The sequence below is a fragment of the Polyodon spathula genome, chromosome 13 (genome assembly GCF_017654505.1).
Source record: "Polyodon spathula isolate WHYD16114869_AA chromosome 13, ASM1765450v1, whole genome shotgun sequence".
Lineage (NCBI taxonomy): Eukaryota > Metazoa > Chordata > Actinopteri > Acipenseriformes > Polyodontidae > Polyodon > Polyodon spathula.
In genome coordinates this window covers 14,925,401-15,057,687 of record NC_054546.1, presented here as the reverse complement: position 1 = coordinate 15,057,687, position 132,287 = coordinate 14,925,401, and the positions used below count along the sequence as shown (strand labels likewise).

The following is a 132,287-nucleotide window of genomic DNA, read 5'->3' as shown; positions in this document are numbered from 1 at the left end:
GATTGGTAAGCATTGTAAAGAATAGCAGTGTTGAGTAAGGCATATTAAAAAAAAACATGGTAAACTAGGGTAAACTAAGGTAAATGCATAGTATAACCATGACAAAAGCATTGAAAGACTGCCAAAATACCAGGGTAAACTTGTATAAAGGTCCCCAGTCAGGTTTGGTAACTCCATCAACGAGATTCATCACATGGCTCACTCACCCTGCATGCTGTTAAGGGTTAGGTTTAAATTTATAGTATAATCCTGTCTGATTATAATTTTTACAGTCACAAGCTTAAATAAAGGACATACGTAAAGCCATACAAAACTTGTTTTAATTTCAACCCTTCTATTAGTTTTGAAACCTTTGTACTGTGTATTAGTGAGAATATATATTACCTATTTCCATGTCGCCCAAACATTTCTAATCTACAGGAATAGGTTTTTATAGAGTATAAATGCTGGGATAAAAATAGCTCTTTTGTGCATTGACTGCGCAAGGAAGTCCATTAATGATAATTGACTCCCAAGCCTTTTTTTCTATTTGTGAAGGGTGCTATTGTGATTTTAGTTCACTTTGTGCACTTCAATTATATATTCTGACTCAACACAATAGGTCTAACGGCTTGGTGTCTGCTTTCAATTTTGTTTTTAGTGCATGCTGGCTTCCCATGTGCTCTATCATAAGTCAATTAGTGACATTCAAAACTAAGTTTTTTAATCAGATACTTTTCTTTTATTAGACTGACATTTTCTTCACCCCTTCAGTGCTTTCTTTCCTGTTATTAACCAACCAGCATGCTTTGCAGCCACTGACAGGATTGTACCCCAGAGCCACTGCTGTAATGAAGCGAGAGTACATGAACTACCTGTAAGGCATGCACACTGATAACTGTATTTAACGTCTTTTACAAGACAGATAATATTTATATAGTTATTTCATCATTGGATATAATATTGAATTGGAGTAATATTCTGTCCCAAACATTGAGTAAAAATAACATTCAACCTGATGTCACTTGCAAAATGTTAGCGAGAATAAGAGATGGCTGACATGTTTGATTCTGTCAAGTGGATCTGTTTTTTTTAATGAATCTCCATCAGATTCCACAGATGAAATTAGAATGTTAAACACTGCTATGATTATTAATAGGTCCCTGAAAAATTACTATTGCGATACAAAAACCGTTATAATGTGATGCACTGAAGTGATCACAGCAACATGAGACAACGAATTTGTAAGAAATATTACACAGTGGTCCTGATACTGTGAGACATTAAATCAGTCCTATTGCAAGTGACTCTACATATAATGCACCGTTCACAGCATACTTCTATAAAGCACTTTGTGATGGTGGTCCACTAAGAAAGGTGCTATATAAAGATTTTATTATTATACCAAGGGACACTGGCAGTGATATGGTTCTGCAATGGTCAAGTACCTTAGTCACTTAACAGAATGCTCTTCAAAACACAAAAATGGCAACACTATTTGTTATGATTATAAACACTTGTAGTTTGATTTTGAAATAGCATCTTATTAGGGTTTATTAAACCAATGTTTATCCTATTGGAATGGTGGAGGCAACTTCTAGTATTGTGTTCACTTGCCCAGTTTATAGTTCAGTTTACTGTTTATACTGTTAAATAGTGGTACTGTACACATTTTGATTCCCAACTGTGCTGTTATGTGATCTGAGCAGTTTATAGGATGTGTCAACACATCAATACTCCAGAGCAGTACTTCTGGGCAAGAGCAGAAACAATGGCAAATTCGCTATTACAAAAAAGTAAAAACTCTGAGAAAAATAAAACGTTGGCCATCTACAGCCAGAAAACGTGTAACCTGTGCTTTTAAATGAGATCCTCCCAGATGGGGAAAATGGTATGCTAACAAGGGATGTGCCTTGATAGGCCAAATGGCCTTTTCTCATTCCCAAACATTTCTTATGTTCAGTGTCACGTATTATATATACAGCCAATTCCAATATGAATCTAAATCCAATCTGAAGTCAAATTATGTATGTGTGTAACATGATTTATAAACTAATGTAGATACATGGGAAATTATAGCAGTTTACTGTCAAGTCTGTAGTAAAGCAATGATGCTCAACACCCCCTGCCTTTCAGTCCTGACCCTAAACTTGTGTGCTGTCTTTGTCCAGTGGAAGTAAACGGCCACTGGAGGATAGATTGAGGCCATCAGTGTCAACAAGGACAAGGGTTCATGTGATGGGAATTTTGCCTATAAGTGACAAAAAAAGAAATATTTACTATGGTGCAGAAATTAACTATTGCCACATGTAGTAGGTCCACTTGTGCAATTTTGCCAGGCCATTTTTAAGCAGTCTTGCAGATTTCAATTTGATCAGATATCCCTAATGTTGAGGACTGAAGATGTTTAAATATGGCACTCACATTAAAAAAACAAAAAGAAAAAAAAAAATGCAAAGTAGGGAAAATGGCCTAACAAGGTACTGTAGGTGTACAGTATATAGGATTTGATACATATGGAAAAAAAGGTGAAAATAGACAAGTTAATTTCTGCAAATTTATGGTAGTTAAAGGTGGATACCGTTTCATAGCAAACATTACATTTCCTGTCATCACAAATTCCTATCTCTGGGACTACAGCATTTGTTGGTTTAAAAACAATTCTGTTGGACAGGAAGTCTTTTGATGACAAAAACCAACAAGTATAGGAAAACGACTACTCTATAAGGAAATACAGATTTAATTGATCTCCAGTCTTTGTTAATGTATTGATGCTTGTCACTGTGTTAAGCTAATTGAATCTGACCTGACTCAGTAGGATATTGAATCCTTACTTTGTGTATTCCTTCATTAACATCTGCATGTTGCCAAGAAATCTTGTTTATTTCTAAATCTTCCCCCATATTTTGGACATCCAAAAATAGAATTGTAGATGTTGATGTGAACAATGCATTAAAAATAAGTCTTTTATACTGCAAGGTTATATCATGTATTTTTGCACCCATTAAAATAATGACCCCTCTTTTATTACCGCGGTTGGATGTAATTGAGATTAGCTGAACTCTTTTTAAAAGCGGTGTGCTGATTTAATTAAATCCTTCGGGTTGATGTCCTAGATTTTTTTTCTTCAACATTTAGCACATAAGTGCCATCTGCATTCGATTCAAAACAGAGTGTGTGTGAAAATTTGGAAATAACAGAGGAAAAAAAATAATGTTTTATTTACACTACAAAATTAGGTCATAATGGGCAAACGTTACATCAAAATGTTACATTTTGTAACTTAAAAAATAAGGTACACCTACAATATGTATTGTATCACATTAATGTCTGTCAATTTAAATGCCAGATAAACAGATACGTAATTAATATAGGCTGCATCTTCCATTGGTTTTAAAAATGAATCTTGTACCACTCTTGGAAGTCACCATTGCAGAAAAATATTTTGTGGGTAATATGAAGAATAAATGTCCAACCCAATTGTTCTTCTTTTGTGGTACATGGATGCTTTTTGGGGTACCACTGCACGTGAGAGAAGGTTTTCTTCGAAAAAAGGTTTAGCATTTTTCAAGGAGCAGACAAATATCTATCCGGGGTAACACATATATTTGGCAAGAGAGGGGTCTGACAGGGGTAAAACTGTCTAAAAAAGACTTTGATTTTTATAACCTGTCCCAATAATTGCTGCAGGTTACTGTACATGTTTATTCTGCCCACACATACTATTATGCGAGATAGTTTTGTTACAAAAACGGCATTGACTCTAATAACCACATGTTAGCTGAAACAGCATATTGTATTATAAAAAAATGTATTCCATGGTACTTTATTGAATCAGCTACTTTATCTGATCAAAATTAAACATACAAATGTGATAACATTCATATATTTTCAATGTAACAAAATCCTAAGTGTCGTTTCAAAATAAACCCTGAAGAATATAAAGCAGTGCTATGAACCCACCCACTGCACTCCAGTAAGTAGCCAGTGGATAAAAGGCCAGTCAGCCACATAAGAGCAGGACTAGGAAGCCAGCAGCAATCTATACAGGGAGGCTTTGAGAAGAGTCATGTTTCAGAGGAGCAGTTAAAGGAGTAATGCATCTAATCAATGCTTGATGCCACGGTTGTCGCTGGATCTGTGGGACTATTTGTGGTTGAAGTGAAAAAAGCTTAATAGCATCACTGGTTAATTGAATCAACCACATATGGTAATACAAAAACAATCATTAAAGTTAGCATATTTTTAGCTTTGAACTTTTTCTGACTCTGGAACATTTGGCTTGTTTCATGTTTAATCCCCCTACTGATGACTTTGTTAGCACTGAAAACAATTGTAAGCCAAATTATATATTAATTTCTGGCAACCTTAACAAAACAGATGAGTAAGATATTTGAAGAGCAAGCCTTTTTTTAAAAAAAAACAAAAAAACAGCTGTTTAATAAAGTATTCATGTAAATTCCTCAATGTCACAAAAGGCTTTTAATTATGTGAACTAGATGTTTCATTCAGCAAGGCTAATACTGATATCAAAACCTCCTGCATGTACATGAAGCACAAAAATAGTCCCCTCCAAGCACTTCAGACAGGATGTACGGGAATAATCAACAAAGACTGACGCAGAAGCAAGCGACAACAGCCATTTGGTGACGCAAAATCGGCGGGCAGAATGGCAGGATTTATCTCAAGTAGGTTGAAGAAGTTGGAAGCCATTGTATTAGATTATTAAGAACAAAACCGTAAAAAGGAAGTACCATCATGTACTTAAAAAATGGTAGCTCTTTTTTGGCATTGGAATACAACTAATGAAAAGACTGCTATAAAAGGTAAGATTTGCTTTGGAAATACACAGTGATTACTAAAAGACATTCAGATGGTTTCCCTAAAAATGTGTTAGTCATGTTAAAAAGTTTATGCAAAATGTTAAGTGCCTTGAAGCTGTAGTCTTCCTTAATATGGGCAACCTTTCTGATAACAAAACGTGCCCTTTTCTGTACACATGGCCCCAAGCTTTCAAATACAACCAACATTTCTAAGATGGAAGGTTGCTTCTTGCTTGTGAATTCTAGCAGTCTCATCCTTACAAGTGTCAATAACATAATTGGGACATCATTACAGAATTGTTACTGAAAATAAGGCAGCTATCTTAACTATTGTATTCTTCTAGTTTAGAATCACTTTGTACATCTGTTTCTGTTATCATAGCCTGGATACTTTCTGTTTATTTAAGCACCCTTCACAGCTCAGGCCTAATGGACGGGCTCCACGGCACCAGAAATAATTGGTATTCTGTTCATTTTTAACAGGTACATAAATATAGTACACTCTACTTAAATTCTGGCAAATATGAGTAGTCCTTAAAAATTCTAGTTTTTTTCAGTGTTTTTACCTACATATTTTTTGTGTTTCTAAATTATTTTGCTACAATATTTTGCTACAATACTTCTTAAATTTTCCTAGTATTAGAATTACATATGCAAGGGAAATTCTAGGCTCCTTTTATTTAGTTCCAGATTCCAAAAAAAAAAAAAAAAAATGACATGATGCGATGACTTTTCAATTCTGTCAATGTGATTTCCTTTGAATCAGGAACTACCTAAATGTCCTGGCATTCAGCCAGCACACAGAATGCCAGGTGGCTTGTGATACAGAGACAAATTATTAGGGACAAGTTATTAAAGCCAATTGAAAGGTTCCAGGGCTAGAAACATGTGAAAGGGAATAAAGGAAAACGGCGCTATAAATGTTACAAAGCTACTAACTAGCAGCACAAAGGATTCCCAAAGTTGTATTTGTAACATTACAATTTCCTTTCTCAAAAATTGTTGGCAGAAAAACTTCTGAATAATATATATAAATAAAAACATCACTTTTGTGATTCACATTCCATATTTATTTTTTATACAAAATATCACACCATAGCACTATATTATCTTTTGGAAGTGACTGCCATTGAGAAATGGACACAAGCAGGACAAACAACTGGTCGAGCAATGCTTGAAAGGCAAAGCTACAGAAGAACTAAGCAGAAGCCAAGCATTTAGACTGATAGATTGAACATGACTGTGCAGCAAGTTCTGCAGTAGAGGGGACCATGGTTGGTTAGGGTCCCTAAATCATTCAGGCTTGGCCTCTGTGTGTGTTTTAATACAGACTTTGATTATTCTGATTGTCTGAACAAGATTCTGAGAAGTGCTGTAGTTAACACAACACTGCACCAGTTGGATCTCCTTGGCCTCATCAGAACAAACTTGAGTTACATTTAAATTTTAAACAGCAACAAGACTTTACTCAAGGTCTGATGAGTCATTTTTGGGGTTAAATGCTTGAAAAAATAGTTGAATATTTAAGTTGAACCCTGTTTCAAAATTCTCCAGTTCTGTTTTTCATGAATTATAAATACATTCAATTTGTCACTTTTTTTGGCATTCGCAGAGCTGCGATATATTCTGATAAATAACACAGACATACAATACCTCGACATCCCGACTGGGTTGAGCTTTACAAACCATTACATTTGCCAATTAAAACTATGCAGTGAACCCAAATGATATGACATGGAATCTCACTTTCATGGGACTCCAAATCATATGCAATAACAACAGCTGTGTGGAACCTGCACATTACTGATGGTTAGAATTACATTTCAATTAAACATTAAGGGGGATAACATCAACACAACTACAGCAATCTGTGTTTAAATGCCACAATCCTTGATACTTGATACCACAATCCTATCTACTTTTATGCTCATATGCTCTCTAAAGCTTATAAAAGATGTATCTACTGTACAGCGTGATCTGCTGTAAGGGAAGTTTGCTTAAAGACTGTCAGTAATAAAAGGTATGGGGAACAATAAAGAAGTGGTGTGCTTATATTATTAATACTTCAATATGGGTATTTTTATTTTTATATTAACCACTGAAAAGGAAAAGGAATATTGCAAAGAGCAGGTAGCTGAAGTCCCCCGAGTGGCTCACCTGGTAAAGAACCGACTGAGAGGCTTGCAGTTAGGAGGGGCGCATCTTGACTCTGGAGTCACACACAAGAGACAAAAGAAACTTAGGAATCTTTATGTGATCCAAGTGGCAGGAGAGAGATGTTGCAGCAGAGACATACCAAGGTGCCAGAAGCTTTTCCAAGCTTTTTGCAAGTTGGAAATACCGAACCTTGTCTACAGGTCAAAACCCTTGGAAAGGTGCACCCAACCAAAATGGAGTTCAGTAGCGTCAGTCATATTAGTGCTATCTTGTCTCTTTCAAAACAACTACTGCAGTGACAGCAGCTTCCAAGGAAAATCACGATCAATGGTCAATTTGAAGCGCTGGAAAGGTTAACAGAGGGATAAGACGTTAGAGCATTTCTTCCTATAGGTGCTCTGCAGCTGCCAGTTACTGTAGATATTTCAATACATGGCTACAAAGATTCAGATATATGCAACATGAATTGTGTTAGCTGGGATTAAATGCAGATGCATTGTACATTTGTAGTTTAGTTGTGTTTCATTCGACTAGGATTCGCAAGTTCATATGCTTCATATTCCGCTATTCTTTTCTGCTGATACCACACTTCGCTTCTGTAGTCGTTAGATTTATAGACCCCTGAATAGTTGTTGAATTGTCTGGAAAGTCTGTCCTTCGAGGATTTCAGGAAAACCCTTCCCTTCTGAACAGAATGTATTTTTGCCTCAGGAATGGTGGTTAATGCTGGCTGACTCCCTGGTGACCTGCAATTACAAAGCCAGTTTCAGTGTGTTCCTAGTGGTTTAGTGAAAAGGCAAAACTTTTGGGCAATTAGGAAACAAAGCTGTCTGTGTTAAAGCCAGGAACTGATTCTGCATCAGTTACCAAACAAATGATAAAAAAAAAGTAACATTTAATTAAAATGTTAGTAACATACATCCAACACCACACCTGTAAATACAATATTAACGGCTCTTAGTGTCATGAAAACAAAGAAAATGTCAACATACGGAACATGCAGTAGTTCAATTGTATTCTACATGTTCAAACGGTCAGAAATTCTAACTTTTTTATTCTGGACCCTGTTACACTTCTGACCACAAAAAAGTTAAATGCGTGTTCACAAGAATGTATGAACCACTGACTTGTTTAGGAACACATTCATATGCACATTCACGCTAGTTTCATTTATTTTTGTTAGACAGCAAATTGAAGCTTCAGCCACTCACCTGGCTTTGGCACTTTGGTGTTCCCAGTTTTCAACAGTCTGGTTAACCTAGGAAACAACAGAAGAGTGACAATTATTAATTACTAGAAAACAATTCAGTACCATCAGCTCAACTGGAGCTCAGACAGCATCATTCAACAATAAAATGAGACATGGATAGTTTAGTAATATTGATCCATTCAGATATCAAGCAATGTCCAGATGAACTATAAGATACTCTAACAAGTAAATAATTTTTTGTTTAATAAAGTTATTTCATTACTGTATATATGTGATTCCCAAATCTTTTCCCAATGGAAGGGTACATGGTAAGTCATTACAAGTTCAAAGAAAAGTGTTGTTTTAAGAAAATAACACTTTGGCTTGGGACACAGAATTCCTGCTGGTGTCAACTACCAAGATTAATTATTTTTGTCCTTTAAAACTTACAGCAACTTTTTCTGGGTCTGAAATATCACAGTTGTGTTTTGTTTTCAATTCAGTCATCACATCCTGGTGACACAGCAATTTAATGCCTCTCAGACATGTCTTCTCTCCAAGGTCAGCTGGCACACCAGATTATAAACAATAACCTGTAGCACTGACAGTGCTCAAATTGTTTTTTTTTGTTTTGTTTTTTTTAATTATCATTATACTAATGTTGACCTGGTATAGTTCCTTGTCTATTGCAGTTTATTATTTTTAAGTAGATTTAAAATTGATCATAAAAGGATGGTCGGGTACAACAGCACCTTGTTTGTCTTGCATCAGCCGCTTCTGTCTCTTCATGTGTGTCTCTGAAAATGGTGTAATAGGAACAATTCCTGGACCTCGTGTCAATGACATGCATCAATTAATTATTTTTTTTGTTGGAAAGCCCTTGAAACAAGCTTTAAAATCATGCCAGGTTTGAAAAGAGTCCTGTTGTTAAAAGGCATTCAAAAACAGATAGCATCATAAGATCATTAGTATGAAATATGAATCAAATGAAGCTTTCCTTGTGAATAACAAACAGAGTTTATCTGCAGTGACCGCGCCTTGAACTGATAGCACAGGGTACAGTAATAATGAAGCGAGGAGGCTTCTGTTGTCTTGCACGGTGGTTTGGAGAAAAAGACCTGCTGTTTAAGAAGCAAAACTAATTGAGGAAAAAACAGTTCAAACACTGAATTACTTTAACTGAAACACTGTACTGTAGTACTGTAATGAAGACCTTTTATTTATGGCTCCATTAGTTAGTTATGTAAAGCAGCAACATAATCATTGAAACAGGGAAGACAGAAAAGCTTATTTTAAGTGCGATACCCTAATGTGTACGTAACAACTAGACCATGTCCTTTGAGAAAGAAAGAAAGAAAGAAAGAAGTATGTTACCTAGTTGTATGGCATTTTGATGGAAATCTCAGCATGCACATACACTTGGCATCTGGTACAAATACTCACAGTGTGTTTTTTGCAGTCACGGTGTCTGGAAGCACTTTGATAGTATTCCAGATGCCTCTCAGCCAGGGCTATCCTCTGTAAAAGGTTCTCTATAAAGTGCTGAAGCCGGGCTTTCCCACAGACTTCATGCTGAACCATGGCCTCCAGAAAGTGATGAATACTGATTACTTCCCTAGAAACAATTAACAATATGAAAATGTGGAAAATAACAGAAGAATAATGGGAAATGTACTACTTTTTCATTGACATTTAGTAAAGGGCAACCAAAGTTAACAACTCAGGCTCTAGCATAGAATGACTGCAGTTAATTTAGCATGTTTTAGAAATGCTGGGGCAATGAATGCAGAAATTACCTTTCATTGGTACATTTGTGTCACACTGGTTACAACAGAGACACTTTTCTTTTTGCTTGAAGTCCCCCCCCCACATGATGTAAGGGAGTTGTGGAAGTGCACAACATTGTCCCTGGCTTTCACCCAGTTTCCAATTCACTCTTAATATGCAAGTGACCTTTCATAAAAGACAGCACTGTGGGTCATTCTAGGAAATATCAACACATAATACAGCAAGTATCTTCCCACACCATGGCCTGAAGGGGATTTACAGGACTTGCATGAAGTCACTTGGCTTGGAGTAAATCCATACCTGTTGTTTCATGAAGAACCCAAGTGCTCTAAAACCAAATAGCTCATATATAAAGTGTATTTTATGGTATTTTTGGCACTGGTAAAAGCATTCACGAGTACGAGTAGCATTCAAAATTTTCAACTTTCCACAATCCATCGCATGGGCAATGCATTACTTGTGTTTGTGTGCAGAGGCAATGGAGAAGCTAGAAAACCAGGTTGGTGTAATGTTAAGCTGACACAGTTAAGAGTCGGTTTGCAGAAAGTGGTTACTGTTAGGCAGTTTCCAGACCTCTTCTCACAAACCATAAACAACTCTACTTACTGTGAAGTCCTACACTCAAGTGCCCTACGTGGCAGTGATTGTTGCAGGTTGAGGCAACATTTCATTTGTTTGGCAGATGGTGATGAAGCAACATTGCAAAAGCAAGATAGGAAATAGGAAAATATCTCAACAGCTTCACATCCAAAGATGAGCATAATCTTTAACCTGGCACAGCTATGTCGTGGTTTGCAAGACATGGTCCAGAAACTGCAGTCTGTTCAATTGATCTAGACCGTAGAAATATTGTCACTGTTTAAATACAAAAATAAATTGACTTACTTTTGAAGAAGAAAATACACTGATGAGACACACAGAGTTAGAGAGGATTTAAAAGAGGGAGGTAGTTCGACCCCACTGCCTATTAAAATGGATACTTACCGTTCCTTCCTCTCCAGCTCTCGTTCAGACTTGGAAAGCTGCTGCCGTAGAGCTGCGATGACCTCGACAGCCGTGTCCACCTGTCTGCTCAGGGCCCTCTCTCGTGCCAGGACCTGCCTCTTCTCCTGAGACAGGTACACAAACTCAGCCCGGGTATTCAACAGCTCCGTGTTCTTCTGCACCAACTCGCTGGTCACCTTCTCCAGCCTCTTCTCTATCATGCACTCCGCAGCCTTCATCATCTCGTCAAGCCTTTCCCGCACATGGCTCTCGATTTGGATCGTCAAAGCCGACTGGCTGCCTGCAGGCACCAAACTGCATGATCCAGTTTTGAGGCGCTCCGGCGGTCTCTTGTACGCGAGGGTCTGTGGTCTGTCCCTTTCTGTATCCTTGAATTTTTTGTCCACTACGTCTTGAAGCTGGAGTGGAGAGCGTTTTTTGCAGTTTTCAGTGCTGCTGGTGTTTATGGTTTTCTCCAGCAGATAGTCGAGTGGTTTACATGCAGAGGCTAGACTGCACTTAGTGATGTTGTGCATGGTTTCATAGGTATGGTTATACTCCAAGTCTGCCCTCAAAGATGACATGCTTCTGAACCGCTTGCGCTCCTCACATCACAGGCAGCGGAATGGCAACCGCTCGCAGGCACCGCTCTTTTCTGGTGACTCGTTGCAAAGTGTCTCCTTCCTTTCATGTAACCTCTGTTGCATTTCATTAAAAGCCTGAAATATGAGTTGCACAGAGTAACTTGAGAACATTAAGCATGGTCTGTTTTCAGAATGTAGACTAAGTCTGTTCTCCAAAGCGCAACTAAAGAATATATTTAAAAATGTACCTTAAAAGAGCAGCTGGGTATGGGTTATAGGGTTAGAGATATCTTAGTATCATTTTCTGTTTATGTTTTTTTGGTATTCACATCCTGAACACTTTAAAAAAATGTATATAAAAACCAGTTTGTCTAAGAATATTATGTTGAACATTGTACATAAGAGAACAGATCAAGTAATAACTACAAAAAAAAAAAAAAAAAGCTAGATATTTAGTTGCAGAAGGCCCAATAAAATTATACTTTCAGGAAGTGAAGTAGTAAAAGTTTCTGTATTACTATAACAACTCAGACAATCTCTGCTGGCTGGCTGCACTCAGAGCTGGAAGTTAAAGGGATTTATTTATATCAGTTACATGTTCCAAATATTTCATTTCTTACCCATTTAATATCATAAAAACTGTATTTTCTTCTTATATCATTTTATGCCATGCTTACTATCTATTCCAGCAAACGTTGCTTCTGAGAAGACATTCTGGGGAAGTGTGGCAGGGAAACATATCAGTTTTGCACAGGCTTCAGAGTACAATTTGTCATATATGGGCTACAGTGCACGGCGCAACACTAATATGCTTCCCCAACTCACTTCAGCTTTAAAAATAAATTAGTATGCCTTGTAGTATGTCTTTTTTTAATCACAATAACAGTGGGAACAGTGATAATGTCAGTTAAAAATATTAATATTATACTAAATACAAACTTAGATTGGTATAAAATATCATTCACAGAAGCCGTGCAGAACTAAAGGGGAAAGGCATCACAGAAATTAAAATGCATTCAACACTAAAAAAATAAATACAAGATTTTAAATCTGCCTCTTCTGTAAGTGCAATGGATTTAAGACCGTTGGACACCAATTATTGCATCGATTTACTTATTCAAAATACACCTTCAGATTTCAACGAATGCATTACAAAAAATGAAATATCCCTAATAACAATGGTGAAAAAGCAGGACTACAAAATGAACGATACTACCCCAATCACAATTTCTACTGTAACGTTGTTTTTGTTCTGTATGAACCTGCAACTACGGCCAGAGTACCGTCCTACTGTGCTAGCTTAGGATATAGCACTTCATCTGCAGTCTAATAAATCAGCACGTCTATAATTCCCTGAAAAAAAAAAATATGCAAAACCATGGAAATGGCACAACCCACATTAAATCAAATGGAGACTCTTCATATCAGTAGCTTACACATTTATATGCATGTTTTATGAAAGGTTTTTCGTTTGGTGCGACTGTTTACAGACCTGGCTATACCTACAATCTAGCAGATATTAAAACAAGTTAAATGTTCATACAATTAAGGAATGGTTTACTGTTTGCAGACAACAAAGCACGGATCGCCGGTTGGTAAAATTTTACGCAAACAAACAAGCCGTTATAAATTCGAGTTGCTTGATGAAAATCAAACCATTGCTCTCCGTACGACTGCTCATTCTAACCTACACATTATTTTCAAACGAATGCAATAACCAAAGCAACATGCAAGTTGGTTCAACTACTGTATTTTACAAACAATTTTACCTGTATAATTGACGTGTCATTGGACAAAACGTGAAATCTGTCTGCCAGGTATACTGCAATACTCCCCTCCTTTCTTGTCTGACAATCCAGTAAGCCAATCAATCTTCTCCCAGACCTAGGTTGAGGAACCCCATTGGACACGCCTTTTAAAGAAGCAAGCAAAGACGGGTTAATTTTGCTCTTTACGTTAAACGACAATTGGATATTACAGCCTATGCAACATACAAACAACACAACGTTACATTTTAAATTACAAAAAAAAAACAACACAAAAAACCCCAAAAAGAAACAAATATTCCTTAGCGGTGTGTGAACAGGTAGTTAAAAATATACTGAATTCAACTGATTCCTGTGTTAAAGGTTAAGAACATTTTTGATGTATTTAAAACAAACAAACAAACCTACAGATTCATGTTATTATTGCCTGCCTCTGGACCAGCTTTCTGCCACAGCATTCCCTGTAAACATGGCAAAATTGCACGTGATTTTGCAGTTTTACTATGCTTTCCTCATTAATTCTGAATAGTTTACAGGGATTAATTTTCCTTTTTTTTCAAACTGTACTTTTCTCATGTTTTATTACAATTCGGCATGATACACATGTCTATAAGGGTAATTAAGCTTTGTCTTTGGTTTGAAGACACCTGTATGCCACTAAGGCAATCTTCCAGCAGGAGGGGATTAGAAATAACATCTCTAACCTGTTAGTTATAGTCTAACTGGAGATTTTGCAAGACAGACTATTGTGGTACTGTACTGACAGTTGTATGGAATAGCCTAGATTAGAAGATAGGAGCAGGGTTTCCCAATCCTGGTCCTGGGGACCCACTGTGCCTGCTGGTTTTCACTTCACCTGAGCTCTGAATTACTTAACTAGACCCTTTATTGAACTGATCATTTGCTTAATTTTACCTTTTTAATTGCTCTCAGCTCTCAAAGAGTTGCAGAGTGCAAGTTACTTATCAAATGTTATGGTGAACTTGAAATCTGCAAGTGTTCAAGCTGAAAACAAGTAAACATATCTAATTAAGCAAATTCAATTCAATTAAGGGTTTAATTAAGTAACTGAGAACTCAGATGGAATGAAAACCAACAGACACAGTGGGTCCCCAGGACCGGGGTTGGGAAACCCAGCCTTAGAGGACAATCCTATATAACACGAGTACTCAACCTTGGTCCTGAAGGGCCTCTGTCCCTCCTGGTTTTGTAACCTGAATTACTTAATTGGACCAATCAAGTGCTTATTATATGCTTAACTGGTCCAATTAATCAATTTAGTGTAGTTAGAACAAAAACCAGGAGGGACAGCCGCCCTCCAGGACCAGGGGTGAGTAGCCCTGCTATAGAGTATCCCATAGGACATTCTAAAGGGCAGTGATATTGGCTGTCCTATAGGACCTCAAAAAGGGCAGCTGGAGTATTCTATAGTATATCTTAACAGTGAATCCTATAGGACACATTCAAAGGACAGTGCTATAGGACATCATAGAGCAGGGGTGTCAAACTCCAGTCCTCGAGGGCCGCAGGGTCTTCTGGTAATTAACATAATTGATCTAACTATTAGTTCAATTGGACATATTTCATGTTGATGATTTAAAAAATGCACTTGATTCAAGGTACATGACCTATGAAACATATTTCAAAGTTATTGACTTAAAAAATGCACTTGATTCAAGGTACACGACCTATCAAACATTTTGAGACCTGGAGAGAAGTGTTACATTTTTCCAATTAATCAAATCATTAGACCAATTAAGTAATTGAGAGCTCGGCTGGAACGAAAACCAGAAGACACTGCGGCCCTCCAGGAACTGAATTTGACATCCCTGTCATAGAGGGAACCCCTATAGGATTTTTTAGAGGACAGTGCTATTTTTTTAATAATACTCCTATAGGACATTTTTATAAGGGAAGAAATAATGTTCCACTTATACCGCAACCGGCCTGCCCCCACAATACGAAGCCTTGGTGTAGACAGCAACCTCTCCTTTGATGCCCACGTCTCCTCCGTGGTCAAATCTTCCTTCTACCATCTTTGAAACATCTCAAAAGGCCGTCCTCTACCTTTTCCTGCCGGATGCAGAGATCATGCATTTGACTCCTCTCAACTAGACTACTGCATCTCTCTACATGGTGGTCTCCTGGCACGCACCATAAACCAATTGCAGCTAGTTCAGAATGCCGCTACAAGGATCACATCACCCCCCGTCTTGCCCAGCTGCACTGGCTACCTGTAAAGTTCAGGATTATTTTCAAACCTCTCCTGCTCATCTACAATGCCCTTCATCACACAGGTCCTGAGTACCTCCGTAACATACTGCCCACAAGCTGAGCATTGGTGACTCCACACAGAAGAAATACTTATTTATATTCTACTTTTTAAAACTTCAAGATTAATTACTTTCTGAAGAGAGTGACTTTTTTTTTTAGTACGTTACAGCAACTGTAGATGATGGTAACGCTTGTGATATTTATCTATCTGAAATGTATCTTGATTTTCAAAAAGCCTCTGCCAAAGTCCCATATGAAGGACTTATAAGTAAAACCAGCACTTTTTTTACAGTTGTAAATGCATGGAATAGTCTACCAGGTGAAGTATCAGGATCTAAAAACACTTGTGTGCTAACTTGTGTGAAAATTGTGTGCTACAAGCTTTGAGTCTCGATGGGGCAAATTGCCTTTTCTCGTTCTCAAGCTTTTCTGATGTTGTTACACAGCTATAAGGGTTAGCAAAATGGCATGTAACAAATTTATCCAAAACAATATCTGATTTTACTAACATTTATATTATACTCTTCAATCCATCTTTGCACTCTCCACTCAAAAAGCGCCCTATCGTCACATATAGTGTAACTACCTGGTTAATATATAATAATATTATATATATAATATATATATATATATATATATATATATATATATATATATATATATATATATATTTTTAATTCTTCCAGATACTCTTATGTGGAGTATCACACATTTATCATTCTTAACTTTCCATTTTCAGCTAGTTCATTACCAATCATTTTTAACTTGTTCACCTGACTTGCAGAATACAAACAGATCCCATCGTTGCATCTTTTTACCACTTTCAATACAACCAAGACAATAGCTTTCACTATTCCTACATTATTCCAGCAAAATGTGGACGAAACCATTAAGCACACGCGGGAGGGGATGGGACAACCGTTTAAAAAGTCTGTCGAGAGAAGTAAAACGCATTTTCGGAAATAATAAACATATAGTCTGATATACAATAATGGTACTAACGTATTCGTATTAAAATATGTGTGCCTTTCTGAAAACCTGGTTTAGTTTTAGGTCGCCAAGTTTAAATTTTAAAAGTGGTGGCTGCCTATTGTTGTTTACTCGCCGGCGAACTTTGACCCTAGAACGGAGTCAGGTTGATAAGGATAGTGACGCCCTTCGCTGCGATTGTCTAGAGGAGATTTATCATTGGGTGTAATGGCGAAGAAGCAGCATCAGCGGGACTTTCAAAATTTCAAGAGAAATGAAAGGAACAGGGCTACGGTTTCGGGTTGCTCTTCGCTCGGCATGGAGATTAAGAGAAAGAAAATCAGGGAAAGCACCTACTTCCTAGAACAAGAGGTAAAATTACGTGAAAGTAGCAGAGACTTGTAAAATCAATGGGTGATTTGTCGTAGTCGCCGATAAAACCATTCATGCTAAATCGGGCAGATCAGCTGGAAAAAACTTACTAAAGACGTATAGTAAACCTGTTTAGTTTCCTCTTGTATTAGTATTCTATTAGTATCATATGTAATTTTGTTTCAGACATTCTCAATAGACTGTGGTATAGATGTAAAGTTACAACCAGACGGCTATTGTGTCATCCAATCATTTGCAAACAACTGACGTGATGTCTAGATGAAATCAACAAAAGAGAGCGTTGACGTCACATAATCATTCCGTGCTGTATTCAACTTCCAATTGGAAGTAATTTAAAAATACTTTGTTTTGAATTGGAACCCATTTGTCAGAGTAATTCTGAAAATTATCAGAAAGGTAAAAGTGAGATTACATCACAAACACACGTTGAATAAAATTGATTAATTTAAACGGGATTAGTTAAATACAAAAAATATACCATAATGCTGTCAAGTAGATGAAAACACACTATCGTGTCAAACGAGCCATGTTTTGAACTGCTCAATAAACCAAATTAACGCAAGAGCCATCTCTTGAATAGCTCTGCTCAAGCTCAAAGAACACTAAAGTTCTTGCCCATTCTTTAAAGGGAGGGTTTTTATGATAACCTTGATTATCACATTTTGATAGACTTGGTCACATTATTTTAACATGCCCGTTTCTGCGCAAATGTTTTTGTATGGTGTTCAGTAAGTAATTTGTATTTTCTCCCCCACTAACATTTAATCCGTGAGAACTAAAATCTAAAACATTAATTTTGTTTGAACTCACTGTGTCGCTGTTCACTAGAAGTTTCTGGTATTGAAAGAATCACATTTAATAGAAAATGAACACTTAGGCTAGGTTTGAGCTCATTGTGTTGTTAATTGTACATTTAAAATGTACAGTTTGAGACAAGGGTCCAATAATTTTTTATTAAAAACATGGAATTCAATACAACAACATTTCAATGTAAAATCTATTGTAAAAAGGGGGTCAGATCTTAAGCTCATACCTTTAAAAGTCAAACAGGTATTTCCGTTAGGTTTTTTCATAACCAAAACTTTGAACCAGCATACAAAATAACAGTTACTGCAAGTATGAGAAACAATGTACTAGGTTTAATTTATTAGACTGGAGAGTTCCACCTGTTACTGTGTATTTTCCATAGGTTTTTATAAACAACTGTAACAGGCTTTACCGGTATGGACAATAATATTTAATCTCAGGTATCATCTGCATCAATTAAAACGAAGCCTGTTAGTAATGCTGACGTTAGGATTGTATTGCAGCAGCATCAGTGCCTCCTTTACACAGTGTGGTTCTATCTATAGAGAGTTGCGTCAAACGTTCCTAGGTGATGTTGATGTAGTTAGTTTTTGTAACCTCATACCATACATGGAGATTTGAAGGCAATTGTGTACATTTTGTCTCTTAGTATTGCAAATTAAATTGTTTAGTTAAAATATGCCCGTATCCCTTTGCTGTTAATAAAAACAGCAGCACTAAAATAACAGCTGTGCAGCAAATCGTGATGCCAGATTTCATGACTGAAAACTGAAAAATAATTATAGACAGGGCTGTTTTCATTTTTAATTCAACAGAACCAGATTCATGGTCATTATTATTATAATATCAATATAATAATAATAATAATAATAATAATAATAAAATCTGTGTTGAGGGGAGAACAAAGGGGTTTAAGGATTTCTGTATATTTTCTTGTATCGTTTGTTCAGTTTTCATTTTTTAACTGAAGTCCATTTTAGGACCAGAACATTAGCCATAATGATGTTGTTGAATTCTTCCAGTTCTTTGCCTAACAACATCTTAAGAAGACAAGACTGCATTCATTTGAGCACCATCATAATTTTTTACAACTCTATTTCTGTATGCTAGTGATATTCTCTTGACTGCAAGTCACATTTTAACTGCACCCACTGTGTTTCCACTATCACTATATCAGTTACAGTGTCTTGGACAAGAGGGCCTCTCTAGGTGTTGATGACGAGGCATCTTGTCTTACATATGTTGTTAAACTTAAAGGTTGTAACAGACGCTTTGGTCTCTTTGATAAATTTACTGACTGAGTGGCCACATGGGGTACTGTTTTGATCTTGTTGAAATCTTGTGAGTTGCTGGAGCCAACCAGGTTCATTGGAGGTTAGTTTTGAGCCTCTGAGGATTATTTTAAAATTTTAGAAAATATCTAAATTTTAAAATCTTTTTATAGATTTTGTTATCTATATAGAATATATATATATATCTATATATATATATATATATATATATATATATATATATATATATATATATCATATTATTTATGTTTTTTTCTCTTATTGTTGCTGTCAGGTATTCTAGTTTAGGATAAACAAAACTGCCAGGACACACCCATTTATTGAACTGCTGCACATTTTGAATTGATGCATTGAGCTTTTGCCTTGAAGTTGTAATAAAATGATTCCTCATATATTCTAAATAGGACTGCGGTATCCAGGAGAAAATCGACTTTGAGATCCGAATGCGGGATGGAGCCTACAAGCTCCTTGCAGCCAGCACCCAGAGAGATCAGGTTTTAAACGCTTCTAAAAACCTGATGACCTGTAACATGCGCATTATGGCCTATATGACGGAGCTGCAGAAAAAGAAGGAGGAACAGATCATGAACAGAATGGCAAGAAGGTGAGACTGCTTTGCAGGATGTGGTTATACTGTATTCAAATGTGGGTGCATGGTCAGTCTGAGCAGCACGTCTTCAACCTTCCTTTGGGAGAATGTATATGAAACTAAATTATGGAAGGCTATGGGAAATAACGATTCAGTTATTTGTGTCATGTTGAACATGACTGCAGTTTAAAGATGTCTTTAGAAAAACAAAAAAAAACAAAACAATAACTTTATTTGCTCCTTTCTGCAGGTCTTCTGATGTAGGGGCGAAGGAACGCACAGCATGCAAGGGGAAAGTTGCATTGTCAGGTAATACCACAGAATACACGCCACAGCTGATGAAGTGTTTTCTAGGTGACTGAGTGGAAATGTATTCTCTTTGTCAAAACTGAGAAAGATTTCAACTGATCTGATCAAAGTGTGCCATTGTTTAAATACATATAATAAGTCTCCCTGCTGACTTGCATATTTTTTAAGACAGAAATGTATTGTTAAAGTAGATGTTTGATTCTGAGGACCTTAGTACTCAAAGAGCCCATTCTGTTGATCTAAACAGCAGCGGTATTATGATCAGCCGCAGTTAAGATCAATAGCCCCCTGAAAAGTCGATTTTTCCTAAACTGTTTAATGTCCTATTGAAGAAACTATAATTTGAAATTGTTGACTTTTTAAAAAAATTGTATTTGCTTAATTTTTATTTTTGAAACAGACAGGCTTACTTATGAAAACAAGGTATAAATTATTTGACAGGTAAGGTAAGGGCTGTAAACCGCCACAGCCCCCGTTAAACCCACCTTCCAGTAGAGGAATACCTGCTGCTATCAACAAATGTTTATAGCTCAGATTCCTGTACCTGCATTTGGCTAAATACGCACATGTTGGCAAGACTATTGTTATAAGCGAACTGTCAGTTTTTCAAAGTGTTGTAATCTTTTAAAATTTATTTTCTTAGGCCTTCGGATACCATTAATGTGGAAGGATTCTGACCACTTCAACAACAAAGGAAGTAGGTATTCAAAAGCCATTTTGCTCATCCCTATATCACTATGATTACAGCTGAAGGACATCTTCACTGAGCTACCAAAGCTAACACCAAATGAGATATTGATCCATAACTATACAACACAATAGTAGTGAAGTGAGAAATACTAAAAGAAACGACAAAAATTTTGTGATAAGTGGTTTGACTAGAAGTCTTTTTCAGACAGTCGAAACGACTGCCATTGAGTTTTAGTTCCTTAAAAATTTCCAATCATATAGTAGACACAACCTTGTGGTTATTTGGTGCACAGGCTGCAAAAGTTGAAATAAATATACAAAGCAATCCATATAGTGTACCAAAACAAAATCTCTTTGAATATCAATGGAGAACAAAAACTGATAGCTGTCACCTGTTATCCTAATCAACCCGTTTTGCATTCAAACACCACCTTATTTGTAAAGTTGACGTCCATTAACAAAATCTTTGGAAACTGAAACTCTTCCATTTCTATGATAAAACTGATGAAAAGCACATCTTTGTCAGTAAACAAAATATTGTAGTGATTCATTGGTTATAATTTCTTTTCCAGGGTCCCGACGCGTGGCTGTATTTTGCCTGATGAAACTTGGGTCTGAGGTTTTTGACACAGAAATGGTGGTTGTGGATAAAGCTGTCACAGACATATGTTTTGGGAATTTAACCATGTTGTAAGTATCTTAACCAGAAAAAAATGATGATCAAGGTGTTAGTTTGAACTGTAGTGTGAACAAAATGCAGTTTTATTTATTTAAAAAAGATTGTTAAGGTTGTACTAAGAGGATAAACTTGATTCAGTTACATGTTTAACTTTATTAATGTCATGATTAAGTGATTGAAGTAATGCTAGATAAGATTATAAGAACCAAGAGTATTGTAGACCTTTGGATCCAGCTACAGGGAGTTTTTGGTTTTGATGTTTGTTCTTCCCATATTGTAAATGCATGTCTTACTCATTCTTATATTTGATTTTTGCAGCAGTGAGGCAGGACCAGGTTTTGAGTTACAACTTCAGGTCTACAGCTGCTGCTTGGAGGAGGATCCATCCATAGGCAGCACTCCTAAGAAGCTGGCAAAAAAACTGGGTACTTCATTCGGCAAGTCCACAGGAAAGAGAGTGTGTCAGCTGCTGGATGGAAATGACCCGGAGTCCTTCCTCCAGTCCAATCCATTAGCGGTGTAAGTTACTGTATTCTAATGTCATGCTTTTCCTCATTTACTATCCCAGGAGTGCGTGGTGATAATTGACCTGTTCACACCTACACAGGCTTATGTTTGCTACATGTAAGATGTTTTGTAACCCTCATTTCACTGTATTTTGTTCCATGTAGTAGTGTGAATAAGTGGGTCCCCACTAGGAGTGAAGCACCGGCCAGATTAATACAGAGTTACTGTCCACTGGTTTTTTGATCAAAATAGACCTTTGTGTGGGTTTTTTTTCTGTGTTCTTTAAAAATAAAATAACTATATATATATATATATATATATATATATATATATATATATATATAACATTACAAGTATGTGATGTAAGATGGGAGAAAACTCGATTCTACCCTCTTTCGTGGTGATATATTTATTATATATAAATTATAAATAAATAATAAAAAGTTACCGACACCATGTAATTTTCAAAAAATTTTTTGTGATAAAAAGTAGTAACGCACAAGATTACAGCACACGGACATCGTTGATGTTGAGAAGGAGATTCAGAAACGAATATGTCGGTGATTACAACTTACTTGCCTATACAACACTAACTCTTCCTCTTGCTGACGGCAGCTTCCAGTCACAGACCTTGACTGTTACAGAGAATGGTAAGAATAGGAGTACAGATTTTAAGTCACTGGTTGTGGGTGGGTGGGGGGGTCGGTAACCTGGCAGATTTTAAAACATTTTGCCAAGTTATTGACCTTGAAATGCTTCTGGAATGTTAAAAAAATAGTTTTTGACACTTTGTTTCAGATTTATCAAGGTGGGTACTAGGTTCCTAACATGAGCAGCGGTACAAAAATGGTGCAAAGACCTTAGCCTTTTGTCCTCTGTTTAATTTAAATGTGATTTTTATTGATTTATTATTTTATCCCACAGAGGACTCTTCCTTCTGGCTACCTCTGTATGGAAACATATGCTGTCGTTTGGTGGCTCAGCCAGTGTGCATGACCCAAGATATGATGAGTGGCTTCTTGAATCAGCAGGTAATCAATATATAGCGCCTAGATTTCAGGTTCTGTTTTGATATGGTGCTTGGTCATTCACCACTGTCTTTGTGATGTGATACTGATGTGTTTACTGTTTTTTTTTTTATGGTTTTCTCTGTTGTTGGGTCTGCCCTGTATCACAGCAAGCTGTTGGAGGTGTTCTCAGCTGCAGCAGGCTGTACTGTGTTCTGAGAGGAGGCAACATGTTTTGCTATTACACTCCAGAGGAAATTGAGGCTAAAGTAGAACCTGCCATTGTCATTCCTGTTAACAAGGTATATTTTATTTTAAAAAAATAGGATGTTAATACTGGGAACAGTTCAGGGGCATAGTTGTTTAATTATGTATTGACAGATATACCACGAAAGTGTAACTTTGGCATGAAAGTATTTACATTTTAAATCATTGTATTCGCCACCAGGTTAAGTTAAACCTTTCCCTATTAACTGACATGCTTTCAGCCAGTGTCATATGGAAGGCCATCTGGGTCAAAAACGCATTGTGTTGTACACGTTTCAAATATTCACTACACATACTCATTTGGACCAATCGGAGCACAAAAATGACTACGTGTACCAATTTTAATTGGTACGTGTTCTAAAAAAAATGACACAAGCTACATGTTTCCTACGTTGGCGGATAGTATTTCATATGCAATCAAAGAGAAGCCACTAACATACAACCTTATAGCATTGACTAAACTGCAGCATCAGCAACATCATTAAAAGGTTGTGTCAGTAGATATTAAGTAACAGTGGATATTAAGTAGCCTCTGTATTGTCCACCCCCAAAGTATAAAGCAAAAGTAAACAAGGATATTCAAACCGTTAAAAAATGAACAGGCAAAAGAACGAATGTGCATTGAAAAACTGAATTGCATCTACTACTGTTAATAATAACAAAAACAATAAAATCCACTTAAAAGACCACATCCAGTGTAACGTGCATTGTATTATTATTCATTGTTGTTTACAAAAGATTCAGCGATTTATTAGAAGTTTTACAGTGACAGAAATAAAAAAAAAAACATACAATATGAAAAGTAAAGGCATATAAAAAACACTGTACAAACAGAAGTTAAACAATTGAAAAGGCTTGTTTTCAGATGGTTTTTAAAAATATTCAAAGGCTCAGATTCCCTGATCACTTTTGGAAGAGCATGGAAAATGTGAGGTGACTTTTCATTGGATAATTTGGTACACATACTATGTTCTTTAAATTCATTGGCTCTTATTTCACTTCTAAACAACTGATTGGCCCAAATTTGTACGTGTAGTTAACAAAATAGAACGTGCAGTGTATCGCAGTATTGCATGTAGAAATTTATTTGAAGAGTGTACTAACAGCACAGTGTTTCTGACCCAGATGGCCTTCCATAGTAGCATGCATTGACCCAAAAGACACTGCTCAGGTGAAATGACCTAGCAAGTGTAACAGAAAGCAAGACAGACAGACTTTCTGTTACACCTGTACCTCCTAGGTTATTTAAGCTACTGTGGTACAAAAATACTGTGCATGGTTGAAATATCATTGTTTCTTTTGAACTTCACATTTATATCTACATTATCCTGAACAGATCAGTAAGCCTTATCCTAAACTTAATCTTCTGTGCATCCCGATTGTTTTCAGTTTTGGGGCATTTACCAAACTCAAGTACTAGATGTGACACAATGTGACTCTGTTCGTGTTCTCATCACATTGATTTCTGTTGAGCAGGAAACAAGGATCCGAGCTGTGGATAAGAACCCAGAGAAAAGGATCAGCAGTTTCACTCTCATTAATCGCATAGATGGGGAGGCAGTGACCAATGTGTTCACTGCAGACTGCAGAGAGGAGCTTCAGAAATGGATGGAGGCATTTTGGCAGCATTTTTATGATCTGAGTAAATGAAATCATTTAGTTATATCATTGGGTATAATTAGGATGTCTGACACTGTAGTGTCTCTAAAGTAATGGTTATATTAATTCCTGCTAACACACCTTCTGAACATGCAGAGCAAATAATTTTTCAATGTTTTATGAATTGATTTTGTGTTTTTGTTTTGTTTTTTTCATTGGTGTTTTATCAGTTACACACCATCAGTGATCCCTAGTAATATTATCTATAAGGTACTTTTTTGATTAGGTCCACCCAATGTATTCCAGTCCTTTAGCGCTAATCTCCCTGTATGCTTATAGTATTTCTTTTCCTTCTCTCAGGCCAATGGAAGCACTGCTGCAAAGAGCTAATGAAGATTGAGATAATGTCCCCAAAGAGGCCTTCTTTGTTCCTTACAAAGCAAGCCACCTCAGTCTACCATGATATAAGTAAGTTTAATTAGAGTAATGTAGCCCAAGAGTAGTATATACATAATGTAAAAATCAGGCTTTGTGAAAAACATCAGTTATTTCCATAATTGGATGGGCTGTAAAAGCTACTGTAATAGATGGTTAGTTGCTTAGAATTGTTGTGAAAAAAGTGTCTTTTGTTTTCCTGAATGAGCCCCACAGGAGTGCATTCCAAAAAAAACTCGCTAGTAAACTCACTGTTGGCTCTGGATATTGCTCATCTTTTTCATAAATTCATGTGTGAAAAAAAATCTTGTACTTGGTTAGCTACTTAGCTTCTCTGATTGTTTCTTGTAAATTTTCCTAAAAAACAAGAACGGCTTCTATAGCAATGCTTTGGGCAATGGATAGTATTCACATATCTATAACATTATCGTTACTGTTGTTATTTCACCCATACTAAATGGACACTAAAGTTGTACTGTTACATCCAAAAGTTGTTGCTGCTGCTGTCTACTACAATATTAATCCAAAGTACAGTGAATATTTTAGCAATGGTAACTTTGTTTAGCAGATTTTATACACGAAAAATATAAGTGTAATACAGGGAGCACAGGCTATTATCGTACAATCTTGAAACTACAAAGAGACGCAATTTTTGATGATACATTTATTCTTTTTTTCACAGAATGCCAAAGTAGGGTGCATTAGCTTACCTGAGTAGTCAAAATAAAACCGTTGCTTGACACTTTGATGAATATTTATTATTTACTCAGCGTAGCCCTAATACATCAATTGATTAAATTAATCTTTAATAGCAGCAATTTATTTAATTAATTTGTAAAGCAACTGGTAGCATAATAACAAAAGGAAAATGTGATTGCTTATGGTTTTTTTTGTTTGTTTAAATTCTCCTTTACTTTGCAGGCATTGATTCTCCAATAAAGCCTGAAGGCCTAATGGATATCATTCATAATAAAATAGAGGAGACAGGTGGGAGGTTTGTCGTCGGGCAAGAGGACACTCCTTTAGGTCCTCATTGGGGTGCCCTATTTGAAGGCACCCATAATATGGTTGTTGAGAAAAACGTGGTGACTCCTAGTCGAAGTTGTGAAAACACCTGTCCTAACTACGCAATCAAGAAAAGAAGAGCTCCACCACCTCCCCCTGACAGGCTGCCTTACAAACAAGGAGGAAGTGTCAACAATCAGTCAGAGAAAGAAAATTCCAGGAAAAACCCAATGGCTCCAGTGAGGGCATCTTCCCTCGAAAGCAAGTTCTCTTCGATAATACAGCAGCTGCAGAGGCCCACGGTCCCTCCCCGCAAGAACCTGATGCATAACAAAGCCAGTTCGAATGAAGACCAGATGCCAGAGCCCTTACACAGACCTGTACCTGCACCGCGACAGAGACTCAAATCCTTCAAGGACAAATTGAATCCCAAAAGCTGGAGACAGCTTCAAGATTAACACTGCTTTGAAACATACATGTAGCATGACCTGAAGACAGGGCTATACCATCTCTGTCAAAGTCTTATTTTATTTTCAGATCTTGAAGCTTTTGATTTACTGCCATTTTTTATACTTTTTAAACATTTCAGTGGCTTTTAAAAAGAAAAGAAAACGTATACTCTCGTTAATTCAGACCCCTGTCGTCCAAACTGATCTATAATCCAAACCTGTGATAGTGAAATGCAGAGTGATGTACAACTGATGGTCAAATCTGGTCCCAACTGGTCTGGATTAGCAAGAGTCTCCTGTACATATATTTTTTAATTCTTTCTTGCTTTTTAATAACGGAATAACATGAAACTCTATGAAACTTTTAGGTTTTAAACATTCTATAAAATGTCTTTTAATAAGGCATGGTTTATAGTTTTTGAATAGGGCCTGTTCTTTAGTTTTCGTTCCTAGATGGTACGGATGTGTACTGTGAAACATTCCATTTCCAAATATGTTTGTACATATTTAAAAATCTAATGTTAGATGGGTCTCTCAATTTAAAACCTTATCCTGTAGTCTCTAACTGGTAGCATGGGTGTCATTACGTAGCATTGAGATCGCTTAATATTGTTAACATACCTACTATGATTTTGGTACTGTAGTACTCTTTTTGTGAATTTTGTTTAAAAGAGCGAAAAAAGTTTTAATACTGTGATTTTATATTTTTTGTAAAAGACATGGACGTTTATTTTATTGAGCTAAACAGTAGTGGATCAAAATACAGCTTGCCTTTAACGCAACATTTTGATTTAGTTTTTTAGGTACCTTAAAAATACAGTAAAATGAGGTTGCAGACATTTTTCGGACGGCGATATTAAGATCCACATGGTTTTGATCATTAAAATAAACCGCATTGTGGCTTAAATGTTTCCTAACTAACTAATCTGCTTAATTTAAACAGACTTTTTTGGGACAAAAATACATCTGGTACTTGCCATGGAATTGTTTTTACTGGCCTTGCACTTCTGTGGTCATCCTAGAATAAATACTTTAAGTATGCCTTCGTAACAAATGAGTCTGTCAATTTCAAATTACTACCTGCTTTCAAGAGCTGCTAAATATAATTTACTCTTCCCGATTCTACATAGGTTAAAATCAAAATGTCATTAAAGCAAAAATAATACAAAATAACAAACAAAAATAATACAACTTATGTATCAATACTGTCGTTTTTGCTTCGAGGATATGTTGATGAAATGTTCATTGAATTCTGTGTGCAGCTTCAGAAGTAGGCCACTAAACTTCTATTTAGAGTATTTGTTTCTGAAGTGTTGTTCTTGGTTGCTATCTCATACATTATATACTGTTGGGTACCAATATCTGAATTTTAGGTCTTTGGTTAATGTGGACTTTTAAAAATTGAGGTTCAACCTGATTTTCTGTCCTTCACTGTAAGATCCCTTTTTTTTTTTTTTTTTTTTTTTGAGTCAGATTCACAAAGCTTTGTTTGTGCTCTTGGGGTATGTTTAGTTAAATTGTTAGGGCAACAAACAAATCATTTGCATAATACATGTATTATTTAGACTTGCTGGGCAGAGCTAACGTTTGTGTTCTCTAGAAAATAAATAGACATCTGTTGAAGTAAAGCCGTCCTGTAAATGTTACTGGGCAAGCCTTTAATGTAGGGCTAACAAATGCATACACTGCCATCTAATGGCAATATGTTAAATTACCTGGGGGGGGGGGGGGGGGGGGGGGGGGGGGGGGGGGGGGGGTTGGGGGGGGGGTATTTTGACTTAAACAACTGTTTGGGTAACATTTAAGAATGTATTTTTAACTGGAAGTTGCACATCCATCTAAAAGGAGTTTGGATTACAGTTGATTAAATAGTATTGCTGCTTTAGAGCAGGCACGTCATCATTTAGAGTACATGGAATGAATGATTCTATCTCTAAACCATAATTGTTAAAACAGGAACTGCAGAGCATTTAAGAATGAGCCATTCTCACATACATTTTTATAAATGCTTAAGTTAAGATCCATTTTGTCATTTGTGTGTGGAATGTAAGCACTAACCAATTATATGTCCACACCCAGACGGGCACAGGCAGAATCTATTTCAAGAGCAAATAGTTTCAAATGACACTTAGACCTTGTGCTGTTTGCAGTCATTCTTGGTGTGTGTTATGCTGCTCTGATGTTTAATCATTTTCCTTTAACCCTATATTGGCAAATGTATCTTGTTTTAGGCAATTAACTATTTTGTGTTTTATTTATGTTTTATTTTAGTTGGTTTCGGATGCTTCTAGTAAGGTATAGCGTCCAAAAACTATTTCTATTAGAACTATCTGTGAACTTCTAGGTGACTGCCCTCATTCCCTTATGTGATGCTTTGACCTTTCTCTTCTGTGGGCTCTATCTGCTCTGTGCTGTGCTATGGTTGGTTCTTAATATGGGCACCCTGTTCTACTGTAGCCTACCAGAAGTGCATCAACATAAAACTGTGTGAGGTATACTTGTTATTAATTTGAGTCAACAGTAATATTTATTTAAGTGGGTTAGGGTGGGCTACAAAAGGACTACTAAGAAAACCGAAAGCAAACATTCTACTTGCTTAGCTAGTCAGCTGGTTTCACTGCCTATAGCCTGTGTTCAGAATGTCACAAGCCCAATCTTTAACGCACCCCCCGCTTTGTTAGGGTTAGGGTTCAGAGTTTAAAGGTCAAGCCCTTTATTAGATAGACTGTCAAGACAAGAGTAGACTGAGATTCTAGGGTCATAACTCCCACTGGCACGGTTTCTGATTATATTCCTGATACATCACTGCCCCAGGGAAACAATATTAATACATTTGTCTCTGCTCACTTTCTGAATTAAAAAAAGACAAATTTTGTGTAGAAATGGCGCCCAAAAGCCTCAGACTACAATCTAATATACTAGACAAGTGCCTGGTTGATAATAGCTTAAATCATGTTTTTGTAACGCTTGAGAGGTCAGCATTCTAGTGAAATTGATCGTGTACTGCGAAACATTAATGCCTCAGCAACTCTGCAGAGACTAATAGTTCTGAAAATCGCCAGCGAGGGATATTAAGCGAGGGATGCTTCTTTTGTTCGGTGTGTGAGAGCTATTGGTTGGTTAAAACTGAAAGTAGAGTCAAGATGTTTGATTCTGTGCATCATTGTCATTTATTATTGTTTGAAGTGGTGCACAGTACGCACATGCACACACACACAAAATAGTTAAGGGCCACTGCACTCGCCTTTTTATAGATCTAGGGTGCAGTAACGGTCACTGACTGACAGGCTATTAGACATGATTAATTTTCGTTTTCGGGTGCAATACCATGTGTGCCAGGCAATGTGATTCAATATACTGTCTGGTTTTAAAGCCATTTGGTCACTTTGTCCAGCTGTTGTAGAAAAATGTGTCAAGGCATCATGGATGTTGCACTAAAAAAAAAACAAATGGGTTCTGTTGTTCCAATACTGAGTTTTAGTATTTTTCTGTTTATAGAATCTAGAGAGACGGACAGCCGTCCTCTTTCCTTTAAAATACTGTGACAATGTGCAGTGACCTTTTTCTAAAATATGATGATTGCACATTATGTAGGTAGTGGGAACAGGATATAAATCTATAGTGTTGAAAACAAATGCATATCCCTATAAATTAAAGACATAACCAGAACAAGTAAAGAACAAAATGATAACCCAATAGTGAGTCACTATTGAAAGGGCACGTGGTAATGTTTCTGATGCATTTTAAAGCCTTGGTTTTAGCTCCCTTAACTACAATAAAGATGTGCTAGGCAAGAATTAAAATGGTCTGAAATATATGTAATGATGTACGATGTTGGACAAACTGCATATTCTGAAATAAGGTATAAAAAACAAATGAGAAATCAGAAGATATTCAACACAAGAAAAATATGATCTTTGGCTGTTGATATTTTTTGTTTTCCTGACTTTATTTTCATTTTGACTACACCATAAGTTAATTTCCTGTATTATCTTAGACTTGCTTTACATCTGTGCTTTATTGACCGCATGGTGAGGGCTCATGACCTGTAAACCAGGAAGTGGTAATAATTGTGTAGTGGGAGGGGGAAAAAGTAAGCAGCAAAGCAATAAGGGACTGAATGTGTTACGCTAATGAAGGAAGATCATGTTTTTAAAGACCTGCCTATTACCCCATCTGTTTTTTAAATACTGGCGCAAATTGTCTCCCAAGCTGTGTTAACATTAAACACAGCAAAATAAAACGTGGTGGTGTATCAGTTTGTTTGGGCAATTAAAAATGGTTAAACCTCAAGGAGCCACCAGCATTCCTCACAAAATATACTTTAAAAAAGTGTTTTTCCTTAATAAGGGCATTTAGTGTTTAATATCTGATCCCAAGAGGGCTTATTATTATTATTATTATTATTATTATTATTATTATTATTAAGAAGAAGAAGCAATCTTAATATAAGCTTGTTGACAAGGTACTTGTCAGAACTGATAACTTTTCAGTACACATTCTACTTCCTTTTTACTGGTACTTCTGAAAGTTCTTTGTTGAATACACTTGATACTGTTATTCAGAAACCACTAGATCACACATTTAACCACAGGCAAAGGGATTTTTCTACTTATGACTGGTATCATTTGCTACAATGTACTTTCCATTTCTCTTAAATATCAGATGACAGGCTTGTACTAGCTATTAGAAAACTGAATTAAAAAAAAAAAAATCAGTAGTTTTTTTTTTTTATAGTTACAGTTTATTCATATTAATTGAGGAAAACTGATATAATATCAATTAAATAATAAATATTACATACAGTAAAAAAAATCACTTTCATTAAACACCTTACAGAATATCATTTTTAAAGGTATGAATGCCTTTAACGAAACAGCTATTTTGAGATTCATTTTAAGTTGTTTTTCTGAAAGTGTTGCATTATTTAAAATGAATATTAAGATAAACATAATTGCGTTCATATTCATACATATATGAATACAAAATGTTTCTTTATATCTCTGGTTTACCTGCTTTAAAGGATTTCTGGGGAAAATAAATGTAATGATATTTGATAACATTTATAGCCATCTTCACAGACTCCAATTAGCACCCAAAGCAAAGTTACACTGCAGAGTCTGTGAAAGCAGCTGTTCGTGACAGGTGTATGGTTTTAAATATAGTTTTTACATATTGAAAAAGGTGGTTACCTTATAAACCCATGTTGACTGTAACAACTCTTGCAGCTGTTTCCTGTACAATGCAGTACATGTATCTTGTAAAACGAGAATATTGTACCTTTACCAATTTCAAAGTGGAGTTAGCTTGTGTCTCTTTAGCGGAAACTGCCTCTAGTTTGTAAACTGGTCTGTCAACACTGCTTTTCTCATAAAGTAGTAAACAGACACTAAAAAATGATATTTTGTAGTAAAATGACACACGACTGTCGGACACTGCACCTCGCTCAGCCCAAGCAGTGTTGTGAAAAGTTAACTAGTTTCAGTGTCTTTTATGGAAATAACCCATACTAACATATACTGTAGGTGCATACCCACAAGTCCTTGTGCCTGCACTAGCATTCAGTCCTTTTCTGAGTGCATTTGGTTTCTTGTGACTCGTTCCATGTTTAAAGTGAAGAGTTATGAAATATCTTCTCCCACATAACATGATTTTAACTTTGTGTATGAAGCAGCAACAGGTTTCCTCATTTCAGATTACATTAAATAAGTTTTTTTTTTTTAAACAGCAGTCTTTCTTGGGCTGAGACAAAAGCTAGAAAACAAACTAAGCATATCCTTTGCATTTACAATTTTTTTTAAAAATTTTTATAATCCTCTCCTAAAACCCCCACCCTTTTTATTATTATGAAAACATTTGGCAGAACTGAGAGAGGCTCTGGGCCCAGTGGCAGGTGGTGTTCTTTAAATTAAAAAACATACAAAAATATTAACAAAATGTGCCCTAATACTGAAGCGACATGGAATTTCTGGTAACAAATCGATACCATTAAAGTCTGAGTAATTTTAAAAGTTAAGCCAATTTATTTACCTGGACAACACTTTGTTGAAGACCGTTATTAACACTGTAGATGTTATTTATTTTAATTTTCTTCCATGTAGACTGTTCTATTTTACCGGTTTATTTTCTAGTAGTTGAATCCAAGTTTTCAGTGTTTTTCTTCCAGTGGTGGCAGTTTCTGCATGGTGGTCTTGTAAGAGAGGTAATTTAAAAGAGATTTGTTTGCAGACTGAAGGATTTACATTACATGTAGAAGATATCATCAGTTATTTTGTACATCCACATATTATACACATGCTTTTTAATGTTTTTAAAATGCTCAATAAAAAGTAAATATAGACATTTTGATCATATTTGAGAGGTGAAACACAAACATATTAAATTACTAGAAAATATAAGTTGATGCAATATTCGTGGCCACAAAATGTAATCATATCATGATGCTTAAGTTTTCATTCCTTTAAAAAAAAAAGAACTAGCAGGTTTGTGTCAATCCAACATCCAAACATGGAAAGACTTTCTTTTTTTGCACACAAATACAATACATACTTACATTTTTATAGGGCACATAATGTATGCATCACATAGCTAGTGATGCATACATGACATGAATTTAGTTGTGGTGTTTTTAATAAGATTCAATAATACCATCTGCGTCACGATATAGGCTCAATATGATGTATAAGGCCTGTAGGACAGCGAAAGAAAGGTCATTCATGGATGCTTGCTGTTCTATAACTATTATATACTGATTTATTGTTAATATACAAGTTAAAAAGATGTATTTATTCACTATTCATGACTACATTTTATTTAGTCCTAGAAGGAAAAGGTTTTTAAAGCAGTGTTCTACCATGCTTTTGTTAGCTGTCACAATACACAGGCTCTGTTTTACGATACTTACGAAACATATTTATTTTATACTATAGAACCACTTTCATAGCATTAACATGACTTTCTTTTAAATGGGGTAAAAAACAAAAGACTTTTGTTTTAATGGGGTAATGTTTTCTGTTAGTGTAGAAAAGGTACAGTGAAGGCGCAAGATTAGGTTTGAACACTAGGGGGCATGATTAACTAAGGTTGCAAGCTCCAGTCAAAATGATAGTTGTGATTTAGATGAGCAATGTGTTTCTCATAGGTAGCCAGCCTATAAAAAGCCTATCATTTATTACTCAGAAATGGTAGCGTGGTTACAGTCATACACATGGAGGACAAACACTCATTGCTGTGCTATGAGCATGAAATCAAACGTGGTTCTACTTAAGAATGGCTTTTCTGTTTTAGAAAAAAAAAAAGATCTAATAAACAGTAATTAAGCTCAAATCCAATGCGGCAGAGTACCACTGCTGATTGAAAACACATTGAAGTAGGTAGTAAAATATTTTTAATTAAATATACAGTGGATCATAGAAGTACAAAATATCTGTTGCCTGTTATGTGATTGGAAAACTAATGGCACATAGTATCAAAAGCATTTCAAGAAGTACAATTCGAGAAAAAAAAAAAAAACATAAAAAAGAACTGAGTGTTTATAGTTGGCTCAGTGTTCTTAACTGTAGTGTTGAATCTAATATGAAGGTTACTCAATAACCTTAAAAAACAGGAAATAACTATATAGTGTTACCAGCTATACTTTACTATATACACATAATCACCTTACAGATCATAACAAAGGCTAAAAGATGTCTCACAACAGTATACATTATTTACAGCAAAGACAGCAACGATACACAGTATTTATAAACAGCGTTTTTTTTTTTTTTTTTTTTTTTTTTTTTTTTTTTTTTTAAATAGCCTACCAAACGTGGCTTTTATAATTTAAACCAGCACGTTTCATGCAATACATTTACATTGAATGAGACTTTTTAAGTGCGCATGACAAACATTCTAATCACGGGGCCTCACTAAATTCCCAATGCTCATTACAATCATAACGATCATTGTAAAACTAGACCAGATGTGACCTGGACTAGCCTTTTTTTGAATGTGTGGTCTAGGACAATGCTGGAGCTGAAATGAATTGTTCTGTATGGAAAGCATACAGTCTTGCTCCAACACTCTTATTCTTTATTTTATTAATCTCTCATCAAGACTCTCAAAGTGACTTATTTTGTAAATAATTCATTATTATAAACCTGATAAAATATGTAGTAATACTACAAGAAACTCTTCTGTCAAATAAGTCTCTTTTAGTATTACGTTTTCTTTTTAAGATTTAGTGCTTGACCCATATTGGTTTTATTTATTTCACTATTATTAATTTTTAATTACTTAAAAAAAAAAAAAAAAAAAAGAAAGTCTCAGACTCATTATGTAAATGCACGTGTTCTTACTTAGCAAAAATATAAAGGCACAAATAATTACACAGCAGAAATGTACCGCACACAGTTCTGATATTTATCTTTCATTATTAAATACAATTAGAATGACCTCTAGGTTACAACATCCTGTTAAAAGTCATGGGCACCCACAGCTAAAGCAGTGCAAAGTAGACAAGTCACAGCCTCATAATTCCGATTTCTGTATTTAAAAAACATTTTTCAAAATCATTATACGGCTGACAACATAAGACTTCCTCTTATGTTGATTTTTTTTGTTTTGCTTTTGTAAAACACCTGTGCAGATTTGAATTATTTACTTACATCCATTTTCCAAATGACTTCACGCGTCATTAATTCTTTTCATTGATTGCTGTCATCAAGTCACTTTTTTCCCCATATGAAACAACTTTAGATTCTCTATACAATCCTAAATGACTTATGCCTTTGATATGTGTGATTCTTCTCAGCACACTTTTCCATTTGAATTCATTACTAAGTGATGTTTGCTGCCATATAAAACTTTGAAAGCACACTAAGAGGAGGGTGGAAAAATTGCACAGCTAGTAAAGATTCACCTTAAATAACAGTCTCATTATTATGCTGCTTTAATCATGGGAACCACACATGACTAATACCAACTTGTACCTTCAAGCAGTCAAGAATTACAGTAGCCAGTGAATAGAAGATACAATGATTTGAATAATTCCATTAAAATACAAAGGTATAACTTATGATATTTGCATTTATTAAAAGTAATAGAAATGTAACTTGCAGGTAAGATTGTATATCCTGAAATGTGCATGTGATCTTCACAATATTTTACACTGATGCAGTCTAGAAATGCAAAACATATGCAAGCAAACAGCTTTGCTTGTGTGTACATTAACTTATATTAAATATATTGTTCATTGTGATTAACAGTATTTATTCATTTACAAGGGTGATTGTATAATGGGGATCCCATTGTTTATAAATGTGTATGTAATTGTCACAAAATACAGTGCTACAATTACAATTACCCCCCCCCCCCCCCCCCCCCAAAAAAAAAAGAAAGAAATGCACAATACAGAATAATATTAAATAATATCGAGAAACTGTTCTAACAGTAAACCTTGATTCAAATATGTATGGCCACATTAACAGTGTTAACTTCTGTAATTTTTCATAGTGTTGTAAGATAAAGTAAATCCAGAAACTATTGAAATTGCACTGTACGTTGCATTGATTTGTCATACAACTTGTCTTAAAATTGTCCTTTAGATACCCAGCAATAATTGTCTTCGTTATTGCCTGCCATCCTGACTGAAAACTTGACTATTATTGCTCATTTCACTTTTTTTTAAACATCTAAAACCTAGACAGCAAATGCAAAGTGGCAGGAATGAACATGAATGAATCCACCAATTGTCCCATACTCAAAGTAATGTGCAAATGATCATTTTTGTATAGTGGCAAAATCTGGAGAAAAAACAGATGTCATCCCAGATTCAAGAGCATCGTATTCTGCTATCCATAAATATGATAACATAAACATGCACAATACAAAAATTACTGTTTGTTCAGGTGGAATTGTTTTTTAATTACTTTGTCATATGGAACATCAGGCCATACGCTAAAGTCTTACATGGTCGTGAATTTCAGATTAAAGCTTCGTACTGGGATGTACAGAAGACATCTGCGAGGGACTGAAAGCGGACTGCGGGTTTAACGTGGTTAAAGGGTACATGTGGTTCAAGAAGTCCCTGTAAGAGGCTCCGACGGGGTGCCTGTAGATCTGCGGTGGGTGAGCGGAAGAGGCAAGCAGTTGTCTTTGCATCATGATGGAATGGATGGCCAGTGGCGGCATCAGTGGCGAGATCACAGCCTGGTTTTTCAAGTACTGCAGAGGATGAGCGTAACCCGCTGGGATATGGGAGCCCAGGCTGTCGCACATGTCCTGAACCTGAGATACAAAGGCTCCAGGGTACAATCCTGGAAAGATAGGGGTAGGCAGGGAGTACTTATGGTTATCGTAAAGGTGGCTAGCATGCACAGCATGCAGAGACTCCAATCCTTTGCTTCTTTCAGCGTCAGCAAGGTCAGGCGTTTTTGCTTTCCCCGCGGTCTCTTTAACCAAATGCATTGGAGTTACAGCCTTGATCTTTTTCTCGGGAGGACTGCTCCCCTGGTCCTCCAGGTTTCTTTTCAGAGGTCGGGCAGCTCCAATGTTCTGCGGGCTGCTTTTGGTGCTCAAAATTGGCCGGACTATTTCTTCCATCTTCCGAGATGGGATGTCATCTGTCTGTGCGTTGTGGGGTTTCCCTGGTGCTCTGTGAAGCGGTTCGGTGGGTTTCTTGGGAGTCAACATAGTCATTGGAGGAACCCGGCATGCCTTGGGGTTGCAGTTGAGGCTGGAGGCCTGGCTGCAGTTGATTTGAAAAAGTGGAGTGGTTTTACCTTCCTGGTGCATGTGAGAGATTCTGGATGCCAAGGGCTTGGATGAAGGCAGTTTGTGAGCAGAGGGCTTGGGTAGACTTAAGTCTGTGGGTTGGTCATCTAATGACATTTTCTCTGGAGATATCCTTTCTTTTTGATTTGTAGGGGAAGAATAGCTTAAACCATTCTTATCTGGGTGTTTGTTTAGAGCAAAAGCCGAAGCCTTTTCGTAATCTCTGTTGAACTGCACTTCTCTCCCCAGGTATTTGGACAACTGTTCCCTGTTAAGGTGCTCTGTTTGCCTGTAAAGGTTGTGCAGGTGGTGTGAGGAATAGAACTCTGCCAGGAAGCTGGGTACCTGGGAAGGGTGTACTGCCCTTTTCACTGTGGTTTTTTCCTTGCTGTCGTGGATGTCGGGTCTCAAACTGTAGGTCTCTCCAGGAGAACTAAATTGGTGGTTTGTGATGGGAACAGACGAATCTGGCTTACCAGACAAGTCGTGCTTGAAGACTTCCCTTGAGGGCTTCCTTTCATCTGCAGTTTGTATTTTAAAGCTCTGCGCATGTTGAATTACGGATGGCCTATTGATCATGACACTCTCCGAGTTGGAAACCTGTGAACTTTGCGATCCAGCTGACTCATCAACATTGTGGGCTTTCTTATTTACCAAAGGTGGAGGAGGACCAAATGAATAATTGTTCGGCAAGTTGGCACTGCTGACCTGAGACAGCATCTTCTTCTTGGCCAATGGAGACATGATGCCAGGGTTGCCCCTGGGGTACAAGACTGGTGAGTAGCTTAAACAAGCCTCATCCTTACTGGCCACCACTTCTCTCTCATTCAAGGTCTGTGAGGTTGTGTGGACTCTGATAGGCTGTTTCAAAGCATGCATGCTCTTGTCCTGGTGGTTTGGGGTTTCTGAAAGGTCCACATTCACGGGTATACTCCGCCTTTGCTCCTGCAGGTTGCTGTGATTTAACAGCTGTGGAGAAGTCAAAGGCAGTGCATTGGCAGCTTTTTCCTGCAGTTCGTTGCTTAATGTGCCCAAGAGGCAGTGCACCTGTTGCTCTGGGTTAGTGTTTGTGAGGGTGTCAGTTTCTGTCTGGAGTGGTGTGCTGCAGGTGGTTCTCTCTGAGGGGCCGTTCTCAGCTGATGCCAACGATGGACTGGAAAGTTTAACAAGGGGTTGGACCTCTTCCTTGATTGCATTCTTACTGGTGTAATTGTCCAAGATCTCGTTTTTTACAGTAAACTGTGTTTCCTCTTCCTCTTCCCCCTCCTCCTCCTCCTCCTCCTCCTCCTCCTCCTCTTCCTCCTTCTCCTCCTCTTCCTTCACCCCCTCCTCCTGTACCTTGTTGTTCTGTTGCTGCTGGACTGCTGGTTTCTGTTCTGCCACTCCCAGGCACTCCGCTGTAACGTCAGCCCCCTGCAAAAAGTAATTACTATTGTTAATTACTGAGTATAGCCTTGTTTAACAGAGTACTTTTCATATGAATGCAAACAGTTGATCTGGTTGTTTAAAGTAAATTCCCTATCAATACTAATTGCTTAGGATGGATGTGTTTAACTAAAACGGAACACAGAAGAGTGTTTTCAGTTAATAAGAAACAAACTGGGAAAATTACTTGAAAATAGCAAACATCAAAGTAATCACTGGCATAAATCTAGCTATAATATAATAAAACAATGCTTGACTGGTGACTATTTGGTGTACAATGAAAGTTCAATTAAAAAAAACAATATATGTTTTGTGCATTTAAATTCGATTCAACAACCTGGTTGTGTAAGTTCTTGCCAAACTGGTTTCTTGTGTTGAAACACACAAATTTCTTCAACAGACCAGGCTTTAAGTCCCTTTATCTTTTTTTTTTTTTTTTTTTTTTAAATGATGGCAAGCATGCGAAGCCCTTGAAATGCATTTAATGTGACAGACATCTGTTTGTTCTCTGAAATATCCTTTGAATAAAATTAAAGCCATATTGTAGATATCTTAAATGGGAACACTGAGCTAATTCATGTGTTAAAAAAACAAAAACAGTAACATTTTATTTTATCTTATTAGTATTTTTTAACAATAAGCGTATCGACAAGTGAGGCTGGGTATCAGTTTTTAATTTGTTCATCTTTTTATTTTATTTTATCCATACTTCGATAACACTCCGATTTTCAGCCACACTAAAACAGTTGTGCCTTATGTTTAAGTGTAAAGTGTAAAGTCAAGGGTATTAAATACATTTAACTGTATAAAAAGTTAATTTGGTTCAAAATATGGCCTAGTGTCTTTCTAAAGCCTTGAGTGTTATTTGTTAAATCTGTCCTCTTTTATATTATTATTATTATTTATTTTTTTTAGAAAAAGAGCAATAAAAACAAATCTTAAGTGTTTACTGTAGGAGGAAGAATTACAAAAATCTCTATCTTTATTTTTCATGTGTAAGTGTGATAATCAAAGCATACAGTTTTTGTTTGCAGTTCTATAGTAATAAGGCTTGCATTCACAATTCATGCTATCCATGTCATTATGTCGACAATGAACTCTGAACTCAGAGGTCACAGCGGAATTTCACCCATGGCAGTGCTGACTGACAGTCCTTTTCAAGTCTGTTGTCATTCTAATGCAACATACTGAGGTACAACACTGTCTCAAAGACGACATCATTGTCTGGCCTCTTTTAGTGACTGACTTGTCAAGAGTATCAGCCCTTCAAGAGAGTCTGCTGGTCCTTCAAATGGCAGGGCAAAGACATCCAGCCTCAAAAACAGGTTAAAATGACCTCAAAAGTATTACTTCTCTGTATAAAAGTCACCATGTGAGTCAGGGGCTCCAGTTTCTCAGAAAGACAAAAGCATTCATGAGCTATGGTAACACTTGTGTGGGTTTTTTAAATTACAGAAACATACCAGAGAGATGAACAGGAAAACTATTTAGTAGGTCATCTATGTTTCAATACCACAAACTTTCTACCATTATCTACACTAGGGGTTTCCAAACTGGGGGACTATTGGGGAACCACAGCACATACAGAAATAGTTTCTCCCAAACTGTCCTGATACTTGACAAGGCCTGGGTGTTAATTAGTTGACATGACTATTATAAAACCTTACCATCTATGGTACATTTATAATGTCGCTAACAGTATGTGGTATTTTACATTAAGAGGAGGCTATTGTATGGAACACAATGTCCCCTTTCCATCGATGGGGGTCCTCAGTTTAAGCCTGTAAAGTCTGAGAACCCCACATCAAAGGGGAACGTTCTTTCACTTCCCATTCTCCTCCTTTTTTGGTAACTCATGAACGAATTGATGAAACGTAATGTTGTCGTGTTTTGTGGTCAAATGACTTGGGGCTCCAGACACCTGCTGGTTTGTGGGGTGATAGCCTCAAGAGAAAAGTTAGGATTTAGAGCTACTTCATTCTTCTCATTCATTTTACAGATACAGTGATACACGCTTTGATACTGCATTAGGAGGTTACCAGGGCATCAGTGGTTATAGAAAACAGGCCACTCAAAGAAGTGTCCCAAGTTAAAATACAATTATTTATTTCACCCAACTGTTAATATACTTTCATTTTTCTCAATGTTTTATTTCTTTGTGTTTTATATAATCTTTGTGCAATGAAAGTAATTCTGTTGCGGTGTACGGCATGTGTTCTTTTCTTTTTTTTTTCTCTATTTGTACTTGACTCAAAATGGAAAGACATTTGCAAATTACCATGGATTTTGTGGATAAAAATAGCACATGCGATTTATGTAAGACCAACATATGGCATCACTTCGCTTTCCACATAAAAGTTGATCAGATTTGATATAAAGCACTTCCACAGAGACCACAAGCTTCTCCTGCTCACACAAGAATAAATATTGTTGATAATAATAAATCTGGCATCATATTTTCTCAAGCTTTAAGGAAACTTAATGGCATCACCCATAATTCAACCAAAGCAACAAAACATGTTTTTCTTTAGCTTTCAAAGTGCTAATGTTTGGAATAGCTGCAACAGTCATTAAACATTATGCTTTGTTTAACCTACTGCACTATATATTTTATATATTTCCATCAGGATAAAATAAATAATTTAAAAAACAGTTGTTCCTGCCAGCACTGTTTCCAAAGGATGAAGCCCATAAGAAACACCTAAGATATGTATCATATTCTATTCTGTGAATGAGTGGTCCCTCACTGACTGACTGATCTGTTAAACAAACAGTATCCCTGACATGTATCCTGTAATGCAGCTATTCAAATCCCCTCCAGAACTCAAGGGAAGATAGTGGGCGCTCAGTTGGTAGGTGTTTGTATTTCTTCTTGTCTATAGGCCATTCTGGAGAACAGATACTGTTGCACTTTTCCACCTCCAACTCTCCTGAAGGAATCAGAGGTAGTAATCATTGAGGAGCTTTCACATATTCCAATTTAAACCCCTTACAGTTTCAGCAATTCAGTCCTGGCTGTTCTTTGGGGCCCTACACCCTATTCACAGCATTTTAGCAAATCCCTTACACCAGTTGACCACAGTCATTCTGCATCTAGTTTTGCAGTACACCTTACTTTTATTATGCATGTACTGTGGCTTCAAGTGTGCTGAACCAGATGTATCTGACATTTGCCATGCTTGCCTGCTTTTTCCAATCCTTTAACTTATTTCTGGTTCAACCCCCTGAAAGCATCAGTATCTTACCACAGAGGTTTCCATGGCTTTTGGCGAAATGTCTTTTTCCTTCTTTGGTTTTTGGCTTTGTTCAGATTTCATGCGCTTTGGCGCGACCAATTTTGCTTTGCTCCCCCCCTCCTGAGGCGCACTCTCCGGTTTTCGAGGTTTCACAGGAGGCAGGGGCTTATCCTCCTCCCCACTGACATATCTTTCATAAGGCAGGATGAGTCTGGAAGGAGACAGAAAGCAGCAGGTGAAACAACTGGACACACTGAAAGACAGAGGTGGGTTAATACGAGACTGAGCCATCTTCGATTGTTCTACTTTATCAGAAAGCAGACCTTGTTGGCAGTTCAGTTTGATTATCTCTTCACCATAGGTAGTAGTTGATTCATTGCCATATACTTGTTCTTCAGCTACTATTGTACTGCCAGCAAAAACGTAAATGATACCTTTCAACTGTTACGTACTAGAAAATAAACAGAAATAATAAAAACTACCCTTTTAATTCCTTCACAAACAGTGATAACATTTTACAAGAAACACCTGAGAACTTGTTTAAAATGATTTGTAAAACAGGACACTGCACCTTTAAGCTAGACCTTAACATTTCCACAGACTAATAGATAATTGTCCTAATTTTATTTTCCAGACAAGACATCATAGCCCACTAATTGTCTAGACTAGAAACTAAAAGCACCTTTTCCCATCCCCCTAATTCTACACATAATTTGAGGCTACTAAATCATATCTGGTTTACTTCAATGGCTCCCCTTCCCTGAACCAAAGCTCAATACCAATCTGATGAATTCATGTAGCACATATTAGCCTATTCCTTAAATTAATCACAATACACTGCAACCAAACATGAACAATGCATTCTCTAGTGAAAGGAGATCACAGTAAAATGTTTGTTATAATGCCATCAAGGGCATAGGTTTTCAACGGCATACACAAAAACTCTTCACATCACCAAACAATGAACAGATGGGGGGTATCTAAAAAGCCCATGGTCCTAATTAGAAGTCTTTTCTGCCGCAGCACTGTCAATGATATAAACCCTCTGTTCTATTGAAGCCTGTACAGACTGCATCTTATTCACCTCTGTGTACACCCTTGATAAGTGCAAGTCCATGACTCCCAAGCACAACAGGAAATGAAGAGCACATTTTGAATGATGTAATATGTGTGTGTGTGTGTGTGTGTGTGTGTGTGTGTGTGTGTGTGTGTGTGTGTGTGTGTGTGTGTGTATATATATATATATATATATATATATATATATATATATATATATATATATATATATATATAGGAAAACCTGCTACCCCTTTTGTAAGTGAAATGGATATATTGCACTGTAATCACAGTTTCTACTCCAGTAGCTTTAAGTTTTTAGAATGTGCTTTTGTGTGATTAATGAGTCACTGTGGGAATAACGCTAAGCATGGAGAATTATAAATATTAACTCTGCTACAGGAGGCACAGTCGAGACACATTTCCCAAAATTGAGTCAGGACATAAAGAAATGCGGCTAGAATATAAATAATTGTCAAATATGCATGACAAACTGAACCTTATTAAAAATGCAAATGAAGTAGTCTACATGCAGAATATCTTATTTGATTTAAAACTGTAATGTACCACAATCAGGTTTAACATTATGCCTGTTTGTTTGCTATCCATCTGTGCTCTTCTTCCTCAGAAACCAGACTTTGTTGGCTCTCCAGTTTGTTTCCTCTCCTTGAATATAAAGCTTCTTTCTACCTTGAGGCCTAAACAAACAGATAGTATCCCTGCTATTATCTGCGGGGGTCGTGATGACATCACCAAGCCCTTTTGTAGCTCAGTTAGTGATCTCATGAAAAAAGGGGATTTTTTTTTGTAGTAATAATAACATTTTACAAGAAATGACTGCAAGTCATGCACATACATAAATAAATAAATCATTCTAAATGATTTATTAACCCTTAAATGTGTCACAGAATATTTAAATAGTACTACAGAATTTCCCCCAGAGTTTATTTGTAGCATCACTGAAGGACACATTTTATTTACATTGTTTTACCTTGCACCTTTGAAGTCATAATTATGTTGTGACAGTCTCTGCCAAGACTTGAGAAATAAAGTCTGTTTATTTATTTATTTAATGGGTAATAAATATGGCCTTGTCAGTTGGCTCAGGTCTTACAGGCAGAGATAGTAAAAGAGATAAATAAACCAAGATGTGAACAGCTGGGAGAAACCCCCATACCACCAAACTAGTGAACATGAGAATAATATTCAAAATAAAAGAAATAACGAGAGTAAATAAAATAAATGCGCTAGAAAAATGACTTTCAGTACAGTTAGATAAGATGGGTGCTGTACTGTAGCTAAAAACATTCTATCCTGGGTTTGTGCCTTATAAAACATATTACCAAGTCATAATAATGTTTATTTGATGTAACAGTGTAAGAATATTAGTGTAACTGTGAACTGCAATACTTTTTACAATCTGGTGCCAGAAATAAGTCCACTCCACTGCATTTCTTTGTTGTTCTTAATTCTGTGATCACAAAGTCGTCCCTGGTCCCCAGGTATTAATCTCAGACTCCCTTAAATGAGCCTGCTCCAGCATGGCTTTGTGCAAAGAGGCATGAATTAAAACTATGCTGGCTACAATTTGGCAGCGAGCCAGTAATGAAGCTAAGCAAGAGCCCACAGGGAACATTCATCTTCAGATCCCATTACCAAAAAAGAGTTTAAACATGTTACAGCTGCTAAAACTGGAAAACTCTCCCCTCTTTCTCTCTATGCAGACAAATCAAAATAGCACGCAGCTGCCAAATACCTGATTCCCACTGTAATGTTTCAGTTAATGTTGATATAATGAAAGCATAATAATGCACACAAAGACTTACCCTGTTAACAACTAATCCGGTTAAATCTGAAAACCAAAATGCAGCAGTGGTTTTTAGCAAACCTGTGAGGGTTAGCAGCCTCTTGGTGGTGCTGTCTTAGCACTTAATGACCGCCTCATTTGGAACAATTTAATAGCCGGTTTTACCTTTTGACCCCTCTTGAATTAGTTTGGAAGTTTAATACAGTAGTTGCCGAGTATGTCAAAATTCCTGCTCTGCTCTTTTCTTTTTTTCTTTATTCAGTAGTAGAACTAATATTCAAAGCCAATTCCTTGTGTGGGAATTTCATTTGTTTTTTTTGTTTTTTTTTTACATTAGACTAAATTCATTTGTGGGCAAATTATGTATTGTGGTTGGATTCCTTTCTGAAAAGGCTTTTAAGAGTTGGGTCTGCAAGATTTTTATTTTTGTTATTTTTTTCACTGAGCGCAGCAGCTGGCAGAAAGACAGCAGTAAAACTACATTTCATACAGCTGGTGAAAGGCATGGTTCCAGAATCAGGAAATCTGGATTTAAATGTTACTTATATGAGTGTGGGGGAGAGGATAGGGGAAATGGGAGGAGGCTGAGGCATGACTAAGGTAAACTAGAACACAGAATACAAATCACAAGGCTAAGTGCACGTAACTGAGATCCATTTACTGATAGATACACATGATGTCATCTTTTTAATAAGACAACCCTGGTTACATCTCTACAAACAAGTTTAAACTAAATATAGATCAAATATTTAACAGCCAGAGAAACTACTGTTAATATTATTGTTTATATATATATGGATGCTGACCCTCCAAAAACTTTACATCTCATATATATATATATATATATATATATATATATATATATATATATATATATATATATATATATATATATATATATATGTGTGTTCTTTTATACAGCTCTTAGTTGCTCGCTTCTACAATGGTTTGCATGTTGTAAGAAGAGGTGTAAAGTTTTTGGAGGGTCAGCAATTGCCCAAGTGGAAGGCAAAATCCTTACATCACATTAGAATGTTTGCATCCCGCTTAGCATCCAGATCCCCAATTCTATGTTCTTTTCTTCATTTGAATGCATTTCAATATCATTTTAATGTGTTAATGATGGCAAAGTAAAAAGCCAGGTGAACACCATTCTTTACATATGCCGGTAAAATCATGTTAAACATGACTTCAGGCAGCATTATGGGGCTTTTGCACCCACATATCGTTACATCACCCCCAAAATACAATATTAACATAGTGATGCCAGGGTGTCAAATTCTGACATTTAAAGGGCTCATTTATTTATTTGCATTAACCTTGTACTACCTAATATTGTCTTAGGTAAGGTAGTCCAGGATTAGTGCTTACCAGGGTCTGTGAAACAAGTCGTACCCAATCTACATGTTCACCTATCAATCTCTGCTGTTGGACTATCATCAAGCAATGGCTCTGCTTCTGGAGTAAATGTCGTCCTTGTGTTAACTCAGAGAGGGCTGGAATTACAGTGACTCACCTCTAGTAACCTCATTTGCTTTGGACATTAAGCCTGGTAAATAATGATCAAACAGAAACAATTATACAGACTCGTACAGAACACACATAATAAGATATTAATGATAGATATGAACAGATATGAAACACATTCCGAATTATTTTAATAGTTTAAGAACAAATATATTTCATTAGCCAGTTATATTACATTAAAGTAAAGGGTATTTTCATATACAGTCTGAATGTCAGTTGAAACGGACAAAGTAATCAGCCTTGTTATAACACATAAGGCCTAATGTAGGGCTTTTCCATCTATACCTTGTATAATTACTCAGATGTGTAAAGTTGATAAATTAAGGTCCCTGCAGTCTGAGTCTCGCTTGTACAGTTTTTCCATCACAGGATGTGTGTATTTGTTTGCCACTACTATGACCTACATTTCTTCCTCAAACAGTTAACAGTGTTGACCTTAATATTTTAAAGTCAAACTATGGACAGTAAAAAATATGTAAAATCAAGTACCTTGATTTTTATCTCTGCAACTAGTGCTTAAATTGTAATTATGGTCCTCCTGTCATTATACGGGCAATGTAGATACTGTCTACAAATGCTTTAGTGTAAGAAACATACATACTTAATAGCTGCAATAAGTATGCTCTGAAGTTTGTTCTCTGACAATAAATACTTTAGGTTGTGAAACCGATATCTGCAGATATAATTCAGAACAACGGAAAGTCAAATGTCAGCAACCAAATTCTTGTAAGAGCTGGTCTTGTACCAGTCATTACAAACGTAAAGCTTTCCCTTTATGATGGTAAATGTTAACCGTTAGCACATGAATGGTTGTTTTTTTTTCCTCTTAGAGATTAGTCTATAACTAGTTATGGGGGGTTTTGTGAACAAAAAATAAAGCATCCCTGAGGGCATAATGTCAGGGGTATTGCATCCCTGGTCATATGGGTTCTAAACATGATGTAAAAAAGAATATATGAAAGATGTTAAAACAATTTGGCAGTGAAACGGTTATTTATTACTGGGCAGTACCTGTAATGGAACGTTATTGAGGGAATTAGAGAATACAGCTGTATACCAGCCGGTAGGACACTATCTCAAAGCACATTGTCTGCATCATTGATATGGCCAGAGGTTAAAACAATGTGGAAGTGAAAAGGTTAATTTTCTACTGAAAAACACAGGTAATGGGACTAAGAATATCAAATAATTGAGCTGTATTTAGCATGCAGCATTTACATGACCCTGCAATTATGAAGTCCCTATCTAAAAAGGCTTTGAAATGATTTGTTTTTTTTGTACGATACCCACATCTAAATCATTTTATGAAGCCCATATCTCTGAGCGTTAAGTCCTAATCAACCGGTAACTTACAGAGATACTTAAATAGTAACACAAAAAAGGTGACAAGGTACTGTATTGACACCAATCAGACAGAAACAAATCTCATTGCAACTTCGACATTGAATATTCCTAAGCGCTAGACTCGTATATCAAAGTGGAACATGCTGAATGTATTATTCAATTGTTTTAAGTGGTAAGGGAGTTACTGCAGTGCTGCAGTATGGTTAAAAAAGGAACATGTATTGAAATTCTTCTGTGCACATCCTATCTATGCAGACCAGTCCGCTGGGACTGCATAATAACATTCATGCAATGTGTTCTTCCTTCAGAGCTGCTAAGACTAACCTTATACAACATCCATTTCCATAATAAGTATTCTGAACACAGCTCTTTATATAATTGTACTAAACAAAACAGAATTATAAAAATGCTGCTTTACTGATGCTGCATATAACCTGAGCCCAGACAGATATGCATTGCTGTAACCCAGAAATAAAAAACTAGAACAGAAATAACAGTGCCACTACAAAAATTGATTTGTCCATATATATATATATATATATTATATATTATATATATATTATATATATATATATATAAATTTGGGTAGAGAACTCTTTGAGCTTATAATATATTATATATGATAATTGTTCACACAAAAACACTTTCAACCCTTGTGAACTAGACCTTTCTGCCACACGGTTTTAAATGTAATGTACAAACTGACATCTGATAACAAATAAATACATAACATGTTTTCCTGTACAGAATAATGTTTCTCTCCTACTTTTTGTGAAGTACAGGGCTTGAAAAATATGGTCAAAGGTAACCAAAATGGGCATTTTCTTGCCAGCTTCAGGCAGTTCTTACCACGTGGGGCCCAAGTTTTTTTTTTTTTTTTTTTTTTTGCACACGACACCTACACTGGAACCATACTCTTTACCACATGTGGTGTACGCATCACAAACCGCAAATAGAGGAAATTCCTCTCCAGCAATGGAACTACTGTAATACAAACATCAACAACACTATATATAAAGTTTATTTATACAAGCACTCCTTTTCCACGAGGATAGTTAACATACAAAGTCACAAGCATGGAAACAGTTTGATTTGATAAAGCAGTTTTGCAAATGTAACATTTTGCAGTATCTGAGATAGCTGTCATTAACGATCTAGGCAGCCAGGTCTTGTTTAGGTAGATTAAACTTTCTGTTTACTGGGCCTCACAATAAAAACACAACCTGTTCATGAGCCTGTAATTGTTTATTAACAACAGTACTAACCACAACTGCACCACTGAGGAAGTGGCAAGAAAAACAGGCTCTATAAATACATTTGGTTATTTGTGTAAATACAATCTCTACATAGCTATACACCGGTATATAGGACCCAACGTGTTTTTTTTTAACCTTGTACGGTGAAGCTCTGCTCTTCAACAGGAAACACTTTTTTTTTTTTTTTTGAGATTACTCACATGCAAAGCACACACATTCTCAACATTATTGAATACATTTTTTTTTTTTTTTTGATTTAGCATTCAGTTTCCTGAATTCTTTATTTACTGTGTGGTTAATGTATGTGGTTTACAACACATCCTTCCTGATCACAAATTTTGGGCTTAGGTGCCAATTCAGAGGAAGGCCAACTTGTATTGCTGTCGACACCTTATAATTATTGAAACGCTTGTTTGTCTGCCACAGCCTTTATTTTTTATTTTTTGTTTATATATCACCTGTACAATTGTGTACAAAAATAAATAAATCACTCACTCATCACAATTTAAAATAAGTGATTCACTAGATACATATTTGTGATTTACAGTTTTCTGAAAAAACAAGTAGCCACTCAGGCCACTTGTACACTAAATATTTTGGTATCCTAGAAGAGAAAACTATCCGCTGAACTTCTCTCTTGGTATCTTGATATCCCCAGTTGTCTTTTAAAAATGTGAGCAAGACTGGTAAGGTTTATGAAATGCTTTGTTAGCAACAACCACTTTAGGCAGGCAATGAAATGTCAATTTTATATCCAACTGAAAGAGGAAGTTAATTTAGCCATAATCTTTCAAAAGATCTTCCCTTTTGTAGATCAGTTACAGCTGCCTTGTTCCTACACCTCAGCTGGGTTTTCATTTAGTGAACAGGTAATGACTGGTTTCTAAAATGTCCGTTTCTGTTTAAATTACTGCTAAGCAGCAGTAAAGAGGGGAGACAATGGGGCTACAATAGTGAATCACTCTGAGACTGCTGTTCAGCAGGTTTTTTTATTTTTTTTAAAATTCAAAATGAATGTTAAAACACACAATGTGATGCCTGTTACTGAACTGAGGCTGCTGCAGAACTAGTACCTGGGGCGACCTGTGCAGCTCGAGAGAGAAAACCAAAACAAGATTTTATGATTCCTTTTGAAAAGTCATCCTTTAACTAGCTTAGTTCTAATTAATAATTACACAGGGCCTGCAAAGATGAACTCTCTTTTTAATAACACAAACTGTTGAAATATATATATATATATATATATATATATATATATATATATATATATATATATATATATATATATATATATAAAGTGATAAGTTCACTACTTTGTCATGAGGCTGCATTAGCACTCTCAATGGCTTTGTCAAGAAGTTGACCTTTGAACTAATCCCAATTCGCACAGTTAACAGGGCTATAAAGGAATGCCAAGCTACAGCTTTTGTCATGTCTGGCTTTTAGACCTAAAATTACCTTATCGATCACCAAAAGGCTAAAACCCATCTGAACAACAAACTTAAATAATTAAAGGTGTTGAAAAATATGCTGCAAGTGCAGTGTTCTTGTGTATAATAATGTTCTGTATAATGCACTTTTCACACTTTTGTAGACACCTTTTTACAGTTTGATTTAGTTGCTGTTGGTGCCAAACTTAATAAGCAGTTTGAACAATGCTTGTAAAGTAAAACCCTTCTACCCTCCCCGCCAAGATCCCATTTATGCCATGCAAACACAAGGCCTGAAAGATACCTGTACACCATACCACTATAAATTAGCCTTCTGTGAATATACAACGGCATCAACGAAATAATGTTATCAGCAAAAAATCTAGGAATTAATTAGGAAAGAATAGAAACAGGATACAATTGAAAGGCGTACCACTGGTTTAGAAACTAGAACGATATAGTATAGGGCACTTAATTTCCGTTTTTAAAACACACCTAATTTAGACTGACACAACTGCTGTGGTTCAAAATGAGGAGGGGTTGTTACCGTACGAAACTGTTTTTAGAAAAGTAGGTCTTCATCCATTCAAAACAGGGACCCTTCAGGGACCCCAGGACAGGTGACAACATTTCCTACCATAGCACCTCTCTCTGTGTAAAAGCTGCACACTCCTAACATATTGGGTATGTAAGTGAAAAAACAGAGGCCCAGATTTATAAAAGCATTGTGCATGTTTTACGACCATAAGACGGGCGTTGAGGGTTCTGAATTCTTGGATGGGATTTATAAAAAACACAGGCAATGACTTAAACACGCAATTAATACGTGATTTATGAGGGCAAAGTCTCTGTGCGCTTTAACTCTTGGTGCATATGTAATTCTATATATCCTATATGTAATTCTGGGGCGTTTCTGAACAAAACCGCTAAAATTGGGAGGGGATTTTGCAAATGAGGTCTATTAAATATTCTGTCTAATTTATTAAAGCTGCCGGTAATTGTGGGCCTCGTATTTGCGTGATTATTTTAAGAGCTCTGAAAAGCAGACGTTAGTTTGTGGCAGTCAGCCATTTGTCAACAAGTCAGTTTGTAAATTGCGATACCATATGTAAATTGCGATACCATATTATATACCATATTGTTTTGCAAACTCCAATTTTCAATACATGTTTCACAGCTTATATGACGAAAAAGAAAGTCTGCAAATAGAGAATATAGAATCCATGAAAAAAAGGTTCTTAGATGCACCTAAAAAGGTCTCTCCACAGTGGCAAAGCAAGGATCTAACAACAGCCTTTACTTCTAGAGTGTAGGCATTATTATAAGAACGATGGAGGGGACTAAGAAAAGATGGAACGATGTTCTGAGCAGCACTCAAGAAAAAGTCTCATATACATGTAATACAATGAGGGCTCATCCTCCACTGTTATTTTAGTAATGCCTACAGGATTTATGTTTTGTAATGTGGCATTCTGGTATTTAACAATACAGGTTCAGGCAGTATTGTTAAATTTGAGTTTGAAAGAAAATGGTTAAAAAAAAAAAAAAGGACAGAGGGACAGATGATGTAGTTTGTAGCTAGAGCAAGTACAGTATAGCTGGTTGTAGGCATATTTGCATGATGTAGCTATATTAATATACAGCATACAGATATGGTTTAAAATCATATATGGAGTTAGAAATACAGACATACATAAAAAATAGGACAGTAATTGCATAAGAATTTAAGAAGCTACAAATCATAGTTAAACTGAAGACTGTTCGTATGAAGCTGTATGGAGTTATTGTTGTTGAACAAATTGCTGTATAATGGAAGGATTTTTCACCTGTTTGACTGTAATGGAAGTAAGTAAATAAAACTTATTGTTTCTGAAGTTTGAAAAGTCTATACGTGTTTTTCGCTTCCCAGCATCCTTATCACCATGGCTAGTACCAGGCTGAGGTCTTTGTGTGCCATTCATTTTCTTTTGGATTGTGTAGACTACACTCGCAGGGTTGACCCAAACATGCTATTTATTATTGAGAGGTGTGCAATTCTCCACCGACATCTAGCTATTTAAATATCAAACAACAAGACAATTTATTTAAACCAGCACTACAGTAGATTATGCAGACTGATTTGCATGACACACTTACTAGGCACCACTAAAAACTGCCTAGTAACAGTCTCCTGATGGGAAAAATGTTGAGTTTTTGTATTGCTAATCATCTGCAAATCAAGCTATTAAAACCGTGCATGTGACATTTGGCCAAAGGCACCGTGTGGATGTCAAACACTGACAGCGCAGGCAGCTTTACAAGCTAAATTAGGCTTGAATTTGATGAAGATTTAAGTCTGTTTAAATTAAAGCAAATCAGACAAGTTCAGACCAGTTAAGACAGCAGGAACATACATGAATTTTCATTAGTTTGAAAACAAAATGCCAAATAAAAGATTGAATAATAATTTTAAAAACATGGTAATAAGCACACCACAATTAAATCAGTTCTTGGAAATGTAACCCTGTTTCATATGTACAAACTTACAACAAAAAGACATGTGTTTAATCAAATTGGCATATTCACAAGCAGAAACATGAAACATGAATAACAGCTTGTTTCAGATTTAGGCCATCTGTTTTACTAGAAAACAAACAAAAAAAAAACATATTGATATTAGGAATTGATGTGCCTGATCCTTCTAGGCAGTTTCTACCTGTTCTATTTATGGGCCCTCACTGGAAGCTAGTGCAGGAAGGAGACGGTAAATGAAGCAGTTGTTCTTAGAAGCGTCTTGTTAGTGGTACATCATATTTTTGTTTGTTTTGTCTTTGCACAAAATAGGACCCCTATGAGTCCAAGCTGTGACACTTGAAATGTTCAGATGAAAAAAATGTAGCTAAACATTTGAATATTCATTTAAAATAATAATTACAATGCAAGTGGGAGATAAATTAAACTCTGTACCCATTAAACTACCTCCAAAACAAAGCTAAAACTGAATTGAATTACTGATAATATTTTTTTTATTTTTTTTTTATAGCTGCATAGGTTTTATCAGTTGTTGTGACAAATTAAACCGCGCAGCTATGGGAAAAATGCTCCCCACACAAATTCAAGATTGTTAGGTAAGCCATGTGACTACATGAAACAAAAACAATATATAAATAACAGATACTGGTACATTTTTATTGAGGTCTTTATCAGTGCACAGATATTTTAAATAGTACATTTCTAGGACAATGTGCTTACAAAGCAAATTAAAAGATTACAGTATATAAATAACAATGATTCTTACTATAATTATCAACAGGACTGACCTCTTTCAAAGTCACAGTGTGAAACGAGAGAGGAGAAAATGTGGCAGTCAGTTTAAATGTTAACTCAGCCTTATTACTGTGCAGGTCTATGACCTCTTTTTTGATGCACAAGTTAAAGTAAAGATGATCTAACCATAATACCAAGTTAAAGAGCAAATAAAGAGTAAATATTGTACATAATGGATGCTTACAGTAGACTATAATAAGTAAAACCCATATAAAGCATTATACTTCTTCCTAAAGTTTATGGTTGAAACATTAGTAACAATACTAGCCTCTAGTGGGTTTTGTGAAAAACATCCCCACTACTGTGTCATAATGCATTGCACTGCTGGTTACCACTCACATGTCATGGAAACACTTAAAAAAAAAAAAAAAAAAATCATGCCTCAATTATAATTGTAAAAATATCCTGCGAACAAATACCAGGTGGTACCCTTTTCTTTAGAACTAAATACAATATTCTGGGTAGACACCAGATGGTGTAGTTTCAAATAATTTGGCACTAGAACCGTCGCGGGATTAATGAAATTTGAAATGTAAACGAAACTGCCTACTGTCAATGCAAACGCAGATTCGTTTTACATTTTAAATCCAAACCCATCAAAATGACTACCGTGACGGTTCTAGTGTTAAACAGCAACTGAAGCTATCTATTCGATCTGAAAAAATATAAATTGATGGGAGAAAGAAATGGTGACAACTACATAAACCTAAATGTAACATAAAATCAACATTTTAGTCTTGGTCTAGAAAACAGAATTGATACTACCAAGATTTAGACCCTTATCTTCCCTGTCGGGTCATAACAACAGTGGTTTACAGAAGTATTCACCCCTCTACAAAGTTTGCACATTTTGTTGGTACCTGAGCGTACTCCACAACACTTTCAAATTAGACTTTACATGTAGAATCTACACAAACTACTCCACATTGATAAAGTTAAAAAATGCATATAGAATATAAGTAAGATTTACAGAGAAAAACAGATTAATCTCAGTTGGATAAGTATTCAACCCCATTGTTACTGCAGCCCTAAATCACCTCAGGTGCAAATGAATGGTCACAAACTTAGTGAAATGGTTTCAGCCTGTGTGTACTCAAAGTGGTTTAACTTGTAGATAATTTCCCTCAGGTATATAAAGACTTTCCAGCTACACCTCACATAGTGATCTAACAAAGCAACCATGAAGGCCAAGGAGCTTTCAAAACAAGTCAGGTAAAGTGGTAGAAAGGCACAGAGCAGGAGAAGGGTATAAGAAATTTTCAAAGGTGCTGATTATCCCTCTCTGCACAGTGAAGTCCATCATTAAGAAGTGGAAGATGCATCATACCACCCAGACACTACCCAGATCAAATTGCCCTCCCAAACTGAGCAGCCGGGCAACCAGGAAACCGGTTCAGGATGTCACTCTGAAGACAACAATGACCTTAGAGATCTGAAAAGTTCTGTGTCTGAGATGGGAGTCAGTATTCACACATCACCAAACAGTGTTGTAATTAACAGCCTGTAGGTAAAGTGTATCTGCAAGGACAGCTTTCAGAACAAATGCAATGTGTAACACATACTGATCTTGGGCATCAGTCGACTCACCAGTGACCACTGACAAGAAACCAGACTGTTTTACCAATTCCATAATCTCCTGCTTGTGATACTCGGCAACTTTAAGTATTCATGCCTCAGCTGGCCTGATGAAGGAATCACTGAGCCATTTGTTACACTCTGAAGAATTTACTTTTGGTTGTCCATTTTTCAAGAAGGATATTTGTGCAAACAAACGCCTCTGTCAGGTCAACATTTAAATGAGGTTTGTGCTTCACGGTTTTCAGTGGACCTTTGGAAGTCACCGTTTTTTGTTTCTTTGCAAGCGAAGCAGTCGCAGTACTCTGGATTTCTGCCTTTCTCTTTGGTGAATACTTGAATCTAAATGCCTGTCAACAGCCGATTCTCTGTAGTTATCTACAGTAATGTTGCATGATGTACAGATGTTTACAGTATGTAGTATTTAAATTTCCTGCCTAGATTGCATATAGTCACATGACATAATGACTGTACAGCACTGTGTGCATGGTGAATAGCACACACACTGTAGTTTCATTAATGAGATTTGTTTTGCACAAAATACAAATAATAATTATGAAAATGTATTTTTATTTCTGAAGAATATTGTAAAAATCACAGTACTGGGGTCATTTCATGATTTCCACGCAGCCCGTGAAATGAAATGAAATTTGCACAGGGCCTTAGTTATAACGTATTGTGAAGCCAGTGTTTACCCTGTATTAGAACTATTTTAGCATTATAAATCTGAAACGACTCAAAACAACCATCTTCTCCTAGATGTTTCATTGTTAATTCCTTTCAGTATTGCAGTGATTAACACAAGAGTCATCTCCACAATTTATTTGTATTTTATTAGAGAATAATAAATATGCCATTTAAAGTATTATTAATAATTGTATAACATTTCTACTTTCAATGACACTTTAAACTAGTAGTACTGTACTAAAACATCTATATGTAACTACATTACGCTATTTTGGCTGAATTATCAAGAAAAAAAAGCTACATTTAAAAGCTACTTGCATGCATAAAACCAAACTGAGTGCTTAAAGAGCTGAAAACTCTAATACAGAACAATCGCTCATCTTACAATGGGCAAACTAAGATCTGACTGGGGACTGCAAGAGAATAATAACTCATCTCAGGCAACCTCATCTTTCATCGACGACTTGCAAAGAACAGCTTAATTTACCAAGCAAATTCATATCATTAATTATATTTACAGCTGTAGTAGAACTAGGAACATCAGCAAACCATACGCTTGGACCCTTTCACAAGTCATTATTTCATGCATCAGAAGCTAATAGGTTTTTAATAAATAAGCATAAGGAATAAATTTGACGGCGTATGAAATCCAGACAAGATAGGGGGTTATTGTAGTAACCTGAGCTAAGTTTAAAGTGCCAAGCAATTCAAACTTAGCTCAGAGTGTAAGACCAGAGGGCCCAAATGAAAAAAAATCATTACCCCCATGACGCCACCCCACAATAAACAAAATGGTGGACAATAATAAGAGTTTCATGAAAAAGAGTTTAATAAAACACATATTAACTGCTGTTTTCTTTTCAATTTATAATTGCTGAAACTGCAGCAGTTTTCCCATATAAGCCTCAACTTTGAATGCAACAGTTGACCAGGTATAGTTAAACAGCTGAAAAAATTGTCTATAACAAAGAGTTATTGTCATGAGATTAATGGTGTGCAAGAACGGCTTCAGTCTTCAGGGGTCAAACTGTCCCTTTGTTCTCATTCCCAACTTTTCTTATGCACTGAATCACACCTTTTTGGCAGGCATTCCACAAAACAGAGCATAAGATATGGAATTAACATTTACATTCTTGAACAGGGCTATATAACACAATTTTGGTGTCAAAGCAGAACTAAATCCATGCCATGCAGAATCCACAGCTCAGTTGCCAGGTTTGCGAAAAAAGAAGGTTGCTGTGGCCTAAATTTAATCACAGCATGTGGAATAACTTATGAATAAAAGAGATGCAGTACCACTATGATAAGTATTGCTCTGAAACCCAATGCAATTGCTTGATAAACAATTCAAAGATATTTTCAGGTGAATCACCTCCTCAGGCCTTTATGAACGTTTACTGTGGTCTATCATAGTAACATGATGAAGCAGACAATATAAAAGTATGATTTTAAAAAAAAATTGTAAAGAAAACACAGTTAACCATGGTGAATATACAGGCAAAATCTAAATTATTGTGCACATTTACGATGGGAAACTTTCATCTGAATTGCTGTTTGAGAATTAGCCAGTTATCATCGCGTGTCTTACCGCTCGTAATGTCGTCTTGTGCAAGTCGCAGCGCTTGTGCTTCCAGGGTTCCCGCCCAGTTCATCGTAAACACTTTTCCATTGTCGGCGGGCTGTTATCTGCAACAGAAATCAAGTGATTAGCTATTACAGAGATCCAAATACAGGAAGCATCCGTATGATTTTATACAGAAACGTTTATTTAATTTAATATATTGGCAGTCCTAACTGGGAAACCAGCTCTCGTTCAGGTAAGAAAAACCCAAAGAAGATATAAGTTAAAAAGTATCAAGAACAAAGCTCTTTTTTTTTTACTTTAATTGGTTTTAAAACAGCCAGATTAAACCTCGACAGGGTTAATGGCCTCTTCAACTGCTTAGAGGACTTATGAAGATCCGTCATTGCGGAATATACCATTTATTAATTAGGGGTTTGCATTACCTGTGACGTATCTCAAGCAATACCACCTAATATCCTATTTAATGTTCACAGAGCTGTAAGTTTTGATTAAAAAGTTGACATAAACTACACACTGTATTATTGTAGATGCTACTGGGGATTGTTTAGTTTATACAGCCTGTTTATAACTACTATAATTTTTTTTTGTTTGTTTTTAACATGAGGTTTAATTTAGGCCACAAATGCAATGTATATATACTTAGGCACAGACGTACAGGCAGTGTTAATGATTTGTAGCTTGGTTTCACTCCATAAGAAAATAAACTTAGACAGCTTCAGTGTACTTAATAAATGAAATCATTAGGACGTCATTTTCAGATGTCAAATGTTTAAGATAACCCAGTTTAGATTAGAGTAATTCACCCCTTCTATTGCAGTTGTTTAAAATTACTCGATACCTTGTTTATAGTATAGTCTGTCACTCTTCTACATTCGTTTCAAGGATCTGTATTTGGCTTTTGTCAATATGCTAACTTACATACATCAGATTCGTTTTTTTCTGACTCCAGGGTTCTGCTCTTAATTCCAAGGGTTTAATTTGTCTTGACTGCTGTTTGTTTTCACTTTGCTATTATCTGAAAATTAAGTTGACTTTTTGGCTAAAGTAGGAAAGAAAAAAAATGTTGCAAGACCAACTATTACATTCGCTATTGAGCTTGTATCTGAGCAATGTAAATATTTCCAATGACATCATGGCCCTGTGTAAATGGACTTTTATTATAGATGTTATCTGCTTTGAACTGTTTTAAGGTGGGCACTGTTGCATTTGCTCCCAAAAGATTTTAACCACAACCTGCGACTCAATGCTGTATTTTGAATAATTTCTATACATGCAGGCAGAAGCCACATTTTCCTGTACACACACACGCATACGAACAACAAATAAACTAGCAGATAAAATCATCTGATAGAATGTTATGAGAAGCCTCTTTTCTTCAAATTACATCTCTAACTTCCTGTTTATGCTCAGAATAAACTTGGCTGGTCTGCTGTTTAACACCACCAATTACCAAAGGCTGAGTCGTTTACAGTATCCTTACGGCTCTAACCGATCACATTTAGAAAGTCTTAAATACTTTTCCCATATTAGAAATGAGCAGATGTCAGGTATGCTGCCAAATGAAATTTCTGTATTGTGATGTTGGCTTGTTGTACAATAATAGCCCCTTTTCAGTCTCAACATGGGAAAAAATTACAGACCTTACTAATTTCCTTGACAGAAAATAGTTACATATGTTTTCCACCAGTACATTTTACAACAACTGCCTCATATTGGGTCTTAACTGAAGCTCTGTCCAAAAAAATGCCCAATAAAAACACGCTGTTGACAGCTAGCCACAAAAAAAAAAAAAAGGTAACTGAATCTGTTTTTTTTGTTTGTTTTTTTATGTTTTCCTAATTCATGCTGGTGAAAATAAGAGCAAATTAAAAGACTGTAATTTACAGTAAACACTTACCAATTCATATCCTCCCAGTTTCTGAGCAGCTTGAAACATCGTCCAAAGGTTTACTATTGGAGGAAACAAAAACCAAACTGGTCAACAATCCGCTGCAGAAACAGAATCACAAACACATAACTTACTGTTTAGAAGAAGGCATTTACAACATTATAACTGTTTAGACAGTTAAGGTCACATCTGTTTACAGTTTATTTATGATACTGATAAACTGAACTATTTTAGAAATTGTTTCTGAATATAGAAACAATTGCCACTGGGTTGTTTTTAGTTTTTTAGTTTTTTTTGTTTTTATTTTTAAGTAATGTAGGTGAAGAGAGTCTCAGTCTCTTCACAAAATGACAGGGTTTCTTGAAAGAGATATTTTTATGAGGAGGCTAAGACGTCTCAGGAGAAAAAACTAAACGAAACACCTGTGTGAATGACACTATACCTAACATGAAGGCCAACATACATACCAAATTGTTATACATTAGATAATACTGTGTTTTTATAAAGTTAAAAAGTGCACCAATTACTGTAAAGAGAATGTGCAAGAAACCCCCTTCACAAAATGAACCAAGAACTGATAGCTTGGGTGAATTCTGACCTTTTCGACCTATACATTGATTATTGGTTGCAATGCTAACTTCAATGTTAAGCAATGGTGACTATACATTTATTCTGTTCTTTAAACAGTGAATAACCTCCATCTGCACTGCTGGTGAATATCTTCCCTAACTTCAAAAAAATCAAACTTAAAGTTAAGTAGACAATCATTTCATCTATTGTCTTTAGTGTACCCCTTATGCAGCTGTAAAATAGCAGCAGTCAAACACATTTATAAGCTTATAATTCCATGGAGGGGTTCTGGTGACAATAACCATTTATGGAGAGATATATATATATATATATATATATATATATATATATATATATATATATATATATATAATTTGTATATATATTATAATATATAATAAAAAAATAATAAAAGACACAAATAAACTATTTTTCTCCTTCAAAGTAAACAGAAATGAAAATAAATGGAAAGTGAAATCATCCACAATATTCAATTTTTGGCACAACTCTAACGATGAGTATTAATTTGTCAAAGCCTGTTTTAATCAGCGCTGTTTGAAGTCACTATGATTTATGCTAGTCAGTAATTATTTTTTTTTGAAGCTCAAGCTGTACTAATAAGGACAAAAAACCTGAAGCACTATCTAGAATATATTTTTGCTGCACTGAAACATGCATTAATTTGTTTAATAATATCCTCTTACCTTGCCAGCAATTACTAAACCCAGAAAATCACTACATAAAATGATGGCTAGGTCTCAACACCAATAACTTTTAATTTCTCTGTACCCACTAATGGTGATAAATTTTATGGTAAATTCATCATGAAAGCCAATGCATATTTTATTATTATCATTATAAATATTTTGTGCTTGTGAAGTTAAGAGCTCATTAAAAGATGAGGGAAAATGACGGAGATTCATTCTCAATTAGTATACATTGCCACCTGTAACCCCTGCCTCAAATTTCCTTGATTTGCTCCAATAAGCAAATAAATACAGTGCTCCCCTTTTATCACTGTAGTCCGCAGCCATATGTCAGAGACCGTGCAATATGTGTTTCTCCTTATAAAGAGAATACAAGCGCTAGTGGAATGGCATAATGGTGCAAATGTGAGCCACAACCTGTTCCGCGGTACAGAAAGCTGCCTTACAAAAAGGGAGCATTGTAGTTTTGCTTAATAATACTAACATTAACGTATAAAATTGAACATCAAACTTTTCAGTCTTTTTTCAATATCTTCAGCCACAATCAATAGACATGACCCACAGCGCAAATACAAAAGGAGAGTAAAACGGATGCTTAGATGCAAGTAAATGTTGCTTCTACTTACTCTGTTTGAACCCAAGGTAAGGTATCCGCTCTATGGGTGTTTTCCTTTCCTTCATGTATTTGTACAGCGCTACAAGGAAAGCCTGCTCATCGGCTTTGCATTCCTCACCTGCTCCCACCTTAGGCTTCTCGTCAGCCGTCGCTTTTTTACAGTTACTGTTATTTTTGGGTTTGGCCATGACAGCCTTACTTTCTGTTTTTACCTGGAATTAAAGACCGTTTCGAGAGATGAAAAATGAGACCAAAAAACACTTTCTGCTTTAAAACATGGTATTAAAACAAAAGACATATGGTATAGTCAGTTTATCATGAATTGAACCAAGTAATGTGTAAAAACCATGGGTCTGTCCATTCCAACTTAGCATGGGTGGGGAGGGGTTCATGATGAGTTTACGAACTGCAGTGAAACCGGAACTAACCGGTTACAAAAGGGACTACACTTTTGTGGCTGCTTCAGGTAGGTGTCTGCATAGTTCAGATTCCTGTGAAGACAGGTATTTACTGAATTATGAGTGTTTAAAATCAAAATTGAATTATTTTATTAAATATCACCAGTATTTGTGTACAATAGGGAGATTACTCTTCTTACAATCTTTCATAAATTCAATCTGTTGTTTCTGTTACAGTGTTTCCACTTCCAGTATCAATTAATTATTATGCTGATATACTGGTATATGACATGATCAAAAGCAAAAACAGTAACTCCAAATCAATCAATTAGATGGCTCCAGAAGACTGCACTCCCATCAGACTACTTTGAAATGGACGTAACCCTAGCTCAGGTTTATTGAGTGTTTATGTCAAACAACTGTAACAAGAACACTATAATTCAGCAGACCACAGCATTACCAGTCAACACAACATGATAGATTTGGCAAAAATGCTGGACAGTGGTCCAGAAACAGTGGCACTCTTGTGACTGTACCATGGTTCTACAATGGATTAACATGGTAATGCAAGTGTATATTGGGTTAACATTGCAGCATTCCTTGTGCTACCAGTGTGTCATTATTTTAGAACCACTGCTGCATGTCAAGTTAAGAGGTCAGATGCATTAATTGAATAACATGGTGAAATATACACTGCATCCTGAACATCAACCCTTTGTTTTTTTAAATGTATTAAAAAATTAAGGCTGTAACAGTGTTTAACCGTAAAGTGTGGCACACATAAATGTATGAAACCCATTTTTCAAACAACCTTTGTTACAACGCAATTTGTTATATACATAATTTAATGTTATATGGCTGTAAAGTTCTTAAACAAACATATAATTTATAAATCTTAGAACAGATTGTAGCTTGTTCTATATTGCCTTAATGTTTTTATAATGTATTAACACATTACAGCTTGTGACCCAACATAAAATCCATAAGTAATCCCAGTGAATGGCACGGATAAATGATTGGATAATATATGCCGGAAAAAAGAGATGTACAAACAATGGTCGACATGTTAATCGCTCAGCCCAAATATTAACAGAAATACATTTGGAAGCATTTAAAACCGTTCAGTACCCAAGGAAAACTTCAAATGCAATGCCAAAATCTGGAAACCGAAAATGGTTGGAAAACTGCCACAATAAAATGAGTTTTTAAAATGGCATATTGGGAAATGTAATCCTAATGAATGGTGTACCTTGGCAAGGGCCTTCCCTTCCCAATTGCTGCTGGACTCTTTCACACCGCTGGAGACCTGGGAGTCTCGTCTCTGCAAGCTCAAGAGTTTCTTTTTGCGAGGTCGGCCTTTGAGATTCGGAGCTGTAACAGAAAACGCAAAAAAAAAAAAAAAAAAAAAAAAAAACTATTAAAATGGTGTTGGCTTTAAAAACCAAGGAAATGCACAGGGCAGACATTTGCTTAATTCCAGTTCAGTCATTGAAAAAAAAAAAAGTTAACAATGGAAGCATTACATTTTACATCCAAAATGCATGAACAAGTCAAATATCCAAGCATAAACAACAGCAGTTTCCATAACAAAAGCTGCAAGGTGCTACCTTTATTACAGAACTGTCTGTCTTTTATGAGTTAATAGCGGGTACTATGCGTTATGAGTTGAATTCTGACTCTGCGTGATGTCATGACTGCTATTCCATTAATGTGACATCACACATTATCATATTAACCCCACAGTATAGCACAATTTGTTTACTTGTTTATCATATTGATAAGATCTTAAACCTCCTTTTAAACGAAGCAGCATGGTTATTTTAACGCATCTGTGGGAAACAAAAGGTGAAGTATTCTGCTCATAGCAGTTGTCACACCAGTTTAATGGTTATGCACTCAATATCAGAAAGTTATTTTTTCCCATTGTTTGTTATTTACTTGTTTGTAAAAAAAAAACAAAAAAACGTTTTTATGGTCAGTGTTCACTCATGTGCCACCTGCATAAACACAGCTCTACCGGTCCAGAAAAAGCAAGTAACGATTTCATTAACAATGGAAGGCAATGGGTGAAATTCAGAAGAAAAAAAAAAAAACACTGTTAAGTTCAAGGAGCCCAAAGGCCATTTTTTTGTTGGCAAGAGTTAACAGGACAATAAGATCTATGTGAAATCTAAGAAACAAGCCTATAATAAAAAAAAAAAAAAAAATGCTTGTTTACGACTGTGTAACATTTAACTTAATAATCTTTTGCCCAGAAGCACAGAAAGGCTAACACAATTAAATAGTTTTACCATGAAAGCACTTACTACTTATTGTCACCTTGGCAACCAGTTTTTTTTTTTCATACAGTTCTCTAACACGTTCTTCAAGCCTTCAAATGAAAACCGCAGTCCTCAGGTAAGATACAATCTGAAGAATGTGCTTTCTGAAGCATCTGTCTATAAGTTACATTATTTTTGTTTTGTTTTACACTGTTATGAACACAAGACATTTTTCAATGTTTAATTGTGCCTGTAAGACTGATTAATAAACCTGTTTTAATCGTTTACTGACAACAATCAGGACAACTGCAAGACTTTCATACTTTTAAGCTTATTTTTAATACAGACATCATTACTGTTCATTCTCAAATACTGTATTAAATCACATGCCTGTCAATGGACATTGTTACTTTTTTTCCTTCACAGGTATCATCCTCTATTTATGAATATATATATATATATATTCTTAAATAGAGGATTTTATATATATATATATATATATAGAATTATATATATATATATAGATACATATATAACAATTATATATAGTATATATATATATATAGTATATATATATATTCATATAGTATTAGTATTCAACCATGACATCTAAACATCTTGAAAAACTTGTTTAAAAGAGTGTCAGATACATAAATACAACCCCCATTAAGAAATAATTCAAACATATGCCACATATTAAACTTACAGCAAATTGCAGCATTACTGATCACAAACCATATGAATAATAACAATTAAAAAAAATCAAAGAGCTGTCCCCATTAAAAAATGAAAAAGAAAATGTTACCCATTCCACTCATTAATCAGCAGTCCGCTTGTGTTTTTCAAACATGCATTAGACCGCATGTGACAATCCAACACAGCCCTGTGCGATTGGCTTCCTAAACTGTGTGAACAGTTTGGCTTTTTGCTCCCAGTTTATGGTTTTCTGTTAGCCCTCCGCGGCGCTCCATTACTCACACATAAACAGATTATATACTGGCAAATAATAGAAGGATGAAGGGTTTGGATGGGAGACAGCTGCACCCAGCTGCCAGGCTGCCAGTGCCTGTGTGACACCACTTCTCTGCCTTCTAGGATCGCTCTCTGAGCTCTACCCCAGATAACAACAGGGGAATGCAGGCAGGTCAACAAACTGTGTCAATGACGACCACATTAAAACAGTGAGACATTTTGAAACACGCATCACAATGCAAACACTCCTCAGGTACTGTACCACACACAGTTATCTACATTTTTCTTGTATTATTACTATTGTATTTTTAAGGAGTGATTGATTTAGTGTTCTCAGTTTCTTATCTTCCCAGTCCTGAGCTGCCATTTGTTTCCCTCAGCTTTGCTGATAACAGCTAAATGGCTTAAGATTGATACAGTGCTTTACTTAACACAGCATACACAAGTTTATTAAGAAAAATGACTGCATTACTGTACTTTCACCTTGCCTATAAACATATCCTGGCTTTTTTTTATGTGCTGTTTTCTTAATGGTAATGACTTTAAAGGCCATCCTATGTTTCCTTCAAGGCTTAGAAAAATAAGGCTAGCCATTAACCTTTTGATACCCACATTATATTTAGAAAAGCAAAGATATAAAATGACTGCCCTGAGAACAGAATTTAAGTTACAGTGATTGTTTGTTCATGAACAACACCAGACCAAAATATGAAGGTAATATAATACAATGAGGTAATGGAAGATTTGACTATTTTGCTGGTTTTTATTTTATTTTACCCCTAATCACCAGGGGGTGGAGCTACTACCAAACACAGAGCATCTAAGAATACAGCCAAACCTGCTTAAGATCACTCCTGTTAATGACATCCTCCACTTCATATTGGCCACAATATAATGGGAGTCAATGGGGACAAGCCCCTGACAATATAATTTCAGTTATTATCACACTCCGCTTAATATTACTCACACAACTAATTTCAACCCCACTTAATATCACTTTGGGAAAGACTAATATAAGAAGGTGTACATTAAAACACATTATTTAAATGTTAAGAATACAGTATATGGTAGCAAATACCACATACTGCAATGTGTATGTTTACAGCGTGTTGAATTATTTAAAATGTGTTGAACATGTATAAGACTGTACTGTATATTGAAAATAATAAATGTTATTAATGAAGACTATTGTGATCAATGCAATAGTATTGATTTCCACAGCAAAATAGACATATTTATTGCATCAGTACTTACGTTTTAAGGGCTATTTTGATGTGGTATTGGGAGCGGTCTAACGATTCATTGTGTATTGATGAACCGTGATCATGTTACCAGACCAAAAGCACAACATAGCTCCTTGCAATTCATCATATAATTCTTGAACAAAGAAGAAGTGTGTTTTACAGTTGGTATGAATGCATACTCTCTGTAACTCATTTCATTTTTGCCCTGTAACAGAATATTCCCTCATTAAAGGTTAATTTGATAGTATTACAGAGCATTCAAGTAGCCCAACAGGACCATCCCATGTATTGTAATACACATCATATTGCAGCCTGCATATCGTATCGTGACCTTAGTGTATTGTTACAACCCTAGTTATTTCTGAACTCCTGACAGCCATCTTTGCTTATTGTCACCATATTTTCTCAGTCGCTTTGAAGTGATATTAAAATGATTTGACTGTACTCACAAACCTCATTATGCCTTAAGTAATTTATAAAGACTAGTCAAAATGTTTGCCCAAGAAATATATTTTACTATTTTAGGTATTTTCTCACAGTAAACAAAAACACAATGGTTTACTCACAAAATAGCATGATATAGCTCAGTAAGATAATTGAGAATCACTGAAATATAATTCTTTGCCGTGTGTGTTTTGTCAGGCCAGTTTGTTTGCTGTTTTTTGTTTACATTCCCTGGTACTGTATATTTAGCTTGGCTCCTGAAACCTGTTTCCCCCAACACGATTCTGAGATCTCCACAGACATGACCCTGTTACAACTGGCATATTGTAAAAGCCATCTTCAAGCTACAGCTCAAAAGAAGCCAACAAAAATGCAATAACATTTTACAGGAAACACAGATATTTTTTTTATTTTTTTTTTATTTTAGGTTTATAAGGCTTACGAAAAAATAACACCAAAAGGTTCACTGCACCTATAAAGCAATGAGTCTGCAAATCAAAATGAAAAAAAAAATAAAAGCTTCACAAATTGTTTTTTTATTATTAAACAACCCTATTTTAAGGGAAATAAAGACGTTTAATTAGTTATGGTTAAATTTCTGGTAAATGACGTGCTCAAACTAAGCCTATAAACGGACACACCTGAATAGAATCCACAAAAGCAACTGTACCGCACCTGACATCATTACTCAGTCTTTCCTCTCACCAGCCAATATATGTAAAGTTATTATTCTCTTTTTACAATGGCCTTTTTACATGCTTATTATGCCAGTGCTGGGGGAACAACAAATGAGTAACCCCAAGGTCAAGAACTGTGCAGAGGTCGTCTGACAACTTTGCTCTTAATGCAGCGGAACACTGCAGCTGTAATTTCGATAGTCTTTATTTACATTCAGGTTAGTAAAGAATAAGGTCACCTGGTTTCTCTAGAATGCACGGAAATGAAAAGGGGCTTAAGAGAGGGTTAGACCAGAGCAGTATATACTAGTGTACATGAAAACACAACTGGAAAAATACATGCAATCAATTAAAGTCTTAAAGACAGTTATTCTCTTAACTTATATTTATTTGTTGTTATGTGGAAATATTTAGGAGAGAAATTCAATGTTATACCTTGATATTATTTCACTGTTGATTAGCTGATAAAACAATATATAATTATGTAATATAGGATTTAAGTGGATGCTATAACCACTTAGGAAATGTGCATGTTGCTATGTATATGTAAAATTTACAAAGAACTATTGTGTAAACATCTGAATTTTAAATAGTAGAGCGCAAAATGAAGGAGAACAAGTGCTCCTTTCAGTTTGCAACCTTTTTGATTTTTGTTTCTTTTACTAGTTTTATAGTTTTTAATAATAAAATGAACCGAAAATGGAAAAAGAAAACTGTTATACACAAACTGTTTTTTCTTATTTATTTTTTACTTTCATATTTCGCTTCATAATATCAAATATAGATGTGTTGCGCAATAAGACGTAATTGAAAACTACAAGTGTTGAGCAATATTTTCATCTACGTTACATACATTTCTACAAATTGGAGCAATATTATGCAATGTAACACATAAGATTAATAATACACCCATTTTCCCACAAAATGGATATTGGCTTTAATATTCCTCCAAACCATGATTTCACGTGATACCTTTTAATATGATCAGCTGAATATGTATATCTTGATAAGCTAAATACTTCTTTTCAGTACACATGAAATAAGGAAGTGTTTGATATATTTCTAATTAGGGTTATGCATTCTTATCTTTTACTGAACACAGACCAATATTTTCAAGCTTGGCTGAACTTGACACACTGTACCATCTGTACTGAAAATACAGAAGAATCAACCATTCTATGTATCTGTCATATGCCTTCATACTAATGCTTACAGCAGATGGCACAGTACTGCACAGAAGGAAAGAAAAATACATGATAAATGAATAATTTACACAGCATCAAAATAACACTGCGCGGCAGGCTGGAAAACCTACAATCAAAAAAATATATTTTTTAAATCGTACGTTCTGCAAGTATGTTATGACAGAAGCCTACAATTTTCTTTCAGAAACCTGGTTTCCTCTGTAAATAAGTCTAAAGTGAATTAAACTCATATTTACACAACATGAAACCCATTTCAAACCAAGCAATAGCACTGTTACATTTACAATACAGTACGCAGGATATTGTTTAAAAACATTTCATTAATCGCTCTAACTTCCTGTTACAGCTTGTTATATTATACTCTCATGAGGAAATATCAAAAGAAAAAATATGACTTTGTCAATCCTTAGACTTGCTTTGTACCACACACATATTTCACCATCCAGCATTATAAACTCATGACCAACTGTCATTTGATCATTATCTAACACAGCAGGGCTTAACATACACACACACAGACACACACACACACACACACAGTCACATGCAAAAGCAGAAGAAAGAGCCTTATTTGGGCACAATTGTCTGTTGAATCACTCTGTGATGACTATGTTTTCCTTTGTGATGAGCCTGGGTTGTAAATGTATTTTTAATTTGGGAAACCAGCACTCTAAGTAGAATTAAAAAAAAAAAAATAAAAACCTGATGACAGAAAAATAAATGCTGGTTTGTTTTTAAAAGCTTCACAAGAACAATTTATTTCCTGCTTGTTGGAAACCAATGTGTAACTCTCAGTTGCCCTCTAGTGGTTTCCAGTATTACTTCTCCAAACAAACAATTACCTCACATATTTCTGCGAGGCACTGACACAGTAGGAAAATAACAGCAATGTTTTCAGAGTAGTTAACTCCACAGTGTTTACTTAAAAACTGTAATGTATTACTGTTAAGCCTACACATAATTACTGTTCTCTGCAATTACTGGTAGCAGCATTTCATCAGTCTGTAGTTGTCTCTAAAGCTTTTAAATAAAGCCTGTTATCTAAAACATGTATTTTCATACTTTCACCCAAGAAACAGGAATAAACTACTGTACCGGAATGAGTCCACAGCGTAGTCATTTCTCCAGCCACTTATTTGAACTTTTCTTTTTTTAATTTAAAGTGTGTGTTTGTTTTTTGAGCTTATCAAACATAAAACTTTTTTAAAAAGCGCAAAAGCCAGTATGCACCATTTGTTCACAATGAACAGGTGATCTTGTGTACACCGGAAACACAAAGAAATGTCTGTGCCATAATTGTACTGCCTGTTTGAAAGTAGATTAGCATAAAGACTCTTTCTTCTTTGCTTTTATTATCTCTGGGCTAATCCCCTTTTTTATCAAATAAAAAAGAAAATGCTTTAAAACACACACACACACACACACACACACACACATACACACACACACACACACACACACACACAAAGCTTCAGACTTGTCTTCACTGGCTTTTAACATAACTACAAACAATAAACTAATGAGCCCAACTCTTCTGAAAGGCTCTTATTAATCCTCCAGTTTCAGTTTACAGCAGAGCTCTTTCCACAGGCATTAAGTCTGCAAGTACTAAAAGGACTTGGCAAAGGGTCACTTCTGGCAGGGCCAGGGTTCAGGAACCCAGGAACAGGTCACAACAAGCATGATATATAGAGATACAAATTAACTCTGTGCTGAACAACAGATGTTATGTAACTAAATAGCCATATTTTCCCATACACTTTATCCTCATTTAGAACACGTCCAACAAGCACAGCGGCTTGCAGTGTAAGTTAATCAGTTTCTACCCTGGGCTTGTATAATAGATAGCAATTTAATTTATCACACATTTCGTTTGCCGTTTCTCTCTTTTTTTTTCAAATAAATAGCTTCAAATACACAATGTCTCCACGGAGACGTTAATGCATCCATTGACATTTAGCATTCACTGTTATTTAGATTCAGTCATGCATATGCATGCTAACTAGAAATGTTGTTTACATAAGATAGTGAGGCAAATATTTATTGTTTAACTTAATTTTGATTGATTTAAGCATTTACAGATATATATATATATATATATATATATATAATATATATATATATATATATGTGTGTGTGTTAACCATGGGGATGTAAACATATTTTATTATTGCCACTGCAACAGCAGTGCAATTTAGTCTGATAGAAACAATCAAATTTAAAAGGAAAAATGCAAACAGCAATTAAAATATGCTCTAACTGATGCATGCGCTTCCAAGCCTTACATAACAAGGCTCTACAGTAATTGTGCGCTGAGACAAACTTGTTTAGAAATAAGCTTGAGGCCATCATGCATAGCAGAAGGATAGTGATGACACTGCTGATAGCGTATTTGTTTGGTTACACAGAGCTTACTTTTGTATATAAAATGCTATAAGATCTGTTATTTATTTATCTGACATATTTAATGACAAACAGAAACAGATGTTTTCATTTTTAATGTGTGTTTTTTTTAGTAATTGTTTCAAGAGGTTGAGAAAATGTTGCTTGTAATTTGTCCCAGAGAACTGGAGCAGTAATGTGTATGTGCTGAAAGGGGAGTGGACCCCATTCAGACAAGCGCTTGGTTCATTATGAGTTTTTCATAAGGCAAGTGAAACAACGCAGTGGAAAATAAACATATTTTACCATAATGGAAGATAAGTACATGTACCCACTCCAGAGAAACCAAGATCCATTTTAAACACATTAGCTGTACTGTCATCTTTCATAGACCTTTTTTTATTATTATTAAATTGCAGGATGTAAAAGTGAATACAACCGGTGCAACAGTACAGTGGTTAATGAAAGGCTAAATCCAAACCCTTAAAAACAACATAACACAAGGTTGATTTATACAACCAATGCAAATTATCTGTATTGGACCTTGAGCTGTATAAAACTGAATTATTATTATTATTATTATTATTATTATTATTATTATTATTATTAAGCCACTGTGTCTTACACAATCATGTTCAATTTTACATTGACCTATTCGTGTAACACTTTGAAATAATTGCTGCATGTGCATTTCAATAGAATTTCCTAGGATTTCTTATGAGTAACCTATTCATGGCAGTTAGTTAATTTGTAATTAATTTTCTTGACATGGTTTCATATTGAATTAAAATGGAATAGCAGGAATACTTATGAAATATAACCCTGTTCATAAGTGTGCACAAGCAGACCGTGTTTATAGTTCAGTTTGTTTATATTCCCCAAAGGTAGTTTTAGAAAAAAGGAAACATCCTCTGCTCTCTGAAACAGGCATTTCCCCATTATATGAACCAAATATTCGCATTAAGGGTTATTACTTATACCTTTAATCTCTCTTACTGTTCAGCAGGATTTTTTGGATATAAACCATGACACCTCATAGCAAATGCATACCCAGCTATTATTTTCAAAATTGAATGCACTAGCCCACTTAAACAGGCACTAAATGTAAGTTTGGTCTAAGAGATAATAGAAGAGCCGAAATATGTTTTCTCTGCTGTTGGTCTGAAGCTTAGTGCGTGCATGCGTGCATGGGTGTGTGTGCGTGTGTATGTGTTTGTGTATATATGCGTATGTGTGTGTGTGTGTGTATATGTGTGTGTGTGTGTGTGTGTGTGTGTGTGTGTGTGTGTATGTGTGTGTGTGTGTGTGTGTGTGTGTGTGTGTGTGTGTGTGTGTGTGTGTGTGTGTGTGTGTGTGTCTGTGTGTATGTGTGTGTGTGTGTGTGTGTGTGTGTGTGTCATACACAGACACACACATACACACACACGTACACACACCAACTGTGTCTGTGTGTATGTGTCTGTGTGTGTGTGTGCGTGCGTGTGTGTATATGTGTGTGTATGTGTGCGTGTGTGTATGTGTGTGTGCATGTGTGTGTGTGTGTGTGTGTGTGTGTGTGTGTGTGTGTGTGTGTGTGTGTGTGTGTGTGTGTGTGTGTTTGTTTGTTTTTAATGCATTTTATTTTCATTTTTTATTTGATAAAGCTGGTTAGCCCAGAGGTAATAAAAGCAAAGAAGGGTCTTTATGCTAATTGCTGTGAATCCCATAATAGAAATGATTAGAAAGGAGATGGAGCAACAGATAAAACATTTTCTTACTGGCTCCCAAACTTTGATTTCCAGTTCCCGTAATTACACTGTGTGTCATGTGTCTTTTATCATGGTGCAGTCAAGCTCTTTTTTTGGATGTAATAAATAAGCTCTGTTCCCACATCACAGGGTTTTTTTTATTTTTTTTATTTCACCACTAATTTATTTTTTTTAAAATTCCAAGGTGGTGATTAATATATACTATATATATATTCATATATATATATATATATATATATATATATATATATATATATATATATTTATATATATTTATATAGTCAGTTGTGTTCATTTCAAATGTAAATGGCTAAAGCCTTAAAGGTGTAGGTCCCACAAAGTGTTTATGTTTTTACAGAAACTTTTTACTTTATAAGGCCATGTTGAATAATTCACCTGTATAGATAATTCCTGGAAAATGTTACCAGTGTAACACAGTAGTGTTTACTCTTAGCCTACAATGGCTATTCCAGTCCAGGATTTTGTACCAACCAGTTACTTGACAATCAAGTACAACTTAATATTTGAGGACTTGGTTGGAAGTCCTGTACTGGAATTGCCCTTGTAGACTTAGAGTAAATGCCATTAGCAAAACAAAAAGAAAATGGTTGTGCTGGTAATATATGATGTTGAGATCTTCATATTATAGCTGATATTTGTGGCCAGAGAGCAGACAGGTGAATCACTGTTACACACCAAACAGCAGGCCTTGTAAGCAGAGCACCCAGTGCTTTATCACCAGGCTAATTCATAGTCAATGATTACTTCACATATGTATACAAGAAACTTGAGATATCTTTGATGTTGGGCTCCTTCCTACGCCTGGTTTCCTTGACAGATTATGAAGTAGTAAGGGGAGGGGCAGGGAGTATTTTTTGTTTGGTGTCATATTATTTTACTGCCCACCGAAGTCCACGGGCTCCTAGATAGAGTAACATGTAACTACATCAGTCTCATACAGATCATATCACACTAGCATCTGATTTGCCCGCTGGCTGCATTAGCATGATTTGGAGTTCTGGGTCTTATTACAAAACAGTAACCTTTTTTTCCATTATTTTTCCCCAGCCTACAGCTGTGAAGCCTATATGTTAAGAACATGTTACAAAGCGACACAGTCCCGTTCACAGGCCCTTTAATATTACGAGGGATTTGGGATGGTGGAGTGGGTGTTTGTTCCATGGATCACATTGGCCAATAATTTGACAGCTATATTTCACATGAACAAACGATATTTCTGTGGAGCAGCATTTATTACAGTAGGCATTACCAAAAAAGGAGAAGGTATTTACTTAAAGCTGCTAAATATGCAAAATGTAATGAGTTGTTTTTCCCAGACGAGTGACGTACTGTGAACCACAGTGATATTGTTGAATGTAAAATCCATAATAGAAATTTAAAAGGAGATAAAAAAAGGAGATTTTTAAGAAGGTTTTGAAGCAAGGGGTGTGTGGAATTTTCTAGTGGACATAAATTCAGAATCATAAACCTTTACCAAAGGAATTTTGTTTTTATTTTATAGTGTCCAATTATTTCACCTGTTTATCACCACAATTGTGAGCGCAGCACAGTCATACCTTTACTAGGTGAGCACCTCAGGGAGCATTAACCATGGTTTTTACCATACACATGTGGTTTCATGATGCTTTCCCCATGCAACACATTGCCCAGCTGGATATAATGAGGCTTAATGAGTGCCTATAGAAAATCAGGTACAGTAAATGTAATGTCTATTCATGAAGGTGGGAACATTTGATAATATCAAAGCTGTTTTCACCACCTCCAATATGCAAAACATCACTGTCAGAACTTGAGTATGTGTTCCCAGCCTAGTCACAATTCCCAGATTTGCGTATAACTGAGAATGTCTGCGTTTGAACATCGGACTCTTCTTACATTAAGCATTAACAGCCTTAAACTGATGAATCACTGCAGTCCGTAAAAGGGCTTCAATCTACTGAATTGTTTTTGCCTCATTCAGTGCCTCATTGGAAACAGCTTGCTGCTTTTGATTCAGTTAATAAAATGCCAAGGCTAAAGGCCTTTTAATTAGTATGCTGTTAACCTATAATCCTTATGTATTTCAGTAAAAACAGATAGTTTACAGATGTGTGCACTTTTTAAAATAAATAATAATAATAATAATAATAATAATAATAATATAATTGTTGTGTTTGGCTATGTTTTTCAAGAGTTGATGACATCAGTTCCAGTTTTTGTCATGTCATTTTATCCGTGCTCTGAATTCAAAAGCATATTCAGTTGTCTTGAATTAAATTTGAATTAAACTGAGAACATTTAGCCTCCTTAGTCTCTGCATGGCGATTACTGTGCTTTAAAATACAACAGTTTAGCAAAAGACACGCGGTATACGATTACACAATAATGATTTTAAATTAAAATGACTTCTTACAAGGCCTTAGTGGACAGCAAGCAAAAATATAAAATATACTGTTAGGCATTAATTAACTAGAGCAGAATCTCTATGAAGATAATTGGGGAAACATTAGGTAATTACCAAGCTTATACTGCCAAATTCAACAATCAACTGTAAGCTTCTTCTATAGAAATGCCACTTCAGTACTTGTATTGCATTCCTTGTTTTGTACTGTTTCTGATATTCTGACAAAATTCTTTTTGTGTGGGCAATATTAGATGTGTAGCCCTTTGAGGTATGTAGCCTTGCTATTTTTCAATACTAGTAAAAGCTTCCCGGCTTATGGCAGCATGCCTGTTGCCAGGAGTTAGAAAAACACACAAACATGCTGTGTGTCAGCTGAAAAGGAAAGACTAGGTAACATAAATTGAAGTCACAATAACTCCCATTCTAACTTTTGGCACAGTATTTTTAGTATATCGGTAAAGACAATGACAATTCCCCCTCTTACAACATGTTTTATAATTACCTTGTTGCTGTACTTTTCTTCTATCTCTTTTCTGCCTGCTCTCATTTTCCCCAAATTAGTTGTGATTTGGCTGAGTGTGCTTAGTCTTTCAAAGACTCAACAACACAATGCAGGGACTAATTGTTGAACTGAACTGAAGGGCTATTAAAAGACTGCAATCGCACAGCACTTCAAAATGGTAGTCTATTATTTCTGCATGAACGCTATTGTGCTATGTTAACTCATCATGGCTTAGGGCTTTCTAGTTAAAAGAAGCATTTAGATGAATTGTAATAATATATATGAAATGTATACAAGACATAAAAGAATATTGCTATTAGTGTAGTCTCAAGATAAAACCCAATTACTGAGTCATTTCATAGGGGCTATTTAAATATCTTAATCAGGATTCGTATATACTCTGGGTAATGACAGTTAATAACAGTGGGATATAGAATTAGGTAACATATATTCCTAGCCGAGTTTAATTTGAAAGAGATTAATTTTTAAATAGGAAAATATTTTGTTCTGTATTGCCTCCAAGTACAGTTGAATGCATACAAATAATTTTACCAAAAAAGGCTTATTAGACTGAAGGTTGTGAGGTCACACTGTGAGAATGAAATGAATCATGTTACAACACTTGAAACAAACAGTTTCAGCATTTTCATGATTATTTGTATTCCTTTCATCACACTATATTGAGCAACAGTCCTTTTCAGGCTACACTTTACCAGAGGAATCAGGAACCAACATATGGCAATATGGGGTTAATTAAAAACCCTGCTTTATTAGCTTAATTGACCTTCAGTACAGAACATCAGAAAAAAATAAAACAACAATAGCATCTATAAAAACTGGAATTATAATGTTTTTTTAAAGTTGAAATTGGTTAGGGGTGGTGGTGGGGGTGTGGGTGGGAGAGAGTTGGAACATGCAAACACATGTAAGTATTACATATCTTATCATTAGCAATCCTTCAAAAATGTTTCTGAAATAAGAACAAACAAACCCAGACTGCTTGCTACACACACTAGGTGCTAAATGAGATCGCGTTGGCATCTACAATCGAATGTCAGGTTTGATCAGTGCGTTAAAGATGTGAACTTGAGATCTGTTTTGTTTTAGTTTAGGGGAGGGGGTTCTGTTTAAATACACCGTTGCCATTCCTTTCCTCTGGTGGCATGTGTTTCCTTATCTCCCACACAGACGAGTGTTGATCTGCATGTACGCTTTGGATGTTGTTAAATACAAAGCTTGCAGTTATTCTAATGCCAAACCACAACCCATAGGGGTCACTGTGGAGTAAAATAGCAATGCCTTCACTGAAGTGGGTTGTAACTGAACAGATCCACTTATTTCTATAAACCTTTGATTGTTAGTCCAGTCAACAAATGCTTGACCTAACATCTAACAGATACGATATCCTGCTGTAGAAAATACATTAAATGAAATACATCTTTAGAACACATTTTTCTATAGCCAATATAGAAAATTACACTTGTGGACTAAAAAATGGTAGAAACCATATTATATAAATGCAAAGGTTTTTGTAACTACATTCCTCAACTCGAAGACAAATTAAATATGGGTGTTTAAGGTAATATAAAAGCCTTATTTTGATGCCAAAAAGTAATGCCCTTCACGTCTCCAAGATGCATGGGTGCCCATGTGACAAACCCATGATCTCCGCAAAGTGTCACAACTGCTCGTTACTACACATCACAGTCACAGATTCAATTCTCAAAGCTTTGAAACTCTGCCAGACTGAAGTTCTGCAAGTGGAACTTTGACCTCCTAACTAATAACTTCAACCTTCATTTCAATCTCAAAGCTCATTGTGCTGTAGAGCTAAATCCCTTGCCTAGTCCCGAAATCTTTTATTACTTTGCTGTTAAAGGGGAAAAAAAAACACTTATACAGTATCCTGCTTTAAAAAATGTGCATGAAGGCAAGTTTCTCTTAAAAGAAATACATTATAACATTGTCTCTGCCCCACCTCCCTCCTCCCTAATTAACTGTGTGCACAGCAAATATTTTCCCTTTTAAGGTTACACATGCTGTTAAAAGGATTTGGCTACTTTGTATGCCATCTATAAAAAACACAAAGGTTACATAATCAGCTGCAGAACAAACTCTCCTTTTTAAGCATTTTAATAATGCTGGTAGATAGAAGGATATCTCGGTTATAGCACACAGCGGGCTTGGCCTCAAAGTAAAATCAATCTGTTTCACTTAAGAACAAAGCACAGCAGTGGTATCGGGTTCCCACAAGAATAAAAGCAACCCGACCTTATGTTAAATTCTGCAGTAGGGAAAATAATAATAATAATTCTCCCCACATGTTATACTGAATTTCTTCCAAACACTAACAGCGTTACACCTGCTATGAAAACCAATGATATCAATACTATATTTTTTCACTTGTTATTTTATTTATGAATTTATGTATGTATTTATGTATTTTATTACAGACTCTTGGCTTAGTTCAATTACTCTTGGTCAAGCTTTAAAAACTGTAATATTGCTGTAGTAAAATGATCTTGTTTCTTGAAAACACTCAGTCACAGGTAAACAGTTTCCCTACAAGACTGTATTAGAATAAATTTCAAAACCTGTTTGTAATGTGTGGACAGTCAAAAAGTGTCACTGAAATGTAACAAAGATATCTGAAAAACGACATATTCCCCTTTCCGAAAAGACAAGATTATATTACAATTTGAAATGGCTTCATCCTGCCACAGTCTATATTTGGCCTTTCTAAACAGATACTGGTACTGCCATCAATCACTTGGGAAGATTATTCTGAATATGCAGTCTTCTTCCTAGAGCTACACAAAAGGAGATCACTTCTTTGAAAACGCACACAGGCCCTATGGCAGTGTTTTTTTCAAAGAAAAGATTCCTTCATAAATAAAATAAAATGGCAGTAATAAAGATGAAAGATGTGCGACAAGGAAATGAACATATTCTTAACAGAACATTTTTCTAAAAGCCCAGCGAAGTATGTTTCTTTGTTTTAATATTCAAAAATGCTACCTCATTAAAAGTTCATGAGGACAAGCACATAGATGTCTGCTTGATTATAAATCACACAAGATCCACATCCTGTAGCTGTTACAGCGCTACAGCACTATTAAGCTCAATGAATCATGATCTATAAACATTTAGATAACAAATACAAAATAGAAAAAGAAAACTATTAAAATACAAGGATTTAGTGCAATGTTTTCAGTCTACAGCACTGCAGTTTTATTGGTAATGTAAAATGATTCTAAGTGCTGGAAGGAATGTTATTTCTCTATATTTTTTTCATGCATTATTTATTATTTTGCTAGTCACAGGGGATACAACAGATGAAAACCCAACTTAGTGTTTTCTTTTGCAGTAGGTACAATATTCCAAATCAATGCACATCACACACAGTAGGTACATTTCTAAAGAAAAAAAAGACATGTTCAAGTGCTGACATGCTGTGTTCCTTTTTTTTTTTTCTTTTCAAAGGAAAGTAACATATTTGAATAAGAACTGCGGGCTAAAATCTCCAGAGGTTTTTTTTTTTTTTTTGTGCTAAGAATAAGTGTTTTAACTAAAAGAGCTAGAAAGGCGCATAAATGAGTCCATATCAAGTAGGAGTGTACTAAAAATAACATATTTTAAATGTCAGATAAACTACTTCCCACAAGCAGACAGATTTTATTACTTCATATATGGAGTGTTTCCAGGCAGACAGCAGCACTTTCTTTCTTTGCAAAACAGTATTGGGTCTTTGGAGGAATGCAGTCGCTGCAGCACAAACCAGCAGACCTGAGTCTGTAACTGCTTTTCAAACACAAATTAAGGCGGCCGTTTGCCTTTTAAAAAACAGTACGGCAAATTGTTATGCTGTGCTAGGTAAATCATTTCTGGCAACAGTCCTCCTACACTTCAGTTTCAGAGTGCTTTATTTCATAACTTTGCAGTTGCTGGTAGAGAGGCACCAAAGAGCAGAATGGGAAACAATAGCAATTGTGTTTTAACTTGATGTAATGCACACTAAACAGTTACTGGAAAATATTACATCACTGCGTTTTTTTTTTTTTTTTTTTTTTTTTTTCAATAGCGGGTGTATTCATAAGAATGTGGCCATGTTTTAACATAAACTCATTCTCTTTTCCATTGTGCTGCTTTCAAGAATGTTGCCACTTGTGGTAGCTGTTGAATTTCTATTTCTATCCTTAGCTGTTCCGTCAGAGGGGGGAAGGGGTTAATTTCTATCTCTATCCTTAGCTGTTTCTGCGGAGGGGGGGAGGGGTTAACACCTCAGGGAATGTAAGAATGTAAATGTCGGATTCTGATGGATTTTCAAATCTTTTCAAATCAAAGCTAAAAGATACCTCAGGCATGGTGGTCCATGGGTGACTTTAAAATTTGAGAAACATTAATTGGAGGCCTAGGAGGCTACAGTATAACGATCCCTGTGTAAATAAACTGCTATTGTCTTTACAAGTTGTTTTTTATACCATGTAGCCTATGTAGGGTGGTGAATTATAAAAGTGTGTTTAATTAATCTAAACAGTGCAAAATCTAAATACCACTGAAACTAAACAACTGCGTGTGTCTCATTAGTGTATTTGTGTCTTTAAAAGAAGGTAAACTGGTTTGGTCCAAATGTAGTATTTAAATGGTGGAAGTATTTAAATCCACTGTTGTACAGATAAATTGAATGAACCCCAATATCTCGATTTAAATGAGACAATTAGAACAAGTAACCTCTATCCTAAAAGTATATTAAAACACTTTAACAGTTTTTAGGAAATACATTTTCTGGAAATGTTGATATTAAAAAAAGTACATTTTAAAGAAAGATACAATTCCAGGAAATTACCCTAAAACCGAATGTAGTGGTATCATACATTTTTTATTTCCATTGCTTACTTTCGACATAAAGGATTTTTAAAAAATAAAATAAAACTCAACATTCTCTGATAATGCAATGCAGATTTGCGAAATAAATAAAGAACTAAAACATTGCAAATCCACCAACGAAAAGCTGATGACGAACAACTATAATAATGATGTTAGCATTGGACAAGCTCCCTCTCTAATTGCAGTGTAAGCCAGGATTATTATTTTTTTTTTTTTTTGAGCAAAGTAAATGATCAGTCTATATACCTTTAATGTAGTAATTACACAGGGTATAGACAGAAAATAGTCATTATTTTGTTTGCTTAAACTTCATACAAACGCTGCTGGAGTGAATTCAATGATTACATCATTTATATTAACGAATGTCCACAGTTTCCGAGAGAAGCAAAAAAAAAAAAAAGTTAAAAAAAATCAATCTTTAAAGAAATCAATCATTAATAACCTACATTTACCCAGGCCAAAAAGGAAAAGGTCTTGAGGAACGCAGAAAATGTTCCCACTTTTAGTAAGCTTGTGAACTAAAAACAGCACTCTTTCAAACAAACAAACCACTAGTCATTAATATGTTTTTTTGTTTGTTTGTTTTTTTTAAAACTGGAAATATGATATACTCTAAGCGGCTTAAAAAAAAAGTCTATATCTAGAAACTCGATCTACTACAGCTATGCACAATCCTAAATGCTAAAATCAGATTAAAAATACATTGTTTACTTAAGCCTTTTATTGTTGCATCACAAAAGGGGAAAACTAGGTAAAAGGTTACTCTGTCATATTTTCTCAATTTTATATAGTCAGCATTCACATATCCGACCCGCATATCTGATTATTTCATTTTGGCCTGTTCCAACCCTTGTTTGTTTTTTCACGGAACTCCAGAAAAATACAACGTTAAAAATGCATAGCTGAAAGGACAGTGTTTTAAAATAAGCAGGCTTCCATTTAGATGTACTGTAGTTGACTTTGTTGGCACAGTACTATATTTTCAACAGAAGAAGTATTTTAATTCAGAACAATATGATTCTGAAAATATCACTTGCCAAAGGAGACGACACATGGACCGTAATACAGTACATACTTTTAAATCTGGTATGTACTGTAGCAGTATATGTAAAATTCCCCATTAACGACCCAACAGCAAAATGAAATCATGCACAGAACTGCGTAAAATGTAAAAGGCAATGCAATTTAGCAAAAGATTTTTAAAAAAAAACACAGTTTCCAGAATTAAAACAGTATCCAAAGTTAGGATACAAAATTGCATAATATAGTACTCGATATGGCCATAATGTCACAATTCACTTGCAAATGAAAATGCACAAAAGCAACTAAAGATCACAGATCACAAAATGCATCACAGTATCTAAAACTGTTTAATAATTAACTGTTTTCCATTACAGTAGCTGGTCTCGTTTGCTTTGTTGTTGCTACATTTTCATCAGTTGAAACTGGAAGTACTGTGTAACTGCACAATAAAGACAGACTGATTTGCGCGTGCGAGAAAAAAAAAAGGGAAAAAAACGTGGGCTGTGACGGATAATCAAATATATTGTAACACTGAAGATATGAGCTGTGTATCAGAAAACTGGTGACGGAGTTGGAAATCCTGTATGACGGGGTAAGTGCATAAATGTATTATACAATATTTTACATATATATATATATATATATATATATTATATATATATATATATATATATATATATAATGGGTATTGGTTATATAATGAATTATGTTCGTGACATTTTGACGTTGTATCGTGCTTACTGTGGACATGTATCGCAGTGATATATCCTAGTGCTTACTGTAGTTTAGAAAAGAATAACAAGTTAAATCAGTCTGCCTGATGTTTCACAATATTCCAAGAATATGCTTTGATATACTGAAGTGTAAATCTCTGCTCAGCATCCAATTATTCAAATGTTCCATGAAACAAAGTTTGGAGAAACTGAGCTCCTCGGCAACATCCTTTATTGCTGGCTGGAACATCGCAGAATATTATTTGCCGTTTCTAGTTTATTCAAACTGATATACAATACTTTGTGTTATTATACATTTTAATTACTGTTCTAATTGCTGGCTAAAGGAAGCCACTTCTCAGTGCTAGAGGGGCTGGTTTATAAAACAGGACTGCAAGGGTCTAACCACACAGACACCTTGTGGATCTGGCCTGTGTTCCAGGTGTATATCGTGAAAGATAATCTGGCTAGATCTGGAGCTGCTCCTGAGTTAAAGACCAAGTACCTTAACACAGAGAATTGAATTGAATTTGAGTAACCGCAATAAGAACCACCCATAATCCAAATGTAAATTTTAAGTTACTTACTCTTTAAGGAGAACCCCTTGGCATTTTGCACACTTTAAAACAGAAAAGGAATGTCTTCACCAAGTTTCACCTATCAGGTCTCTATATAATTCTACTCTACACTGTGAAATGCATGGATATACTACAGACGTTCATACAAACAGAGGCATCCACTGTACCTTCAATATTGCATTGTTAGGGAGGTTTTTCTAACCTCGATACACACATTTTAATGATTTAAACAGTGGTGGTATATTGTGTTGCAATGGGAAAAGGTCAAAATATTTTTTTACTCCTTAAAAAATAAGCTTGATACAAATATTTAGGCATCTGCACTTCAACTGTAACATTAGACTAACAAGAAAGCTGTCAGAAAAAAAGACAGAACTAAAGGTATTGTCCCAAGCTTTTGCCCTCTTGGGCTTCTCAGTACATTTGCAGAGGATGAGTGAAAATAAAGTTTAAAGGAGTATAATACAGTACTTGTATTCTGGAGTACAGCAAGAAGAGAGGGAGAGAAAAACAGAGCATTTTAGAAATGAATGGGCGCTGTCATACTGTAGTACAGAATAACAAACACACACACACACACACACACACACACACACACACACACACAAACAACAAACATAAGGATAACTTGTGGGGAGTTCTCATTGACTCTCACTATATTTTTATTTAGTATTTCTAACTCCAGTCAGACAAAACTCCACACAGGGTGAAAGTCGACAACAAACTAAATATTTTGGCACTTTTTTTTTTTTTTTTTTTTTTTAAAGGCATATTTAGTTCTTAAAAAGGTGTTTTACAAAGTGGGGACGCCCCCTACAACATCATTTTTCAGCAGTTACTATCTTTGTGTGGATATTTTCTCAAATTTTGTCCCCACATTGTGTGTGTGGGCACGTATTACTATCACACACACACACACACACACACACACACACACACACGTATGCACACAGACACATGCATGCACACACACACGCAGGGAGACACACACACACACATATATCAAAAATTGCCATCTGCCCACCATTGGTTAATAGCAAGGCTAAACAAAGAAAAATAGTTACATTTTACTAGTGTAGAGAAAGAGAAAGTGAAAGTGCTATTTATGATAATGATGAGAGCGTTTGCCACAGGATGAATCAATACTGTACTGCACAGCAGCCATAGAAAAACAAAGGCAGGTATCTCTGACAATAAATCAGAATTTGCTACCTGCATTTTAGAAATAGAAATATAATTAGCAACTTCTGACAGACAAGCGCATTTTATACACACACAATGTATAAAATGAAAGGAAAGGAAACTAATGCACATAGAAGGTGGTGTACACAGGCTAGATGAGGAATATAAAGCAGAGACTAAAATGTGTCAATACTGCACAGAATTAGAGAAGGGATTATGAAAAGAGTAAGTCTGAAAATGTGCAAACTAGTTACGTAATGACTTAATAAGTAAGCCAATAATTAATCAGGCCTCACTACAATAATAAATGTGTCAGTAAAAGCTGATCCGGATCTAGATAACCGGTCACTGCAATCTACTGATTGAGAATTACTGACTAGATGTATTTCGCACTTGAGTTCCTGAAAACTAATTTGTTTGTTTAATGTAGGACCCCAACATTGGAAATGTATTTCAAATGCAAAAGCCAAAAGGAATGTAATAAATACAAATAAATAATAATAATAAAAAATAACAGTAGTAGCTGTTACAAGGAGCTTTGTGAACGCCAAAGGTCAGGGCTTGCACTTCGAAACCAAGTAAACAGAATTATTTGTTTTCAATTTGCAGATTGCAAGTACTACTCACTCACCTGGCACCTAGCCCAATAAATGCAGATCAAACTCGAGTGAATTTACAACAGAACGTTTCCTTTTAGAAAAAAATAAAAATATAAAACCCACACACACAATGTGCTGTACAGTACTGTACAACCCCCCTACTTCCATCAAACTGACAAATCTTTCTGTGACTAGCTGGCCGGGTATTATTAGAAACACTTGTTGGAAAGCCAGACTGTGGTTTGTTAAACTTACACCCTTCCCTCAGCGCATTCATAACCTGCAAAACCAACAAGGTACTACTCTGTATTTATTTAAAAATGTGATATTCAGCTTGGTCTTGCCTGAGCTATTCTGAACCTCTTACCCTGGAAATATAGGGTTGGAAATTAAACAGTATAAAAACTGAAGTCAACAACAACTTCTATAATCTTTTTAATCTGTTTAAGCTGAAGCTGTTGTATTCTGGCTCAGGCATTTAGGAAAATAAAAGTAATTCCTTTTCAGTAAACAAATGGTAATTCCTAGCAGACCCAGGGCCTTGTTGTAGTAATCCTGGGATTAATAAACAACATTGTACTAACTTTGCAATTTATTCTGTAACAAGCTGTTTGCAGAAATGTATACAGAAAATAACAAATGAATCTTCCAGATCACAACCAGCATTTTTCTCTGTACTGTATTTTTTCCTGTGGTAGTTTACTCAAGCCTGTATTCTTCAGTATGTTTATTACTTCTGTTACTTTTACATTGCTTTGTAAAGATGTTGTACACTACAGGGGCTGAACTGTCCAGCTTTAAAGACTACATAGCTTCAAACCAAAATATTTATTATTATTATTATTATTATTATTATTATTATTATTATTATTATTATTATTATTATTATTATTATTATTATTATTATTACTGCCCCCTGTGTTAAGGAGCTTTCAGGAGCAAGGATCAAGTGTTCCTTTGCTTTACTGGCAGCTGGATTCTGGTGCTAGTGCTTACTAATATAAACCCACTTTGATTAATCTTGTTTACCATACATATGTCTATTACAGGCAACTACAACTGAAAAGCTGCACTTGAACTCCTGGTCAAAGCAAGAGATTATAAAAAAAATAAAAAATTGAAGTATTTAAGCATTAGCAATAAGAACCACTACGAAAAGACAATGTAATTTCAAGCTTCTGACTGATCTAAGGAAAAAGCAATGAAAGTGAACTACAATCATCCACAACTTAGTCAAAGGCATTGTAAATAACAAAACAGACAATGCCAAAGACACTGTTGCCAACTCAACAGACTAAAACAGTACTGTAGCATAGGGCATGGCTAATCATTTAGAATGTACAGTAAGCACCTTTTGGTCTGCACAATAATGGACAGTGGGACCTGAACCGTAGTTGAGTTTAGTGGTTTAATGTTTAGAGTGAACCCTTACTGACTGGTCAACAAAGGAATTGAACCCTTGTGGTAGCCCCAGGCAGGAAGCTGCTTATCCAAAGTCATGTTTTTCTTTTCTTGGATTTATTTGCTGGTGACCAGTCGGTTCGGGTTTTATTGTATAAGGTTTAGAACATTGGGCCTCATGAAACGTCTTCTGTAAAACAGTAATTGTCGTCTATGCATGTGCCTGTGTTAAGCACAAAGAGCCGACATGTTAATTAAACATGGGTGTTCTTTATTTACACCCTAATCCTAATCATTTTTGTATCGCACTGGATTATATGTTGGAATTAATTTTCGTTTCAACAAGATAATAAGATTGGTCCAATCTGATAACTTAATTACAGCGTATATATGCAGTATAATAACATATACATTTCATTTAAAACAGCGCTCCTTGTAAAATGGAAACTCTGATGTTTGAAATTAGCATTTCACCCTTGTTTGTTTACACTGCAGCTCTGAGGTTCTTCCAGCTAACATGTGGCATGTTTCCATTTGAATGTTTGTACGTATTCTGCGGTGGCATGCTGTTCAGAAGCGCTTCTACACTACCTCTCCCACAGTCGTTTGTGCTGCAGAGCCAATCTCCTTTCCAGGACTGTTGCCCATCGCCAGCAGCAATGGGGCTGGGAGCTTGGACTTGGAAAAGGACCAACAAAATGGCCAAAAAAAAAAGAAAAACTTGTAATATATCTTCCTTTTTTTATTAGATTTTTCTGTATAATAAATGTCAGGAAATTCCTTGAAAAAAATCTCACTATATTGCCACCAACTGCTAGTAACATAGTATAAGCTTATATAAAGATGAAGGCTGGAGTTATAACAGGAAACAAAGTAACAATGAAGAAGTGTCTCCATAGGCACATGCATTTGTACATTAATTACACTGTTTGACCACCAGTGGCACATGTGACAAGTGAATATTAATAAAAGTGTGTGTGTGTGTGTGTGTGTGTGTGTGTGTGTGTGTGTGTGTGTGTGTGTGTGTGTGTGTGTGTGTGTGTGTGTACTGTATATTGAGAGAAATAAAACTGAGCTTTAGAATAAGGTTTTCAACCAGTATTTCCATAAGAAAGAGTATGTCGACCCACAGCTGGTACCTCACAATGAGCCATATGTTACAGATGTTAAAACTGCCATCCCCATCAGTGCATTTATTATTATTTGTGTAAAAATAGAATACATATCAGATACAATATTCACATTTTATGGGCAATAATTCAGACCTGAATTCATTCTTAGAACCTCAATAAACTCCTTGGTCAATCCTACCACTTCAGTATTAGCTTTTCATTGTTGCTGTCTTTATTATTAGGCTGTGTCCCTCTTTACAGATAGCAGGCAACTCAGTGTATCCCAAACACTAGAGACACTCTATATCATATCTGGTATTTCCTTGGACTTATTGTGTACATAAACATGCCAAATTCTCAACATTTCTCACCAACTTTCAACTCTAAGTTGATCATATTACTGATAATGGGCTAAGTCGCAAGTGGTTTAATGTTTCTGCAACAACCTGCAAAATCATTCAGCTCCACTCTGTCCGAGACATGACAAATCAACGACACCAATGAGTAACACTCCCCTATGTTTTATCCAGTTAAATGACATACCAAATTCATCACATATGCTCTCGTTCTCAATCAGCGAAGGGTGGTCGAAGGTATCCCGGCAGTACAGTATCCGAGTGTTGTTGTTCAAGGCCGCAATTCCTCCCAGGGCCAGTACAATCTGGTCTGTCAACAAGGACGAGGGTCTTTCCCGAAGACGCACGATCACAGAGCGATAGCGGCAGTACTGTGGGTAACTCAGGATCAGAACCTTCTTCTCCTCCTGGTCCTCACCTGGGAAAACAAAAACACAACACTGAATTGCAAGAACATGTGAAGTTACCAAAGTGTTGTGGTCTGGAATACACAAGGAAACAGGTTATCCCCCGTAGGTCAGCTGTTTCTTTGTTTACAAAAAAAAAAAAAAAAAATGAAAAAAAAGGACCTGGCTTCAACACGTTTCCAGAAAAACTATGTCTTTGGCCAATCAGGAGAAATCTTTCTGGGCTGGTGACAATGCTCCGACTGCAGTTACAATACATAATATTTGTTACATGTATGCAGACAGAAACAGCTGCATAACATAATACCATAGCAGCACCACTTAAGGCAACATTAATGTGAAGATGTTTCCTAGAAAAATGTAAGAAACCTTACTGTATGCTTGGCTTAAGTGACTTAAACGGTCGGAACAGAACTGAAGCTTCAATGGTATCAAAGAACTTTCACAAGAACCAAATTGTTTCCTATTTTTTATCAAAGCCAGTCAAGAAATTAAAATGCAATTTTTATGGTTTTAAAAAAAAAAGTGGGACTTACTATCACTGATGGCTTCAATTAGTTATATTCCAAGAAGAAATCCAGAACAAGAGCAATACAAAATGAGAACCTGGCTATTCTCAGGGCTGAATTTGTAGGATTGCTTGTTGAAAAGATGAAAACATTAGACTTGGGATACTTATTAGTGGTTAAGTGAAATATTTCCTCTCACAATAGAACATATATTTTTAGAGAGCAGAAGCAGGGTTCATTTTACATAAACATACATGGCACCACTGTCATCAAATCTCCCTGAGAACAAAAACTAAATTTCTAAGATACATAACAAAGCCAATTATGCATAACTGCTGATGACGGTTATAACTTAGCAGTTGGCCTGATGAAAGGCTACTGCTGAAATTTTGTTTTCAGTATGCACATCCAGTTCTCTCTCATATGAATTGCCCTTTATTGTGATGTGCACAACCCTGACAGCAATATTTTATATTACATAGCACTTTGGTGAACCACAACAAAAACCCCAAAGGGAGGGGGGTTAATGGTTCTGTTGGTTCCTAGGAGCCAAAAGTAAATTCAAGTTTGACTGCTATTCAGAAACATTTACAGGCTTAAATCTCACATCACATTTCTGGTACCCCCAAGAAGTATGAGTGAATGTTTAACAGTGACCATCTTGAAATGGGGGTAGGTCCAAAGTGCCTTTTACGTGCATTTGTAACTACCTTGAGAATATATAAACAAACAGGAATGTCACCCAGGCCTGTTTTGTCATAAAATAGAATGTCCACATTGTGTATTTATTCATGCATCCTTATTCAGTTTCCAACAAACACTAACTCAAACAAAAAAAATTGATGGTACCAAGCCAACATAGCTAAAGCGAATGCAAAAATAAAGATATTTCCTTTACTCTATAGCAAAGAACCAAGGGAATAGGGAAGAAACTAAAGGAGGGAAAGAAAAAACAACCCTTTTTAGTTCTGTCATGGGTTTGATTGAGTACTCTGTTTGCAAGTTGGAGCATATACCCATTCATTTGAGATTCCTAAACGCATTGCGGCTTTTTACATTGTATCCCCTGGGGTCAAATGGGTACAATTTCTTTGAATACGCCTGATGTTACATTCACTAATGGTTCAATGAATTGTAAACTTTGGCTACCCATAAAAAAGTTCTGCCTATACACAGTAGCATGAATGCAATATAACCTGGTTTCATCTTCCACAGAAGTCATGTAGCACACATTCGCCTCATCTCTTTGCTAGTCAAATGAACCCCTTTTTGTGCAATTAAACTCGGTTTTCACTTTCTGACAGAATCGTCAGACCGATATGCATGTGTGTTAAGGTTTTAATTGGTTATTCAAGTAATTGACATTTGTTTCATTAGGGTCACAGCTTTAATTTCCAAACGCAGACTGCTGTTTGCCTCAAAAGCTTTTATTTTTGCATTTCGTTGAATGGGTTGAAATGAAAAAGCACTATAGAAAATACATATATTTGGAAATTTGGAAAGCAGATCTGCCTATAATGCATGTTTCGGCTCACAAAAGATGTTGACAATGACACTTTGTCAAAACTGTCCAATTTCCTAAATAGGGTTCTTTTTAACATCCCTGGGTATGGCTTTGTGTGAAAACCCTTGTCAGTCTCCCATGCAAGCACATCCACAGATGAGAAGAGACCAGCCACTATTCAAACCCCCTCTGACATACAGCCCTTTTGTTTGTTAAGCCATCTTTTCTAAATAAATTAATTCTTATCTTTATATCAGCAATTTAATTGGTTAGGGCTGCACTATCATTAGAGAGGAAGGGAAATCACATGCAATTTTCTTTTTAAACCTCTTGACAAGCATCTTTTGTCGAGACCCCAGGTAAGCACTGATTGGTTGCAAATTCACCCAAGAAATCAGTTTGACTGAGTTTCACATGTCTTATCAGATTAACAGGAATGGCTTTAAAAATCTGAACTTTGTCAGCGCTCCCTCAGTTTACAGCTTTAAGTGTAACAGCAGAATGTCTGGTCAACTGTGGGGACCATTTACATAATCATGCCTTTCGGGGTGCCTGGTTCCTTTTACATGAGTTTATTTCAAATACAATTACTTTAACCACTATAGAAAGCAAAGAACACTTGATTTGTCTGTACTGTATAAGTAGCTCCTGTGCTGATGTTACAGAATCAAGTGTTGACCTACTGATCATAACTATTTACATTTATTCATATATATTTAATTAAGGTTGTGATTTCCTGCATCAAATTAAATGTTATACTAGATTCAATTCTAACTATTGTAATTACTCAAAGTCCCATTTAAAAAAAAATGTATGAACATTATCACAATCATTAGGATGCTAACATGATTCTTATTTAAATAACAAGGGTCAATAAGATATAATTTTGCCTACAAAAATGAAATGTTTACTATGGAAGTTGTTTGACTGACTCTGCATACATTATTTAATGTGAGTGCCATTTGGTCTAGCTTTATGAGATGGGATAATTAAAAAATAATAATATTGTTTAATGATGGTGATCACAATAAACAATGGATACAACGCAAGAAAAATCAACTTAGAATTGCAGGAGTGGATATAGACAGGATTCAATACACATGGACAAAATAAGAATGTGGCAATAGACAAGTTTGTTTCTGAAAATATACCTTAGCGGGTTCATTAAAAGTGAAACAACTGGTAGTAAAATTATATTAAATTATAGACCCTCGTCCTTTGAAGATTTTAGAAATAGTTTTGAAATAGCTAAGCCCACGGTGAACATCTTTAGAGAGGGTAAATAAACAAGCAAACAAACTGTAATACAACTGTCAACAAGGTCTGCTTTCAGGAAAAGCAGAGTGCAAACAAGGTCAAACAGGCCAAATATAATTAGATTTTTGTGTAAAACAGGCACATTTTTGGAACACTGCAGCTGAATCTAATAATATGAGTTATACACATAATACCAGTTTGTTCACACAGTAAGGTTCTCTATATCAAATAACAGCAATCTAAAACAGTTGAGTCATGTGATTGGATTCCTGTGTTAAGTGCTTTGTAATATATTCCTGTTCCTATGCTGTAGATTTAACAAAAACCACAGAGCAGGAATCCATCACATATTTGCTCGAGACAAACACTGTTGTGTTCCTGAAATAAAGATAGCTATTCAACCTCACCCTTTAAAAATCAGAAAAAAAGAACAAGTGCTGTAGAGTACAGCAGTTACCTTACTAAGCTTAAGCCATGTTCTTTTCCTATGCTTCTCTTAAGCACGCGTGACTTAGGTGTAGCAATCTGTTTCAGCAACCATGTCAAAAACTCATTAAGAAACATATTGTATATCAGGTTCTGCAAAAAGGTCAGTTGAAACGTCTTGTTTGGCTTGTCACTGTTCTAAATGAACACAGAGCTGTGGTATGAAGAATCTGCATGTTTATTAGCTACCTCCCAGCTCTTTGCTTTAAACAATGAACTGCACAGCCAAATAGATCAATGTGCTTTGGGCACGAAAGGCTGGCTACAAAGCATACAATATGAAGATGACACTTTTGAGAACAAGTATGATGCAGATCTCAACCCCAATCTTCCCTGAATTAAGCGACTGCCAGTGACATGGCAGGTGTTACTAATTTATTGTCCAACAATTGTATATACATCAATAATCTCATATTGCGTTTTTCTATACTCTAATACAGTACACGGGAAACACCAAATTAATCCAAATTTAGACAACTGATTACAAAGGGATCTGCTTGTGAAGCTTGAACAAAACAAAAGCTGTACTCCTGTCGTGCAAATAAGTCATTTATTTCCAGGCTATTTATTTTTTTATCTTTGCTTGATGAAATACCAGTGCTTTTCATGGGTTAATGAGAAGGGTGTGTGTGTGTGTGTGTGTGTGTGTGTGTGTGTGTGTGTGTGTGTGTGTGTGTGTGTGTGTGTGTGGAGCTACACTACATTCATTCCACACTGAATAGCTCTGGATAATAACACACAGGAAATCTATGGAGTAAAATTAGGCAGTAATTGAGATATTTGGTATTCAGTGTACATAACACCACTCTCTGTGACTGATCTACTAGTATTGATTTCATGGTTGTACTGTTTTCTTTGAACCAGCTCTCTTTTATATGTATGTAACAACTGGTGTGTTGCCTTTTATTTTCCTGCAACATCAACATTTTTTTTTTTTAACAGAAGACATCAGACAGTAAGCATCATGTGAGCAGATCCACTCACTGTGTGTCTCCTGTTTAAAAGCAGGGCTGACCAGCAACATATGTGAAAGGAATGCAAAGATATGTAATCAAGCAACAGCTTCACCTTGCACCAAGATTTCATATTTACAGTAAATCCATTTAATATGCTAATAATCTTCTCCTCAGTATCAGAGAAATGCATTTTAGCCCATTTTGACACAAGCCATGTTCCTCCAATTTTGCTTTGTTAAAAACAATTAAGAGCCTGAGTCAGGTCTCATTCATAGTATGTTCACAGACCAGAGCGTTTCATATTTTTATAAAAGTTATCTAAACTTCAAGGAAACATTCTACAGTAGAACAGTGCTTGGAAAAACATTGTACAAGTTTGTTCCTGCACTTAATTACTTAGAAGTGCAAAATGTGCCAAACATTTGCCTGCTAGTTACCTTAATCACATTTGTGTGATTGCCTTCTCGATGCCAAGAGAAATATTTGTAGCTTTGAGCTTCATTTATTCCAATTTACTGAAAACAGACATTGCAGAACAGTATTTTATAACCTTCTACCCCAGCCCTGATAACTTTATTTGATTATTTTTGTTACAAATCCAAATTGACTTCAACCACATTCTCCAAATATAACCAAATGTCAATGTAAAACACTCACTTGATGATTTATGATACCTGGTGTTATTTTATTACATTAGACATTCCCTTCTGTAAGCTCAGTGATTCCAAAGTATCTCCCTAGCAACCGGCAAAAGCACTGCACTGATTTTGTATAGCTACATTCCAGTGTTATTGATTGGTGGATTGCAACGTTTGCAATTAATAGCTTCTGTAATACATGGCAAAATTATACAAAATTCCTCCTGCCAAATTGTTCTTTTGCCTGACAAAGAGGTTGTTGTTGGAAAACTGAACCAATATTTCACACGGTGCTAGATGCTGCACATTATGCTTTAAATACAACCCCCCTCCTCTCAATGAACTAATAAAGGAGCAGCAAACCAGTAATATTTCAAACCAATTTAACACAAACAATAGCAAAATGTACAAAGGTTTGCAAATAATCTGTGGCAGAACTGCTAGCCTAAGATCTCACTTCAATTTAGCCTACCCAAATTAGTGTGGTTGCAGATTAAACTGCAGCAATCCACAGCATTCACTTTTACACTGAAGTATAATTTCCTGGTGTCTGTTTATTAACTCCTTTCGTAGCTTAGTCCTTTGTGACCTGTACTTCATCAACAGTAATAATAAAAAATACTTTGTGAAGTTTGAATTGCAGGGACACAAGTCAAATGGGATTGCTCTGGCTTCTGCAACAGGCAGTACTGACATCTTCAGAATCAGCTATCAGGAAGCCTAACAGATTGATTTTCTCTTTCCTAACGGCATTTTTGTAAAGAAGAAACACTTACATTTTTTAACAGGGGCTTATAAGGTAAAAAAAAAAAAATCTTAAGAATCACCTGTACAACTAACAGGAGTTGAAAGTGTGCCTAGCTCTCGGGTATGGAAACAGTATGCTTTTCATAATTGATTTCAGTGGTTATGTGGTTAGGTTTCACTGTACAGCAGTTACCAGCATTGCTACAACAATACCTTATTCACTGCAAATATTTAAAAAATGTTAAGATGACATTCCGCTATACTTTGCATTTGTTTTTACATGGCACGCCCTCTTTTAGTCTAACAATTTGGGGATGTTTTTGTTCACAAAATGTTTCTGTTTAAGGTGTGTGTAAAGTTAAACATAGATATTATATCTAGCAGTAAGTAAAAAAAGCAAACACGACTTACAGAGCTTGTGAAACAAAATATTGCCTTTAACTGTTCAGTCAATCGTGTGTCAATACCATGAAAAAATCCACAGCAAGTGGAATAAGAGGTTGTAGTAAATGTCCACAGAAAGTTTCAACACATTTTGTGTTTCTTTTAGTATTACTACATATTCTGCCAGTGTTTTACAGTTATGGATGAGACTTTATTACCAGTGAATAAACGCCAAAAACATGACTTTAATCAAAAGGATTTTGGCTGCTGTTCCCTTAGCTTTAAATCACTTTTGTAAACTATAAATAAAATGCACTTCTAATGTTGTTTTTTTATTATAATAATATTTTAAAGGGAAACATATACATATTTTAAGATAGGCTTACAAGGTAAAAAAAAAACTTTTTAAATATGTTGAAAATGAATTGTTTCATTTTCAATAAACTGTTCTAGAAGGCCAACAACAAACTAGAATGTTTTTTTTTGTTTTGTTTTGGGTTTTTTTGTCAGACTTAAAATAACTTTTCAATCAAAAACCTTTTTTTTTGCTAAACTGTGTTTTTATTCCAATGATCTATAATCTGACTTAAATATCGTTAAATTGAAAACACAGGGGTGTAAATAACAATGGTAACACTATACAAATGTATGCACACAACTTCACATGCCAAAACTGTTTTGTAAATTAAATTTGATATTTTAACAGGGTAGTCCAACCAAAAGCTACGCCCTTTCTTTCCTCCAATGAAAATGAATACATTAACATGAGCAAGAGAAAATAATGACATTTCTCAATGGAAGTATTTAAAGGTTATTAGTATGAAGATCTGACAGAAAGGATGGATTAGATGAAGGCTAGGATAACAGGACAGTATATTATTAGTGCATTGTGCTGTTTTCTCCTTTGGCAGGCATTTCGAGACTTGCGTTTTCACTTACCATCTAAAAGATAAACCACTCATAAATCTGGGAGCTGCCATAAAATGATGAATACCACTTCATTTATTCATTTAAAACCAAAGCGTCTCAGTCTGTTTGCTGCAGCAGCTTATTCAATTGTTTAGCTTTCCATGCGCTGAAGACATTGTAAAAGACTTGTTTATTAGAAAGGCGACCTTGTTGACAGTCTGGTTACATACTATAAAGGAAATTTATATCATGCGAAGGGGTACCAAGTTATTTTTTCCTTGAGATGATCAATATTAAATTTACAGTATGAAAGAATATTCTGAGCTAAAAACACATTTGCCCCAGTGTTATGTTATACCAGAGGAGCAAGCAAACCAGCAATTTAAAAATGGATATACAGGAAACACCCACAGATGGTTTCAACATAGACTTATAAGGTAGCATTATACATAAACATGTAAGGTCCCCCATACAAAGCACTACACCTTTAACAAAATCTTCATTTCTTTTGAAATGGGTTTGAGTATTATTATATTATGGGTCTTTCACACAGCTGCTGGTTGTTTTGGAGCTTTTATGTTACAGAAGAAGTTAAATTAATAACTCCACTGTTGTTTCAGGCAGGGTAATGGGCAGACAATAAAACTATTCATTTCCTCAAAAGGTCACCCCTTTGTGAAGTGCACATTGTTTAAGAGTCTACCAGCACAGCTATTATCCCACAGCAAAGTGAACGCACCAGTGTCCAAGCAGCTGGAAATTATAGCAATGTAAATTGGTGCCGAAACCAAAAACCAATTTACATTACAAGTCATGAGATAATTAAACATGTCTTACTTTACTTCCTGTTCCAACCCGTTTGTACATTTTAAGGACTTATGCAGTTTATTCCACTTTATTAGTGTATTCCACTTCTTGGCTACCTTCCAGACTTAAGTCATAAGGGAACTAATGATATGAGCAGATCAGTGTTTTATAATAGAAAAAAAAATGTCTAACTAAACTTCCAGCTAGCAGGTCTGCAAATAATCAAGACATGATGACTATAAATGAAACAGTTTTTTTTTTTTTTTTTTTTTTTTTTTTTTTTTTTTAGTGGCTCAGAGCGAACATTGAACTGTTCAGTTCTGTTGCGCTGAGCGCAGCAACATGTAATGTTAAATAAAACATTACTTTAATCACTTTGGAATGTTTGTACTTGCAAATTAGTTTAACAGGAAGAACATTCCGGCAATACATCATGGTTTCTATCAATTGACTAGGCAGACCTTGGATCATCAAAGAAGGGGCTACTTCTTATTCAGTCTCAAAGTAATGAATATTAAACAAAGTTAACAACCGACAATGTTTGAAAGCTGTGGTTATAATAACGCAGTCTGGTAATTTCATAAGCATCGCAATAGAAATTTTAAACCGTGGCGGATTCCTATGCAAAACCCGGGCAACATGAAAATATTTAAGTAGCTTCACATTTTAAAACAAATCCCTTACCTTTTTATGATGCTTGCAATCATGCTGTGTGTTTTTTATTTCAGTTACTCCAATCCAGTTTGTTAGGCGCAGCTCTTCAGTTCTACAGTACTTTTTTCTCACAGATATAGTTAACATTATAGCTAGATCAGCAATTCATTTTTTTTTTTTATAGACGCGAGAGCTAGCGCCAACTAGTGATCTGCGACTTCGGATTCCTTTTGTATTGCTGGCAACACGCTGCTTTGCACTAGATGGGGCTGATGCTTACTCCTATAAAGACATTCTAGGCTGCTCTAGCCTACAGAATGTGTGTCTACGGCAGGAATCGAGATTTGTTGATCAGCTCTTAAAAGAAATGGCAATAATAACCACTGAAGACTTTTTTTTTTCTTATAAATGCGAATTGGCTCCCAAGTAAGTTTACTTTGCCTAAATATGTCTTAATAAATGTACTTTTAACCAGAATAAATTACCAGAGCTTTAACACATCAAATGTTTTTACTTTTCTGTTTATCTGCTTCCCTATGCCAGCACAGCCATTCATTGGGAGCCACAATTTAGAAAAACAAGAAAAGAGATCAGCAAAAACCCATTAAACCTTGTTTGAAATCTTTGATATCAATGGCATTTTAAAGCACTATACTACGTAAAATAAAGGTCAGTGCTCATTGCCTGTTAATGTGTGAGCCATATACACAGTTTCCTTAGAACTAGAGGGCAACAAGCCAATCACAGTTAACAGATAAATCACTGTTCCTTCTTTTCTGCTTGACAACAAGCTTGCTGCAAGCAAATAGGGCACTGTCACAGAGATGGCCAAAGTGGGCGGTGTCAGAACCAGGAAGGAATGAAATACACAACAGACAGGATGAAATGAAATGATGATGGCGTCTGCTTGCGCCGGTTTATTGTAAATAAAAGGTTTTAACAAACAAAAGGCAAGACACGGCATTTTACGCTAAAATAAATAGACAAACAAAAACGGACTATACTTAACAAAACATGATGCACGGACAGACACACTAACAAACACGGTGAGCAGATAAATACAAGTATCGTTCTGGTCCCACCAGCACGCAATAGCAATTGATATTTTAACTCTCCTACTCTCTCTCCCGTTCTCCACTCACCGCGAGTGGGTGAAAACATGCAGCTTTTATGCAGCTGTACCAAGACTTGACTGCTAATCAATCATTCAATTGGAGTCTCGGTACAACTGCACGTGAATTAATAAAGTGCAATTCCCCGTGCTCACATATTATTACTTTTTACTTGCACGTGAAGTGCTGTGCAATCCTCGTGCATAAATACAAATATACATTTTAAACACTCCTGTTACACAGACCCGTTTATATTCCGTGTACCAATGATTATACATCAACATTAAACACACAACATAACAGAAAATATACACAGGGGCAGGCACTTCATCACAGACACCCACTACCCATCACACCAACCGCTATACATGAAACACAATGGGAAATATTAGATTTGCACCCAAATTTTGTATGATGATGGTGTTGATGTGAAGAAGATGATAGAAATTGTGTGGCTCTGTGAAATTTGTGCATATAATTTGCACACACAGTTTAGGATGCTAATGCTGCTCTTAAATCTGCCTTCTATTTTGTATCATTACGCTGTCACTTCAGCTGTGCATAATTTCAGTTCTGCTTTGGCACAGACTGAAACATATGCACTGAATTCAAAAGCAGAGCTGTGTTTGTTAATAATGATAAACTTTGCATTTATGTGTTACAGTGGGAGATAAAAAAGATGTGAACTTCCTCTTTTCTTTACTGACACATTTCTGTAATATTCTTAGAACTTCAAAGGCTTCCCCTCCCCTCTAAACGTTTATATGAAGTAACATGCAAATTCTTTATCTGATCGCATTTCAATTTTCTTTCTAAATTCTTTTTTTACACAGTAGTAGAACGATTCTTTCTTCATTCATACTTCTAAGCCCTATTATTCCAGTCCTATAGTTAAAACAAATGTTTCGGCTGCATCATTGTGTGCTAAACAATATCAAATGAATCACTACCAACATTTCTCAACTTGACGTTGGGGTTGGTTTGATCAGCCTATACTGGTTAGCTGGATTTGTTTAGAGCAATTTACAGCCCTAGGAAATCCCCTTGATTGCATCAACCACTTAATTTTAGGGGTAAACCCAAGATAACTACGGTTAGGATAGTTGGTTAATGCAACTCAGGTGAGTAAGTGATGTTTAATGCTTACAGAAATCTAGCTTATCCCGATGGGGTATAGGTTAATCAACTCAACCCTTTAGCTTCTTATAGTTACACCATTAGAGACTCAGATTGCATGTTTGAATGTATGTATACAGATTATTCCATATGACAACTGAACAGACAATCCTACATTGAACATGTTGCAAGTTTTATTTTTAAATTATGTTTTTAATAAGCCATCCAAGGCAGCCTGGATTGAATAAGAATACTCTTCTGCTGTACTGCATAGAGAGCTATACTGTATATCTCTAGATATACAATAGTTAAGAGTCAATCATGCTGGTTACGGCACTATTGGGGAGATATCAGTGTTTTATTCCTGGGTATTCTGTGTGCTAACCAAATGCCAACCTCTACTACATCACCATCTCATTCTTTTATGAAAAAAGGAAACTTGTGAGCTTCATGTCATTGCCTCTCTTTATTGGTATTTTTTTTAGTAAATGATATGGCAGTTTCATATCCGTGTTTCTTTCAAATGAAACATTTTTTGGAAGATTAAGAACTTTCCTGTTCCAACATGCAAAAACGACAGCCTCCTATAAACATACTTCATTCTTTGTGTGCAAGAAGTTTTCCATATGACTAAAAAAAAAAAAAAAAAAAATAGACATTATAACATTATCCTCACTAATGAGAACCAGACTGGCCTTCAACTCACTAAAAAAACAAACAAAAAAAAAAACTTGAGAATGAAATTTCACCCAGGACTAATAGAACAGACACTTTGGGTATCTGTTTAATATTTTTTTATACAGTTCTTTATGCCATGTCAAACACTATCTAATCACCATTTCAAAGAAACTGATGCATGGAAAGTCTAAAGCTACAGGTTTCAACAGGTTTAAAGGAGTGATAACAAAGGCTTTTTTTTAGAATTTCCATAAGAATAACAAAACATTTCTCTTTTCAGACTGCCCCACTCGTTAACTTAGATGAAGCCAATTTGCCTTGCCACAACACTACAGTACCACCCCCACTATTACATCTAATTAGGGCCCCTCTGGAACCCACACATTTTCCTACAGTATCTGAAGTCTTACTAACTGTAACACCTGAAAAAAAGTGAACCAGGATTGCTGTGGAAGGAAAATGGGAGTCACATATCACACATATTTATTTAATTTTTTAACTGTTTAAAATCCTAATATGTGTGTTCTTTAGTAATCTCTATTGTGGTTTCTGCTCAGATCATTATTCACCAGGCTTACTAACATTTCCAGCCAAAAATTCCTTTCTCAACCTCTGGGTCAGCTTTTAAAAGCGATTGGAAAAATGACCTCCAGTGGTATGTAGTGGTAATAGTTGCTATAATTGCAAAGGGGGCACAAATTACAGTTACACACCCCTAGTGGTCATATTTAAAAAAAACTTCAGAAATTCAGCTTGGGGGGTCTTTTCAGAAACAGACCCTGTGGTTGAAAAAGGCTGTTAGTTAAGCTTGGTAAATAATTATTATAGAAAATTATTCAATCAAAATAAGCAGTACAGAAATTATGTTGTACCCCTTTAAGCCTAGTCCGAGTTTATCAAAATATTAGAAGAAAATACTCCAGCTAATAGGTTTGATCAATGGCACTACTTCATAGATAGTGCTACCAAATGCCTCAATGTTACTATTTCTCACCCCATGGTGATTGAAGGGCTATGTAGTCAATACTAAGGTTGCTGACTGACTCCCAATTCTCCAATTCTCACACCAACTCTGAGTTCTGTGTTAACACACGGGGAATAAGCAAAGAAATAATTTCATTGTAATAGGGCAGGTTCTACACAACAATTATTGCAATGATAACATTGCTCGTTAATGAAAATAGATGTGTTGCAACAAATACTTAAATATTAAAACAAAACAATGCTTGAAATGTATTCATAAGAGGCAACAGTGACCACGTTTGTGTATCGGAAAATGTGTCAAACAGTTTCTATACATTAGTATGCCAAAACTATTATAAACTTCAATACCTGCCACCTGGTTTGTTATGCACTAGGGCCTACATTCAATAAATAAAACATATTTGTTCATTTTAAAGATTTTAAAACAATAATGCTCTTTCCAGCTCTAATAATTTGAGCAAATCAACAAGCAAAACATCAAAAATTTCAAGAACCGTTCTGGAGACTCTTAATTCAACAGGTTCAAACTTGGAAGGCACCCATTCTAAAGGGTAAACCATTGTATGTAAGCTGATCAAAAAACAATACTCAGGTTTGGTCATTTTCAATGTATATAGATACCAAAGCAGCTGCATAGTATTCAGCTATGTTAATATTATTCTGTAGTTTCTGCTGACATTTATATACACAAAATGTGTCAATCTACCCTGTGATAGTTCCATTCAAGGTAAAACAGAACCTATAGTAAATGTTTCATTTTCAGCCCTCACTTGTAAGCACAATTCTCATCTTACAGACCCTCGTCCTTTGAATGTGTTACAGTGATCAGAGGATGCTTCATCATTGTAAAACATTCTCCAGCAAACAGTTTTGACTGGCTTTTTTATTTTTCCCTTCTTTTCTTACACTTTGGTAATCAATTATTGCGTTCCCTTCAAATATTTTGTGTCTACTCCAGTTTCAACATACGGATACATTTCCCCACAGGACTTTGGCAGAAGTTGCTTTTCTGAACATGAAGGTTCTCTCTGCTTGATTAATGATGTGTGAGACTGCAGTGCAACGAAAGACCAGTAATCCAGTGAAACTTTAACCCCTGGCTATATGGTTTACCTTTACACCATGTATGAGGCAAAAGCATTTTAGTTTGTTGAGACAGGCTAGGATTTCCTATTAATTACAAAACTGCTTTCCTTTTGAAGCCACTAACATATGGTTAAAAAACTATTATAAAGACACTTGATATTATGTTATAAAATATAATTGCCCCCAAAACATTGTATTACAGTATCTTACAGTGTCTAATAATTTAAATGGCATCTCTTCCTTAGCGATTTCTGTATTAATTTGACTTTCGAGTCATTATAATATACCGTGTGGTGTTTGGGAGTGGGACGGTTGCTCATTTTTATGTTGTAAACAAGGGTTATGTCGAAACTAAACCTGTGTATCTTTCTTTATTTAAAAAATACATTGTAACCAAAAAGGTGTTTTCCTAAAATTGATGTCTCAAAAAGGAGGGGGCGACTTTTACGCAAGTGCGACCTATAAAACAATTTTTATGGTAATTAATATTTCATTTCCATCAACTACACTGTTTTTTTTGCCTACAATTGCAAGCATAATGCACTGCTGAATTATTCCTTTCTTTCTCTGAATAACAAAGAAGAGCAAATTCAAGCTAGAGATGGCCTCTGGTACTCTGCCAGAATATTTAGCTTACCCAGCAAATTCAGAGGCATTTTGAGTAACTGCATTTAGTCTCCCGACAATACACAACGGGCAGATACCGTCATTGAAGAGCAACTCATTAACATCACAAAAAAACAGCTCCATACATAAATAATAAGGTTACAAATCTGGCAATAAATAAATCCATTAACACACTTTCTATTTGCTGTGGATTCTGTATGCAGCTGTAATGTTCAAATGACAAAACAGTCCAGTATTGATTATTCCCACTATCTGCTTAATGGGAATCTACTCAAAAGAACTGTGGTGACCAATGTTTGAACGCAAAAGTATGCAAATAGTGGCAGCAACCAAGGATATAATGATTTATCATATGGGAAAACACGGTGGAAATTGTATGGACTAATTTTTAGTGTGTGGTTAAGAAGACTTAATAGTAAAATGTTGAACCCTGACATTAAGACAAATGTGACCTTTATAAAGAATTGAATATAATGCCTTTGAGCTGTTTATACAATTCATGTTTTGTAATAAATATCCAGTGTAAGTTCACAATGATTTCATTATAATGTTGTTCAACATGATCAAAGCATGTACAGGAAATAAGGCCAATGACAAAGTTCTATTATGTTACGTAACCAATTGATGATATAAAGAAATATCTTTGAATACTCTTCCATGTTACAAAATAAATCAGATCAATTCTATAACTAGATGCAGAAATGTATACAGCCGGCCTAATGCACAAACTACATTTTTATAGGGGACTCGGTTAGTGGTCAAGTTGTGAAGAAAAGTCCTCAAACTAGGACTAGATTCAGAGAGTTTTTGTTAAATGGTCAATGGCACAAAACATACTGGTACCCAAAAAAATTTAAAAAAAAAATCAAAATTTAAAAAAAATAAATAAACGTGGATAATTAGGTAATAAAAAGAGTTTAGAATGTAGCCCCTAGTTTATTTTTTCCACTGATTACAGTCACAAATTGTTCGTTATTACCGAAAAATCTACCTGCAGCAGAACATTTTCTTGGCTCCAGCCAAACATCTACTGCATATAAATGTAGTCATAAATGACATATTTATTAGCCAATAAAACTTACACTGCAGCTTTTATATTGAACTGTGAAGGACTCGGCAAAACTGTGGCATGTCACAGAGATGTAGAAACACAGTTTTTAAACAGCACCCTTAACTGTAGTAAAAATATACACCTTTAAACTCTTGTATTGACCTTGATGTTTCATTATTTTGAAAACACAACCGACACACTGTCTAAAATGAGTTCTGTGTAAACTTATCTACAAAGGCTGAACTGTAATATTATCTGAATCGGTTCTTTTGGAGGGGTGGCTACAGGAGGGGTGGTTTACTGTGGATAAATGTGTTTAGTCAGTTGCTCTACAGTACAGCCAACAGGAACTAAGACAAAACACTGCGCATATTATGAGCGCTTGGTGAACTACAACATTACTGTACCAATATTTTTGCATACACACACCATATATATATATATAATATATATATTATATATATATATATATAATATATATATATTACATACACATATTATTACACATAAAAGCTACCACCCCCGACCTCTCTCAAGGGACTGTTTGTTTGAAAACAGAGGAAGCATCTGTAAGCTTCCAACAATAATTTTCTTAACTAATCTTTCTCTAGAAAAATGGCTGTAGAACATTCTCCAAGTCTCACATTCATTTTACAACTTCAAAATAATAAAACCGCCAAAAATAATCACCCAGTTCAGCCTTGTCCTTCAAGACGTCTTTGAAGTTGAGGCCACTGTTGAGTGTTGATTCCCTGTATTTCTGCAAGGCCTCTCCCAGTCCGTTCATTCCCAGCTCCTTCTGGACTGATGGCTTTAAAGGCATGGCTTGGAGACCACACTTCCAGTTGGAGAAATCTGAGCTGGCCCATTTCACCAAGTTGTCCAACTTTACAATGACTTTCTCTGAAACTGCAATAACCTCGTCCTGCAAGAAACAGGCGAGACAAAAAAAAAAAAAATATATATTAAAACAGAAAACAGGACTTGTATTGGAGGGACATTAAAATTCTTTCTACATTCTTGCAGTGTCATAAAATGACAATAAATGGTGTTGACACATAACTTGTTTTTTTTTATTTTGAAAGACATGATTGATTTTAGTCCCAGAGAGTTGTAATAAGGAAATGATTGATGGCCCACAGGACAATAAAGAACATGTTTCTGGAAAATGGGAGCCAATTATATCATTATCCGGAAGGAGCACTTTAAAAGATACAAATTTAAAGAAGTAGTACTGCATTATTTTTGTTATTTTAAAAGCCCACGTCAGCTATAAAATGTTAGAACAGTATCTATATGTACATTTTTTTTTTTTTTTACATTTTTGTTTAGTTTCTCTATGCAACATGCATAACCTCCTACTGCTGCAGGTACGAACAAGAACCTGCCCATTTAGTTCAGTTGGGGGCCGTATTTACAAAGTATTTACCCCAAGCTTACAACAGTCATTTCTGTCTAAAAACTGTAAGAACCGTGGAAGTGCCAAAGCGTCTATTTAAGAGCACCTTAGTTGTAACATTAGCATTAGAGCAAATTGCAATAATAAGGATGCTGGTGTCCCTCTTAGGGAATGTAAATAAACTAGAAAGCAAACAAGGTTTGACTTCTGTGCAGTTAACTTGGTTAAAATGTCCAAAATATTCAAAAAAATTTTAGTGAAATATCCAGACGCAGGACCTGTGCTTCTTCATAGGTCAAAAGCACAAAGAAATCCAAGGGAAGCAATTTAGTTGGAAAACAGAGCATTGCTATTATGTGTTCACACACATAAAAACAAATAGTTACTGTTTAGCAAACACCACAGCAATTGTTTTAACCTTAATTGCATTGTGTAAAAATGAATGATTATTAATAACTGTTCTCTCCCCCTTTTATCCTTTTATCTCTGAGAATGCAAAGGTATACAAACTAACGATGTCAACACATCAATGAAACGGCACGCATTTTAAAAAATGTAATTTATGACTGCGTTTACGAACCTCGCCCTTCAAAAATTCTCATTCTGCAGTTCGCTGTGTACTACATTCACATTTTCCTAAATCGTTTTTTTTTTTTTTTTTTACAGATTATCAAAAGCATTTGAAAAGTGACTTAAGAAAAATAATGACTCTATTAAAGTGAATTATTCTTTACATAAATGACATACCAAAAAACCACCCTATTACTTATTACTGAAGTATGTCACTACACATTTCCCACCCACTCATTCTTTCCTCAGTGTTTTTAATTAAAAGGGAGGCAATCCAAAAAAACAACTGTGATGTAGAATTCAGTCAACTTCCTCCAATTATTACATATTCAATATAAGACTTCTCCTCTTTAATATCGAGAAATGTACGGCAGAAGTGGAAAATTGAACTACATTTAAAAGAAAAGGCTTATTTTTTGGGGGCGGTGATAATAAAGTTGATTCATCTTTAATGGCACTACTAATTCCAGGAATTAACTTGTCTATTGAGACATTCTTACAGTATTTTCCCCATGTATATAAAATCCTATGTATGTAAATCCACTTGCGCAATTTTGCATATTCCCTAATTTGCTTCAATATTTCCATGTAACCAGTGTCATCTTTTAGTACATATCAAATTTCATAATGCTTACAACAGACTGAAGACTGATGTTGTTTAAAGAGTTCCATACGCGTGGAAAAAAAGAAGACAAGTCCATTTATTCAATATGCCCGATGGTAGTTCCTTCATAGTAATATTCCCCTTTTGGCCATCAGCCCTCTTATAAACCTTGTTCTTTGATTTAGTGAGCTGTTGTTCTCTTTTAACAGTCTACAGTCCTCCCTGTCTAAATCCTAATTACAATGATTATCCACCAAGATAAACAGGTATTGTCATTGCTTGCTCTTAAAAAAAAAAGAGGATTGCCTGAAAAAAACAAAGCTGACTTAAACTGTGACATCATAAGATAGAAAAACAAAACACACCCCCAATAAAAGAAAAGTTCCTGTTCATAAAATTCATTGATTTTTAAATAAAAGACTTGTTAAATAAAGCTTAATTAATGCCAACCCTTTATTCTTCCAAAACAGTTAAGACAAGTGACCTGGACTCAATAAATTAATATTCATCAGTTTTTGAAACCTGAAACACCTTTTCTTTTGTCTAGTGATTCAAAGTCTAACTTTTTTACCCGTGGAAGTGGCTTCAAATGAACATTATGCTAGGAAAGAAAGAAAACATATATAGCCTTAACCCCTTTTAGTACTATTATTAATTTTCATTTCACATACTACACTGCTAACCGATACTTAAATCAGACCACTTTTTCATGTTTAACCCTGTATGTTACTATATTAAATAGTTTCCAATGTGTAGCTTCTGTCATATGGTACTGCTCTATTAAAAGTTGTTGGTTTTGCTCCGTTAGATATTGCTCTTTTAAAATAACAACATTAACAACTCTATTTGTTTTTCCTTTTTTTTTTTGTTTAGATTCTTGGGTCATTGATGTTCACAAAAGATTCTGGGACAATTGTTTCCATTCATTATTGTTCAAATGCTATCAGTTGAGTTATAAGGGACATTCTGCGACCTAATTTTGCACATTAAGAAGAACTGAAGTATTAGCCTGGCTAAAGCCCTGCAATAAAGCAGCGATCCCACAAACTGGCACGCTGAGACTGTTTCACTCCACTGCTTCCAAAGGTCACTGCAAGAATTCCCGAGGTCAGAAAGGATTTGTACACCTGCTTGCATGTCTATTGAATTATTGACCTGGTAACATGAAAAATGTGCTTCCAGAAATAGAGGAAGTCCTTTTTGAACTTTAAATAAGTTATCTTAAAAAGTTTAGCGCCTTATAATTAGCCACCATCCCCCATGTTAAATTCAAGGATACATTTAATAAACTGAATGATAACAACTGGGACAGCATGTGTTTGTGTTAATTATTTCCCTTAACATACTGTTTAGGCAAAACAACTCTCAGCTGGTTATGGCTGAATGTAATATTTCATTAGCCACACTTTATATAAAGCTATTAATGATACGCTGGAATGCAGGGTAATTATTGAGGTCATTAGCTGCATTTTTTGATACATTTAAAGAGGCAAGGGTAATACAAATACAAAATACAATAATCAAAGTTTATGGTGGTGCTATAATTTCACAATGGCTAAAGAGGTGCCATCACTTTGATTTAATCCAGGGTCTTATCACTTCCAATTGTTCCACACGTCTTTAACTGTTAAATTGAACAATAAATCCCTGACCAGGTCCTCGATAACAAATCGATTGCTCACACCTATCAAACCTGGAATGGACAGGAATTGCTGCTTTAGCACGTGAGCAAATGTACAATGTATTTCTTGGCTATTGGTATGTCAGTGCAGGCCTATATATTTAAACATGAAGATTGCTAAACCATGCACCAGTGGCGTCATACAAAAAAAGCATTATTTAGCCTTTTTTTTTTGTTTCTATTTTGGACTTTCTGTGAAATCAGGTAGAATGGAACCCTTGTTTACATTCCAGTTTGTTTACATTCCCCAACTGTAGTTTCAGCTGCCAGGGAGCAAGCTTGCTGCACTCTCCTCCATCCCCCTAAAACCTGGCTGCTACTGTGTTATTCATCAAACCAATTACAGAGCGCTATTACAGTAATTCCATCTACAAGAACTGTTAAAGAAGATGATAAAAAATGTGCAGGAAATACCTAATTTTGGCACAAAACTTGGCTCATAAAGTAGCTGTTGCTGGGAAAAAAAAAAAATCATAGTGATACTGACAGTAAATATGTTTCACAACTTTATTAACATGTTTGATTTTAATGTTGAGAAGCCAAAATATTTTCAGGGCATTACTGAAAAACAGAAACCAGCTTGTAGGTAATTTTCATAGTCATTACAGAACTGTCAGCAGTCATGCATCAGTTATTTTTTTAAATCACACTCCTGCCATTGTTTGATAGGCATGTCATGTGGTGGTCTGTGCATAGCCTATTTTGATGTGATACTTATGCACTAACTTTAGACTCAACATATTGTCTCCCTTGTGGTGTGTTTGAACATGAACTGGGAATTTCACAGTTAAAGATCATTACCTCAGGAAACAAAAGCAGGTTACCTAGCTAAACTATAAACATATATATCATAGGCACCCTTAAACACAAACATGGACCACTGCCAAGCAGAAGAAATATCCTTGGAGTGTTGCCACAGAATGCCTCTGCAATAACAATCACAAATAAAGCCCATAGTTTATCTCACAAGCCATACTGCTTTGCAATTCAAAATAATAACTGAGCACTGAAAATAATTAGATGCTGTCTATTTATTATACTGCATCCTGTTATTATATCAAACACGATCAGAAGCATATGGGGTTTTTATTTTTATTTTATTTTTTTAAGTGCTATTCCTCTAACAGACAAAAACAAACTATGTAGGTTTAGTTTTCTATTTTGGAGTATTTCAGGCGAGCTGCATTTAGCGTACACAGTATGAATTTGAATAAAAAGTATAAACTGCTTACTGTTATCACTGGTAAATTAATCAACTGCATGTTGAAAGCTGAACCCTCTTAATGTGATGGAATTGAAAATACAAATAAGTAAATAATGACATGTCAAAGATTTCATTACAGTACGGTAATTGCCTGTATACAGTTGTGGCCAAAAGTTTTGCAACACCCTATAGAATTAACTCCTGTTGCGTCATATAGTCACATGTAACCTGCTGAATAATGTTATGTTAACATATTCAATTGCATAATGCTTTGTAGTTTTACATATACTTAATGAAAAACTGACATAATTGAAAGATATGACATTTCAAAATCTTACATGGAATACTGCACTACTATTATTAACTCTTACAGTAGACTTGCGATATCATTTTTTAGCTTCTTCTATTACAGAATGTTAAATAAAAGACCTCTTTTCATATATATATAAGAAAAGAGTTGTCCAGAAAAGGCTTTATAATAATAACCAAATGCTGTATCTATCAGGTAAACATTATATACTCAGTATGCAGATACACTTGAAATGCTCAAGGCTTTAAAACTACTTCTGTGATTTTAATGGCAGCATCTGGAACAACATATTCAAAAAATAATTTATCGGCTCATTAAAAATGTAAACTAGCAGGCTCCATCAATCGCAGTTACTGTCATTTATATGTGGACATTCTCTTTCTATGCATGTAACATCAAATTAGCAACCATTTACCAATAATGTAATACAATTACAAATATTATATTTTTCCCAAAAGACAATATTAACAAGTAACGTGTAACAGGACCTGATTTGCTACACTTTGTAATCTATAGTGAATTCTCCATTTATAAAGCTTTGAAACAAAACAAAAAGCCTATTCAAATTATATGTACTTCGACAGTGGAGTTTAACTGAGAAAAACAGAGCAATCGATTTAAATGTAAAAGCACAGAAGAGTTTTACTTTTGGAATTGAATTAAGTGAGATCATTCTCTCCACTTGCCAAGTTTTGAAAATGAGGCCAAATGTGTAGCACAGCTTGGTATTTTCCAAGTTGCCATTTTCACTTTATTCTTTAAGATTATCTTCCTTACCTCATATTTAAACACTGTACAGAGCTGTAAAACATTCTTACAGTACTAAGAAAGGTGTTTTGTATTTAAATGTAAGAACCCAGTGGCAATTTGAGTAACAAAAGGCATAGTAATTGTGTTGGACGAAGCAGGTTGAAAACGATTGAACAAATTAAGAAAACTACTTGAAGCTTGTTACCATTTCAATTAGTAAGTAAGCGCAACACAATAAAATAAAATGACCATTTAAGGTAACAACACGTTCTATTCAAAAATCATACCTCCTGTTACCTCTTTTTAATTAATTAAATACAGTTTTATAATAATGGTTTCCCTAACAACAGTTTTTTTTTTTTTTAAGAGGTAAAGCTTTGTTAATATGGATCAACAAATAAATAATAGCCTGCATAATAAATTTACAGACTAATTCACACTGGAATGGCTACATATTTAATTATGTGAACCCAATGCCTACATACATTTACAAAGAAACCTAGACAGAGTAGAACATACTGTATATAAGACTAATGTCCTTTCAAAGTTAGGCAGTCCTTTATTGTTAGAAAGTGTTGCAGGCACTGGCTCAAAAGGAAGATAGTCACTTCAACTCAGTAAAAACAGCACATGTCTTAATGAGAGTGTTATGTTGCCCTCTCTAGGCTCAAGCTCTAGGTGTTAGATACAAACAGGCCAGCTGCCAGTGCAGGATCACTGAGTACTCGTTGCTGTTTCTGCAAGTGCTATTCTACTAATGAATGACTAACTCAGGCCAGAGGGGAAATTGCATCACTGGGGCGTACAACAGAAAGCATCTGGAAAGATACTACCTGCTTTTATCACAATGATCAGAACTGTTTATTGCACAACGCATTTACATATTAAAGGCGTGTGTTGTTTGCCTGATTTACACACTACTACTAGGCTAGCAGAGATACACTATTTCAGGGAAACGCTGGGTAAAGTACATAAACTAAAAGGTAATAATTAACAGAAGTAAATATATATATATATATATATATATATATATATATATATATATATATATATATATATATATATATATATATATATATAAATACAAAACACTTTGCCCTTGAAGACAAGTACTATAAGAAGTAGTAGTACTGTACATTTTTCAAGTAATAAAATCTGTGCATGTTATATGTACTGCACCTATTTATTCATTCAATAAACCTGTGATTACAATAAGCAGTTTTTGCCCAATTATTGGTCATTCTTTTAAGAAAGTCCTCCTACTACTTAGACAGGAGACCTGCTAGGGAATGATCACACTGCAGTACATGAACAGGGAAGGCAGGTAAACAGCATGCTCCCCCACAACACTTTGTCATTTAAGCCTATTCATTATTGGAACAGGCTTATGCAAATTCTGTTCAGTTTTGGCACTTTACAGATTGCTAGCTTGTGTGTCTGTTGGTTGTGTGTTTCCACAGGAGAGCTTCAATTTAGACATTATCATTCAAATACAGTTGATTTTAGTAAGTCTGAAAATGTCAGTTAAAATCCATCAATGTACACTATTTACACAATATGCAAATGATCACGATATTTGTGATTCTGAAATGTTTTTTTCTGTTTGTATCAGATGGCAGTGGCATCACAACAAGATTAGCTATACTGTTCAATTATTTTTATGTAACAATATATTATATCAGTTTCTACTGTACTGCACTCAATAAGAAATTGTATTCCTATATATTTATACATACATAAACAATATTTTGAAACGTGAACAATGAAATCGCATATAGAAAAGTCTTAAATGGCTGTACATTGACAATATATAATTCTTCCAATGTAAAAAAAAAAAAAAGTAAAAATCACAATAACAAAAACTGTACTATATTGATTCCCAACCCCTAGTTAGATTAACGACATACCAAGTATATACCAAGCATTGTCCTTGTCACGTTTTTTTTTTTTTTCTTCCAGTTCTGCATTCATGTAAACGTGATAAATTAGAAACGAAAATAATATGCAGAACAGTACTTACATTTGTGTGGTGGGTGGGGGCGGGGAGGGGGGCGCTTAAAAGCGATGAGAGGTTTCGTCTACTCTCCAATCTCCCTCCCTAGCTTGGATTTGAGAGCAAAACTCTCGTTTACTCTCGTCAGACATATAATGGTTACACTGTTTTTACTGTTAAATGACGGCGGGCAGACAGTAGGGCTAAAAGCAATATCTTATTGCTCCGTATACTAATGGAAGCATAAACACATATCTCGCTGGTATAATACGATATTGTAGGGAAGGTGCTGGAGAAACCTGTTGCCTGTTATGAAAAGCTGTACAAATGACGTTTGTTACTAGCAAACAAGGGGGGGGGTGGGGGGGAGGGGGGGGGGGGGGGGGGGTGTGAGTGTACAATTTTTTTTTTTTTTTAAATCAGGAGACAAGAGCTGTTTTCTTTAAAATTACCTGACATTGGACCGTTTACGACCTCACAAATGTAAATGACAGACATCTTTTTGTCACGACCTACCGCCTATGTATACTGGAACTCATAAATCGGTATGATTACGAGCTACTAAACGTATTTTGATATTCTCATAACAGAAAAAAAAAGGTTTTATAAGTGTGCCAAATTACATTTAGATATAAAAATATATATTATTAAAGTCATTAGAAATATATGTCCACCTAACATATTCATTGTCAGCTAATCATATTCTAAAACGCACTGATACTAATTCAGTAATCACAACCTACAATACGAGACGCGCTGACATAATAACCTTCATAAAATGTCACTCTTGCTCCTTAAAGGCAACGCATCTGCTCGCATTACCGGCTTTCTGTAGCATTAATCAATTACAACATACAGTACTAGTCGCTGAAAGCAGTTAAACGTGTATAGGGAAATGTCCGCATACATTATTTCTTGGCAGTGTGGCTATATCATTACTGCCCTGATGTTTTTGCATGGTAAATACATTCGGTCTGTAAATTGAAACTGACAGATCATATTTTATGGATTATGAGTGAATGTTTTGCTCACTCAGAAACGTGTTTGTGCTAGTTACACCTCGCCCGTGCAGATCTAGCAAGTTTTTTTTTTTTTGTTGTTTTTTTTTAATTACTATTATTATTATTACTTACCTGTTATTTATCACATTACATTATTTGCACACGTACTTTGCCAGCTCAATAGCGTCTTATCTCACAACGCCTCCATGTCGTAATTTCCGCCCTATTTTACATATAAGATATTAAATATGACAATATACACTACAGAAATAGATAAGACAACAAACAAATAGATGTGTTTATTTTTCCACTCTTTGAACGGAATGCGATTCATTCAAACAAGCAGTGTACTGCATTATGAATATAATTAGTTTAAAAACACTCTGCACTGTAATTACATTTGCCATTGTTTGAAAACATGGGCTCTGTGAGTAAGATAAAATATGTCTTCAGCAGCATAAGCAGAGTAGTGTTACAATAATGAAAAGAAATGCTACGTGCTTCTTGTTGTGCGTCACTGTAAATAAAATAGCCTGTACGACAACTACGAGACGATACAGCCAGGTCATATTCCATTCATACTCCGGCTTTTTTATAGACATAATCAACAATATATAGATAATATAAAAGATTATGTTCACCTCTCCATGAATGGCAGTTCTTCCTTGTGGGATATCTTCTGGGAGAAAATAAAGTTTGGAGCTGGATAAAAGTTGCTTGGTCGTTCTTTCCTCCCATAGCAGCTGTAGTTCTGCTATGCAAATAGGATCCTCAGGCTTACATCTTACAAAGAAAAAATCGCCAAGGGACAAAATTCTTGGTCTGCCTTCAAGGTGAAATTTAAAAGCCTTGTAGAAAATGTATGATCCGTGCAATCCACAAGCTGAGCCTACCCACTACGGAAATAAAAATGATTAAACAAAATTATTATTTTATTATCGTTATTATCAATAAATAAATAAATAAAAATCAACATTGAAACTGAGCTGTTAAGATTAAAAAAAAAAAAAAAAAACATGTAAAGTTTTTTTTTGTATAAAAAGTTTACACTATTTATTTCAGGGGTTCAAAATGAATAGTTATGTATTCAGAAGTGGTACATTTAAGAAAAGGTTAGTAAAATGTAAACATATACACACACACACACACACACACACACATACATATATATATATATATATATATATATATATATATATATATATATATATATATATATATATATATAAGGAGAGATAATAATAATACCTTGAGTGAGTTGGGCTCCATCTCGACGTTCTGAATTGATTAAACTCAACATTCTCTCCAAACTTGTTGGCTTGAATGGGTTGTTAAAGGTCCTGAAAGGAGAAAACGCATACTCACATAAAATCCGCCAAACTCTCAATATGAAATCTTAACCTTCCAAAACCAGGCGATCTAAAATGTCCGGAATTACTGCCTAATATTTTTTAAATTGCTTATGTTTTAAATTGTGTCAAAATCACACCGGTTAATTTCCAAATCGTGTTAATTAAATACCAAATAGCAAAGAAAGCGCCAATGCACACTTTGCACACATTGAAACAACCTGTCTTTTAAAAACAACCATGATTGGGAAAACTCTACCTTTCGCATTTCATAGTAAGAATTACATTTGTAGAATTTGTTGCTTGAAAATCATTAATAATTATTGCATTTTTGCAACTTTGGTGCATTCAAATGTATGAATATCTGTATATGTTTCTGCCAGGACCTGTAGTTACACTGTATGTGTAATATAGAAATAACATTTCCTGCGGAGTGAGGGGCGCTCTTTTTTTTTTTTTTTTTTTCGATTGCATGTATTAGATTAGATTGTGACTTTTGTTGTGGTAGTTTTAAGATAGTTTTTGAGATAGATGTTATAAGATATTATGAGCTTTTCGCTAACTACGCTGTTATTTTGGGTCTAACAGAATATGTTATTGAGAGTATATATATATTAATACAGCGCGTCAATAACTAGCACGATATTTGCATATACATCTATAAATATTAATAGGCCTCTATACACGTAGATTTGTCTCAAAAATCGGGAATCAGCAGAAATATAAAAGGAAGCAGGCTCTACCGGACCTATTGCTGTGGTGTGGTTCTTATGAATATTTAACGAGAGTAATAGATCAAGAAATGTCTCTAGATATAGACTGCGTTTGAAAAATAAATAGAAATGACGTATTCATCTGATTTGTCGCTTTGATATTAGGGTCGGGGGGGGGGGGGGGGGGGGGGGGGGGGGGTTCGCCTTTTTTTTTGCGCATAATTGTAGTTTTTTTGTTTTTTTTTTTTTTTTTTAAACACACACAAAACGTAATTCATATAAGGTCTTTTGTAACTATAAAGCATAAATAATTTGCGAACGTGTATGAGCCAGGAATATCAATGAATATTAAAATACCGAGATAACAATGCTATCTAAATGCATGTTTATTGTTCTCAAGCCTTCGGGCAATGTACCGTTTTGCAAACGAGATTATGCAAATAGCTAGTAGAAACTTGTACAGTACAACAACAGAACAAGGCACAGAAGAACAGCGATCAATATTGATGATAGCAAACAAAGTAACATTACAAAGGCAATGCGTCCCAGGCTTCAAATGCATTTCAATTGTATGTTTTCTTATTCATAACGACGTTCTTGCGTTTGGCTACTATTAGCCACGAGGCAGGATTTTTTTTCGTAAACTGAAAAGTCAAACAGTGTTTTACAAATATGGAAGTTCAAACATAAATTGCAGGATGCCGCATTTATAAACCAACTATTTTTATACCTTATGCAATATTGGATTTGAAGTTACGAGGACAGCTGAGTGCAAAGCAAGCACAATTAGAGTATTTATGAGAAGGTATATTGAATTCGGGATCGAGGAGTATACATTGTCGCAAATTGCACAACTACGTTTCTTTACAGAGAAACCGTCGAGAGTGTCATATTACATTTGAAAATCCCCTAGATATATTGAAAACCCTGCACTGTCATTAATTATATTTAGACAGGACAAGGGAAGTAGAGGGGTGGGGCAAGAGCTGGTGTGTTTATAGAGCGATTGTGACTCAAATGTTATAAAGGAATTGATTTTGGCTTAACAACAGGAAATAAGTAAGACAAAGAACCAAAGTACAGCATGTTAAAAAAAAAAAAAAAAAACTAAAGCTGCTTTATAACAACACCAAGTCACATTAGACCAACAATGATACAACAGAGTTTCATTATTTTTACTCACCAATGTTTGTTTGTTTTTTGTTTGTTTGTTTGTTTTTGTTTTTGTTTTTTTTAAATTAATGTAGCATTTTTTTTAATATACACACATCAATATATAAACGCTCTTTTGGGGCATATTGTAGCAGGAGTCAGTTTCCTGGATGACCTACACACGTGTTTACATTAGGAAATGTCAATGGAATGACTTATAGATATGGCTTAGAAAACTATGCCACAGCACTTAACAAACTGTACGAGAGAGAGGGAGGGAGAGAGAGAGAGAGGAGGGGGGAGGGGGTAATAGCATGTGTATTCGAGAAGTCATTACAGTACCCGTAACGATAAGAAATGTCTATTATGATAAAGTAATCATACGCACAAACACATAGCTGTTTTCTTCTTGCCTAACAGTCCGAAACGTCCAAGTCAAATTGTATCATTGCTGAGCACAGTTGGTATCTTTGGTCTGCTTTGCAGCACGGGTTTTTGCTTTGTAGCTGACAATATGACTTTATGGCAGATTTATAGTCTAATCATGTTTTTCTTTTTTTCACTGCAAAGAATATTTGAAGCTTGAGAGCTTATGGGAAATTGCGTATCTCCAAAAGAAACATATTTCACCAAAAGACAACATTACATTTCTAATCTGTAACAAGTAAATTACTTCCTGACGCTGTAATCAGAAATACATTGGCTATTCGCTGTATAGAGGCCACCTATAAGGGGCCACCTATAAGGGGCTATATATATATATATATATTATATATATTATATATATATATATATATATATATATATATGATAGATACCTAAACTAACTAACCAAGGGCGTTAAATTGCAATTTGTCTTTACGTTAAAACATTGAAAGAAATGCAATTTTGTCTTTTCAATGCAATACATTGATTTTATGGTTATATTTATCTAGCGTAAAAAAAACAAGCTAAATAATATAGTGTTGTATTTAAACCTGTTGTTTTCAGAATAAATTATATTTGAAGCTTTCCTCCAGGGATTTCAGACGCTATTCGCCTTTCCGTAAGTAATAATAAAAAAGGAAAAAAAAAAAAGAAAACAAGAGCGCATTACATTACAGCGGTGAGCATTTTTGTTTTCCTTTACGGTAGGAGATAGCATATAATTTAATGACAGTCTATGGGCTCTATACTACCGCTTGTGTCAGGAAGTAGGTACTGCAGGTTTTTGCTTGTGTTTTTACTGTATGCAGAACTGTGCCGTCAGTCTGTCAATGGTCTGCAGCGGTAGCAGACCGCTCAACCCTCCCTTATTTGCCGGGACTCTCCCGTTTTTTGGACACCTCTCACAGGCAACTCCCGAGCAGATTTTCTCCCCTAGTTTGCTCAAAACTATACTGTTAAACCTCATAATGTCAGCCAACATTTAATATCTGTAAAAGTCATGGCTGGTGTGTGGTTACTGCAATCCCCCTGTGTGCCTAGCAGGGTCTAAGACCCAGTGGAGTCCTGTGGAAGGCATGCATTCAGTGCAGAGGCAAGCTGACATACCTGACCATCTAAGATAGCTTACTTTATGAGGCTCATGCGTCTTCATCCAAGGCGACTTACAGGAGTTACATGGCAGGACATGGTTACAATGCAAGCTTAATATTTAAATACAGTGTAGTTTACAGAAAATGCAATGGTACTACTAAAATACAATAAGAACTAGGATGTAATAAGTAGTGCAAGGATAGTGCATTAGCTGAGAGTCCAGAACGTGATGCTTAGATCAGGCATGTCCAGTGCATAGCAGGATAGATAGGCAGACAGGCAGACAGGCAGGCAGGCAGGCAGTGGGGCCCCCATACATATTCTATTATGTGTGTGTGTGTGTGTGTGTGTGTATAATATATATATATATATATATATATATATATATATATATATATATATATATATATAATATATATATGTGTAATACAATATAATATGGCATATGCATGGGTGCCCCCATACTCTATCTATCTATCTGTCTATCTATCTATATGACACTTGGTTGCACTTGGTTGGGACATTATATAGCACATGTTATTTGGGAGAATCAGAATCTGGGATTGTAAGGAGATAGTAGCAAGGTCAAGCATTACTGATTCTCAGAGCAGCATGGAGACTTTAGACAATATAAACAAACTGGGAAGCCAACAAGGTTTTCAATGGCGTAGAATGCATCGAAGGGTACCTTTTGGAATAATATTCTAATCAGTTTCTAATTGAGCATGACTGGGAGAGTGCTGTCAAAACACTATAGTGTTGCATTCAAAACTTTTATATGAGTTGAATCGCTGTGCCATTCACTTTCACTGGGGTTACAAATTCTACTTCCTGTTAGAACTGTTTAAGGGCAACATACAGCAGATCAAATTGTGTGAAATTAAACCTAGAACAAAAAAAAAGCCAACCTCAAAAACAAGCAGAACATGAATAAATAAAAACTCCTTGAAATGTTCTTTTAATATATATATATATATATATATATATATATATATATATATATAAAATACATATTACTATTAGGTTAGTAAGAACACTACAGGAGTCAGCTTACTTACACAGTACAGGTGCACCATTAAATATGGTCAACGGAATGATTTTTGGCAAAATGACAGTATTCTATATGTGAAGCTCCTTACGAAGACCCATCTCCAACAGAACTTTCAACTTGAAAACATTCTGAAAATCTCCCCCATTAGTACTAGGCCTCTATTAAGCCCACTTTCCTGTCCTTTTGGTGGTTGTCATATTTTAGAATGTTTTAACAGAAAGACCTATATCTCCCATGGTGCAGTGAGTTGTACACAAAGCATGTCTCATGGGAAATACAGTCAACTCTGCTTTTCACTGCACCAGGCAAGATGTAATAGCACCAGGGAGTCTTTGCCATCAGTTGCAGTATTGGAGTGAGATTAAGAAATAAGAATCTTGATTGCAAAATGTTAAGCCCATTGTTTTTTATGACCTATTTCACCACAAGATAATATCCTCACCGAGATGGGAGTTGGGATCGTTTCAGAACTAAAACTGAATTTTACCTTCGAAACCTGAAGGGAATCTACTACAGACAAACAAAATAACAAGCATTGACATTATCCTTTGGATGAGACCTATTGTAAGTGACTCTGCAGCAGCAGCAGCAGCAGTTGATTCATAGCTCACACCCTAGTCTCTGTAGTCTCTGTAAGTTGCTTTGGATAAAAGCGTCTGCTAAATGAATAATTAATTGCTACTACTAAGACTACTACTAATAGTACAAATAATAATAATAATAATATTAATAATAATAATAATAATAATAATAATAATAATAATACACTTTACGAGTTCATCATGCTTCATCCATCAGCAGTTTTTATCCACAAGTTATGTACATTCTGAATTGAAATGGTTAAGAACATATGAACATAAGAAAGTTTACAAACGAGAGGAGGCCATTCAGCCCATCTTGCTCGTTTGGTTGTTAGTAGCTTATTGATCCCAGAATCTCATCAAGCAGCTTCTTGAAGGATCCCAGGGTGTCAGCTTCAACAACATTACTGGGGAGTTGGTTCCAGACCCTCACGATTCTCTGTGTAAAAAAGTGCCTCCTATTTTCTGTATGCCCCTTTGTCTAATCTCCATTTGTGACCCCTGGTCCTTGTTTCTTTTTTCAGGTGGAAAAGTTAGAATTTTGAATGCTTGAATTAGGTCACCGTGTAATCTTCTTTGTTTAAGACTGAATAGATTCAATTCTTTTAGCCTGTCTGCATATGACATGCCTTTTAAACCCAGAATAATTCTGGTCGCTCTTCTTTGCACTCTTTCTAGAGTAGCAATATCCTTTTTGTAGCAAGGTGACCAGAACTGAACACAATATTCAAGATGAGGTCTTACTAATGCATTGTACAGTTTTAACATTACTTCCCTTGGTTGCATTTTATAACACTTTAAAATAATGGGCACTAATTCATATGAATTTCCAGAGTTTCATAGGATTGCATAACAAATAATACATATTTTGTAGTTATTTTGCTATGATTTTCCTATTTCAGATCATTTTCAAAATGACCACACATTAAAAATTAAGTGGAAGACCACAGAAATAGCAGCTAATGCATTGAAATGTGTATGAGTGTATTTAATCCTGAACAATATATCATGTTATAATAGACACATTTTTTAAAGTATTGATTAACTAATCTCTTGTATAATAAAACAGCAGAAACTGAGAAATAAACAACCTGTAATGTATGAGCAGTTCAGTTGTGGTTCTGAGCAGTGTCCTGCTACAGTACTTTCCTATTGTTAAAATAATGAGCATTTAAACACAGAAGTGTATGACACACACAAAAAAGATTTGTTTTGCTGTGGATTTCCAAATATAGTAGTAGGTATCGCATTCATTGCAGTAGTGTTCATTAATACAACTTATTTTCAATCAGTAAACTCTATTACATGTTCATAACAAATTGTGTGATACTTTATACCAGAACATTTCAATTTTGTACAGCAATTTACTTACATGTAAACCTTCCAACCGTATGCCTTCATTTCACACAATAATATTAAGTGGGGTACAATTCAGCTGTATTACTGATAAATGAGACTGAATATTTTTCCATTGACTCCCATTATGTCCTGTCTGAGACAGAGGATAAGATGAGCAGGATACGAAACAGGCTTGAGTGTATCTTGGAACTAACCTCTGGTTAATATCAACCAGCAATGGAAATACAGCTCCCATGAACAGACAACGCTTTGAATGGACTACATCCCCCATGATGCAGCAGTGACTACAGCACAGCACATACTGCTGTACCATGGAAACTACTCAACTTTTCATTTCCTCAGGGACAGTAGTTCTGAATTATCTCCATCACAGAGAGTATAACGGTCCCTGATGCTGCGGGAGATGTCAAGGGCACACAATCAAACAGTTAGTGGAAGGCAGATCTGGGATAGCTGTCCTCTGCATTTCACTGTGTGGGTTTAATCTGCTTCTCAAGTGTAATCAGAACTTCAGCTTTTCATGCTAAGCCATACCCTGGCTTCATAAATAATAATAAAAAAAAAAATACAAACATTAAAACATACAATATTTATATAAAAAATGCACACACTACAGTCTGTCACTACATACAGAATGAAAAGCAAAAAGGGCATTACAGCAGTCTAAACAACAGGAGATTATCAACCATGATTTAAAAAACGGTCATCTGGTTTATTTTATTAAAACTTAAAAGTTGATCAATATTTATGTCATTAATACATATGCTTGAAAATAAAGACAATAAATAGTGTATGCTGTGCTTTTTGTTAACACGTTGGTATAAAATGTTTTGCATAAGAAGAATTAAGCTGACCACCAACTTTTGAATACACTAGTGTCCTATCTACACTACCAAATTGTGCACAATCAGTATCTATTGAAAGCATGTGATTCTCTTTTTTTCACGAAACACAATGATCATGTGTTATTTAAATAGTGTAATGATGCTGTTGTTCAACAGGATCCTAGTTTACTGACTCAATCATGGTGAACCTGGTGGGACCGTGATTTAACATACTTTTCTGCAGTGTGGTTGTCTAGCAGTAAGAAATCTGATCATTATAAAACCTGGAATATTGGCCTCATAGGGCTCTTAAATTGCTGGGACACCAGAACACTTTTAGCTCGTCCTCCTGCACACTCTTCCCCTATATGATATAAGAAATATATCAATAAGAAATAGAACAAATATTGTATTACTTCTGCTGCGGATAGGGACACATTACCTGTTACACTCTGGTGTTCTAGTGGTTCTCAGAAGGATAACGTGTCTGTAGAGGACACAGAGGGGGAATGTTCTGTGATTTAATGACTGAAACAGAAAATGATTCATCGATCAGGATAGGAAAACTGATAGCTCGTACCCATAGAAAGTTGCTCTTTAAAAGGGTAACTAAAAGAAACTTTAGCTACATTTTCTTTAACAAAAAATCGGTACTGGTAACTTGATGTCTGTTTCTCTTGTAACATTGAATATTGAACTCTCTTGACTTCTGAACACACATATAAACATGCTTGTGCCTCAGGATGTCCAGATCTGCAAAGATCATTCTTTCTTGGCATTCCCTTTGTCAGCATAATTAAATATGAAATAGAATAATGGGCTACAGGATTTAAGATAAGCTGGTTATACAATCACTGGTAAATCATGTAATTGTATACTGAGCTATTTAGATGTACAAATAGAATTTCAGAAATTATACTCCTTTATTGATACTGTTTCACAAAGGGATATTGCCTCTTTCTGTTTTAATCTTTTCAGAGAAAACAAATGTTCAGCACCGCAGGCCTCTAATGAGGTCTAGGAAAAACATTTCAATTCAGAACAGCAGACTGCTTTTGCACTGAAGGAAAAATAGCTTACAGCTGACATGTTAACCAGCCCCATTCTTTACATATGAGTTTTGTATGACCTTTTTCACACAAAAAAAAAATGTTGTTAGTTTTACAAAGGTTGTCATTTTTTACTAGGTAGTGAATATTTTTAAACGTAGAAACTAGAACTTTAATAAACTCGCCTTGGAGGATGAAGATTGATAGAACACAGATGACTGAATTTATTTAAAAATAAAAGGAAACACATTTCATAACAAGAAATTGCTCTTAGTGAAAATATGGGAATGAATGGTAACATCACAACAGTACTAATTATCCAGCTATATTTTTGGATGACAATATCACGCTTTTACATTTTTGGGCGCCAAAGCCCGAAGTTTTGCAATATAAAATTCAACAATGGCACTGTCCGCAGTCAAGGCATGAGGACAACTTTTCAATCCTGACCTGGACACCCCTGTCATTCAGTCCTGGCCCCTCAAATCCTGTCAAACTTAAACCCTGGCAATGTGATGCGAGAACCCGATGGGTTAGTGAATTAGTCTACTGTGCTTTGGATATGAGAAAGAGCTGCCTCAATTCTTCAGTCATAGACATATGTACTATAGGCAAGAGTAGCCAAATTGTCTTTATAGATGTAAGCAGCATTTCGTGCCAGCAAAACAAAAGACCACAAGATGGCACGGGCTGTTACTTGTATAAAGACACTTTAGCTGATCTAGGTTATGTTACAGATATCTATGACAGGCAACTGGAACTGAATATGAACCTCTCAGTTCTGATTGCAAACATAATAAAGAGACAAGGAGACATTAAAAAGTGAATGCAATGTTAAGTTACTCTTTAATTAAGCTGGTGCAAATAGAAGAGTCATTTTTTTAATGTACTAAAACTTATTAAGCTGTACTATTTAGCATAAGAGATGACAAGAGCTATATATATTAAAAAAAAAAAAAAGCTTGTTTGCTATTGATCTATTTTCAGAGGCCAACAGAACGTTTTTGCCCCCATTTGAAGCAAAGCAAATTGTTACTTTATTCTGAGTCATTTATTTTGATTGAAACCATGTGTAACCCACATATTTGAGACAAATTATATCCATGCATTAACGGTACACCCATTAAAATCAAGTCTATTAAACCTACAAGGCCATGCATTCTTTACATTACTGCCTACAAAAATACTATTCATTTCTGCAGAGGCCCAGATAAGGAATGCATCACAGTATTAAAATGTAGCTTGCTGTTTGTAATACAGTGCCCACAGCAGCTGTCAAATAGGACAACAACTGCTTTTAAATAATGTAAACATAAACATTATCATATACTTTAAAAATTTAAGCAGCACCAGATGAAAAACAAAACGAAACAGAACACAAATTAAAAAAAAAAAAAAAAAACATTAGCTGACTTTAGCCTCACAGTCGACGACTGAAGGTGGTTTAGCATTTCTGATTCAATTATATTACACGCACCTATCACATTTCTTCTTTTGCAGAGTCTTTGAAGTCAGGCTCTGCTTGGATAATCCGCAATGCCACATTAAAGTGCAAGAAAATATTTCACGGAATAACTCCGGCCGGCAACATGTTTTACAAAGCAATCAATACCCTTTTGTGCCATTTGCAGAAATGAATAGAAAGTCTAACCACTGCATTTTTTAAGCTGTCAATTCTGCTTAAAGATAGGCAGTGAGATCCGCACTAAACTGACGCCCACTTTGTTTTGTGGATCAGGATGCATTGATTCAGACACACTGGTTATTCATTATATTTCAGTAAAACTTTAACCAGTTAACCCACGCTACCAAACCACCCCTCAGCAGGTTTCGCTAGCCTTGAAATACTCATTGTACCTGACCCATTCAGCAGGGCCAGTGTTAGGATTCACTGGGCCCATGAGCAAGAGTGTGAAGTAGACCCCCCCCCCCCCCCCCCCCCCAAAAAAAAACACACCTCAACCTAAAATAAATCTAATTGAAGTTTTGTTCCAAAAATGAGTACAAATCATGTGTGATTTTTGAGGACTTCAATGTCAGTTTCTTTAGCTGCCCAGGTTTATGTTTCATGATTTCAACTCTCAGCTCTTTGGTACAAAAGTCAGGCCAAGTAGCTGGATCATAAAAATCACATAAAGGTGACTGACTGGGTACCAAGTTTATAATGCATGATTGAGTACCTTATATTTGCATTTCCAAAATCCGATGTCTCTGAGTCACGTCTTTCCTCTGGCTCAACTGTTGTTTATTTTTCGTGCGAGGAGGAGGTTGGCAGTTCCGCTCCCACACTATATATTCTATCTGCTATTGTCAGCCCACTTTTAAACCATTGACTGTACACTTTTTTTTTTTTTTTTTTTTTAGTATTTTTTTGCTTCTTTTTGGGAAATTTTTAGATGTCTTTTCTGCTCTTTTCGCTTTTAACAACCCGACATGTGTTTTGATGGTATATTCGATATACCTTATGTTATGTACTTATTACCACAACTGTGGAAAAGTTAGCTCTTTTTTTTTTTTTACCAGGCAAGTCTATTATGAAAAATTGGGGTGTGATGTAGGAGTTCGCACGGAGAATTAAATTTGGCTGATAGGTCTATGTGATTTTTTTTTTTTTTTTTTTTTTTTTCCCGAAGTATTTGTGATTATATACCTTGTTAGTAAACCGACCCTGTCATTCAGTATAAAAACAGACCTGGTAGCAATAGGACTAAGCTAAAACCTCACAGGCTCACTGCTATGTGGAAGGAATGCATATTGTAAATCATTTCTTGTCAAATAAGAAAGCTTTGTGGAAATTCAAAATGAATTGACAAATGGTAAATGGCACATATATTTTACTGACAAGACTGCAAGCGTGGCCAAAAAAAAAAAAAAGAATTAACAAAAATCACATTTCCTCTTAAATTTTTCCATTTGGAACAAACAGGTTTCTGTTTAAGCACCTGGTTTTGAACTCTTGAGAAACCTATTTCTGGAAGCATACAACTATTCCCTTTCTGGAAGGGCACAGAGAAGGCCCTTTGTGTGCTTTCTAGGCATTGAAGCACAACTTCAAGATCGATGGACGGAAAAGTGAACTTATTACAGTTACCTTAAATAATGTGTTATTAATATTTTTCTGTTTTAGTCATCACATTTTGGTGGCTTTTCTCATGTTAGCTTCAATATAACTTCCCGAAACAATCTCTGAGTACACCAGGAGTGAAACATTTCTTACTTTTATTATTTGTTTATTTAGCAGACGCCTTTATCCAAGGCGACTTACAACGACTTACAAATAAGGACACAGTTCTTTGTTTTGATTTAAAGGCATATAGTGGCTTGTTAAACGTAGCCAAACTGAGTCCGAAATTTTAAAATGAAAAAAAAAGTCAAATTGTGGCTGACAGTAGCAGATTGAACTTCTGTTCTTGTAGATTTGCTTCATTTCCTATTTACTGATTTCTCAAGTTCAAATAAAGTGTTTTTTGTGTCTGTTTGTAGCCTATAATTTCTAATATATATATAGAAAATATCGACTGGAGATGAGGCTAATAGTGGGAAATAATGGCCCCCGAGGGAAACTATAGTTACCAACAGGACTATAATGCCTGAAGCCGTACAAGCCGGGGTCTACGTCCATATTTGTTTTATGAACCAGTCAAGAAAGTCATGTTTTTGAAGTACATAGCACATAGTATTAAAGTATTTTTTGGCATAGAACTGTCTGTCTGACTTTTTCACTGTGGCATACAATTCTCAAAGGAGTCCATTGAGTTTGTAAATATCAAAGTTGGATTTGTTTGAATTTTAGGAAGTGAGATAACACCGAACGCAAATTTTTTACGATGATTTGAGTGTTCGCAGCATTTTTGTTTTCTAGTATATTTTATAATTAATTTTCTGTTATGTCACAAAATCGCTGTCCAGGAAGTCGAGACGTGGGTTTGTCCACCATTTTGCTTTGTTCTGAGGAGAGGAAAGAGGAAGTTTGTAAAAAAAAAAAAAAACTATTGAAAGTAAGAAGCATCACAGGGGCAATAGTTGAATCTATTTTTTAGTCATGTGATGAGGTTTTAATCAATTACATACCAGAATTTCTAAGGACTGATATATATATATATATATATATATATATATATATATATATATATATATATATATATATATATATATGGGTATAATGTTTAATGTAAAGCGTAGGAAGCATGAAGTGTACCAGGTCATTTTGTCGAGTTAAAACAGTTGCAGTCACGAACGAGCCGTACTGGCTTGCAAAGAGGAGTTTTGTCAGAGGCACCCTCACAGGGAGTGAACTTCCACCCACTGTAAACGCACTTTCGTTGGTGTCTTGACGAAGCGTGCGAAACAGGAAACTTGAATAACACTCTTGTCACTTGGTTTAGTGTCTTTGGAGGGTGTTGTGAAAACCTGTCTGTGTGGACAAGAACTAGTCAAGACCGTGGTCTCTCTCTGCTCACCGAGAGAGCGATACACACTGATAACCATCTACTGTGTTTGAAAACCATATTGTTTACATTTGGGCACCAGACGCTGTATACACCCCCCGGATGGGGGGGGGGGGGGGGGGGGGGGGGGGGGGGGGGGGGGGGGGGGGCAATATAGTCTAATATAAACACAAGCAGACAAACCTATAAAAGTCATGCATTCTCTATATTGCAGACTCTTTGTTTACAGTTTAAACACATTGAAGAAACATACAAAGAACATGATGCAGTAAATAAAGGGTTAATGGGGGTTTGGATGCTAGTCATTAGGTCAACACAGTCATTATATAAGCAGATGCAGGAGAAGACTAGCTATGTATCAGGTTTCAGTTTAAATCTTATTTTTATTACATTTTCTTGCCTGCAGAACAGGCTTTAACTCCCTGTCTACAACAGATCCGTCTGTGGAGACAAACAAAAGTTGGATAAGTATTTGCAGCATACCATGAATTTTCTAGACTAATACTTGCCAATTGTATCAACATTGTAATGTAGAGTTTTATGGGGGTGGTTGTTTTGGAAGTGTTTTTAAGGCAGAGTAAATGTTCTGCTAAATAAATATTTAAACCAAACATTATAAACAATCAATCAACTTCAAAATTAATAAATCTGGGAAATATTTTTTTAGAAGCAGCAGTATCAAATCACAAATGTGAGGTCATGGAAACTATTTGCTAATCCTACTTTTGTTTGTACTGCATACATCAGCCTATAAAATGTTTTAAACAATTTAAGTCACACATTTTTACGAAGTGGTCTATTATTAAAAGTAATATTGAAAAAGATTGACTGTTAGAATTACCCTAATGCATTAACTCACATGACTTGTTTAAATGAATTTCAGTTACTTTCATTGTTTTCTTATTTAAAAAAAAAAACATAATAATAATAATAATAATAATAATAATAATAATAATAATAATAATAATAATAATAATAATAATAACGAATACAATATATAAATTATATATATAGAGCCTAAAAAGTTCTGTAGATATATGTAAAATTGTATGTGTCTAAACAAATAGAGTAACATACAGACTTGCTCCACATTCTGATTCCATAAATAGCCTGTTCTAGAATCCTTAGCAAGTTGACATACAGACAGGCAGTCAGACAGACATACAGCCCCCAAACACCCCCAGATTATGCTTTGCAAGTTTTATAACAGAGACAATGTATGCAGAACTTATGATACAATGAAGATTTACCTGATTTGACAGTTAAGAAAGTCTATAAACTTGTACCCTCATTGTAAACACACGACACCTTTAATACAGGTTACAGGTATTAATTACTCAGTAATTATTGTTACCAAATGCAAAATGACAAGCCTATTAAAATTTGAACAGCAGAGTGGCAATTAGCAATCAGTATCACAGCACAAAGAATAGAGAATGAAATGAAACAATTCAACTAAATAACATCTCACCATAGCGAGGGATTCTAGTTTATAACATCTCATCATAGCTAGGAGATCTAGTTTATAACATGTTATCACAGCTAGCGATTCTAATTTATAACATCTCATCATAGCTAGTGATTTTAATTTATAACATCTCATCATAGCTAGCGATTCTAATTTATAACATCTCATCATAGCTAGGAGATCTAGTTTATAACGTCTCATCATAGCGAGGGATTCTATATAACATCTCATCATAGCGAGGGATTCTAATTTATAAAATCTCATCATAGCTAGGAGATCTAGTTTATAACATCTCATCATAGCGAGGGATTCTAATTTATAACATCCCATCGTAGCCAGGGGTTCTAGTTTTATTTCATTACTGTTATCAGGTAACTGTTTACTGAGTCTTAAATTCCCGCCCATGATTACTTTCATTTTCAAAATTCTGGTTGGGGGGGTCAAAGTCAGTCTTATTGGGTGTAACTGTAACCCTAAAATCAGAACCCTTAAAACCCTTTTAGTCAAAAATATGTATCTTGCTATTTAACACGTGTAGCCCCTGGTATTCCTGTCATATTTTTAAAAACTGATATTATGTCAATAACATTTGTACTTTGCAACTCTTTTCCAGAGCATTTACGTATCACTCAAGATAAGATTATCACTAACAACACATTCAATTACATATTGCGTATTGTAAGCCTTGCCAGGAGCCTCTTTAACTGGAGGAAAGCTACTTTGTAAACAGTGCATTTATCAATGCCTTTTTTGGGAAAGGAATTATAATTTGCTGCCTCTAGAGTATCAATGATTTTCTTTATATAAGTAACATTTATGACGTTGATTCTAAGTGAATATAAACAATTATGAAACTCAATATTATGTTGGCTGATTTACAAGCTGTGTCTTTATTAAAGTCAGCTGAAACATGTTTTTGTCAAAAAGAAAAATTGCCAAGTTACTTAACAGTAACAATGCTGATATTAATGTGACTTTGAAATCACAAGAAGCTGATGTAAATGAGACAAAATAATCGGTTTCATCTTTACAGGACCCAATCAAGCCACCACAGGATGAAGACTGTATTTTTAAACTAGACGCAAGCTTTTGTTTAGAAGAAGTTTAGATCATGTTTTATTTTAGGGAGAGCTATTTTAGTTTCTAATATATTATTTAAAAGGATCAACTAAAATTGTTCAGCCACAAACATCAATTCCCTACTTTGGGATTATCAACTCCAGGTTTACATTTGCTTAAGGCACTTTTAAGGATGTTATTGCAGTAAAGTTTAGTAACATCATGTACCCATCCAGTATGCCAGAACTGTGTACGTATTTGAGGAGCATTACAGAGTCTTCAGGCATCTCCTATGGTTATCACAATCCTTGGATCTCAATTAAATTGAGCATGCATGGGATGAACTTGAACAACACCTTCATCATCACGATTCTCTGCCTACCTCTCTGCGCCAATTGCACAAAATATTAATACTTGAATGTATTAACATCCCTAGAGACACCTTCATTATCTATTGTTTAAGGACCTCCACTATATAGTAACACAAATTAACAACATGTGTTACCATATGATTAAGCGAGTTAACAGTTAATAAACCAAAAATGCTGCTTATTAAAATAAGCTTGACAAAAGTTGAAATACTATATCTATTAAAACACTATTACCAGTGAGTTTGAATACTTCTACCCCTTCTGGTATTTCTGTGTAGGATAAGTGTTTCAGGCCATGTATTGTTCTGTAATATGACTGTAAACACACTAAAAGGAAATGGGGCATTCCAATATTGTGCAATGAAAAGGTTTTAAATTACATGGTAATTTTGGAATGCACGTAAAGCGGCTGTTATAACAGTTAAGAATTTTTGGATAACCCTCATAACATTTTTTTTTTTTTTTTTTTTGCATAAAAGAAAAGCAAGCATCTGGTTTTATGACAAGTTGGGACGAAATGTTTATATCCTATGCAATAATAGTTTTTAGACGGCAATCTTTATTGCATTTTTAAACTGGGAGCTTATCTTCCATCAGTTAGAGATAATGTTGTTTAATATTTAATGTTAAGTCATCCTTACATATTGATTCACAGTGGTACGAGAAGAGCGTACATGACTAATCGGGACCAGGTAGCTGGAGTGTTTGATTCATTTTGGATTTATGAAATCCTGTTTGCTTTGTTCATTATCCTTACCCTAGTTTGAGTATTTTGCGTCAATAAAAAAAGAAATAAAAAATAAACAAAATCACAAACCATAATGTATCATTGTGGCAAAGTGCCCACCACTGTGTGTATTTTGTGTTATATGTTGTATGTTAATGTTGGTGTATAGTCATTGGTACATGGGATATAAACGGGTCTGTGTAACACAAGTGTCTAAAATGTATATTTGTATTTAGACACGAGGATTGCACAGCACTTCACGTGCAAGTAAAAAGTAATAATATTTGAGCATGGGGAATTGCACTTTATTAATTCACCTGCAGTTGTAAGCGACTCCAATTGAATGATTGATTAGCAATCGAGTCTCAGTACAGCTGCATAAAAGCTGCGTGTTTTCACTCACTCGGGGTTGTGTGTTCGGTGAATGGAGAATGGGATTGGAGACGGAGATAATAATAATAATAATAAGAAGAAGAAATAATAGTTCAAATATCTGCTCACCGTGTTTTGTTTAGTGTTAGTCCGTTTTGTTTGTCTCTTTGCTTTGGCTGCTAGTGCCATGTCCTGTTTTTGTCCTGTTTTATTTTATAATAATAAACCGCACAGCAGCTCATCCATTTATCATTTCATCTCACAGTACTGTGTGTTTCTTCTGGTCTGACGTCCCGACTACAGCCGTCTTTGTCACAATCATGCAGGAATGTATTATTCCGAGACAACCATATGTTTAACATTATACAGCTTTTAGATCAAAAAAGGTTTCCAAAAATAAGGAATGTGTGTGTGTGTGTGTGTGTGTGTGTGTGTGTGTGTGTGTGTGTGTGTGTGTGTGTGTGTATTTTCTTTTATCTGACACTAAGACATTTTGTTTTGTTTTTTTTTACCCACCAGATGTAGCAATAATCAAACCCTGGAGAATATGTTTTCTAATATGCTGGTGAAATTAATCCAGTCAGATACCAGCTGACCTTGTTCTAGAGATATTATCAGGAATTCATGTCAGCCTTGAGAAACATGATTTGAGAATGCTGTCCCCTGTCAGCTGTTCTAAAATTAAGAAAAAGCTTCCTGGTATCTCAGGACAGTCTCTCATGATCAGAATAGGAGCCAACAACACAAGCAATATCTGTGTACACGACACAATGAACCCTTCTATGCTCAGGAGAGACGTTGTGAGGCTTCACGACACTAGCTAAGGGAGGGAGGGGGGTGGCAGGTCAAAGGTTATAGTGCATCTTCAGTAGAGTATTTGAATAAGAACATAAGACAGTTTACAAATGAGAGGAGGCCATTAGGCCCATCTTGCTTGTTTGGTTGTTAGTAGCTTATTGATCCCAGAATCTCATCAAGCATCTTCTTGAAGGATCCCAGGGTGTCAGTTTCAAAAACATTACTGGGAGTTGATTCCAGACTCTCACAATTATCTGTGTAAAAAAAGTGCCTCTTATTTTCTGTATTGAATGCCCCTTTATCTAATCTTCATTTGTTACCCCTTGTCCTTGTTTCTTTTTTAAGGTCAAAAAAGTCCCTTGGGTCGACATTGTTACTACCTTGCAGAATTTTGATTGCTTAAATCAGATCGCTGCGTAGTCTTCTTTGTCCAAGACTGAATAGATTAAATTATTTAAGTCTGTCTGCATATGACACGCCTTTTAAACCCAGAATAATTCTGGTCGCTCTTCTTTGCCCTCTTTCTAGAGCAGCAATATCCTTTTTGTAGCGAGGTGACCAGAACTCAACACAATATTCTAGATGAGGTCTTAATAATGCTTTGTAAAGTTTTAACATTACTTCCCTT

The 132,287-nt window shown here is 35.4% G+C and overlaps 3 protein-coding genes across 3 annotated transcripts; 1 reads left to right on the top strand and 2 right to left on the bottom strand.

The window, feature by feature from the left end:
- Nucleotides 1–5,693: 5,693 nt before the first annotated feature.
- On the bottom strand, nucleotides 5,694–13,361 carry LOC121325484 (protein ZNF365-like). The gene is made up of 5 exons (XM_041267998.1): nucleotides 13,274–13,361; nucleotides 10,921–11,639; nucleotides 9,592–9,763; nucleotides 8,171–8,217; nucleotides 5,694–7,705 (listed from the first exon to the last, which is right to left on the bottom strand). The coding sequence occupies exons 2-5, from the start codon at nucleotides 11,502–11,504 to the stop codon at nucleotides 7,471–7,473; spliced, it is 1,038 nt and encodes a 345-aa protein (XP_041123932.1). The 5' UTR covers nucleotides 11,505–11,639; nucleotides 13,274–13,361; the 3' UTR covers nucleotides 5,694–7,470.
- Nucleotides 13,362–16,730: 3,369 nt separating this feature from the next.
- rtkn2a (rhotekin 2a) lies at nucleotides 16,731–28,141 on the top strand. Its single transcript, XM_041267935.1, has 12 exons — nucleotides 16,731–16,885; nucleotides 19,410–19,609; nucleotides 19,845–19,903; nucleotides 20,547–20,600; nucleotides 21,166–21,283; nucleotides 21,591–21,791; nucleotides 22,317–22,429; nucleotides 22,704–22,810; nucleotides 22,957–23,088; nucleotides 24,530–24,695; nucleotides 25,013–25,120; nucleotides 26,009–28,141. Exons 1-12 carry the CDS (start codon nucleotides 16,742–16,744, stop codon nucleotides 26,548–26,550), a joined length of 1,944 nt encoding a protein of 647 aa, XP_041123869.1. The 5' UTR covers nucleotides 16,731–16,741; the 3' UTR covers nucleotides 26,551–28,141.
- Nucleotides 28,142–33,911: 5,770 nt separating this feature from the next.
- Nucleotides 33,912–114,130, bottom strand: LOC121325826 (AT-rich interactive domain-containing protein 5B-like). The gene is made up of 10 exons (XM_041268912.1): nucleotides 114,069–114,130; nucleotides 113,462–113,716; nucleotides 103,999–104,233; nucleotides 87,584–87,814; nucleotides 62,956–63,077; nucleotides 61,319–61,520; nucleotides 59,425–59,477; nucleotides 57,531–57,628; nucleotides 41,964–42,165; nucleotides 33,912–38,706 (listed from the first exon to the last, which is right to left on the bottom strand). The coding sequence occupies exons 1-10, from the start codon at nucleotides 114,087–114,089 to the stop codon at nucleotides 36,508–36,510; spliced, it is 3,618 nt and encodes a 1,205-aa protein (XP_041124846.1). The 5' UTR covers nucleotides 114,090–114,130; the 3' UTR covers nucleotides 33,912–36,507.
- Nucleotides 114,131–132,287: the final 18,157 nt, after the last annotated feature.

Bases quoted from the DNA above. Each gene is read 5' to 3' on its own strand.
- LOC121325826 (XM_041268912.1), bottom strand. From the start codon at position 114,089: ATGGAGCCCAACTCACTCAAG. The intron at 61,521-62,955 runs GTACACCATTCA...CTTTAATTCCAG, and splicing joins AAGGGAAGGCCCTTGCCAAG to GTAAAAACAGAAAGTAAGGC. The intron at 38,707-41,963 runs GTAAGATACTGA...TACTTTTTGCAG, and splicing joins AAGCCATGGAAACCTCTGTG to GGGGCTGACGTTACAGCGGA.
- LOC121325484 (XM_041267998.1), bottom strand. From the start codon at position 11,504: ATGTCATCTTTGAGGGCAGACTTGGAGTATAACCATACCTATGAAACC. The intron at 9,764-10,920 runs GTAAGTATCCAT...AATTGTTTCTAG, and splicing joins GAGCTGGAGAGGAAGGAACG to GGAAGTAATCAGTATTCATC. The intron at 8,218-9,591 runs GTGAGTATTTGT...GTTGTTTCCTAG, and splicing joins GTGACTGCAAAAAACACACT to GTTAACCAGACTGTTGAAAA.
- rtkn2a (XM_041267935.1), top strand. From the start codon at position 16,742: ATGGCGAAGAAGCAGCATCAGCGGGACTTTCAAAATTTCAAGAGAAAT. The intron at 19,610-19,844 runs GTGAGACTGCTT...TCCTTTCTGCAG, and splicing joins ATGAACAGAATGGCAAGAAG to GTCTTCTGATGTAGGGGCGA. The intron at 23,089-24,529 runs GTATATTTTATT...TCTGTTGAGCAG, and splicing joins TTGTCATTCCTGTTAACAAG to GAAACAAGGATCCGAGCTGT.